This window comes from Molothrus aeneus, chromosome 6, assembly GCF_037042795.1.
Source record: "Molothrus aeneus isolate 106 chromosome 6, BPBGC_Maene_1.0, whole genome shotgun sequence".
Lineage (NCBI taxonomy): Eukaryota > Metazoa > Chordata > Aves > Passeriformes > Icteridae > Molothrus > Molothrus aeneus.
In genome coordinates, this window is record NC_089651.1 from 46,693,562 (window position 1) to 46,817,794 (window position 124,233).

At 39.4% G+C, this 124,233-nt stretch overlaps 2 protein-coding genes across 3 annotated transcripts; both read right to left on the reverse strand.

The window, feature by feature from the left end:
- Positions 1-607: 607 nt before the first annotated feature.
- PPP4R3A (protein phosphatase 4 regulatory subunit 3A) lies at positions 608-42,761 on the reverse strand. Its single transcript, XM_066552233.1, has 15 exons — positions 41,660-42,761; positions 34,382-34,437; positions 24,137-24,235; positions 21,436-22,053; positions 12,680-12,757; positions 12,461-12,577; positions 11,859-11,975; positions 11,456-11,587; positions 11,265-11,367; positions 10,180-10,338; positions 8,835-9,004; positions 7,144-7,286; positions 4,459-4,649; positions 3,745-3,971; positions 608-1,486 (listed from the first exon to the last, which is right to left on the reverse strand). The coding sequence occupies exons 1-15, from the start codon at positions 41,799-41,801 to the stop codon at positions 1,373-1,375; spliced, it is 2,466 nt and encodes an 821-aa protein (XP_066408330.1). The 5' UTR covers positions 41,802-42,761; the 3' UTR covers positions 608-1,372.
- A 40,833-nt stretch (positions 42,762-83,594) lies between these two features.
- Positions 83,595-100,376, reverse strand: TC2N (tandem C2 domains, nuclear). Of its 2 annotated transcripts, XM_066552219.1 has the most exons (11): positions 100,310-100,376; positions 99,423-99,653; positions 95,982-96,146; positions 94,113-94,204; positions 93,448-93,523; positions 92,202-92,302; positions 91,395-91,511; positions 90,341-90,532; positions 88,386-88,500; positions 87,713-87,912; positions 83,595-85,654 (listed from the first exon to the last, which is right to left on the reverse strand). In XM_066552219.1, the coding sequence occupies exons 1-11, from the start codon at positions 100,374-100,376 to the stop codon at positions 85,544-85,546; spliced, it is 1,467 nt and encodes a 488-aa protein (XP_066408316.1). In that variant the 3' UTR covers positions 83,595-85,543. The 2 variants fall into 2 exon arrangements, with proteins under 2 accessions (XP_066408316.1, XP_066408317.1); XM_066552220.1 differs by lacking the exon at positions 90,341-90,532.
- Between the last annotated feature and the right edge of the window lie 23,857 nt (positions 100,377-124,233).

The window sequence follows — 124,233 nt, forward strand, 5'->3', positions numbered from 1 at the left end:
TCAAATTTGTATTACTTGAACTTTTGGCACAAGGGGAAAGAAGGTAGTCCTTGATTTAGACCAAGTTAATTGCTGTTTTTCAACTGAGTATTAGAATCAATGTCAAAAGATGGTGTTGCTGTAAAGAGTTTATTTTACAACCATCTTCTATTAATGAAAACTGGTATTCCAAAGGGAATCAGAGATTTTTTAAAAATACTACTAATGCTGTTTTCCTTCAGCTTTAATTATTTCTTTTTTATTTTTTTAAGTCAAATGAGTCAGTATATTGGTATTCCTAATTCATCCATCTTGCATTTTGGTGAGTTAGTTACCATCACTGTTCTGCATTACAAAATTTCAGTCTCTTTGGAATACTGATTTCCTATCTATAGGTTTAATTTTTTTTATTTCATCCTGTTTCCCTGATTTTTCTCTCAACAGGTGCTACTGTAAATTTTAATATAAAATATTTAGTCACAAAATAGTATTGCTTTTATGCACATTGTTGCAAGATTTTTTCTCCAATAAAAACATTACCATCTTCCATAAAATCCTCAACATATTAAGAACTGTGATGCAGAACAAAATTACACGGTGTGAAACAGGTACCAGCACAACAGTGAGATTATATTACATCAAAAAATTTTAATGGTCCCAAATATATACTCAACAACTAAGCATACACTCAGGGGGGCAAAAAAAATTATGACACAAAAGTGACCACATCTAGAATTCCACTCAATCTTTAATCAAGAAGGGACAAACAAATCCCCCACCTCAAAAAAAATTTCTGCAGTTTAAAGGGCAAAGGGAACAGATTTAAAAAAAAAGAGGAAACTTTATATTCGGCCCTCCCCCGCAGAGGTTTTTAAAACCTGTTGTAGCTTGAGTAAAATGTTCAGAATGTATGATTTCAAAGGCAGGTCTCTTTTATACAAAGAAACTGCTGGCATTCTTAACTAGTGAAGAATTATGGCAAAACCCGCCTTTTCTTCAGAAGTCTCATACATGGTCCAAGAAAGCATATTCTGATTGTAGCAACTGACCAGCCAATCCAGAGTTCCACTAACAAAACTCCTGCCCTGTTGGCTTTTTTTTTCTTTTTTTTTTTTCTTTTTTTTGTTTTGTTTTGTTTTCCATTTCCTTCCCTGAGAAAAGGGCAACATGTGGTCCAAGCTGGAGAGCTCAAAGGCATAAGTCTTTCCCCTAAATGAAGTATTTCTCCTTCTTCTGCTCCTTTGAATTGGCACTTGATTGGCAGAAATCCATTTGTATAGGTTGATCTGTGTCATACACAGTAATTCACAAAAGATTGCTGCTTTGCTGTGGGTTTGCTTTGTTTTTGGAAAAAAATCCTTCCCCAACTGGTAATATTCTTCAGCAGTTGCCATTATGATGACTCAAGCTTTGCTTTCTTTGACAAAGGTAAAGTTTCCTCTTTATCTTCATCTTCATCATCCTCTTCATCATCATCAGGATAATCTACAAGCCCAACGAGGCCTCCCTACAAACACAGACCAAATTATTATAATTAAGAGGATGTTTGTACACTGATAATTCAGGACTGCATTGTAACATGATGTTTGCACAGACTATTGCCATAAGTACACTGGTTCAGAAGGTTTTGAATAAAATAATGCAGAACAAAAAGAAATCCTTCAGTATGAATGAAAATGACATTATCTGAGAAATGTTTAAATGAATAAATCCAAAATGGAGCTTTACCTATCCAATTGGAAATATTGCCAGCTGAAATTTAAGTAAAGCCAAAAATTGACATAATTTTGCTAAGTGTCACTGCAGCTCCAGGTGTAAAGACAGTTTATTTTTACTGAGCACAGCTGACTGTATTGAGCAATCTGGAAGCACTTCAAAAACAAATGCAGAATATCTTCAATTTAAATTTTTGAATTATGATACTTTTAGAACACAGTCTGTCTTGGCAAAAATTGAAGTGTGTAGTGACGAAGAATTTTTTTGAATAACATAATTGAATGATGTGTACAGATTACATAGTTTAAATAACTTGTCAGCTGAAAATGAAAATGTATCTAATCACTAAAAACTCTCTTGTATTGCAAATACCCACAAATTTAGGATTAGGCAGCTCTGGACCCTTGAAGAAGCAGCACGAACTCGTGAAAATTGCCCTAAGTATACTATGTTGCAATTTCTAAAGCATCATATACTTTACTCAAAGGTCCTATTACTAATTCAGGTGCCTAATAATGGACACCCAAACCAGAACATTTCAGTCAACTGTATACCAAAAAACAACTTGAAAAACAATTACACATATTCTGTACAGTCACATACACTAACACTGAGTACACTACACCTGAAGCAACAACATCAGGTAAGTAATGAAAAACCCAATTTCAACACTGTTTCTAGTTTGTGACTGGCATGTTTTACTCTGAAAGAAGGTAGGATACCTTCTGCCTGAATCTAGGAATGTTTTTCAGTCCACTGCATGTTCCTTTTTGTAACCTGAACATTTTTCTTTTGTCACCACTACTTGAACTTGTGGAGTCAATACTGTATCCAATATATTCCATATGTTAAGACTCCATTTCAGACTCAAGGAATTACACTGTCTGGGAGAAAAAAAGCCTCTAATAGACTGAATGGATTTGCAAGCCAATTTCATCCCTTTTAAAAAGCACTTTAACTCTTGGGTTATGCAAGGAGTTTCCTCCACAGAAGGAGTTAGAGGAAGTGTCCTTAGGTTCTTCCATCAGCCAAACACTTCTGATCCAGGTGTTTTCAAGAGAATGCAATCCAAATGCAAACTCTTAAGTCGTGTGGAGTAGGAAAAAATTCCTCAAACCCTAAACCCCCATTTACCTTCACTAGAAGTTAGGTGAACAAGCAGTATGGTAGCATAACAAAACAAGCTGTTATTCCAAGACTGTTATAATCAGTGTTATTCCAAGACTATCTGACAACTGAAATACATACCTCACCTTTTAGAAATGGATACACCACTTGTTATGAAAATAAATTCTCATTATCTGAACTGCACTGTATCAACATTACCTTATCTGTCCCCTTGTGCTGAGAAAATAGCAGTCACTCTACTTTCCTGACTCAGTTAGAACATTTTTATTCAAAAATCTGATAAAATCCAACAGTGTCCTAAAATGTATTTTAAAATGCTAGTTTTGAATATTCACTGCAAGTTACAATGCTCTTTTAAAGTGGCCTTCTTCTTCTACTTCAGAATGTTCCAAATCAAAACTATAAGTTAGTTCAAAGGTAAAAATGTCACACTCAGGTATTAAAAATTGTTCTGGCTTACAGCAATCACCATCCAATGCAATTTATTTCTTCCACATAGGTCAGTTATAGAATTCTGAACAATATTAAAATGGTGATAGTAGAAATCCTCACTGGATGTGCAGGGCATTGTGGTATCTACCACAATTTGGCTATGTTTCCAAAATATGTATTTTTACCTGTCAAATACCCCTGTGCAATTTAACATGAGTACAGAGTTGTCTGTATTTGACTGTAAATATCACTGCTAAGAGCACCTAATGGCATGCTTCCTACTTGACCAGTCTGGATATTAAAAGAGCTTTTATTTCTTTCATATACAGCAGATCTTGTTAAAAATACTGAAGGTCAGACAAGAAGAACACACAAACCAGACAGTCCATTACTGCTTAACTTGTTGGGACTCACAGGAACTTTGGAGAGATGCAGAAGCAAACTCCTGTGCTGTAACAATAAAGTCAACCAACAACCATTCAAAATTACCTTAGTTGTAATAGCTGCCATCTGAGATGTGCTTTTAGAAACTGATCCAGGTGAGCCAGGGGACCCTGGAGACCCAGGGGACCCAGGAGATCCAGGCAGATTACTTGCAGATGACTGGCTGGTAAGGTTAGATTTTGTACCACTGGAAAAAGAAAGCTTGAAACTCGGGCTCTGGCGACCTGAAAGGTTAGTTTTCAGAAGAACTTCCTTTTCTTCACTCTCTTTCACTGGAAAGAAAAAAAAAGGCAAAAAATAAAGCAGTATTATTGAGTGAAACATTTAATTACAGATCACTTCACTGTTTGGGAAAAGGCTTAATACTTTATGTGTAACTCAGTTAAGTGAGTCATCAAAGACTTTTTCCTTACTACTGTATCACCTACCAGTGGTTGTCACTGGCCAGCAATGAACATTTTTGTTGTACCAATGGTATCACCTGATCATTTATATAGAAAATGTTGAATTAACACATAACATTTAATTATAACCCAAATAAAACACTGAAAAGCTTGACTATCAGATAAGATTTTAATTCAAATGCTTTAAGAAATCTAAAACACATTTTCTATCATTCTGCCTCTAACGACAACAAAATTTTTTTTAATATGTGGTCTACCAAACTGATGTTGCAATTTCAAAATAAATACATGCAAATCCTTCATTGCAGCAAGACTGAATAATGCAAGTTATGGCATTCATCTTCTCACTACTTACATTTTTTTCTTTCCATGAATTTGCTGATAGGGTCCATAATATCCTCATCATTTTTAGGCTTGTCAGAAGGGGGCACCACTGCCTCTCCATCTTCCATATCATCCTCATCAGTATTAAACCACATTTCCTCCTCATCCTCCAGGGTTCTCGCATCCCTTCTGTACCTGTGGTTTCTCAAAATCGAGCGCATGCTGCAGAACAGGAGGTTTGAAAAGCTTAGATTCAAAAACCAACTTATATTAATAATAAAACTTCTACTTGACACTCAGTGACAGCTTACAGATCCATACGTTGCAGAGCAATAAAAACACCAGCAAATCATTCCCTATTGCGAATCTCTGTATTTTCAACAAAATATCATTAAAAACTTCTCTGTATAAAGAATCAAATAAAGTTCAACTCTGCTAACAGCACATGCAGACTACTCATCAGTACAAAATTCTGTAGCATATAAACAGCACTATTAGAAGTAATTTTAATAAATCTCACTGAAGTGTTGCATTCAAGCTTGGTTTACCAGTTTGCACTGGTAAATAAAAAGTTGTAAAACAAAGAGCTTAGAAACATACACATATTCTCTGAAAATACTTTGTAACCGGTTAGTATTCAGGGTCCAACAAGTTAAATATTACTCCAATTTTAAGTAGATACATTGAAGAGAAAGTTCTCTCTCTGCCACATCCACCTGTTACAACTTTTGGTCACTTATCAGTATCCTCCATTTTTCAGAGCCTTGGATATGAACTGCTATCTCTCTCTCCCTGTTTGATCTATTATCAATGTTGGTTTATCTGAGCTCCACCTTTCTTTTCTCTTTTCTCACAGAAGCAGTATTATGGTCTTGGAGCAGAGGGACAGGGATGTGGCCCTTGAAAAATGGGGAGGAGAAGTGGAAGAGACATTGAAAACATTTTCATTGCTAGATGTTGATTTTAACAGTCAGTTTCCAACAGCAGCATGAAACTCTTGATGAAGCACTTCACAGTTTACTGGATGAAATTTCACGTTTTTCAGTAAGTGTCTGTAGTGACTTTGGTTACTGGGATCAAAATGTTAATAATACAACCTAGACATTTGCATTACTGAGTGCAGGAAAAAGCCAGAAGGGAAAAATCAAAACATTACAAGCTATTGAGTAAAAATGCTAAATGCACTTTTAATAATAAATCTAGTTGTAAGTAAGTTGCTTGCCAGCATTATCATACACCTATACATACTGCATCATTTTACATTTTATTTAAACTCAAGTTCTGCTAAGAGCACAAAACTATGGCTTAAGTGGAGCTCTAATGAATAATTTTATGGCCTGTGTCAACAACATGTTGGGTTCCTTCCTCAATGAAATATTCTTTGCTTAAATACATAAATAGATTCTTGTTATTTGCGCATTTTATTATTTCTGGGTTTTCACTTTAAAAATTACATGCACTGTGACAGGACTTGTGCAGCCACAACATCAGATGTAGGAAGAAGGCTGAGCTACAGACCTCCTGAAGCTCTATTTTCTGTTGGACAAACTCATGCAGCACAACCACTTAGCTCAACTTGAGCCAAGAACAAAACTACAACTTCACTTGCTATAGTGGATGGAAATTACTGAAGAAAGCAGCTGGGTGTTCTTTCCCACACATGAATTAATGTAAGCAAGGATCACAGCCTTGGATTTCACAGCTGTGATGCTTAGCTGACATAAGCCAAAATAACAACATCTCACTTTTAACACCTTAGTACTCAAAACTGCAGATCCTGCACATGCTCTTGAAAGTGCTTCAATGTTTTAAAATAAATCTACACTTTTAGTCTCATTTTAATTGTACAACTCTCAAATTTAAATATTAAGAAATCTTGTGGCAAGAAATAAAAGCCTGAAATGTCAAGATATCCTACTAGGACTAATCAGAATTAAATTTTCATGTGTTTTCAAACTAATTCAAAACAGGAAAACAAGAACAGGTCTTGCTAACAATTATTAACTCACCTGTTCACACAAGCAGTCAATTTGTTTTAATGACATAAAGCAAAAATAAATGGAGCAAAAAGGCCTAAACTTCCTATTTTTATACACTTCAGCTTTAATGCTTTTCAACTTGAGCAACTGTGTACTAAGGAAGGGAACTTTTGCTCTGGCAAACAGAAAGAGTGATTCAAGCTCTGCATCAGATTGCTTTTTACTCCATCAGCAGATCTAACAGGGACAAAAAAGCATTCTCTGAAAATTTCTTTCTATGTTCTATTCCTCAGGCATTTTGATAAAGCTTATCTAAATATCTACTCCCACAACTAAAATGAAAGGAAATCTGATGTGTAAATTTTTGAAGGAAAAATCCACAGAATGGTAATTCACAACTGACAGTCTTCCAAATTAGCAGTGAAAATCTGTTATTTAGACAAATCAACTTGGTGGAGATACTTGGTAGGCTTCCAGCCTCATTAAAGTACTGCAGATAAGTTTAAGATATGCTAAATTAGCATTATGACTGGGGGTCCAGCAACTAGTGTTTGCTGAAAAGTCTATAGAAACGCATTTGAAAATCACACTTTTAATCAAGTAAATTCAGCAAGGCTTGAGATGCAAGCAGGAGTCTAAATTATCTGTATTTCCCAGAACAAGAGAACAACCCACCAGTAGTCTGATAAGAGAATTAAAGCATCAATATCCTATTAAGAGCATTTAGTGTATTTTACCTGTCAAGTTTTGGATTATCTTGTCTTTCCCTTTGTTGCTCAAATCGTAGTTTCAGTCCTTTGAATGTCTGCACATAATCTACATCTTCCAGTGCCTTCCAGTAATTTTCAATTACATGAGCTGTTAACGATTTTATATCTTCCTACAGGAAGAAACAAACATAAAGTGACTTATTTTCATTCAAATTAATTTATTTAATACAATATATAAATATATCTCAAATGAGAATGCCATAGCAAGCACTGTAGTAATTAACTTATGCAAAAATGAGTATGTAAGTATATAAGTGTAATTAAAAATCTAGAGCCTCAAGTATTTGATTAGCAAAACAACATACATTTTCTAGCAGTATCTCCTTCAAAACATGACAGAACCTAAAGCCTGATAAAAACTGTACCAAACCCAATCCTAAAATGTCTTTCCTCTGTAACTGAGAGATATTTTTACACTGATAGAGAGCATGGCATACAGTCCTCCAGGAGCAGGCTGCTCCAGCCAGGGTTCCCTGTGGGTCACAAGTCCTGCCAGTGAACCTGCTCCAGTGTGGGCTCCTCTCTGCACAGGGCCACAGCTCCTGCCAGGAGCCTGCTCCAGCACAGGCTTCCCACGGGGTCAGAGCCTCCTTCTGCAGGCCTCCACCTGCTCTGGCCTGGGGTCCTCCACAGGCTGCAGGGGGATTTCTGCTCCACCACAGACCTCGAGTGGGCTACAGGGAGACAGCTGTCCCACCATGGACATCACCATCATCATCATGGACATCACCATGGGCTGCAGGGGAATCTCTGCTCTGACCTCAGCCAGTGGCACATTCATCTGGAGCCAGGTGGCATTGGCTCTGTTGAACACAGGGGAAGCTTCCAGCAGCTTCTACAAAACCACCCCTTTAGCCACTGCCCAGCACTGCCCCTGCAAATCCAATACACCACTGTACAAGTCACGACCACCTGTACAGGTGAACTTTTCCATAGCTTCAAAACCAGTTTTCAAGTCAACTCTTCCATGATGATCAGGTCATCTTATTCTTGAATTACCTTGAGTCCCAACTCAAAGAAGAGGTGATCAACTCTACAGATTTCAAGAGGTGACAGTGCGTGGTGACTTACTCCTCCACAACTGTCTGCACCCTAGCTTGGCCCCATTTACCACATTTACAGTCTGTACAGCATCTTGTCAGAATCTGGATGCAAACAACAGCAAGGAAATAGTACTGTGCAGACAGCCAAACTGGCATGAATATTTAAGAGACTCCCCATGGAAGGAACTTGGTAGCACTCCATTAAAACAACCAAAAGAGATTGGTATCTCTTCTGTATAATTCCATATTCCATTGAATTGACATTACAGAGCACAGCTAAATTTGATGGGTTTGCAGCAGTAGTTTCTAATTACATTCCTGTCATAAAAGCCCATCCAATCTGCATGATGAAATTTGATTAGTACTGCCTTTGCAAATCTGGGTACTGTGAGTACAGTATCAAGTGAATTTGATCTTCAAGTAATGGTATTGTTTGAATGTAAGAAAGAACATGGACAAATATGTAACAGTGATATAAAACAAGGTTCATATAAATACAGTATCATATGGTCCCATTATGATAGCATAATTTAGGGCAAAGGCAAAAAGAAAAGTAATCTTGAATTACAAGACTAAACAATGCAGTAATTATCTTCAGCATATACTAGCACTCACCACTCTGATAAATTCAAACATCTCTATTATGGCAGAGTTCATCAGATTATAACGGGAACCATTATTTAGAAATGCTTTGACCACAGGTTCAAACAAAAAGCTTTTCATTATGTAACGGTTGTAGAATTCATCCTTCAGCCCAATTATCTTTCTCTTGAAACGAAGGGCACCTGAAACACACGTGTTGTCAAAAGAGTTTTTACATTTAAAAGCAAAATTGCAGAAATTACTCAACATTATTACAGCAATTTACAGCCTCAGCTCATATACAGCAATACATTCAGTCCTTCTCTGCTTCGCAATAGTCTTGACTACACTGCTGAATATTACTAAGCAGTTCTATCATAAAGAAATCCTCCATCATAACTGTACAAATGAAAACACCTCTGTTCACTGAAGAATACATAAAGTATTGTTCAACTATAACACGACTAACATAAAAATCTATTTTCAAGTTTTTAAATTACTTATGGTAAAGGTAAAACATTTTCTCAGTAAAAGAGCTCAGAAATTTGATTATCATCCCTATTATTCAAATGTTTGGTTAGATTTAATTAGTTCTATCAGATTAGAATATAAATGATCTCATTTTAAAATTGGTAAATGACTTTATTCACACACAGTAAGGCAAAGGCTTGATTTACAACCAGTTTAAAGCTCTTTCTGAAACTCCAAAGTGTACACAAGTGAGAGAATGTCCATGCATAAAGAGAAAGTACAGTATCACATGGCAGCACATTTTGCATAGCAACCATGTGTACAGGTTATTTGTCTACAAAATGTTAAAGGTACTTATTGTATGGTACTGCTCAGGCAGCTGAAGGCTTTGTTTTTTTAACTCTATGTGCACAACAGAATCACAGAGAAAATCTCCTACTTGCCTCTAGAATTAAGTCTGCTTTGACACTACTGAGCTGAGTATGGTCAAGAAACTACCAGCCTGAAGAGAAGCACACTGAACTTCTGTGCAGCTTAATGCATTCAGGTAGCCATAGCTCTAATTAAGTACCTCTGGTAATTCCTACTAAAAAGCCATCAAAACTTACAATGTTCTCTTAGTATACTCAAAACTGACATACCATCTCTTAAATTCCCCTCTCCACTGACATGAAGTAAAGTCCTTCTTTTTTAAGGATAAAAACGTATGTATAAATGCAAAATTATTTACTAATAGTAGCTGATATAACTATAATCTAGTATGAGAAACACAGACTGTAATGGTAGAATTTCTGTGTTCAGCAAAAAATTGTCATGATCCATGAACAGTTTTTTTTCCAGCAGAGTGAAGATATGTATCAGTTCACATCCACAAAATTCTAGTTTATTCCTTAGCTTTCAAACTTACACAATGCCAAGAAAGCGTGCTTTGAGGCCATGAGAACGAGTACCCTTCGCAGGATATCTTTGTTAATAATGTAGTTTTTTATGTGATAGGTATGATGTTCTACACAGAAAGTTAGCAATTCCAGTATTAATGCCAAGAGTTGGGCTGTCTGAAAATCATCTGTAATAAAACAAAACCAAAATAATTAAATGTATCTGGAATACTTCCTTCAGAAGCTAACTTCAAATATCCAACTGCACTCCAGTAAACATTTTTACAAGTTTACAAGTTTTTTTTATTTTCCCACAGACATTTTATGGAACATGCTGCAGAATATGTTTAGTCTTTAAGACAGAAATTTGTTATGGATTGAGTATTTTCTATGAATACAGATATGGCAGGAAACTCTTAAAATATGGAACCAATTACATTTTTCTTAAATTGGTGTTTGAAGGTTCAGAGTACAGAACTTAACCCTAACAGGTGTAGTCAGGCTTATTTAACCAAATCACACTATAATGTCCACAAATCTAGATCATGAACAACTGCCCCATATGCAATGCCTTGACTAAGTTTACAGCAAAAATGTGATCTATAATGCCTTTTAACTAAAGTACTATGCAAGAAATACCTCAGGGTCTTTTAACACTTGTAAGAACTGCTCCTAGTAACCAGCATGAACAATTACTTCATCACTGATCTCTGCTTTCTTGGTCTGCTGAAGAAACAACTCTGAAATTCAGCACACCTTCCCAGGGGAAATGTTGCAACATTTCTAGTAATCCCTGACTTCAAGAAATCATTTGGACATGTTTAGAAGTCTATGTCAATGAACTACCCCATGAGTTCCTAAAAATTGTGAAAGTATTTTATTTTTTGCTAAAGCCAAATTTGTAGCAAATGTTGTTCACTTCTTAAATCAGGTCTCTCTGCAGAGTTTTGTACTTATGCATTATTCAAATGACTAAATATTGAATCAGCATTTTACTTTGAACTATGTTTCATAATCTCAGACTCAATTTATTTAGATGGAAAATGTCCTTTGACAATTATTCTAAACATTGAAATTCAACAGCCTTGATGTGCCCAAAATCCAGTGTCATTACCTTTGCTAGGCTTGTCCTCTGTAGTATTGGCCAATAAAGGGGCTGTCAGAACATGCATACAATGTTTGTAGAAGAAACCCAAGAACTCTGTCTTTTCTGTTTTCTAAGGAATGAGAAAAAATATATGCAACATATATCATCAAATACCCTAAAAAAATCAAACATAATTTCATTTGAAGGTATTCACTTACATTGGCAGTGGCAAGCATATTTTCTGGATCAACTAAAGTACGAAGCAAACCCATGAGTAGCACTGCTCCTCCAAGTTCTGGATCTGTGTCACAAATCATGTGTTCTATAATGAGGTTAATGAGTAATATATCCTAAGAGGGGGGGAAAAAAAATCAATTCAAATGCTACTCCCTTGCACCAAATCTGAAATTATACAATGCAACAAGTATCTGTGAACAGGTGAACTTATCTCATCTAACAGAACTCTTTAAAACACAGCAGTTCAGTGTCCTGTTACCAAATTCCAAATTACTTCTTTGAAACTAGGGCTCATGGCATTCATAGTCATAAATAGACACCAGTAACTTCAAACCCCAGTAATTTCCAAACCAATACACCCATTTCTGAGGACTCTTTACTTACATCATCATTCTGCTGTGCTTCCTGCATGACAAATTCTCGTACCATGGATGGGTTGTATTCAACCAAATATGAGAATATATCAGTGGCTGCACTTCGTACTTGTGCATCATCCATACCCTGGAAAAGTCAAATAAAATCATTCTGTTTTCTTGAAAGGGTTAAATGAATCAGAAAACATACAGCTTTAATTCCTTCTCACAAATCACACCTAACTATTGCTAAAACCAGATTCTAAAACTAAGTCGACTTGTACTTTGTAAATTTGACAACAGCTGGACAAAATAAATTTTATGGTTTTCCTGCCCTTTGATCTATTTCCCTATTTTCTAACTTATCTGGATACCAAAAAGCAAGCAAATCTAGGAAAGCAAATAGGAAAACAAAAACTGAAGAATGCCAGGGTACTTACCAATGTCATATTATAAAAGCTTTTAAAGTTTTACAAAAATATTTTGAACATTCTGAATCTTAAGCTAGGACAAGCCAAATGAAGCAAACAAAAAGAAAACCACTTGCTGAAGTTTGTGCTGAAGTTACTTTTTAAAAAAGCCTCTCTGACAATAAACAAAATTGTTATGACAAACAGAATTAAAATGACTTACCAATATGACTTCTAGTGCAGGCAGTATGCCCATATTTGACAAAGTTTTGAAAAATGCATCTCTGTTTTGAGGTTGCAGTGTTTGTGAGAATGCACAAAACTCTTTCAGAAAATTTACCTGAAAATCAGGAATATACTAGTTTAGTAATTAAAAAAAAAATAAAAAAAGGATTCACATGTCACTTTGTGGTAACTGTCACATATTTTACAGATTTCTTACCAATTCCTGTCTTTTCTCCTCATCTGTGGCTTCATCTGTTAGTTGTGCAAACAAGTCTGTCAGAAATTTTTCATCTTCCTACAAAAGCAAAACAATACCATTTGTTTATTTGACAATATCAAAAGGCATCCAAGTATAACATAAAATTCTTCTAGACCATGCTTCCTGGAACAAAGAGAACATATGTTTGTACACTGTAATTAATCACACCAGTATCAACTTTCTAATTCAATTTTCAAGTGAATTAATATGCATCTTGTTTTTGAGCTTTAATCATGTTCAGCATCCCTCTACCCCCAGAACAATTCACTCTCAATTACGATGCTTGTTGCACTGCCTTCTAGTTGTCCTTTTTCTACTTTCTACTGCAACTCTCATTGTTTTGTCTTTGACTTCAACTTCCTTCCCTCTTGTCACATGTCAGTCCCCCTAAATCACGCTACCCTTGGTCAGCTGTTTACATACATTTATAAACAACATCCCCCACACAGACACACACATACATGCATATCTTTGGAATGTTATTAGATCTCCGAAGCAGAACAAAACAAGGACACAATGAAGGGAAAGCTGCCTAACAGCAGGAATGAGGTGAGCTTCCTTCCCCCTCACTGTTGTGAAAAAGGGTGAATTCTAGAGACCCAATCAAAACAACTGTTCCTATCGCATACAGAATTTATTGGACATTCTGGCTGACAGCAATCAAAACCCATTCCATTATTTTCACACAGCTGTATCTTAGCAAAACTACAAACAGCTCCAAACACATTACAAATGTGTATTTAGATTGAAAGAAGGAGCAATATTTAGCTTCCCATAACCTTTACAGTTCCAACAACTAGGAGATTATTAAGACAGAAATAAACCTTCTCCCATCCTTTTCCCAATGTTATGCAGTGGTAAGGCAGCAGTTGCTTCAGAATGGTTCCAGTACATCAGGTACTAATGCATTTTTTCAGAAAGCTGCCGGTGTTGTTTCTTGTGAAGTCAGTAACACACAGATGTGCAACATCCCTCCATTCCAACACCACAGTGCCAGAAATCCAAGCTGCTTCGCTCATGTTTGCACAAAGCAAACCCATCAAAGTACTTCAGATACACACACAAGAACTCTCTTGTGTTGTGAATTACCTCAGTACCTCATTCAGGCTCACCATGGAGCCCTGCTGAGGAAGTGAGTACCTCAGTTCTGACAGCACACCGTGCTAAGGCTGCTACAACACTGCCACAACACAATCAGCATCTCTCCATGGCACTGCACAACACACATAAACCCACAACAGGCTGGCATGAGCCACTGTATCTCACTGCACTATTAGGTAAACCATATATTTAGAATATGCCACCTTTTCTCTTGTCTGCTGCTGAGCTGTGCTCCTAACCTGACCCAACAGACAATGAAAAAGAGTGATTTCTGTACACAAGTTCAGGTGCTGTTTCAGTGACTGCTTCAAGTCTCACTTGAAGTATACCAAAATACACTCTGGAGGATCAAGCACAGATGTAAATTTTGACTTCCAGATATCAACAGTGAAATATGTTCAAAACAACTATTAAGGTATTTGATTTCAAGAAACATAGCTTAAGCTTTGATGGGCAAATGCAAGGCTGTTTGACTATCTGCTATCCAGGTGTTATATGGCTTTGTAAGTTTTCTGTTCTAATATTTAACTCATGAGGCATCACAGGTAACCTAAGTAACCCCAGTAGACATACTGACATATTTAGTCACTGAAAAAAAAAATCAAACAAAACAAATCCCCATAAACCCCAGTTTTTTTGAAGAATATGCAGGTTCTTTTCCATGATTAGCAGGGCATTTAAGAGAAGGCCACAGTTTGATTTCATTTCTCTTTTCACTATTTTGATCAAGATGTACAACTAATCTATGAAAACTACTGAGAAGATGCATGCTTATCCCCAGCTGGAAAGCATAACCCCTATTTCCATTCTCACTGTGAAAGCAACTTTTCACCTCTTCCATGATATCTGAGAGTAAGTGCAGGTCAACTATCTTAGAGTGATCACTGTGAAAAAATAATGGAAACTTCAGCAGCAGACAACCATGGCTCTTACATATGTAAGAGTAGTGTACCTCTGGGGAAAAAAAAAAAAGGTACACAATATTACCCAAAGTATCAAACTGGGGGTTTTATATTATGGAAGGAGGAGAGCCCCTGTACTGTGAGTGACATGTGGGTCTCATTCATGGTCCCTTCAGTGTCCCAGAGACAGAGTCAGCTGGAGAGGCTGCACATCTGGCATTATGTGCCAGAGCAGCACAGGCAGGAGCTGCTGGGCAGGACCCCAGCTCAGCTCTCTGACCACATCCTGCCACATCCCTGACCTGCCCAACACGTGGCTGTCTGCAGCAGAGGGCAACCCACTCACCCTGGTACTGAGCTTGCAAACATATGGGACTTGTAGAGGGAACCTAAAACTGGCAAGTGATAAAGACTTCAATGTTAATGATAATGATAAATCATGACTTCAACACTTAATGTTTCAGGATGGATTTGCAGAAGTTCAGTATATAACTATCTTCCAGCATTCCAAATATAGACTACAATACAGTATTTTACAATTCTGCATTAAATATAATACTGAAACATATCTCCATGCCATGTCCTCTCCCAAACTCCATTAAATACCTTGCACTTTTAAATTAACAAATGAAATCTCTGGGCTCCAGAACAACCATGACCTATTTAAAATCAGACAAATTAAGATGGATCTGAGTGATTGAAACATCCCACCCTTGCACAGATAATATGCAGTAAATTGCACTTATTTCAAGAAAATAAAAACAACTTATTACTAGCTTCACACTTTGGGCTTAGCCCTGAAAAGTGTTCAGCATTTATCTCATTCCAGATGCTTAATGAAAGGCAGACAGGTTGCTGTTCATGAGAGAATCCTCTCACATATATAGAGAAAGTGCCATTGCAAAGAACATTCTAAGTATAAAATTCTCTCTCTCAAGCTGTAAAATTACTGACAAGGGCAATATATCTAAAGAAACATTCCTGAACAATACTGTGGAAATGCACAGTCTGAGAGCAGAGTTCACATTGGAACTCAGAAAGCACCAACACACAGAATAATAGAATTACACGAATTTGAATGTTTTCTTTTTTTTTTTTAACTTGCCAAAATTCCTCAATGTATGTCTGTGAACACAGTGCAAATGCATAATTCTCTGGAGTATGTGGTCTTTTCACACAGAGATGTATCAAAACATACTTAGCTCTATCTTAGAAGCTGTGAAGGTCACAACTGTTTTCCAAGAAAACCAAACTGCAAACAGTAGTTTATGATGTAATTGGGCATTCTAGGTACTTTCCCCAGGCACAGAAATTATCAGAAGTGCAATACTTAAACTATGTGTATACCAGACACTGAGTATATTCATTTCTGCTTTGCAAGATCTAAGGAGATGCTTCTAGATTTAATACATTTCGAAGCTCATGAAGATAAAAACAAGCCAGGCCAACTACTCACTCAATTATTTATGACTTAAAAAACCAGAAAACTCACAGATAAGCTAGGGTCACAAAAAAGGACACTATTTACATTTGTGATTCAACTTCCAAAGAAGCTCTCCTCCTCCTGAAAGGCACTTAAATAAAGGATTCTTCAAAACTAGGTCTCTCTTAAATGTAATTAACATTCAGTTATCAGGTATTTTTGTGTCTGTGATTACAGATAAATGACATAAAACATACTTTTTTCAAAAAAAAAAAAAAACCAAGGAAACTCAACACCACCCAAACTAGAAAGAGAGCACACATTCCATACTATATTCCACCTTCATATTCATTTTGGGTAGAAACAGTATTTTAGCCCATAAAGTGAAATTTTTATAAAATATTACTAGCAAACAGGTAATTACCACTTCAAACACATTCCTTCCTGCTACCACACAAAAGATTTCTTAGCTTAAAATCCCCTTTGTATCAGACTGCCTTTCATGCCTTCATCCTGCACTACCTTCACTTGAATCAACATGTTGGAAAAGGAACGAGATCCACCAATGACTTTTGTAGTTTCTGAACATGTGAAAAATAATTTTCTGCAATGAAGAAGTTAATCCCAAAAATCACAAGCATGCACCACTTGCAAATGTCTTCCACCAAGTCATTTCCCCCAAAAAGTGGTATCCTTTTACACTTTATTGCAAGGTGAATTTTTGCTAAAAGTAAATCTCCAGTTATACCTGAGTGAACTACTACAAGAAGCAGACTGGATTTGAACAAAACTACCAGTATGCACTTACACAACTCTTCCTCCAAAACAACTACAGATAATAGTGTTTGCATACACAGGACTCTGTTAAGAATAAGCAAATATCTGTAAAACCACTTTCAAAATTAAAACCTGCCTATCATTACACATTAATACAGTAAAATATACAGATATACCTAAATACTTGCAATTTTTTAGCTCTTGAAAAGGGATACAGGGACTATCAATAATATGACTTCTGTATTTAAAAAATCTGATTTACCAGTACAATAATACCATCTGATCACTGTTCTACCAGGCACAAAAACTATTTTAACATACGTCAAATTTTCCCCTTCTGCTCTCCACTTCCCTGAAAATTAAAGACCTTGAAGTCCAAATGCACATCCCAAAAGTAATTCTAATAATATTCTTTATTCTGGAAGATAAAGATATTGCATGATCTTGCTGGCAAAAAGAATGCACCAATGAGAAAAGGGGGAGAGAACACAAGGAAATAGTGTTTGCTCACTCTATGGCGCAGTTTTGCAAGATTTTTTTTTTAATGAACTAGTTAATAACACAAAGGGAAAGAACTGGTGGCCTCCAGTGTGCTCATTAGTATGTATTTTTTTAAATTGCAAAAGAGCGTCATACAAAGCAAGAAACACCACTTACCTGTCCCACCCCCACTCAAAACTTGGCCAACTCCATGTTTCAGCAAGTTTCTTGGTGGCTATGACATCTCAAGACTAGAACAGGCTGGACCCCAAGCAGTAAGAGTATATTAGGAGGGGCTGAAATTGCAAAAAAATGCAATTCATATCTTACATGTATCTTACACATTGTGAATGAGAAAATCTGTAACTGAGTAATTTTCACAGCAGTTAATTCTGCAGTCTGGGAATACTGTTTTCATGGCTTTACTATTCATCATGAAACAACAGTATCTAGTTTAGTGAGATTATGACATGCTCACTTAAAATTACCTATCTTATAAAATTAAACCACAAACAAACCTACCTCCAGTTCTCAGAAAAGCCCATCAATAGAAGCATACTTTTATAAAGCTTATGAGAAAGCTAACCTTCATGAAGAAGGAAGGAAGAAAATGGTTCATAACCCTAATGCCAAAGGTTACCTATTTTCTGTTTTTTGTTTTAGCACAAAAGGGCAACAGTTATTTTACCTACCAAAGAAAGCAAAATGATCAAAGCAAGTATCTTCCATGACTACAGAATTTATTTTTTTAAATACATGCAAAGTCTCTCTAATAAAGCAAGAACTCTAAAGAATCAGCATATTCTCATCTTCAAGATTAAGTATAACTGAAAAACTGACTTTAAATGCCAGAGACCTATGGCCTATCTTGACAGTAAATGCCTTAAATAAAACACAGTGGTAGTTTTGAGTAAAGTCATTCAGCTTGTCAAGAAGCATAAGGCAAGATCTGTACAGTCCTGTACAAACTTCTATTCACCTCTCTGACACTACAGTCTGGCTGAGCTAACTGAGATGAGAGTCCTGTAAGGTGCCATTTTGGTTAATACACAGTCTGACATGGAAAGGTCTCATTACAGCTCACTTCTTTTCCATGATGTAGGTAAGAGTTTTTCTTTTCTGCTCCTTCACAGCCAGAGAAAGAGAGAGAAAAGAACAGAATACCCAACAACTCAGCTGCACACACAAGAGTTGCAGGATGCCATGGGATATCAGCTACTCAGGGAGCTTACTTTTATCCTGCCAAGTGAAACTTCCCAAAAAGACATCTCTTTTGTCACATCCTCAATGATCCAAGAGAGACAACCTAAAGTCAACAGCAGAGGCATTAAAAGCCTTTTATATTAATCTACTAGAACTTGAGACTCATCCATGGCTTCCAATAAACTACCATGAGGCAACCCAGAGTCTTTTCAATTAATAATGACTTCTAAGAAACCACTTCTTAAGTACACATGTAAGGTTAGTGAGCACCAAGATCTCAGAAGATCCAAACTAACAAATGCCAGGAACTACAGAGAACTAGACATCCTTCATGCAGTAACAGCCCCTCACACACACAAGTACTGTAATACCAGCTACAGGAATGCATGATGTTAAACCACACACAAATGGAAGAAAGCCCTTAGGAATTAGTTACAGAAGTGAAATCAACAAAATCAGTCTTTTAATTCAGTTCTTAGAGCATTATTTATTCTGTGTAAAGAAACAGGAACAAATAGTATCATATACTTTATACACAGCCTGTAGGAATGGGGGATGAAATGAAACTAGAGTGCAGAGATTACAGAAAAGTGCAACCTGGCCTATTGCTTTATGAATAAATAAATGCCAGGTAAGTAGGCTGAAACCTTGGGTTACAGCTACATTCCAAGAACTTGAAAAATCAATCAATCAATCAATCAATCAGTCAATCAATCAATCCTTTTAAACTCTTAGAAATGCAATGGACACATAATTTGTGAGTCTTTTTTAATTCTCTCAAACCCAAAAATTGATCAACAATGTCAAATTATTTCTAACAGATTCTTACGTAAAAACTTAGGGAGTTCTCCCTCCTTGCTAGAGAACTGTACTGTGAAAGTACTAGGAAATGCAGTACAGCACAGGGTGTATTATCTTCCTGGTGTGCTCTCATTCTGGGCTCCTCAAAGCTGTGGAAAGCACTTCAACATCTCCAAACATTTATCTAACTTTGAACTGCAATGTTAATTCCTCTGACTCCAACATACATGAAGTAGACTTTATTCTCAACCATAGAGAACAGCAGTGAAGATAGCATTCAAAAATCAGCTGTCACAAAAGAAATCAAAATCAGATCTGAGCCCTGATTTCAACTGTAAACTGCAACTAACAAGTCTGGCAACAACACAAAACCTTGATATTGTAACTTAAACCTACCCTACAGCTATTAACCTAAAGCAAGTTGTAAGAGACAGAAAAAAGGAAACTTATCAGTCTTTAGTCCTCAATAAAGTTATCTCAGGATATCTGGCAAACACACCCATCATGATTTTGCAGGATCAGACCCTCTTTTTCCTTGCCCAGTTTTCTTTTTTGAAGCTCAAGATCTCAGAATCAGCCACTGTCACCAAGACTCCTGAAAAATTCTTCCCCTCCTCCTCCTCAAGTCAAAATATATAATCTTCAGAAATTTGCTTCTAGCAACACTTGCAAAGAGGGCAAGACATTTTTGAGACAACAGTCATCCTGGATGCTCCAGATGAGACCCCTTAACTGAGTCTTTTTCAACATTCTCTCAAAGTCAGACTTGTAAACTTCTTCAAAGGGGCAACTCCAAAATGCTTAAGGCCTTCTGATTGTTTTAGATAAGCAACTGTGACTTTGTTTATCAAGGACACACATCCAGACATGAACAGTTTGGTTCACCTGGGCATAAGCTGGGGCCTGGTACTACTGAAGATGCCTGAGGTGTTTCACCTGACAGATTAAAGCTCCAAGAGAGCAGATTAAATACAGATTAAATAACATCAGTATTCTGATAACTGAGTGCGATGGAGGAAAAGTTGTGAGGCCTAGTTTTGACAATTATTTGCCTATGAGCTTGCAAAAGGAATTTTCACTCTCCTTTGCTATATATTTTCCATGAAATTATTCAGGGTACATCCTGAGAGTCAAACTGAAAATAAACATGATTAAAGTAATCGGTATCATCTAGCACTTGGTCCATTTCTCCAGATCAGACAGCCCCTCCTAAGACCGTGACTATTCATTTATTAAATTCTGGGAGACATAAGATAATTATCATTAACTTCAACAAACCAAAATACATGTGCTGTAACACTTTGCTGAGTTAGCTGAAAGCTCCCCTTACAGAGATGTGCCACCAACTTCTAACACCATTCAGAAAGTTCATGGGTTGGTGCAGACCACCCTAGACATTGGTAAGCTATGTAAAGCACCAAATAATCTCTTTACATTTGCAGTAAGACATATTTAATGAAAAACTGGTAATTCCAAGCACCATTATTTAGGGATTTATTAAGACAAACTAAAAAAACATTCAAGCATCTGAAGTGGTCTTATGCTCTGAATCTGTACTTTCCAAACAGCTAATTTTATTTACTTCAAAATTAGCAACAGCTACATCGTGGTAGGAGATTATATTGTGAAATTTAGGCAAAGTGATTTTTTCATGGCAATATGACAAGAGATATCCCTACGTCTAGTGACTAAAAAGTCCCAAAATACAAACCCAGCAACCCTCAAAACTCCTATTAAAATCAAAGATTCAAAGTGCAAACAGTACTGTTCATTCCAAAGAACCTCATTCAATATTCTATAGGTTTGCTCCATTTAAATCAGTTGCACAGCATCTAGTCCAAATCCAGAAATTAAAGGATGGGTATTTGACAACTCAGTACTCAAATCCATGCCTTTTCTGTCACACTCCACAATCACTTACAGAATCACAGAAGTGAAGGATCCACCAAAGCACCTCAATCTTTTCAGAAATAATCACCTGACTTTCTTTGCCCAAGCATAAGTGACTGTGAATTTTTGAAACTTACCTGTAACATGCCAACTATTTCCACTTTATTAAAAAAGATGAAAGAATGAAGTGTTGATAGCATATTTTCCTCAAAAACTGAGGGAGTGGGTAGGACCATATCTTGAATATACTGTACTCTGTATGTCTGATGTATTTTTTGCTTCAGCTCTGGATCAGATATAGGTATCACCTCTTTAAATTTTGCTGTTTTAGTCAGAAATTCCCTGTGTTTCCGTGACTGCGATAAAGACGGATCATATTCTAGGCATCCAATTACATCCATTATACATTCCTCGGAAAACATGACTTCAAAAAGTGCAGTTCTGTTCAAAAGGAAAATTCCCTTAATAATTTCATATAAGTGGTGTAGTCCTTCAATGTTCTCCAAGTCTTCGCACACGTGAAAAATTTCTAAGAGCTTCTTAATATAGCCCTCATTTTCCAGTGCTAGGGCGAGTTTTTCACGGCGTAAGGGTGAAGGCAGGGAAGATGCCACGAGTTCTGCGATCTCTTCCAGCCGGCTGAGCTCACAGGATGGCAACTCCAGACCTGGTGATGACATGTCATCAAAGCGCTCCTCCTCAGATTCATCAACAAGATCCTGAGTAATATCCACAGAAGGGTCTTTGCCTTGAACCTGCAAAATGAGATTTGTCAAAAAGTGGAGTTTAATTTTACTGTTATTTGAATGCTTTTTAAAAAATACCATTGAAGTATCACACATTTTTAATTTGTATGGGCAAAATAGAAATGCAATCTAGTCTGACATTGAGTACAGCTGGTTTGGAAAATAAAAAAGATAACGAGAAGATTTCTTCAAATAGAAAGCTTTATAGAACTGTTTCTACATGAAACATTTAACTTTATTTATTTATTAAAAATGGGAGAAAGAATAAGGAAAATACCTACATTTTCCGAGTACTTCAAATAAAAACAGAAATTTGCATTTATTAATATGGATGGCAACTTCTTAACAGACTACTGAACTTCTTAATAGACTACTGAACTGTTTGTTTCCAGCCTTTATTCTCTGCAGACAGATTTTCAAATGCAAATCAGTATTACATTATTCTAGTGATAGCTTTAAACATTTATCTATAGGCTATTAACTGCTCTGTATGCTTTTCAAAGCTTCCACTACTTCCACTACCTCAAACAGAGGAGAGAGGCCAGTCTTACTAATTTATCTGTTGTCTTCTGTTCTGGAGAGCTGCAAGTCAAAATCTGTTATTATGCACTTTCTAAATACTCAACAGAGACATAGAGTCTTCTTTTAAGAACAAAAAAGCTCAGACCAACATTGACAAAATAATAGAGGAAAACTGACTGTCAGAAAAATAATGCACAGGACTTGCAAAAATCTCTCCAGAGATATGAGGAAACTGAGGAAAGTATGAATTAGTAAAAAAATGCACAGATGCCTGGGCACCAGAGTGAATCAGCTTTAATGACATCTTAATTTTAGCATCTGCTTGGAATCTGAAGTCAAATTCAGAGAAACACTGCTGAGCAGAGCAGTAGAAGGTGCTTGTTGTTTTTATTCTTGAAATTCAGCAAAAAAAAACCCTGGGAGAAATAATGCCTCATTTATAACAGCAAGCCTATACTCAGAATGGTGCTAAACCCCACATATTGTTCTGCTTATAGAGCAGCAACCACTTTCTCTATAAATGGTATCAAAGCTTTCCTTTTAGAAGTTTTAATGACTGAGGAAGCTTAAGATCTATAAAGTACACTAGACACAATTACAAACCATGGCCTCAAAACAGGATATAAAGACACTGGCTTCCTACAAAAATATGAGATCTTTACATGAGGGTGAGGAAACTGGGCTTCTTATCTGGGTGTTTCCTAAGAACAAAACTTCCCCCTTTCCCTACTTTGTTTCTGACCCCAGCTTTTGGGCCATTGACTGCTAGGGTTCTTGGAAATGTTTCTGTACTTATTTTCATAAGTGGTAAACTGCTGAAAAGACTCATTCTTAAAAAAAAAGGAATAATCTATACACATGTAATTGTGAAACAAGATTTCTTTTGCTTAGCTTCTGAAATTACTAAGAACAAACTTCAAAAGACAGAGTGGGGAGAGCTAGATCTTTGTTAAGAACAGAAAGAGACTGCAGAGAGAAATTTAGAGTAATTTAGAGAAATCCCACATACTGCAGCACAGAATTAAGTTGTAATGCTTGGAAGGGAAGAAAAAGCCCAAACAAGAACCGAGAAAGTGAACCAACACCAGTGAATATACTGATTAAACTCTTTTGTGTCAAAGCTAATACCTGAACAAATATTATTCACAAACAACACTGATTCAATGACTGTACAGTCACCTGGCTGCAGTGGTAAAACACATGTTAAAATATATGCATGCTATGTATACATTGTTTGATTTTTAAAACATTATCTTTATAGGGATGGAGCTATCTCCTACTAGCAGATTAATCAAAAAAGTTATGTTGAGTAGAAAGACCTGAAAATGCTCTAAAGAAGTACCCAAAACTTAGATTAGGTCTGTATTAAATTTCTGGAGGAAGGAGAAAGTTTTTAAATTGAAAAATGCAAAATTTGGGAGAGCTGGCTATAACAATAGTTTTTACTTTCTATCTACTATTGTTCAAACTCTCAGAACAGCCTGTAAGTTTTGAACACAAATATTTAGATGAATATTTAGATGAATTTAGATGAATTAGGTTGTCTCAATCTTACATTTATCAAACTTACCTGACATATTTTTTCCCATATTTCATCACAACCTGCTTTTTCTTGAAAGCTAAGTGCCAAATCATAATTTTCAGCTTCAGACCACACAATCAAGGTATCCTTTAAAGAGAGGGAGAGTATTTTAAGGCAATATATTTCAGATTTTATTAACCTAAACAGTGTTTAAAGAGTAAAATTTTAAATTAAAAACAGCCTGACACCTAATTATGACAGGACACTATTACAACACAAATGTAACCATCACACCTCATAAAATTTTTATAAGTTTATACAATTAAAAACATTCCTGCATAAATCAGAAGAAGTTCCAGAAATATATAAAAAGTCTTTGTTCTTATTTTATGTGACCATAACATTGTAAATCTCAAAAAGTTTGACCTAGAAAATGCACTTCTACCTCAGTGTATTCTCTAATAAAAGACAGTAACAAAAGCAACAGGTTTTGCTGGGTTTATGTTAGGGGTTTCTTTAATGTTTCATTTGGACCACATAAAACTAGTTCTTCTGTAGGATGAAAGTTACAATATTTTTTTTTTCATTTTTGTAGGCCCCAGAAGACACTCTGCTAATGCACAGAACAGCTGCTTGAAATCTAGTCCCAAGATGGCTACAAACTTTAAAGAGGAGAAACACCACAGTTCCCTGCCTGGGACCACAGGCACCCACTACACTGAACCACGCGTGAGAGTTTCTTATTCCAAACTACAATTCTGGAAGAAAAATACTTGAAACTACTTCTAGAAAAACTTCTAGAAACTAATTGAAACCATGCTTAGCTATGTTCACTTCCTAGACACTGAAGCCCTCATCAACTTACTAGGATAGTTCAAGAGTTTATCTGAGCCCTCCTATTGCATGCAAAACCAATATATGAAAGGGGAAGCTGTGCAGTAAGCAGCAATGTCACACACACCGACAAGGTATTTGATGGAGTAGGTTACAGAGAGTCTACTAAATAACTAAGAATAACTAAATAGAAAATAAAAATTAATAAAAGAAGAAAATAAAATCAGCATTGTGTTTATGTATTCAATCAAGTTTTATTGTTAGTCTTTTTTCTTCCTGTAACAGCTGAAATATAGCCACAGTAAATACACACAGCTCCATGAAACTGCATTATTTCAGCCAAGTGCTAAACCATGCATTCACTCACTAGGACAAGAGACATGGGAATTTTTCTTATACATAAAATACAGAATTTCTGCTTCATTAAGTACAGATTTTGCTTAGAGTGATATTAAAATGAATACTGACAATAAAAAGAAACCTTACCTTTAGATTTTGATATGTACTTACTAGAAAACACCTTAAACTAAACTGTTATCTAAACAGCACAATCAGCCAGCTTCAATGGGATTGTCAAGCAATACAATATAATCAATTTGCCATTACCAGAGCAGCTATACTGCTTCAGAGGCACTAATGGCTTTACCTTGTAAATGGCAAATAGTTTACCTTTTCCTTTTCCAAAGGGTTGAGGAAGAGGTGGTACACAGAAGAAGGGGATTTAGGAAGACCACCTCCAAAATACAAAAGGAAGAAAAAAAATCATAATTAATAGTTTATTCTCTACAAAACAGGTCATGGAGCAAACTCTCTGGTAATAACAGATTGACAGCACCTGGTACTGCTGACTCCAACAGAGCAAAAAAAATTTGTTTGCAAAAATCTGAAAAGTGAAGATCTCAAAAAGTTTTTCCCTTTACCATCTTAAAAAAACAGTATGTACCTTACTGCATGTTAAGTGTAGGTATCAGGTTCAAATTCTAATACATTTATCTCTCCAACTGTACTTCTACTGCAGTAATTTTCAAAGCCACTCTCTCCTTAGCTTCACACTGAGTAGTGCTTATTTAATGAAAAAAAACAAAGCAACTCTAAGATCAAATTTTAAGTAGACACTAGCAGAACTTGCAACATTCCCATCTAATTACATTTCCATCCAGGTGAAAGGAGTTAGATTTCTAAGTAAGTCATTTTCAAAAGACCAAAATGTATTTTCTTCTTGATAAAGAGCACAACTAACAAATGGGGAAATGACTAAAAGAACACTATTAAGGGCAGTGCTATTTACATTAACTGCTTAAGTTTAATAAACAAAAGTTCTAAGGCTCTGAATAAAATCCAGCAACAGATCAAGACAGAGAAAGGAAGGCAAGCAGAGAAAAATAAAAGAGAAGACAGAAATTTAAACCTGCTTTTGAAAATTACAGTCACATATGTAGAAAAGTGTATTTGGCCATAGCATAGCAATTTTTCTCTTTAACAACATCATCTACTACTAAACATGGAAGCTCACACCTCCATATAGTTCCATTTTTTTAGTTATTTCTTCTTTGAAAAACAAAACAAAAAATTGCTTAAAGAAATCATTTGAGCAGCCATCTTCCAGTTTGTTCTATCAGTATTAGAAAAGTGGTTTCCAATTGCCAACATTAAACTTTGAAATTACTAGCATCTGTTGTCTTAGCACAGACGGGTTTCATACATTACGGTTCCTCAACAGAAACCTACCAACTGCTGCGCTCTGGATCTTTAGTAAACTGTATTTGTTTGTACAACCTTTCTTAAATGAAAGGGCTTTTTAAAAGAGAACATGAAACAAAAAGCACTTCACTCTGTTGTGCAATATACAGTTTTGTCTAACTTTAAATTCACTGTTAAATGCAGACAGTTGTGACTATAATTTCACTTCAATCCTACAAAGCTTATAATCATCAAAAAGGACAGTACAAGACTTATACATGTATGAAGAAATGACTGAAGGAAATTCCAGATGAAGTTAAAGACAGAAGAATCACATCACTAACAGTCTACTTTCTGATTATTTTATTGAAAGAAATCTTTGTACATGCTTGATCTGACATTTCTTCAGTGTAAGTTGAGTCCACTAACTACTCTGGATCTCTCAGCTATGGAAATGGAGTTTCTGTGGCTTCCCAATGTCAAATATTACTTCTTGATACTTCAGAAAGCAACTGAAATTTCTTAAGACTGCCTCCTCCATTCAAAGAGAAAACAGGAGTTAAGGATAAATATGCTTAGTAATAGTGGCTACTGGTTAAGAGGTAAGAAGATAAGTCTTGCACATTACATCTTGGTGAGCATAAAATCTTCATTTCATTTGATTCACAATAGCCATTCTGGCTCAGATGGAGCAAAGACATCTTTGTTGTTGCATTTCATATAAAATATTATCATCTACACGCAAGGAACTGGATGGGATAATTAAAACATCTAAAAATTGTTCTTATCTTGTTCCTTGTAAACAATTAAAATGTGAAACAGCAGTATTAAATCATAGCTACACTGTGTTAACTGTCACAAACCTGGACAAAGGTTTTATTATTGAAGGATCTTATACTGAGTTCTCTGTGACAACCTCAGCATTCTAGCTCCTCATATTTTCAAGATGCATCACAGTTCTTGGCAAGATCTTTTTTAAATAGGGTGATAATCAGGAGCTATTTATGTAGAGTTCATGATCTTATTCAAAGATTGAAAAATCATTTTCTGCTTTGCAAAAAAAATATCTTGGCAGTAGTGCCAGTTAGAGGCATCATCACTATCTTAGTCCATACAAAATTTGCTGTCTCCTTACAACCATTTACATGAATCTGTTTTGTTACAATAGTGCTCATTCTGTTACAACTGTGGACATAAAATGAGAAATTAAAAAATTTAACCAAAATTTCTGAGTATGGCCTCCTTTTAGGAGACCTATGTACTTAAAATTTCCATAAGGAGGTATCAATCATTTCTATGGGTGTAGGATAGCTTTGTACACTCTAGTTCTTATAAGGACACAGCCTTAGGCCAAAATTCAGAATACAATCGGTGATTCCTGCGCTGCTTCTCTCTCTGCTGGCTGCATCAAGCCCCCATGAAGCAAGTTCTGGTTAGTTAGAGGTTCTCCAGAGGCACTGCTGTGTGCTGTAGATTGCTCTGAGACATCATGCCTCAGAAGCTAACCTGCAATAATTTAATCCAGGAAACAGTGGCAGCTGCACTGAAGAAGGAGAGGGTTTAGTATCTACCCTATGACTTCTCATTTTTTTGGAACTATTGCCAAAAGGTTTCTGATTTACCTCAAGAGTAAAAAGTTCTTGATACATACTATCAGTCTAAAGTTCTTGCCACAGCACTCACTAAAGGTCAACTTTTACTAGATATTAAATCAGTTTTATTTAACTATTAGAAAGCTGATTAGTAGGTATCTTGTACAGCACTCACACAAATCTCCAAAGCAAGCTCTGGGATTTCATAATGAAGAATTTCAGAGCAACCAGTATTCATGATTTGACTCTGCTATGATTAAATTAACAAAACTATTACTGTTTGACAATGGACTCTCACTACTGTTCATCTCCAGGGACAAGTCTTCTCCATAGCTCCAAAATATTATCTTGGCAGTTCTATGAGATCTAATCTACACTCAAGAAGTAGGGATACCCTAAATTTGTTAAGTATTTAATAAATTCTTACTTTTAGCCTTAAAAAGCAAATTAATTTCTTCCTATTAACCCTCACATGGTTCAGGCTTATGACACTTTCCTGGCCCACACAAGGTTCAACACAGCCAGGCTGTTTCTTCCCTTCTTGGACTGCCTGATTGCTAGTTCCTCATCTAATTCCTTCGATTGTTTACAGTCACAGATACTTCCCTGGACATGCCAACCCATCTTTCAGCATCCTGCTATCTAAGTACTTCCAATCAAAAGTACAGCTTCATAATTTCAGGTTTCTCTTTATGAAATAAACTTATTTGCACTACCCAGGCATTTTAAGTCAAATAGAGCTAGTGTGGTAGGTCATGGCAGAATCTTCAAGCTAAAAAAAAACCCACCCAAGTAATGTAATATAAAGGTTCAATTCTGCATTTGGATCATGCACTTTTTCACCTAGAAGCTGGTTATCTGGACATGCTAACAATTTACTCAAAAAAACCTGATTAACATGTCAAAGGCATAGACAGATTGAGTTCCACTAGCTTCTGTGAAAGCTCAACAGTCATACACAACTTTTCAGTTAGTGATTTCATAGCTGTATTCCCATGAATCACAAGGAATAAAATCAATTTATTGGTTTTGCAGGAGAAACTTTCTGGCCATACTCAGTGTCCTGGGGTGACTTTATGATGCTCAATTGTATCCCCATTTGTCTGTTTAACCCAGAAGTAAGTTTTGCACCCTTAAAACTAGATCTGAGAGTGAAGCGGGGAGGGAGGAGAAGCAGTGGAATGTCTGAGGTAATTGTATTCAAAACACAGAGATAAGAGCTTCAGCTTTTCTCTCTCACAGACTGTGTTGTTTGCAGCACAGAGAAGTAGGAGAGAGTTCTCCTTTGCTTTTTAGTTAGTTTTTAGCTAGCTGAGGCAGACATGGTCCCCAGACTGTGGCTTTTCTTTTTCCTGGAACTCATCAGCCCTGCTCTGGACTGAAAACCCAGAACACCGGGAGCTCGTGCCTGGGCCGTGACATTATCCCACACAGGAGGGACAGGTAAGGGACTGAGTGAGCTGAGCTACACCCCATGACAAGGACTTGCTGAATTGGCCATCTCTTCAGAACAGTGAGAGGGTTTATTGTTTAATATTATTCATTTTTATGCTTGCAAATACTTTGCTTGTTAAATAAATAGTTTTTTCCCCACTTTTCACCAAGGAAATATTTTCCCAAATCAGTTGGGGGAGGGGCCACTTGAATCTGCTTTCTAGAGGGACTCCTTTGGAAGCTTCTTCCCAAATTTGTCCCTATACCAGGATACTCAGCAAAAGTAGAAAAATCAGAATACACAGGAAAACAGAAATAAAGGAAAATAAACCTATGTTAATTTAAAATAGATGAACCCCGCCCCAAACCCAAGAGAAGCCCACCCTGCCCCTTGTTTACTCCCTTGCCCCACAAAGCCACACACTCTTCCTTACTATCTTAGCTCAATATGCACAAATTTTATTGAAATAATTTCACTGTTGGCTTGCTTCTCATGACATCAAGGGTACGAAGTTCATCTTCTCTGACTGAGCATTCAGTCAGTGCCCTTTTGGATAGTTGCAAAACTTGGCTTTTTTATCAATAAGTCTGCTCTCCATTATTCAAGGATGGCCATCTTCAAGTTACATAGCTAGTAGATAGTACTCTGGATGAATTTTAGCCTTTTGTGTTTGTGAGGAACTGGAAAAGAGACTGCAAAAGCAAAGGACACAAGAGACACCTCTAGGGCAGAGGCAAGACTCCGTAGGTGGAAGCTGTAAATAACTCAAGTCTTCTTTGTATCAGGCACAGAAAGGGATGCAATATACACTTCATCACTGTGGTACAGGATGCACATGGATGCATCTAAAAAAGCTGAGGATACAAGTCTTTACTGTTCTATTTTTAAAGCATTGCTAAAGTACACTGAAAGGCTCTACCCCACCCACACCCATACCAGGTTTCTCCCTAGGTAAATGCTATGTATATAGAGGAGTTTTTAATCATTTAGGGCTGCTATAGGAAAAGGCATTGTCCTAATATACTAGTGCAATTATTCATTTTCTGAATAAGGATCTTGTTTAAGAACAGCATCTTTGTCATTAACATTCTGAAATTTCAATGCCTTGACCCTCCCAACCCACAATTAAATATCTTGCACCTTTACTAGAATATTAAGAAAACAACCAACAACAGAAGAAAAAACTAAGTATTCCATGTGTGACCCAGCAATGCTTTGTATAATTAAATTCCACTTACTAAACAAAATTTGCTTTTAAGATGAATGCTACTACTTACCCAGTAATTAAATTCAGTAATATGCCATGGCAAAGTTATAGGACCATTACTGTAACATTTTAAAATAAAAATGCCAGAAACTTAACACAGAGCTGTAAGCAAGAAAAATCAGGTGCTCATGTGGCTGTACTGTGCAAATTTTGCTTTTTCTGAAGAAGTTTCTGCCTACAAATAGTACTTTAACGTAAGAAATATTAAGTCCATTTTTTGAGCCACAGGACATTAGTTTCCCAAGTTGTTTTCTTTCTAGCTTTTTTTCCCCTCACATGGCTTACTTTCTTCTAGTCCTAGTATAAACAGTGATGAGTTTGCCAGGAAGTGCATGGTTCAGAGCTTCAATGAACTTCCACTGGTAGCAATTCTATGTTGCAGAATCAGGTACACAGACCTATCTCTCTTTTTGAACATAGCAGAAAACAACTCTTCATTGTGACAGACTAATTAAATTGACTACTGAAAAGGTAGTCAAAAGACTGTCTATGAATTTCATGCTTTAATGATTTATTTCAAACCTCCAGATGGCAGGTAAGTCTGGGAAGACTGAGAAGTAGACTGTGCAAACTGAAGTATCGCAGGCTGACATATGAAAAATGAGTCCCTGAGCAGAACTCAAGATCTCCCAAAGTAATCTTTCTCTCCAAAGGCAGAAAGCTGTATTTACCACCACAAAGGGCAGTCACTGCTTTTAACACTCAACACCAAGAAATATAAAGCAGACAATTGGGACAAAATCATACTAACAAGTTCAGCTTCACAGGTATAGTTTTCGTTGGGGCTTTTTTGGTGTTTGGTCGGTTTTCTTAGCTTTAGTTTCCAAGGGAATAGAGGCAGCAAGGCAAGCTTGTCCTCAGGTCTTCACACTAGTATTTTGATAAATAATTATCTAAGCTATGCAGTTATTAAAACACACATATGTAAACCAAGAGATTGCATAATTTGTGATATCAACAATTAACAAGACCATCTACTTCACACTAGCATTAACAGATCACATAGGCAGAAGGTTCTTTCACCAGTGGAAGGACTTCACTGTTTATCACAAAGGTATCTACAGGCTTCTTTTGTTGAAGGATCCAAAGCAGCTGGCATAGCAAGGTTCCCCAAGAGCTTAGTACACATTATCTCTCCTTGCTTCCAACCACAGATTGTTTCAGTCAGTCCAATAAGACTGTTTCTTCTTACAAACCTCATGTCAGCCCAGACAAAAGTCAGAACCCATCCATTTATTCCATTAGATATTCAAAGTGTCCACAAGCTGCATGCTGCGTCACAGTAGAAAAGGATGCTGCTATGTGCCCCTTAAAATAGGTTCATCCTCACAACAAAATTCTGAGATAAAAGCCTTCTAAGATCATAACACTACACAGCTACTTTGAAGTTTAAAGCCTTAGATTTCTGGGAGATTTTTCTTGAAATTTTCTATGTGCAACCAACAACAGCAGGCAAGCTCAAAAGCAAGTCTTTTATTTCAGGCTGCAACTTCACTAGTAGTGAGGTGACCAAAGTGACCTTCTGCAGTCAAAAAGAAATATCTCACTCACTCTTCCATCTCAGTTCCACAAATGGATCTTGTGTAAGGTGGTTTGAAAGTTCTGTCAGCATAGAGAGTTACCAGTTTTTGAAAAAGGATTTAAAGTACCAAGCTGATTTTCTTGTGTCTTTAATAAGTTTAAGCCATTCAGCGTTCTAGATGCAGAGTTGGAAAAAACCCTATTCTTTCTCTCAGCTGCTAAGCTCCAAGCTTAGCTCATCTGGAATCAGATTTACACTCTGAACTTGCTTTTTACTAAGGGAAACGATAAGTAGGCCTCACATGAAAGAAAACAGGCTACAGAGCAGATTTAATACACCAAGAAACATTTGATACTTCTAAGGCTCGGAGTGGAGCCCCATATTCAATTTATATTAGAAACTGGTTTGGTTAAATATGAACAATCCACCTACAAATATAAATCTCAGTCTACACAGCATTTGAAAGCTTTAAAACCAGCACTTTTCCTTCTCCAGCACAGAGAATGTACAGTGCTGCTCTAATGGGACAGACTCATGTTAATTATTTTTATTTCTCTAACCATGTTTTCACAGGTATGATTTATGCAGCACTAGATTACAATGTGTGTCAGATGCAGAGCAGGAAATGCTGTTCCACTGACCAGCACATGGAGTGGTTTGCACCAATCTTGCAATTTTATGCCTCCTTGAAGTAGGTTTCCTGTCTGATGTGGCACAACACCTATTGATACAAAACTCACCCCTCAGTTCTTTCAACCAATTTAAGCCAGCAAAGTAAGCTTACACCAGATCAGCACTTTATGCCATAGAGCTGTGAAATATTCAGTGTCACTTCAGGAGCTTTAAAGCTCAAGTTTATCATAGAACCATGACCTCAAGCTAGTCAGGATTACAGCTAAAATTTAGTGTGCTTAGCACTTTCACTGGTCTTGTCCTTACTCCCTGGAACTGACCCTCCAGGCCCACACTGTCCTTATCAGTTGCTCAGTATCAGCTGCTTATACAGTGCACTATGAATACATCAAGAGACAGATACACGTTAAATTTTTCAAGGAAGGGTATTTTTAGCCCATACTGGTTCTCCCCATTCAGTTCAAAATACAATTCTACAAAAAGCTGCAGTGACACAACTACTGGGACCTGCCTGTGAACAAAACAGTATGTCCATCCCTGTCCATGCCTTTAATAAACTATTAAAGGTGAAAGACTGAAGGGTGCTTTAATACATTAACTGTACCTGACAAGATTTTAACAAGTCTGAGCTGACCAAACAGGCAAAAAAAATACAATTTAGTTCAGCATTTTTAAACCTGTAAAGGCAATTCCCAGCATCCATGAAACAAGCACAGCAAATAAAGTACAAGCCTACACAGTTCACTTCTCACCCATCTAAGGAGCATTCTTTAGGGGCTCACAATGTATGGTTTAAATAACTGAAGCAATGTGCAAACTAAAGGTGAGAAGCTGCTTTTATTAACACAGAATGCTTTGGAGCAATAGTAACCCATACCCACTTTCTAAGTAAAAGACAAACAAAGATTTACATGTAAATAGCTTTAAAGCCTTCAAAACTTTCCCTGAATAAAAATACATTTAAAGTTAAAGCATCTGAAATATAAAGAAGAAAAAAGCAATCATGATACTAAGTTTCAGATACTATAACCCTCAGGAACCTCAGCTACTTTGTGATTTTCCCAACTATGTTTTGACTGTCTCTCCCAAAGCAATTTCTGGTGCAAAACAGAGAGCAGTTTATCTGTATAACTTCACTAAAAATGCAGAGAAGTAACACATGATCATGTAATGCACAAACATGGTGCAAACTACTTTACCTATTTCTGGCACAAGAACATAAAATATAATTTGCAATAGAGGCAAAAAAAATTACTATATTGCTACACTGTTGGTTGTATACTGTTAAAGACCCTGCCTTTAAACATGAGGAAAAGAAAAGTATGTTTACCTGTTGCTTCTGGTACGCAGTGTTCGGATTAATTTTGGACTCCAAAAGAAGAGAGCCTAGGAAAAAAAAGTTCCACTTATTTATACGTGTGCTAAAATTTTACCCACCACATAAATTTTCTGATCACTCTTTCCTTGAACAACAATAAATCTATTAACCCCTAAGAGATACTGTTCACACAGTACAGAATAATGCTCTGAGGACTGAATTTTAAACCTTTCTTATTTTGAGTAACAACTTTTCTACAGAAAAATGTTTAGACATGATGAAGTCTGCAAGCACACCAAAAACATCATAACTGCATTCCAGAGATTACTTATGACTGTTTTGTGTGAAAATTCTAATTGTGTGGTATTTTTTCTTAAAGGTTAGCTAAAACACTTATTTTCCTGGGAAGCTTATCTAGAAATTAATGCTTAGAGCAGTAACCACTGTGACTGCTAATACCAGAAAACTTCACACAAACTCAGAACAATGGTTTCACAGCAGGTTTTACTAAGACACAGAACAGCAATTCCATTCTCAGGTCTGTGTCTTCTTTCCCTTCCTTTTGCACATTAGCATTCTTGTGTCACATTTAAACAATCTGAAGTGTTGATCTATACAAAAACAACTTTTGAAACTGATTTTATTCTTGGACCAATCACTTCCCTCATCCACCTTGCTACTCAGCTGCACTAGTGCCAGTGCGTGACTTAAATTCACGTATCTGCAGAGCTTCACTCAGCTTACATGAAGAAATACTGATAAATTAACTTGCACTGTCAATCATACAATTAAAATGTAAGGCTGCAAGCACCCCTTTAAAGTGGCATTTCTCCATTTACTTACCTGGTTAAATTTAGGCTTTAAGAAATGTCCAAACTTTAAGAAAAGTGTTAACTTCTCAGTTTCATCACTATAGTTCTAAGGCAAATGTATTACTAAAATATGGGCTGCTCTCCATCTGTTCATTCCCTAGCCTGGACTGACACCAGGAGCTGCTCTGACCCAGGGGCAGCACCTTGCACCTCCTGAGGTTCACAAGGTCCCACTTCTCAGGCTACTGCATGTCCATGTGGATGGGATCCTGTCCCTCAGGCATCTCAACCACACCACTGCAGCTTGGTGCCCCTGCAAAACTGCTGAGGGGGACTCCATCCCTGTGTCTGACACTGATGAACGTGTTAGGCTGGGGGATGTGAGGGAGGAGACTGAGGAACCTCATCACAGAACTTCACTTGCTCTAAGAGTGGTGTATCATTAAAGAATTACAGAAATATCAGAACATTCTGTTGTCTGATAAGGAAGGTTACTACTTGATGAATTTAGAAGCTTTACCAATGATTTTTATATCCCCCAGCTTACTATGTAAGTGATCATCAGATACAATTATTTTTTTCAAATGAATGTACCTGTGAAGGCTGCTTGTATCCAGTTTCTAATCAGTTGTTCTACAAGAGGCAGCCTTCACTAATGAAGTTGGCTTGAGAAGCTCTCATCCTGTCTCAACTGCTCTTGGAGTAAAAGCAACAGACAGTGGGAGTTTACAAACTCTACAGAATTCAACAACAAAATTGAAATAAATACCCCTCAAGGGAAAACAACACACACAGGAAAAGCTCTCCTGCCTCAAGCCCAAATATACTATTCAGGATTTGAGTTTTTCCAGTTTTCTGACACACATCAGCTCTGCTACCAAAGCAGCTTATTTGCTTAAGTGCAAGTGCATAACTAAAGAAAAAAATCTTCACAAACCATAGAGCACAGAGAAGGAAAACATCTAAGACAAGGCTTACAGATGAATCCAATAAATTGCTGCTCATACTTTGGCCATAGTCTCAAGCTTTGAATTTGGGGTTTGCCTAAAGGACATCTAAACCCAGCATTTCCTTTCATCAGATACACAGAATAAGTTGTGCTTTCAAAGTCTCAGCTTCTACTCCATGAAGACTTAGAATATTATTTGTGCTCTTAAAATGGAAGACAATTAGAAAGTCTTTACTGTCTAGAAATAGTTCATATCAGCAAGTATGAACTAGAATTTTCTAGGAATCAAAAGTAATTGATAATTTCAACATCATTTTAATGGCTGAACACAGACCTACAGACATGTAAATTCCATCATTAGAAGAATGTCTTACATAATGTAAATGTCATGTTTGGCAAAATACTATTTAAAAAAATTGAAAACAATTGAATGCAGACACTTCATTTTCTAAGCTAGAAGAGAATGACTTCTTTACTAGACTTATCAAAAAAGAGCATTTCTTCTTCTCTGCTAAACCTGATGCTTGTAGGAAAGACAAATCGAGTTTTTCAAGGATTGAATGCTTCTCACTACCACATGATTCAACTTATTCCTCACCATTTTGGACAATAACTAGAAAAATATTAATCTGGCGACAGAAACATACTGAAAGTTTATTGTGCTCTATAACTAATAACTGCCCCAAATCTATCCTTCTGGAGAATATGATGCTCCATTTGTGCAATAAGTTCCCCCAAAAGGGTTCAACTAGTCAAAGATCAGTGACTAATCTACTAGTTAGTACCCCTTCCTGGTATGAGGCAATGTCAAGTCTTTGTTACTTGCATGTGGAAAGCAGGCAGGAGTAACAGATGTCTGAAACACAAATATATTCTTCTGTAACCTTTAGAAAAAGGTTACAGAAATATAACACCACAAATAAACTTCCATTCAAAGTCATTATCACTTGTTTGAGAAGCTTTTGTCATAAGCATTACTTTCTATGTAGGTGTTTTTCCATTTGTACTATCCTAGAAAATGTTAAGACTATCCAGTCTAAATACACCAACATAAAAATAAAAATACACCCACATTTCATTTTCATTGACCCAAAGACTCTATTCAAAGTTAGGTAAGAGCTGAAAAGTCAACTTAATGCATGCTATGTTTTGAGTAAATGCTCCAAAATTATACAGATCTACGGTTTGTTTTTTTTTTTAATTACAGCCGTGAATGAATTTATAAAAATAACTGCAAAATACTGAAGCCAAAAAAAAAAAAATCTGAAACCACCTATAAAGAATAAAACTGACTTGCAGAATTCTATTACCTGGCACTGTAATGCAATACAGCACAGCTGGGGGTTTTGTTAGTAGAAAACACCATTCTGTGCTGCAGAAGGAATGTGTGTAGAGGAGAAGACTTGCTCAGAAGAGATTATTACACACAGATATTCGATGCTATTTTCAATTATATTTAGAGACATCAAATATCCCAATTCAACAGTCTCAAACAGCAAATTTGCAGCTTTGTTTACAAGTACACATATGGAAGAGACCAGTTAATCTGGCACACTGCTGCTCTCCCACCAAACTGTTACATGGAGTCTTCCTCAAAAATAGAGGAAAAAGTGCTGCCTACTACCCCTCACCAGCATAAACATGTTTACATTTAAATGAAAGTCTCAAGTCAAGAGCTGTTTCTTGCAAGATGCACACAGAGGTTTAAGTTCTGCAATCAGTTCTGCTGCAACCCAATCACAGAAAGTAATCCTCAGAAACTCAAGAAACAGCTCCAACTGAGGCCCAAGAAAGTGTTCTACAATTCCAAGAGAATATTCCTGAGTCCAAGACACTTCTGGAACGCCAAACTCAAATATTAAGGGAAGGGGAGAGCCAGGAGAAAAGAAACAAAAAAACCCTAAGTCATCTTGCCCCATGCTTTTTTTCATTTTGATCTAATATAAATACTGTGTTGCTTACCTAAAAACAAGCCAATAAAATCAGTCCCCTGAGTTTGAACAAGGTAAAAAAACCTGAAGCCAAGTTTTGTCTAAGCCTGCCAGTTGTACAGGTTTACTGATAGCTGCACTACAGAAGCAGCAAGGAAAGGCACTTGCCCTGTGGCAGAAATCATTAACACACAGACTTCAGAAGCAGCAAACTACAACTGCTGGATGATAATGATGAGTTCCTAAAAGAGAGCTCACAAATGGCCTGCAATGGAGGGGTTAACTTTCACTTGTCAAAAAGTTTAGATACAGAACCAGTAAGTTTTAATTAAAGGTTTAAGCTTTCAAATTAACACAAATTACTTGAACAGAAATGTTCACTTTAGAGGTCACTTCAGTCATCTGGGCTCAGAACGAAAACAAGGTGATCTGAAACCATGCAGTAAACCTCAAGAAGTACAAAGACAATTTAAGAATAAGGTAGGCCACAACAGCCTAAAATACCATGTCAGAAACAGGTAAGAAATCAAAGAGTATCTGATTACACACAGACTCACATGGTGGGTGGTAATTTGTAACAAAGTATTTCACTCTTGCTCTGCTGCAATTCAAGTAGAATACATTACAACTAGGAATCACACAGAGAAACTTTTCAGGGTTTTAAATAAAAAGTGAATAGCTATTATAGCGTAAAAAAAATTACAATCTCATGCTTCAAAGCATAATATACCTGATATGAAAGCAGTTTGTGGTATTTCTGTTCTAAAATTGATTATTCCAGATTGTCTGCAATGACTCTTAACGGTTTAGTGCCTGGCAACATCAGACATGCAGCTTGCAACACAACTCACTCATCTACTCTAAATTATTTTCTTTTATGATGGTGTTAAACCAGCACAAGTTAAAAAACCACTCCTACAGATAAAAACCCCTCTTACTCAGTTCTTATTCCTCCAATTCCAAATGATAGCTTACATTGGATGTGGCATACTGATTGTACTTCCCTTATCTGCACACCCTGACTGTGCAATAAAATCCCAACCACTTGTAAAGCAGCCTACTACACCAAGTCACAGCTGCAAAATCCAGACTGAACCATGTGCCAGCCCACACGGTCAGCCAAAGAAACCACGGTAATTCTGCTGTTGATCAGTGCACAGCCAAAGTGGCCCTTGAGCAGGAGTGGGAATTTCCCACACACAGAAGGAGCTGCTGCTCATATCCCCAGGACCTCCCCTAGTCAGGAAATGGAGCCTTCACGTTCAGGCAGATGCCGAGGTTTTCTGTCAGCTTCCTGGAGTAAGGCAGTAAGAATATGCCAGTGTGCACAGGATGAATCTCAGCTCAAAGGCTAGGAAAAGCTGGTTTAGAAATGCAGGAAGGAAGAAGTTTCATTGTGGAAAGAGGAGGAGCTGACAAAGAAAGACAATACAAGAATGCAAAGGAAACATGGAGACAAATGGTGTATAGGTCAGTTCTACTACTCAGTTCATACCACTTGTATGTCTTTGTTAACTGGGAAAAAGTTAAAAATCACAGTCAACTATTTCATTTAGTTAAAAAAGCATGCAAGGAAACACAAATTGCACAGTATATAAAACACAGGTATGGCATTACCTTTTTCCAATCATTTGCTCACAAGTAAAAATTACTATTTGCCTTCAAAATTAGCCCACAAACAACAGACAGTGGGAGTAAACAAAATATAAATCAAATTTTATGAGGTGTCTACACAAGCAAGTTAGAAAAACTAGCCTATTAATAGAGTGCACATTTACCCAGGACTGATACTACCTACTATATTAAGAATTTTAACTGGGTATTATTCAATACTTTCAAGTAGAAAGCATGCAGCTTGAGAGAGGGCTGAAGTGTGTATCCTACCAAATAAACATCTGCGTGTTGAGTGCAATTAGTAAGTTTGAGACAGTCCCTGCTTTGATTACAGTATCTTAGCTATGCAAGATAAAGCAATGACTTAATTTTAGTTTTTAATACCATTTTGTATCCTCCTTCTTACACACCTTCAGTTATTTACAAGTGAGCTGGCAACAACAGTCCAGCTCAGGCACTAATCAGTCTGAAGCACACATAGCCCTCTGAAAGTTAATACATGGATTTTAGTTTGAATGAGCTATTTCTTCACAAGGAGGTTGGGAACTGCAGTTCTTTTGATTTCTTTTTAGAAAATAATTTAAAAAAAAAAAAAAAACAGAAAAATTTTAATATAGGAGACATAACAGTTTTTAAACATGCCCCCAACAGCCATGGACAGTATCTACGACAAAACATACTGTAAAAAAATGAGCCAAAAAATTTAGTGATAATTTTTTTTAATTCCCTCCTCACGTTGAAATTAAACTAATTCTATTTCCATTTTGAATGTTTTCTCTTGCAATATGAAGCTGCTCAAGGTTTAAATACATCTTCCTCACTGTAAAATAAATAAAAATCAGGTGTCAGTTTAACCTTTCAAAGTATAATCAAAAAACTACAAGATCTCTCTGGGGGCTTATCAGAAGCTCAATTACCAAAATCCTCCTCAGATGATTGATTCTTCCATATCAGTTTATGATCTTTGCTGTAGGGATTACATATTGTACAGTTTATAATAACTTTCCCAAAAAGTAAGGATTAATGATTCTCAAATTGCTTCTCATCCTACTTCCTATGATAAGAAAGCTTAATAAATAAAATGACAAAGTCTGTCGACAGCCAAAAGCTACAACTAGAGCTACAAGTCACTAAATACAGTAGCTATACATCTAATGAAGTAGTAAGTCATGCACTGACAGATTTGAAAAGCAGAATGGTACAAGGCTAATACTGTGAAGTACACATTTTAAAATTTCTGATCACAGCAGTCATGAACTCACTTAACCAACAGTCAAGACTAGCCCAAACATGTAGCTACAGGGCTAGATATTACTGCTTAACATATACTACTGACATATGCTGCCAGAAACCGTGAAAGAAGTTGATAATCCATAATCTTAAATTTATCTTCAGAGACCTAGAACTGCTGAAGGGCTGAGTACTCCCATTCCATTAAAAAAAAAAGCATCTCTGAAAATGCTGTTCTGTCCATTGTATTGTCTTTACTACCATAACTGTACTTCGAAAACCGTTGATAGCTGTTAGAACGTCTTACATAATTCTAGAAGCTACTAAAGAAAAGGGCAGGTGGAAACAGAAGGGTGTTAGCCATCCAACGATCTCCTAAAAACAAATACTAAAGACCAACACCTAAGTTTTGAACAACTTTCATGAGGGGATCGCTTCCAGAAAGATCCAGTGATCGATTCTGAAACCAGACCAGTAGATATCCAAACCCATGCACGATCTACAACAAGACTCGAACGCATTTTGAATGCAACACTGTGTATTCAGTAAGTGCCTACTATGCTTGCACTTGATGGCAATCTTCTGTTTCTTTCACTTGGCCTAGCACGAATGAACTCTGGTTAGTGCCCACTTGCTTTCAGGAATACCATTTGAATTATGCAGCAAAACATCAACGCAACAGACACAAAGCAACACCCAGTTCCTTTACTGGGTAGGACGAGGAAAGCCCGTGCCTTCAGCCGTACACACTTACCATCACTCTCTGCCCTGACTAGCAGGGACATGCCCTTGAGCCTCTCCACGTAGCAAGAGGACACATGCCCTGTGCCTCGATCATCCCACTGGCGGTCCTCATTTAGCGTGTAAACCTTCACCCTCCGCCGGGTGTCCGTCATCCTGCCGCCTGCCGCACCGCAGCCACCCCTCTGGCCGGCAATCGCTGCAGGAGCACCAGGCTGCTCGGGGGCCAGGCCCCCCTCACGGGAGGGGAGCGGGAAAGACGGCAGCAGCCCCACGCGGGCACGCCAAGCAAGCTCTTCTTAATCCTCTTCAGTGCCCCAACGGGATCCTCATAATCGAGGGTAACAGGATTGGGGAAGAGGGAGAAACAAGAGGCGAAGATGTGAAAAGGGGAGCTGCTCCTTCAGGTACAGTCAGGCGCTGCACAAAAGGCGAGTAAGCCTAGGCAGGGAAAGCCGCAGAGAGGAGAGAGGCTCTTTGCAGGGCGAAGGGCAGGCGGGAGAGGCGGTGAAGAAGGGATCCCGGAGGAGAAGGGGATCCACGGTAGTTGGAAGCGGCGGCGGACCGCAGCCGGCCCAGCGTGACAGGAGCAAGCGTTCCTGGAAGCCGGAGCCCTGCCGAGGAAAACAGGGGGGAAGCTGGTGAGGCCGGAGGGAATCAGAGGAAGGGAGGCACGCGGGAGAGGGGCCGCTCGCCCCGGCCTGTAGCCCGGCTCTATTGTGCAGCAGCTGCCCAGGCCCGAAGCCCCTCGCTCGCCGTCCGTCAGCGCGGGGCTCCAAGGAGCCGCCCTCCTTCCCGCCTGGGCTGCCTGGGGCCTGAGGACACTGCCCGTCCAGCGACAGGGTGAACGACCAGCCGAGCTCAGCGCCCCGTCTTCCCCATGGGCTCCGGTCGCAGGCGGCGGCTTCACTCCCAGCCTGACTCCGCCGCCATGTTCTTCTTCCTCCTCCTCCTCCTCCTCCTCCTCCTGCCGGTGCTGCGGCGGCTCAGTCCCGACTCCCCAGCGCGCCTTACGATGTGGCTACGCTTCCAGGCGTTCGGCGACCCGGCCGGCAGAGAAACGCTGTGCCCTGCGGAGGGAGGGGGCGATCGGCAGCGGCTGGTGCGGCCCGGCTCCCTCCGGCCCCGGCTCCGCCTCAGTCACTGCGCGGCCGCCATCTTGGTTTCACCTCTCACTGGAGGCGCGGGGTCTCCCAGCCAGCGGCGGCACGGGCCGCCCGCCGGCATTTAAAGGGCCAGCGGCCCCGCGCGGGGAATGCGCGTGCGGCCGTGGCCGCGCCGTTACCGCGGGCCGGCGCAGGCGCTGGCGGACGCCGGCTTTGAGGGTTTTTTTGTCCTCTTTTTTTTTTTTTTCTTCCTCCTCACCTTGCCGAGTGATCTCAGAGTTAAACAGCTTTTGGTTGAATTGGATCTCTGCAGTCATAGATGGAATCAAAGAATTCCAATATCAGAAGCTGTCGAGGCTCTGCTTCTGCCGCTACTGCTAATATCTAAGCATATATCTGACAGAGTTCCCTAAAATATGGGAAAACACTGGGGCGTTTGGGACCCCAGCAGCACCACTGCAGAAGAGAGTCCATTTCACAGTACTCTCACAGTACTATCTATTCTAGATACCCAGTGTACATGGGAGCTCACTGCAATATGCAGTCTGTTATTTTATGCTTTTGAACAAGTCTTGATACTCATTTATCAAAGTGAATTGTATTGAGGGTGGTTTGAGCCAGCAGTTTTCACCAGGATTAATCAGTATCACAAGGAAGCCTCTAGTCAAGCCCTGTTTTCCTTTGTCCATCTTCTATTTTGTTTGCCCTGTGGAAAGCCAGTGGTTACAGGTTTGATATGCAGCCTCCTGAACGAGCTCCCAGGGCCACAGCAGAAGCTGGCAGAGCTCAAGAGGTGTTTGGACAATGTCCTCAGGGACGTGCTGTGACTCCTGGGGAGTCCTGTACAGGGCCAGGAGTTGGATTCTGTGATCCTGATGGGTCTCTTCCAAATCAGAATATTCTGTGATTCCTGATGTGCCCAAACAAAGCCATTTGGCCTTTGCTCTGATGCCCAAGGGCCTTTGGTAGTGTTGTTTGGGTTCCTATGCCATAGCTGAAGGCATGTTGTGCTTGTTGTTCTCAGCACAGTGTTCTTGGCTAAAGCAGGGACAGGTTTGAAGAGATTCAGATGTCTGGAGCTGTGGATTGTGGGCCTGGCTGAAGGGGAGCCACCACACAGCACTGCACACAAAGGGGCTCGGTGCCTTCACTTGGCGGCCTGGGCAGCTCTCTCGGGGCTGTTCCTGGGCAGCTCTCGAGGGGCTGCTCCTGGGCAGGTGCTCTTGCCAAAATTTCCCTCAGGCCAGCCTGGAGATGGATTTTTGTGACTTCAGAAAAGATTGATGTCACTTAGAGAAAACTCTATAGAACTGTTATATTCATGTACCATTTACAAATTGTACCCTCTTGTGGCCATCAGATTAAGTAGAGACCACACTGCTCACTGCAGTTTTTAATTTTATTTTTTTTAATTTTTGTGAATTGAAAACAATCAGATTTCAGTTTGCATAGTTTGCTTTATGAAAATTTTGGGCTCAGCTTCTTTTAATGGGCCTTGTGTTATTTTGATACCAGTCTGAACAATGCTCAGTCCAACAATAGTTGCCTACTTGTCAGGTTTTAACCCAATTTTCATTATGTTTGGCAAAAGGGTTTTATTTTTTCAAACATTTCTACCCCAGTCATTCCAGAAAAAAAAAGTCAGGCATTGAGAGTAACTTCCCATGCTGGAAAGTAGTTGGGAAAGAAAGAAACATTCTGTTTATTTTTCTTGGAGTAATGAGTCAGAAAGCAAGTCTGTCAGGTCACACCTCAATTCCTTCTCTCCATTTCTACTGGTTTGAAATTTTGTGTCCAGAAGGAAGTGTCTTCAGGCATCAGGAGAGGCTGTTATTAATTGAGTTAAAAGGTTTAGGCCCCTTTAGTTCCTGTAAATAATAAAGGACCTAGCCCTGACAGAAACTTTTGCCCACCAGTAATTGAGTAATAAATGATGAGATGGAGTGTTGAAACCAGTTTTTAACTTTTATATTCCTAGGAAAGTAACTACACATCGTTCAATGCAATAGGAATAAGCCTAAAGTGGGTTTACCATAGAGAGCTACTTTCTTGCACAGCAGTCAAGACTAAAGAACAAGATAACTTTTTCTTTCAGTGTCTAATAATAATTTTGGGAAAGAAAATTGCATTGTTATTGTGAAGAAACTTCAGGTCACACATATAAATTTGGTCCTATGTACTAAGGCATTATTAGAGCTCCTAAAATACCTAGCTAAATATTTTCTGAACAAAATAAAATGTTAGGGAAACTAACAACTTCTGACTTTATTGTGGTGAAGATTATTGCCAGAATGAAAGTCTGTGCTTGCCTGAGTATATAGATATGGCTATACTCAGTATGTGCAAAAAAGGTTTCAATCCATACTACATACACATGGACACTCTCTATGTCTTCCTGTTCCCAAGGCATGTATTCTGACTTGTGCCCCAAAATCCTGTGGAAAATGAATGACTGAGTGCAAATAAAAAATTAAATGGAAAAATTATCATAATAGGGAGAGGCTATAAAAAAGATGTCTGTAATGGAGTCAGAATATTGTGATCAAGAAGAGGGGAGATTCAGAAAAGAAGCAAACACAGCAGTTTGAAATAAATACATAGACAAAAATAGACAAAAAGCAAACCTAGCAATCATTACAAGTTATGAAGCACAGAAAAAATGGATAAGGATGTCAAGAAATTTGCATGGTTGGTACTTTTAGGAACAGCTCATGTTTCCTAAATCTTAACACTATTATAGGCCTGTTATATTAAGATTTTTTAAAATGTTGATATTGATACAAAAAAAGTAATTGTTTAATAAATAAGTTTGTTTTATATTTGAAAGAATGTGTGATGTATTTGTATCATATTATGATGACTAAGTGCTTTCCTGGTCATTATTTACAAGGATATTAAACAACTTTGCTTAGAGAGAAACATATTCAAGTTTGCAGGTCCTAAAAAACTTGAGAGTCCTAAAGAGGCTTGCATGTGTGATCTCAGGAAGCATGAAACCTTATTAAGTTTTAGTAAAGCTTAAATTATTGCAGAAATTCTGGAGGACATGAAGACTGACTATAAGTATTCAAATTGGACAAGTGAGAACCCAGATAATAGTAGATTGATTTATCTGATATCAGTCACAGACAATAAATGCTCACACAGAATGCAATAAAGAATTACAAGATGGGCTTATAGCAGTAGCAGGTGATGTGGCTTTAGGAAGAAAAATGTTTAATTTATTGTTAAATTACAAAGTTGCTCATAAGGGTAATGGGGCAGATATAATACACATGGACAGTTCTCAGGTATTTCTGGAAAGTTAAAATTGTATTCTGTGAAGAAAGCTCACATTGCGTGGGTCAGATTTGAGGTGACTGGTAGAGCTCAAAAGGAATTAATTGATCTGTGGAGATGATCCTAGATGATTGTGAGAAATCAAGAGTAGGACTGATGCTATTTAGGATTTCTTGTAATATTTAGAAAGTCAATGTAAAATCTCTGTGCATAAAAGCTGTGTATGACTCAGAGAGTCTGGAAGAAATGGCAAGAAATGGATAAGGCCATAAGGGTCAGAAACAGGTTCACTTCCTGAAGGCGCTGATGTAGAAAGAATGGCTTAGCCTGGGGCAGCTGGGAAGGTTACTGGCAGCTGCTTCTGGCTTATTCCAGCTTTACAAATGTCTGTGAGCTCATTAGTGCTTACCAGTAATTTAAGGCAAGCAATGACACTTTCACTTAAAATTTTGAGCTGTAAACAGTGTTTGTTCAAGACCTGATGGATAAGCAGCTCTGGCAGGTTGTGGCCTGGTTATGCTCTGACCTACACCTCCTAACAGGATCCTCCAGATACAGCCAAATACAGGGTCACATCTGTGGCAATAAATAGTAAGGCAGCTCTGAAAGAAGCAAGGCAGCATAGTAAACAAGCAACTCAACACAAACTTCTGACACTGCTCTGTGTCTGTAAGATCCTATAATAATATGACTTTTGGACAGATTGTAAGCTAGCACACTGTGGAAGAATGTAACATCAGGAATAAAAGTTGCTTTAATGCCACATTCTATAATTCTGGTGTCCTCATGGTTAACAAATTCTAAGAAATTTAAATAGATCTGAGAGGACTGCTCTGAAGAGCTTTATTTTTTTGCAGATCCATTTGTCACACTCCAAAATCTCAGATTCCTGCAGCATGCACTTTTTTGCAGCCACACCCTCTGAAACATGTCACAGAGGCTGCCACTCAACTTTCACATCCTGCCACAGATCCCTGAGAAGCAGTAGCTCTGTTCTTGTACCTGAACAACAAACATGAACCTGTGAAGGTCAGCAGTTAAGATTCTGTAACTCTTCCTCCTACATAATGTGCATATGAATCGCTTCAACAGAAATGTCATCTCTTTTCTTTCAGCCCCTATTGTCATCTTAATTTTCACAGTACTGAACAGACTCTTGTCTTCCAAGCAGAGCTTCCTTTTAGGAGTTCTCTGCAACTGCACAGTCATGCAAAGTCTGTATTTGTTTTGAATTCCTGTATGCCTCTCTGGAAATGCTACACTTTATCTAAATATGTAGGCCTCATTATCTGCAGACTGAACAATTTCAAAGTACTGCTGATGCAGAGGATGTGCCTGCATCATTTATTCATCCAGCAGTGAAAATTCCCCTCCTTCTGCAAGGGGAACTCCAAGACATCTGAATTGTGCTGCCTGTCCCTATGCAGTACATATTTATGTTTTCATATGCATTATTTTGTTATTTTGCCTTTTGACTGTGTTTGTGAAGTTTTAGTAAGAGTTATTGAGTCCTTTTTTCCTTTTTCTATGGTAGACTTCCTTTTCCTAACTTTTGCTCCCATGTATTTTTTTAAAATAAGGTTTCCAGTACTTCATCCATAGCTCAGACTACAACAAGTTTCTCTTAGACCCATATATTTGATGGTCTTTTGAGAAAGAGATGGACAGAGAGGCAGGAAGTGAGATCCACATGATAACTTTGTTTCCAGGAAGTTTTGAAAGTCCATTACCCATAAGGGTAAAAACTACCTCAAATTTTCTATTAGATCTCTACCTAATCTCCTAAAATATTACTATCTGCTGCAATACTCTCATTCAAATAAATTCCTCATTACCTTAGGCACATGCTGAGGTGAATGTGGGAACTGTTGAAGGTGTTTCCAATTTGTGTAAATAAGAACTACATAAGTGGATTTAGAGTCAAAAGGGAGAAAGGCCAAAAGAGATGGAGAAAGGACATTATCAGAGCCAGAACAAGCCAGCAGCACATGGACACAGGTAGGTGGACACTCATCCTTACACACACACAGAGTCTCAGCAGCTTGGTACTTCAATTGGAGCTGTCATCTGGGACTACTGGACTAGACCTGTGCAAATTTAGGATCAGGTTCCTGGACAAAAGTGAAAGTGACAATATGTCTCTATGTAATAAAGTGTAATAAATATAAAAATATGTCAGAAACCTGAAAAAAAAAGGAGGCAGGTAAGTTTTTTTTAGAAAGTAATTTAGAATCAGCCATTGTACTGTCAGCAATTCAAATATGTTTGGTTTTTCCAATTTTAAAATATATGAGTCACTTCAGTGTTTGTGACAATGATGGTCTTAGAGATGCAAATAATTCAAGACTTGCACAGAACAGGAATGATTGTGGTGCAAGTTGCAACTAAGTAATATAAATAGATTGGGAGCACATCCAATTACTTGAGAGATTACTTTACTAATTATCTTAGCTGGTTCTAGTGTCTTCCATTTTGCATATGAAGCCAACCAAGCAGAGGTGAGAACCTGACACCAGGCTCTGTGGATAAGCTCTGCAGTAACAGAGGCCAAGCATTTAGGGAGGGAAATGTGCAGTGTCCTCACTTTGCACCCCTGCTCTAACTAAAAGCAAAGCTAAGTAGACCAAATGCAAAACTAGAGGATTTGCTATTATTGTTACCTAGAAAAACAACCTAAATTGTTATGGAATGGGTTTGCCTCAGCAGCAACACAGAAACTCCTCTGATTCTACATTCTCAGCCTAGCCTCCCCTTTTCCCATATGTGTTACCTCTCTTCTGGCTGGCACCAGAGACAGGATTTGGGCTCACACCTGAGACAGGATTTGGCAAACATCTGTAAGATCTTGAAAAGCATGAAGAAAGTTAGCAAGGCTCAGTTGTTTAATGTCCCCTCCAATACAAAAACTGAGGATCAAGAAGTCCAGCAAGTAGGTGGGATGGTCAAAACAAGAATAATTGTTCTTTTTTCACAGCTCATTGAAGAAAGTGACGGAAGGCTCTGCTGCAAGGAAACATTGATGCTGAAGTCAAACTTAGTAGTTCAATGTACTAATCTCCTAGGAGTGTCCCTTGCAGAGCATGGGTGGCCTCCAAGCAGAGCTCTCAAGTCACTTGTGTGACTAATGGGCAAAGGCATTGGAGGCATGTGGGGATTATCAGCGGATGTGCAGGAGGAAGAAGGCTGGGAATGGTGTGTGTGCCAGGAGGGGCTGGAGCACTGAGCTGCAAAGGGGGTCTGGCAGCTTTCACACCCCAGGGTGTAGAAGTGTGGGGTGATGGCAGTGACGTGCCTCTGCTGTGCACTGGCTGGTGCAGGACTGTGGGGCTCAATCCACAGGGAGAATGAATAGTCCTAAATAAATACAACTAGAAATACACTTGGACATTACTACCAAAGACAGTGTAAGTGCATACCATTTCATTAATCATCACTGCAGCTTGTCACTATATAGAAATTAGTTATTATATAGTTAGAATTGTAGATATTAAATATTCACTAACAGTTGTCTAAACTAATTAACATGCAGGATTTATTTGTGATGTTTATGGCTGTCATTAGTGACAGCTGAGAAAATAATAATGAGAGAACATATAATCTGTAAGAATATATCACAGTTCTGTGTTTATTTGTGTTTAATACTGACTAAAAGAGTATGGTGAGAATTTTTTAAATTTTCTGAAATCTTCTGCATAAAAAATCTTGTACACATCTATGCTCTGGTAGATAGGTGTTTGAGGTTCCCTGATGTCAAGACATTCCCTACAATTTCAGATATGTGGTATAATACAGCCACTCAATTTAATGTACTTGTATGGGGAAAACAGAATTGCCAGCTAGCATTTGTTGAGGTCCCCTGAAACAGCCACCCTAGAGCCTTGATCAGCTAAAGATCTTACAGTGCTTTGCAGCCATGAGAGTATTCTGGGGCAACTAGAGATAAAGGAAAACAAGACTCATTCCAGTCAGTAAAGCTGAAACCTTGATCCCTTCCTGCTTTCCTCTGTGCTTCTCACTTCTTATAATCCCAAATCATTGGGATTATGATTTATACTTTCCTGTTACCTTTTATATATGACATGGACCAGCCCTAAATCCCTTCCCCGACCTTCTCACCGAGGAAACCATGGATCCAGTCAAGTTCATCTCCCTCTTTTACTCATATAGCTGCCCTCTTCATATCTCTACTATGTTTCTCCCAATTCTTTCAGCACACCCAAATGAGTTGTGCTTAGGTTATGTTCTCACCTGCCATCCTGCTCATAGCTATCACTTGGATGAAATCTTTGCTGTACCATGTTCCCTACTATAGGACTGATCTCTGTGGCATGCAAGGTCCTGCACAACTTGGTCCCCCCTCAAGCCAAATACATTTTCAGAGGTTTTTTCCTATCCTTCTCTTTGCTGTTTTATACTTGCCTTGAAAGCCTTCCCCTATTAACTGGCATGTATCAGCCTCTGTTTTATCCCATGTGTGGGGCTTTTCTTCTTCACATTGCAAATATTGTTCTCAGTTTTCCCAGGAAGTGATCTTTTGGTGATTCCAGCACACAAGCTTGTAATTTAGTTCAGTATAGCTTCTTTGTAGGCATGAGGAGTGGCAAGGGGGAAAGAAGATCCCTGACAATATTGCAATATAACTATATAGAGAATTCACTGTAGCCACAAACTATGATGAAGGCACGGACATGGGAAAAGTAACAGCATGGGGGAAAATCAGAAATATGAGTTTAATAGGAGATACGAGTTTTGTTAATCAATTGCATTTTAAGCACAGGACAAATGATGCAGTTTTATAGAAGTTTAAACTCAAATCCATGCATTTCACAAAATGAAAAAAAACTTGTTAGCAAAACAAGACTTCAGCCATTTAAAGAGGAGATGGTTTTGGAATGGCAATTAAATGGCACTTTTCTAGTAGTAGTACACTGAATGGTATCAGAATTGGAAACTGTGCTGTTTCTTGCCTCCAGCTATCTCACTTCAGATCTTTCATAGCAGAAGAACTTAGAGATCTTGAGGGATTTTTTTCCCCTCCAAAACACTGTACTGAAAATAACCCCCTAGGAGGTCATAGGGTTACATGGAAAATTGTAATTTAATTTATTCATCCTAAATAGCAAAAGGCATATTTTAGCATATATTAAAAATAGACTCATTTTATGCACTTTTTTTCAGACTAGTGTCTGATTTTGCTGTTAATTTATTTCTGCACAGTGCATTCTCCTTAAAGAAATTTGTAGGCTGTTGTTGACAATATCTTCAGAAAAATGTGCACATAAGAATAGACAGGCTCATGGTTCTTTTGCGAAAATGAATGTGCAAGGAAGTTCTTCTCTTTCTACATCAATCCCTAGGCACCACCTGATGGTGTCTTAGCTTTCTTAGCAGCATTTCTCTGAGGAGAGGAAAACCATTTTCATCTTTTGTATCTTTCTGTAGCACCAGTTCAGCAGTCAGTGGAACTGGAGGAATGCAATTAATTGATTTCCTACATAAGCTGCCACTCTTCTGTGTTATAATATACCCTACCATATCCCAAATACACACGGTTTTTGGGATAATCACAATTGTAATAGATTTACCCTATAGATAGCTGTGTTGTTAAAATAAATTAGTAACTTCCAAAGCAAAGATAGCCATTTAAAAGAATGCAGTGAATACACGTTTGCATTGATAGATATATCTGCATTGCAAAATTTGCTCCTCCTGCCTATTAATATAGTGCAAAGGTATAAAGGGACTTGCTTAAATTTATCTTGGAACCACTCGCTTCAAAACTGGCTTTCTCCTTCTGTAATGCTCCTACATTAATGATCACAAGACCATTTCTTTTATTGCTCTGTCTTTGAAGAGTTCATAGTTCTACAATTAATGTAACAAAGAACATAGTTCTACAATTAATGTAACAAAAGCCTGATTTTGTTAGTTTTCAGTGTATGTGGCAAGGCCATACTTTTACCAGAGTACTTGGGAGGAGCAGTTGCCAATTATGAATTGGTAAAAGTGGTAACAGAAATGACGTGGGCAAGTATGGTACAAGCAGATCACAGCCACATGATAGGCGCTGATGTTATTTATGTGCTTGCATATTTTTAGCTATTGGCAATGCCTGTCACAGTAGAGAGGGGTGGTAGATACAAATGGAAAGAATACTTTGAAAAGGATGTTATTTTTATACTGAGCTTCTCATATTGCTCAACTGATGTTGCCTCAACACGACAGTAAACACAGTCAGAGAAAAAGTGTCAGTCACAAGACTCTAAGACCTGCCACACTGGTCAGATCAAAGGTCCATCTGTTTCAGCATTCTGTACAACTAGGTGATGTTTAAAAGTGTTTCCTTTTGTTTGTTTCCAATTACTACACAACTTTTTTGCTTCTGAGAAACAATGAATCACCATAGTTAAGTGACTGATTTTATGTTCCCTCCACCTTTAATCATCTTTTTTCAATGAAGAAAGGTACTATTTGGTTTCCCTTGAATAGAACCGATTCATTATTTCTGATCCATACTGCTTAACTTACCCGTATCTTATCTAGTGCTGCTACATTGGTCTTGGAGATCAATAACCAGAAGTGCATGTATTTGAGATTCAAGGTTGGTACAACAGCATTATAATGTTTTCCTGCTTTGTTCTCTATTCTTTTCAAAAGGAAATAATTGTAATGTTCAGTTTGTCTTTCCTTGCCACAGGGCATGGTGTTGCCAATTCAAATAACTGCCAAATCCCTTTCACAAGTAGTTACAGCTAAGAGCTTTCTGTTTTGTATTTTTCTTTTAAGTGTCTGTGTTTGAATTTGATAAGCATACATTGTATGAGAGGTTTTACTGTCTGGCTGCTCAGCATTGGTTAAAATTTTCTTCAACTCCTTGCTGTCTGCTTTAGTTGTGACTTTGCTGCACAACTTGTTATCTTTGCAAACTTCCCTGCTTCAGTATTCAGCTTTATGTTGTCATTTGAGAATAGCTTGTACAGAAGGATCTGAACAGCTGTAGATCCAGTGGAACCCTATTTTCTTTGTTATTTGAGGAAAACCATAATTTTTTTTGGATCTCCCATCCAGTTGTTTGCCCATGGATTATCTTTGCTCCCATTCCATGAGAAGTTAATTTCTTTAAAAGTTCTTAGTGAGATACCTTTCTCAAAGAAGCATTTTACAAATCCAAATACATAAAAATCACCAGCTTAACCTCATAATTACATTTGCTATGCAAATTTCATTCTCAAACACCATATTGATTATTCCTTCATATTTTAATTTACTCAAATTTCTACTTGTTCTATTTTACAATAATTTCAATTAGTTTGCCACCCATGAAAGTCAGACTTGGGTATTGTTGTTCCTCAGATAACTAGTAGTCTTTAAAAACTGGTGACATGTCTGTCATCTTCTGTTCTCCTGGTTGATTGAAATGTTGCGTTAAACACCACAGTTTTCAAGTGAGGAATTTAATGTTTAAAATTCTTGAATGACCTTTCCATACCCTGGCAGTAATTTACTATTTCTTTAACTGATGAATTTGATAACCTTTCCTTATGACAAATCAGCATAACAGAGTTCTCAGATTATTTTTCAGTTCTTGAAATATCTCACTACCCATCTAAGACTTCCCTTCTGTATCAAAGTTGTTCCATTCCATCAAAAGGCATTCTTACAAAGATTGATCTCACTCAATGCCTATAGTTTGATTTCCTTCAATCCTTCTGAACTATCTCATGAGATATTTGTAATTAAATGCACATTTCCATGGAATCAAATAGAAAGACCAGAAAGAAACTGGCTATTTGGAGGATGATATGAAGGAATATAAGAAATAATAATAAAGGAACAAGATTGAACCAAAACCAGAAGAAGGACATTTCCTTTACCTGAAGTTTCATAAAGGATAACATTTTTGCAACAGTTTTTATTATGTAGAGGAATGCTTTGTTGACATATATTAACATACTATCCAAGGACTGAGAAAATATGACCAGGGAATTTCAGTAAAATTTTATATAACTATCTTTTACACTATCTAAAATAAATACTTTTTTTGACTCAGTCGAAACATAACTCTCCCATTTCCCAAAACTATTCAGGATAAAATTTGGTTTTGAACAACCATTCAGAATTTAAAAATGTGAAAGCAAAGGTATTGATCAGAATTAATTTTTTCTCCCTTAATGGCTTGTAATGGATGCATTTAATAAATGTAATGATTTTGCTGCAAACAGAAAATTCCAGTGTGTAGCTATCCATTTAATCCCAGTCCTCTTTTGCATTCACTTCCAGTACTGATTGATTGCCAACAACAAGGTTTATTAAACACACTTGAAGCATTAGATAAGCTGTGAAATTGAACAAGAAAGCAAAGATATATATTTAGTACTCTGGAGTTTAAGCAAATCCCAAGGAAAGAAAAAAAAATTATTCCAACTTTAGAACTCACTTCTATTCAAAGCTATGTGAATGGAATATGGAAAATTTTTTCATCATAACTGTGCTGCCTTCTCCCTCCACAACACCAACAATTCCTTCTTTGCCAGTTTGGCTGACTGGCTAACTAGTCCTTTATTGTACTGCAGCCAAGGAAATGAAAGTAACTCTGGAAGGATATTTAACATTTTTTTTGTCTGTAGCCCTTCCATCTCCACTTATTTCACGCTTTAAAATCTGTCCAAAGTGTAGATTTGAAAGTTTCCTTTCTGACTTGAACTGCTCTGAGCTTTCCAGCCCTTGGGTTTAATTCTTTCTTACAAGGCAGCTCCCTCCCTCCCTCTTTTCGTTGTTTCTTTTTTAACACACACACACACACACACACACACACACACACACACACACACCCCCCCCATCCACCCACACAGCCATCCACCCCCACACCACACACATTTCTTTTTAAGTTTAACCATGTTAATGCATGAAAGAAAATACATGCAAGTGCAAAGGAAATTCTCACAGCTGGTTTTCTTTGCTTTGATTGAGTGACGATTTGGGTACTAAAAATAGGATTTATCTGAGTTTCAAGAACAAAAATCTGAGTCTGGGGTCTGTTTGCCTTTCTGTTTGGCCTTCAAATTCTCAGTGTTCACAGAAACAAAGAATAATTGAAGTTGGAAGGGACTTCTGGAGACTGCCTGGTCTAAATCCCCTGCACAAATTAGAATCCACTAGAAAGGACTGCTCTGGATCTTGTCCTGTTAGGTTTTGAGTATCTCCAAGGATGGAGAGTCCCCAAGTGGTATTTAAGCATCCTCCCAGTGAAGTATTTTTTTCTTATGTTTAAATGGAATTTCCTGTGCTTCCTTTTGTGATCATTGCCTTTGCCATTGTATTTTTTCAACCCTTGTCTGAGCATTACCAGGCCTGCTGTGGCCTATGCAAGGAACCTGCCAGCTCCCACATAAGTTAATAAGGATCCAAATGTAAGTGGAGTGGCACATCCATTTCCTAAAGAGATCTGCTTTGTTTGCACATGGAGTTAGGTAAAATGAATCCTAGGTGCCCCTCTTCAGTTTTAAAATGTGTGTGCAGCTATTTTAGTTTTCCAAAACCAGCTGTTGCTGGGTGTGCTGGTTGTTGGCAGTACAACTCTACTAGTCAGAGCACTCACCCAGAAAATTCAAGTCCTGTGTTCAACTTCCTTCACAGCCTGAGTCCAAACCCTTTTCTCAAGAGACAATCCTGACTGATAGCTTATGAAGCTGAGTGAGGATGTTACTGTCTCCATTTTTCCTAGTGCAAAAATACTTCCTCATAGGCATTTACACAGGGAAAAGAAGCCAGAAATACAGCATGTGTGAGGAAGCTTGGTGGTTCAACCTGTAACACTGCAGCAGGAAGAGTGTCCTGAGTTTGTGGTTGATGGCTGGGACTGGTTTTGATTTCCTGCTCCAGTGACTAATAACAATAGTCTCAAGACTAGAATTCAATGATTTGGCTGCAAAGTCATTGTGCAGTGAGTGAGAATCCAGAATGAAGGGCTCATACACAGAGGATGGACTCATCCTCTATGGATGGGAGGGAACAATTTCAGCCAGAATTCCAGCCACAGCAAACAATGCAAGACAATCAGTACATTTGAGGAGTAGACAGGCATCAGTGGCAGCAGCACAGTTGCTTGTTTTTCCTTTAAGAGGCAGAGAGGTCAGACAGGTATTACTGAAACTAATAACTGAGCCTGAAACTAGTAAATTGACTATCAAGATTTTAGCATTCTTGAAGGGTATGCATGCTATATAAACATCTTGATAGGTCACCTACTCCCATCATGATCAGCTATAAATCCTGGTGTTACTGTGATCATCAGCAGGGTGCTTGCTCAGCATAGGATAAAGGACTGCTGTGTCAAGGATACCTTGAATTCCTTCCTGCCTCCCCCAATGGGTTAAGTTAGCTCACATCACATCAGATGCATGGGACAGGATTTTGTCTCCTCTGAGAGCTGGGATTTTTAAATATGTTCTTTGGGATCTAAGTGCATAAATTTTGCAAATTTCCTAAAGGGACCTGCATTCATAAATGCTGTAATCTTTAGGAAATATGTCTTTGAAGTATTTTTTCCTCCTGGTTTAGAATGTTAAGTTCTAGTATCTAGACACTGGTTTCCTTAGTGATGTGAACACTGCTAATACCATATGCTTGTCTTTTCGACAAATGGTCAGTCAGGGTAAACTCCAACTTTAACTAGCTAAAACCAATTACGGCAAAATTACCCTTCTCTAGTCTGGGTGAGAGATGTTTATCTTAGTAACTAAGACAATCTCCTCCTAGGCCATTTATCATGCAATTTTTTTACCAATAGAAATAAGTTTCTTTACAAGACATACCCCACCAAAATCCACATTTTTTTTCACACAATAAATATCAAACCATATACATTTTTTTCTTAGAGTAAGATTCTATTTATATACCTATCTCTGTTACTTACATTCACTTTGCTTTCATTCTATTAATTTAACCTATTCAGTGGTCTGCTAAGCACCAGCTATTTAAGAAGTTGTGTAGGAGAGTGAGGGACAGTAACTGTGTCCACATGGAATAGGAACTGTTGCCTTGCTGGAAACCGTTGTTTACAACAAGGTTCTTTTAAACATCATCAGGACTATGAGCTGACAGAAGATAAGAATGTTACAAATTTACTAGACTTGTAGTATTGGTAGGTATGGAAATCACTTGTCAGTAAGAGCAATCTAAAAAGAGTCAGCTTCTTTCTCAAAAAGACAAAATCTGATGGGCCTCTGCTTCAAAGTTGTGGGGAAAAGTAGAATACAAGCTATGACCGAAGAGTGGAAATTGGCTGAAAGCGAGTGTTGCCTCAGGGAAAGTGAAGTAAAAGGAATAAGCAGAAACTCAGAGAAAAAGGAGCAATTAGCCAAGAATTAGCAGAATAACACTAAGGAAAATGAGATATTGAAATGACTTGTGAGCTCATAAAATATTTTGAAGTGCTAATAATCCCCTTGTAGTTGACAACATGATACTATAGAATCATAGAATCATAGAATTGTCAAGGTTGGAAGAAACCTTTAAGATCATGAAGTTCAATTGTAAACCCAGCACTATCACTGTACTCCCTAAACCACTAAACCATATCACCCAGATGCCTCTATAGTGACCACTAATTACTACAGCGATTTCTCAAATGATTATATGACCATGTTAAAAGCATATCACAAATAAGAGAAAAAAAAAACAATTTAGGGCCTATTTGTTTATAGACAGCTATAACCACATTTATATGCGTGCTTGAAATAAATGGGAAATGTTTATGCATTTAAATTGAAATTGTTAAAAAGCTTAGGTTACAAGCTCAGCAGAAATGTGAGGCAGGAGCTGGCTGCTCACAGAACACTAGCTTCTGATATCCCTTGCTATTCACAACAGGATCAGGCTGCTTGTAGCATCCTGAGCTGTGTGGTGACATGAATCAGCAAGGACTTCTGTAAGTCTGTTACTGCTGCTCAATGAAGCAAAGCCATGCATGATACCAACATGCGCCGACTGCTGAACTCAGTAGGGGTTTTGGCAGTTCAGCTGTGCAACCAACCCACACATGCCTGCAGTGGAGGAGAGGTCAAAGAAGGGCAAACCCCAGTGAGGTCAGGAAATAATGTAATATAAAGGAAGCTGAACTTACTTCGATATCAGGTAAACTGGATGGTAACCTTGCTTTTAGTTACAGACAGTTGCATCAGTGAATCATCAGGTTCCAAAGCTATAAATAAAGAGCAATGCCTTTGTGAGGCAGCCAGACCCACACTGGGGGATGGGGGTGGTGGGGCAGTGCATAGGTAGCTTGGCACAACATAAAGCATAAAAAATGGACAAATGATACATTTTGAAGAGAGCAACAGGCTTGAGCTGGCTTTCATCCATTTATTCTTTTCAGGTCACTGGGAATGCCCAATGTCACGACAGTGAACACAGAGGGACCGGTAATGACAATCACACTACAACAGAAAATTATACACAATTTCCTTTTTCCTAAAGCATCAATACACACCTCCCTCAGTGAAATTTATGCGTGTACATTGAATTTGATAGGTTTCTTTGTATAGCAGAGGAGCAGTGAGCCAAATGGATTTTGATTCTTAGAGAACTTCCATCACACAAAAATAATGACACATTTTATTCTCCTTCATGGCAAAATACAGTACAAAAACAGTCAATTAAAATCAGCTCTTGGATTGATGAATCACTGTGCTGTCACAGAAAGTGACTTCTAAAGAGTTCTCTCCTTACACAGGCTATTTTCCATCAAGTGAAGAGATTAATTAAAATACAGCTAAATTAAATCTATACTTCCTGATATCATCTATATAAGCCAATGTTATGCTAATATGTTATACTTAGCACACTACAACAAATAGAAGGGGAAAAGGACAGTCCCTCTGTCAAGATTCAATTCATACAGTGACAATACATGAGTTATTTAACTACAGCCATCTGCATTCTGTAGCAGATGAACAATATGGTATATGACTGATGAGCTTGCTATGTCTTTGATGACCTCTCAGCAAGTACTGAAGCATGACTGCTCATGCCTAGCACAGTCACAGACCACACTTTCCCTGTTTGTGTGTTGGTATCACTGTAACGCTTTGTCTGGAGCCTGCTGCTCTTCAGCTAGGTGAAGGATTCTGCCAACTACACAACTAATTAAGAACATTACTACTGCTTTCTACAAATCTTGTCTCTTTATCAAGTGTTCTAACCTGGAACTTCATTCAGAACTTACCAACAGGAAGAATTAATGTTTCTGCAGAGAACATGTTTATGGTAAAACAGTATTAACAAAATATGTGTAAAGACTGGCTAATGCAGGAGCTTTTTTGTGTAGCTGTGAGGCCACACTTCATGACAAAAGCAGGTTTAAATTCTGCACCTGCCTTAGGGAAGAAAAGGCTTCCCTTATTGCTCATGAAAGTGACCGTACACACATATTTGCTTTTACAATTTTTTCATCTTCAAGATTTAATAATTGAAAACAATTGCCTCTATCAGTAGATAGCCACACCTGTTAAATAAATAGCACTCTGAATTATTACATATACTTAGAGGCAGAGCCACTGCAGAGACTGCTTTTTAGTTAAATATTTTCTGAAAAGAGTACCTGTCTACTTCATCAAGTGTAAAAGTGCCATTTATTTTCATAATTGTCTTTAAACTAATGTGCATAAACTAAACTGACTGAACACAGAACCTTATTTATAAAGAAATCTCTCCCTGTTGAGATTTATTTGTAACAAAAACTGATTTACAGACAGCTTCTTCATTAGTCTCTACAAAAGCCTAAAATGAAGGATTTCCACACTAAAGATCAATTTCCACTGATGGTACTGATGATGAATAACTATTATTTTAGAAAATTCCACAATTTAAATGAGACCACTGATAGGAATAGTACAAACCCTGCAAAACAGTGAAAATGCATGAAATTAATAATTTTGAGCTTGGTTCCTCTGTAAGTTCCTCTGAAACTTTGCCAAAACAGTTATAACAGAAGATTTGGACCACTTACATCTTTACTACTTAAGGGGGAAAAAAAAGAAAAGATTACATTACACTTAAAGTTACTTTCTTTGTATACCTACCTCATTTCCACAAACAGAAAAAAATTACTATGTGAAAAAGCATTCCATGTGGCAAAAATCTGGTATTTGGAAATACAGACCTTGGAAATGTGGGGTTCCAGTTTGTGGCCTCCTATATTGCAAACAGCAACAAGGACTCGTGCTGGAAAAAAAAAAAAAAACCACATTAAGCATCAATAAGATCAATAAGTAGTATAATGGCCCCATAGTTATTATACAAACTACCAAGAAAGTAAGAGTAGACTAAACTTAAGCTAGGAATGAATTTGGAGTCAGAAAAAGGCAAATATGTGTTGGAGAAGGAAAGCTGGAAATACAAAAGCTTCTTTTCCTCAAGATCTGCGTTGTTTGAGCTATCCAGGAAAGGCTTCTCATCCCTCCCGGCCGTGCCAAGTGTCGCAGCTGTCCCTGGGTGCAGCAGCAGCTCTGTGCACTAGGCGGCGCTGCACAGCCAAACGAGCATTCTCTGAACAATAAAAAGGCATCAGTAGTGATTGAATCTCTTTGCTATAAAAATAAATCTATAAATCATGCAAGTTAACTTTCACAAAAATACAATAGCAGGAAAAACGAATGGTTAATTGTATTTGGGTATAGCTACATCACTTAAAAGCTTCTCAAGGCAAAAAAGATGGAATCTGGTCAGCATTCTGAAAGACCTCCAAGGGAATAGCACATGAATTATTCTCCTAGTCAGGAAACTGAAATGTCTGAACATAAACAAACAGCAGCAGCACCACCACCCCTCACTGGAGATCTAATTATTCTGATTATACAGAAGATCAAAGCTTTGTTCATTCTGTTTAAAAACATCCCTTTGCATCCTTAGAATATTCACTGGTAACATCCCAGTCAAATTCAAGCAGCTGAAACTAAACTCCAGGGTTACAATTCAAAGTTGTTTGGCCTACCCTAAAACGTGCACTCATTCCTTTCTGGGCCATGCATGTTCAGTACATCCATTTGTCTGGAAATTTCAGCTTCTAGCTTCCCACTCTGTTCTTTTTCTATTCTGCAACTCACCTCTTTGAAATAAACAGCTGCCACCTGCCACTATTCACCTCACCTTCAATTAGCTATCATCAAGTTTCTTAGCACTGAACTTCAAAATACTGTATCAAGAATGAAGGAATGAGAGTGAATGAAGCCTTATTTAAATACGTAATTTCTCTTGTAATGGTCTCTACTTTTGAGAGATTTGCAAAGAGGCCTAGCAGGCAAGACAAAGAATAAATGATAGACAGGGTATCTAAATAGTCCCACAAGACCTGTGGTAACACAGAGAGTTAGTGAAACAAGTGTGTCAGCACTGTCATAAAAACTAATTTCTACCTCATGCAAATCACACATGCACTGGGAAAAACTGGGTGTCACCTGTCCTGTTTAATTTTAAAATGGAAGATGCAAGAATGTCTGTTGCTCATGATCTCTTTGTTGGGAACAAGCCCTCCAGAGTTAAACATCAGTAAAAGCTTCTTTCTCATTTCTATATTATTCTCCTCATTTATGCTATATAAATAATAGCTGGTTTTCTTAGAAAAATACATGTTATACCTTGAGAAGTCTTCTGCTATTCTTTCTTTGCAATTAAACTGGTCAAATACTTCACAGACTTCATAGATGAATAACTGATTTAATTGGTTAAATTCTTGGTACACACCTTTTTTTTTCCTTGAAAGCAGACGTGCTGTAGCAATTCTGGGATCAGAGAGGCCATGATCTTACTGAAAACAACCTCATATACATCATTACTTTCAGTCTAAAGTTAACATATGCAAAAAGACATTTATGAGTGGAGAATATTGAGGACCAAATTGAAAGTCATAGATAGGTTGCAATTAATCAAAGGTGACAAATATGTATTTTCAAGGTGGAAATTTAAGTTTCATAACCAAACTCAGAGTGCAAGACTGATAATTGCTGAGCTTGCTGCTGGTAGAGAAAAGAAAGAGTGTAGTCAGTGCCATGGCAGGCTGAATTCACACTCAAAATACACACAAAGACTTCTGACTATAGAATCACAGAATGGCTGGAGTTGGAAGAGACTGCTGAAGGGCATCTGGCCCAACAGATGTTCTGTTCAAGCAGGACCACCTTGAGTTTATTGCCCAGGACCATGCTGGGGTGCCAAGTCCAACAACAATGTTTCCACTTATATTTTTCATAGAAAAACTGTGACAAGTATATGAGTGAACATAAATTTTCAGATCACTCACTACCAGTCACATTTAATTAAGTAATTCCATTCAGTTCACTGAATTGCATGCTTCAGTTCAAAAATTTTGTAAATCACATACTACAAACTGGTTTGTGTGTTAACTTCTCTCAACAGACTAAACAGATATTTAATAATACTATTACTTCAATAAAGAACAGGCATATAAAAGAAAATCCATTATTCTATGCCTAAGAAAATCTACTTTTTAAATGACATGTGGTCATCACTAAAATCAAAACAGTAGTCTGCCTCTCAAATGTGCATTAATGTACATTAAAGTAAGTAGCACAGAAAAAAATACATTACATTTAAATTTGCTACTGGTAATGCCTTCCTGATAGCCAGATCCCCCTGAGAGTAAAGGCTATGGACTCTGTCTCCTTCCAGCCCTTGGCCTACCAGTCTTGCCTCAATGGCTTCAATCACTACAGAGCTGAAATTCACCTGCATTTTGCTTCTGACCCTGTGAATACCAGCAGCAGCAGTTTAAAAATGTTGACAACCAGAGCTGCCTGCTGCCAGTCTCTCCTCCTGGAGAGTTAACACATCTCATTTCACCTTGGAAACAATAATATGTGTGCTCACAGCCAGCTGAACGAGAGGTCAGCAGCATCTGAAGCAGCCCTCCCACATCTGCTTGCAATCATCTGCTCACACTGTTAATTGGTATGAGGTATGCTATTCCCTCTGAAGGCCTTATGGCAGGTTTTGTATACTCCAGGCCAGATGCAGAAAAGAATAAAATCTAAAGAAAATAACTAACATCCCTATTTTTAAAGATGCAATTTTTTTAGAAGTATCCATATTTATCCTTCTGCAGACAGTGAGTAAAGATGACAGCATCAGTCAGCTCTGAATGCATTTTCTCCTTCTTACAGAACAGGGAGCCAAGTGTGGACAAGCAGGTGCCTGTACCATAAACAGCTGTGCAGCAATACACTGCTGACATGACTGCAGTTCTACAGCTGGCCAAACACAAAGCCATAGGAAAGCCTTATTCACAGGTTTGCAAAGGAAAGAGCTTCAAATACAGGGTAATAAAACCAGGAAATAATTGGTCATCTGTGGCAAATATCCTGGAACAAAGGGCAAAATGAGGAATTTCAACAGGTGGAAGCAGAAACTGAAGGAGTAAAACCAGTAGTGACATTACTGCCCTGCATAGACAATATATGCTCTGTACATATTAATGTATACATATACATACATACAAAAATAGATGTTTATAAAACATCAGAACAGCCCCTTAAGTCAATAGAACTGCAAAAGTCACAACAGCAGTAAGTCTTCTACAGTTCTCACAACTGCACATTAGAACACCTTAACATCTCTGTATTACAATGCTCAGCTCATAGAGTTAATAGTAATTGAAAGTGACACTTGCAAATATGTTAAAGTATTTAAAAAATGTCAACAAGCTGAGTTCCAATGTGCCTGAGAACCAGACAGGCTCAGGGTGATGGTGAAAACTATTGTCTCTAATTCATCAAGAATGTCTCTGGCATAGCCAGGAAAAGACTTTTGATCTCAGAATTTCAATTTCTGATGTCACACTGATGCAAAGCATAATGGTAGTCTGTACAAAGGTTTTTATATATTACAGAGCCTGTTGGCTCACTCTCTCAAAAACAAGATCATGTTGTCATTATGATACCAGTATATTATCAGAGTAGGAGAACAATGCTTGCCAAACATAGTGTTGCAAAAGCAATTATGAGCCAGTAAAACATGACAGTTAAAATAAGCAGTGAAAAGTTGTACTTAGTAGGAAAATTGCCACTTAAAACAGCAGAAAAGAATATTTGAAGAGGAAAAATAGAAATAAAGGAAACTTTTATATTAAAGAGAATTCTAACTCTAATGAAAGAAATCACTAATTATTATAAGACTAATCTTCTAAGTTTAGTGCTCACCAGAAAGTTAATAATGACAAAACTCAGCAGTCACTGGGAAGTATAAAGAAGGTCATAGTGCAGTCCATATTGCCAAACCAATCAATTTCTCAGCCTCAAGGAAGCTGAGAGATCTTTCCAAATACTTACTGTAAATAGCACACTCCTTCCCTCCCACAGAAATCTAAAGGTCAGTGGTGTCCCCAGGTCTAATCTCCATACGTTTCCATAAAATAGTTCTGGCTGACTTCTGATTTTCTAAATTTCTTGCCATTACTGGGTGCTCTTTTTGCATTCCTGAGGCCTGAACTGCTTAGCAGCAGCAGAAGTGCAGCTTCAGAACAATACATGCTTCTCTCCCAAACCTAAAGGATCTGATGCTGGAAGAGAAAAGGGTTTGTGTAAGTTGGTATTTGTGATAATGAGTTCTTATATTACTGCAGGTTTTTAAGAAGTGCAGATTTGTTCATTGTGAAATGGGTCATGGCCAGCAAGCATATTTCATAGAATCAAATACAAACCTGTAATTGGTAATTCTCACAGTTCTGTGCTTCTCTAGGACCACTGGTCTTACAGTGAGAGGTTGACCACTCATGGTCAATCCATCAGCATCCATATTCACTAAACATGGATGACACCTGGAAAATTTAAGACATCTGTGTTTTAGGAAGGATTTGGCTTTCTCTCTACGTACTTTTGCATCATACTTGACCCTGCAGTAAAACTTTAGCAGCAAAGCTCATTTTGGAAACATGGAACACAGGATCACTGTAGGCTCAGCCAAATGAGAAAACAAAGGTTAAGGAGATACATTTCTCTTCAAATACACTGAGCTCCAGAATTAGCAAAGGCAACATGGGAAGTGCTTGGCTTAGTGCATCCATTTCAAAAGGAATGTTTTTAAAGGTCATTCTAGTGCTACTAAGTGTTTCTCAGCTAATGCTGGAATCATCACTAAATGGGGAAAAGAATGTCCTAGGTGAACTTCATCAGCCCAGTAATGTTCCAACCATTCTATAATTCTATGCTAAAATGGAAGTAAATTTTTTTGCAGTGAAGTCTTTGAAATTTATGGACCCTCAAACTGTTTGTTGGGAACATTAGGAAATGGCAGATTACTGCTCCCTCGTATCCTAGATTCTAAGCTCTCTGGGAGAGGTGTTACCTCTTTATTGTGTGTCTTTAGCTGAAATTGGCAGAACAGAGGCCTGCTCCCTGCCTGGCCCTCATCTGTGACCACTGAGTCAGTCAAGGGAAAATCTGCCATTGACCTCAATGGGCAATAAATGAGACTCCTCAGTAATATAGAATATGATCCTTAAGGAGTAATACCTGAAAAGAGGGTCTCAACAGGTTTTAAGAGTTCTAAGAGTTTATTTCAAGGATAAAAATGATTGAAAGTGTTTCTCTTGTCAATCTGGATGCTAGAAAGATGGAGAAGTCAGAAACCATCTGTTTTGCACATGTGTATTTGAATTGTCGGAAGCACAGGGCCATCACTCCTCCTTTTCAAATAGCATGGAAACTCTTTTTTTTCAGCAAATGAAATGGCATTACTAAGTCATATTTTTAAACTGTACTTTTCTCAGACATATAAATTAAAATTAATACCATCCTGACTGTACATTTTGTGACCTTAAATGGAGAGAATTCCTTTTCAAGGAAGAGCAGGAATTCATTTTGCAAGTAGTATTAGAAATGGGATGGAAGGCAAGACACTGGCTTAAAAGCCTTCCTGAACAATGGGGTAAATTTGAACTAGCCTAATGTAGTCTCTCTGTTTATCTTCTTTAGGTAAGAGAAGGTGGGCTGGTAAAGAGAAATATTTCCCAATCGATGTCTGTTCTGAGGTAGGTCAAAATACTGATTAAGTCTGGGTGTTTTTCCAGCTCATCAGAAAAATGCATCAGATGGCTCCTTACCAAAGGCTCTGTGGACACCATAAATCCAGCTCTGTGAATTACAAATGAAAAGAGACTCCTTATTCATACCCTCTGCAACGAGGGAAGCAGCAGGTTCTCTCACCTGACTGACAGCAACATAAGCTGAAATTGCCAAACCAATCTGAGAAGGCCTAATTGCCTTAGAACCATCTATAAGAGGATATAGGGCTATTTACTTACCTATAGGAATCGCTTTTCTTGGTCGACAACTCCCTGAGAGCTGCTGTTTCTGCTTTTAACTGCGGCAGTCCCTGGAGTGGTGTCGGTGTCATGCAATGCCATTCCCCATTGAAGACTGGAGCCCACAAGCACCTGCTGGGGCCACAGAGCCCAGTGCTGCTCAGCACCGCTGAAGGAGCCTGAAGGAGTGGACATGGCCCTGGCAGCCCTGATGCAGGGTTCACGGGCCCTGAAGGAGCGGACATGGCCCTGGCAGCCCTGATGCGGGGCTCACGGGCCCTGAAGAAGCGGACATGGCCCTGGCAGCCCTGATGCGGGGTTCATGGGCCCTGAAGGAGCGGACATGGCCCTGGCAGCCCTGATGCGGGGCTCACGGGCCCTGAAGGAGTGGACATGGCCCTGGCAGCCCTGATGCGGGGTTCACGGGCCCTGAAGGAGTGGACATGGCCCTGGCAGCCCTGATGCGGGGTTCACGGGCCCTGAGGGAGCGGACATGGCCCTGGCAGCCCTGATGCGGGGTTCACGGGCCCTGAGGGAGCGGACATGGCCCTGGCAGCCCTGATGCGGGGTTCACGGGCCCTGAGGGAGCGGACATGGCCCTGGCAGCCCTGATGCGGGGCTCACGGGCCCTGAAGGAGCGGACATGGCCCTGGCAGCCCTGATGCGGGGCTCACGGGCCCTGAAGGAGCGGACATGGCCCTGGCAGCCCTGACGCCTGCAGCGCTCTGTGAGCCAGCCCGGTCCTCCCGCCTCAGAGCAGCACCAGCCGCTCCTGGCTTCCAACGCGGCTCTGGCCCCATGCTCAGTTCAACAGATCATAACGGTGTTGGAATAAATCAAACACATCAGTTTAACAGATAATAACGGTGTTCGAATAAATCAACCCATCACTCTTACTGTTTATTTTCCCCCTAAAATAAAAGAACAGCCGAGGAGCTTGGGAACAACCTGTGAGCTGGCTGCGCACTGTGTTGATGTGCGAACCTAGACGGAGACGGAGCTGAGAAACTGGGTGGGGGGGCGGGTGAGGGGTGGGTTTGTACTTCGAACTAACCAGGGCAGGGGAACTAAATCTGCCCTCAAACCTCCCGATTTATCCCAGGCCTGACACACGGTTTTCCGACAGTTCTCCACAGCAGCCACTGCGTGGCAGGAGAGATCAAGAGGATGGTTTAAATTCTCAGAGCGCGGCCGCCGGCGTGGGACGGGCGCCATCTTGTCTCCCTGCGGGCGGCGTGTGGGACCCGCGGGCCGGGCTCCAGCACCAGCACTGACGGGGAGAGAGGCACGGCCCGGGGCCCCGGTGTGCCGCTGGCTGCTGCTAGTTAACGTTAGCGGGCAAAAGGACCCGGGAGCAGGCAGCTCGTAGGGGAAGGGCAGGGGCAGAGGCTGGCACTGCCCAGGGCGGTGGCCCCGGCATCGCTGCCCGCCCCTCACAGAGCCCGGGGCAGCTCCGCAGTGGCGGCTGCGGGACGTGGCTGCTGGCCCGGGCGAAGCTGGTGCTGAGCAGGAGCTGCCGGGATGCGCCCGACGGCTGAATATAAAATTAATCCCCTCATTAGAAGATTATAAATAAAACTCCAGGGAGTTCCACTCCCCTTCTTACAATCTAGCAGGCTGGGGAGCTGTATTCGTAGCAAGTAATAGTTTTCCTTAAAACTATGCTTACAGAACGTAGTAATTATTAACAAGGTCATATGCCACTTAATAAGAAATGCTTTCTGAATACCTGAAAACGATATGGAAAAGGACTGTGCATGTTGTTGCTGCAATACTAGGACAAAACTACAGTTGTGAAGCAACATTTCCATTTAAAAGTTGATTTTTCAGGTGATGCATAAAAAGAAATAAACTTTTTTGTTTTGGGTTGACTAAAATGTTTTCCATTCTACTCAAACCAGAACTATTTTCCATTTGTTTAGTTTGGCCACTGAAATGAGAAGCTAGTTTGTCATTATCCCCACACAACAGCAGGAAAGACATCTGAAGGACAGACAGGGTTTTAATTAGCTGCACTTCAGTATTTAAGATTGATATTGAAAGGTATTACAGTCACAATATATATGTTCTGGCCAGGCATTAAGTAAAAAATGCTTTCTTTTTTCATGTTAATTTTGAATTAGTTACTAAAAGCTTCAGGAGTGAGTCAGTGCCTCTTTGAATTAATGACACACATATAGAGGAAAGATTGCACCAGCTCAGTGGGCTCGTAGACAACAGATGTAAACATAGAGTTGGGTAATACAAAATAAAAGAGAAATATGATTGTTTATGATGGTGTGTATGTAATAAGCTACAGTCTCAGCCATTTGCTTAAGTATTGACATACTAAAAGACAAAACCATACCAAAACAACTCAAACCTACATCACTTCATTGTGCCAAAACACACTTGAGGCGATACCAGACTGTGTTTACACAACGGTGTTGAACATTACCATGGGAACAATTGATGTTGAAATCCAAGACTACAAAAAAGCGAAAGCACAAAAACACCCATATGGATTTGCAAAAGTTTCAAGAAACATGATCCAAATTTTAAGCAACTTTTTTTTTATATAAACCCATGGAAATTAAAAAAATTAAGGAATTCAAATACAATTATTCACTCCTGATTTGCTTGTGTGGGAAATGTTTAGAAATTTTGTAATGTATCTGTGCCTTGTACCTTGTTTGAGAGGCACTGTGTGTTGCAAACCAGTGCAACATTTCAATGGCCAAAATGTTTGTCTCCCCTTTCTCCTGGCAGAGAATTACCAGAACTATGACATTAGTTCTGAAAATATGCAGATAGCCTGGCTTTTATAAAACATGTAGAATGTACGTCCATGAACATGGACATTAATCTCAGTGGGGCTGTTTCCTAAAAACTTTGATTGAGCTGGCCTGCATAAGACTCTCAAATCCCTCACTTCTACAAGCAACACCTTTGCACTTTGCACAGGCTAAACAGGTTTGCAACTAAACAGGAAAGAACTGTGAGAAAGTTTAATGTTGATCAGCTGAAGACACTGTTGCATTACTCTTTTCTTGAGAATAACACAGGAATAGGTAGGAGATAGTATTGTAGAAAGAGTAAAGAAGGTTTTATTCAAGAGAACTGCACGGTTTTTATAGAGTGATATGATAGATTTTACTTGATTGGCTAACTAATAAAAAACATCTTCTTTACACACTGTCTTTGAGAAGAAGAGAAAGACAAAGTAGAAAAACACTACCTGTAGATTGTTTATACTTTATGAGTTATTACATCTTTACAACTCCCTAAAAATTCTCACAAGCTGCTGTGAGAAATGCTTGCCATTTCTCTCTCTCTGTCCCATGGCATCCACACTGTTGCTGCAAGAAATTACTATGACAAGACTGATCCTACTTCTTGGACACCCTGGCTAAACTTGAAGTGTACATGGAATGAGGAAGCAAAATCCATGCCAGAAATGGCCAAATGGAACAAACAGAAGATCCTAGAATAAGGAAAAAACCCTAAAGTGATTCAAATTTACTGAATTCACAATGAGCTATTAATTCATGTGATATTTATACATAGGCCTCTTAAATTGGTAGTCTTTTGAGACTGGTTTTCATTGTGCACTGCAAAGTGAAAAGCAGAGAAGCACTTAATAAACTGGCATCAGTCTGTATCCAATTTCCACTTCTCTACTCAGTTACAGGCTGATTTTGAAACTGTAGAATTTGAAGTGAATCTAGATTTTTCCAGGTACCCTGCCTTCCCAAGCTTATGTAGCAGTTTGTCACCCTAAAGCATGATACCAGCTTGGTGTACTTTTGTCAGGAAGTTGAAGGAAAAACTGGATGTCCAAATGTCTCCAGTATTAGCTGGTAAAGCTTTGATTTGGGGCCATAGAAGAAAAAGCCTTTCAGTGCTCTTATGGTCCTGTGCCAAAAATGTGCAAGAATGACAATTACATGGGGAATTGTTTCTTTCCCAAGAGGCTGGAACCCCCCCAAATGTAATTTCTTTGGCATATCCCTTCAGAATCAGCATTGGCATTGTGACCTCATTCACCTGAGGGTGTTACAAAATGTATCTTAGTGTTATCATAATCATTATGTATTATATAGTGTATCATATTATGCTATATTATCTTATAATTATTATATTTACTATATTTATTATAGTATTAGTATATATTTATTTTATTATATTATCTTAGTGTTATTACATTTAGTAAAGTGATAAGATTGATGAAAAGCTTGGTTAGGGTTTGGCTCTTTAATTGGCCAAATGATCCAGGACTTGCTATCTTGAGACATAGGTTTGCATCCAACACCAGAGGTGGGCTGATGGTTTCTGCTAGACTTAGAATCCTGTACTACTTGGGGAAGGGATGCCTGCTTTTCTAGTCCCATCATCTCCTGCCTTGCCTCTGTTTCATCTTCAGAATCTGTCTTTGCCAGCTGCTCTGTGCGAGCAGAACCTGGAAATTTCTGGCTCCAGGCACTACTGGTGGCCTCCTTGTATGTTTTTCTGATGAGTGCAAGTTTGCATTTTAAACAGGATGATTGACTTAGTCATAAACCTCCCACGTCAGCATGTTGATAGAACCTTAATCCTTTTCCATGTTTACAGGTCATGGCAGTACATCACCAGGCAGACTCCAAGCCCTGTGATGTGCTCAGTCTTCATACCACTCTATGTATGACTTACCTGAGCACTTTTCTGGGAGCATTCCTTTGCAGACTCATGTCTATAAGAAAAAGAGCTGAGCATAGACTTTGTTAATAATTACTACATTCTGTAGTATTATAAATAATAAAATATAAATAATAAAATCTTATTATTTTAAAGATACACGTGGTTTGTCTCTTTTGGGAGCTGTGTAGATATATCCATAATTACCACAGAGAAATAGTCTCACTGCAGTGACCTATTTCACTGCCTAGGCAAAAAGCACTGATGGTTGAAGTGGAAACTGCATATATTCTGGTGATGTCACAAAAAGAAGAAGAAACACAAGGAATCTCAGAAACCTCAAGGATCTCTGTCACCTCTGCACCTCATCTGACCTCCAAGCAAAATGTTTCATACAGGCAGGCCCAAGTCTTCACCTGGGCCGGTAGCTTTTCAGGAACCTTGCAGCACCCAGTGATTCCACTACATTTGCACTGTGAAATGTAAATTCCACTATTCAGAACTTTGGATGTGCCACATTACAAGAGCAGCAAACCCAGGGCCATTAAGGTAGAGCTAAGATTCTATTTGTCTCTTAAATGCAAAGGATCTTGAGGTTAGCATCTCTGTTAAGTATCCAAACACCAGCATTATACATGTTAAATAAATGAAAAAATTAAATTGTTGGAGAGATGGGCAAGAACCATAATTTCTTTTCCTTTATGCAGTACTCAGTGCCTAAATATATAGCAAAAGTTAATATTTTAAAAAGCAATTAAGCATTGACTAGGCATGGGAGATCTTCCTCCAACAGATGTCGTGTTATGAATTCCAGCATTTATCAGCCTGCTGATGATACCATTTATTGTAAGTCTGTTCTTTCAAAGTGAAACCATATGTTGAATGGCAAAGAGTGGAAGCCTAAGGTAAGATAAGACTGTGTATTAAGCTGTGTTGATGGATGAACTTTCTTTACAATATAGTTTAGGGTTATATAAATTCTAATTGTCATATGCAAACAAAAGTGCAGACACCAGTCAGCTGTCAGATGACACTTCTGGAAGATAGTGGGACCAGTATGACTGGTGCCATATTCCCACAATATCAAACCTTGTGTGGTTCCCATGTTCCAGTGTGTGAATAATGCCAGTTTCAAAGGAGCAAGGCGAAAGACAAATTGATAATAATTTTTAGTCCGTTGCTCTTGGAAATTTTATGCTGCAGGAGAAGGTGTAGAATCTTGGAATACAAGAGGAAGCCACATTTCCAGCTATTCCCTACGAGTTCCAAAAGCTAGAGTCTAGAAAACGTCACCCTGCTGGTTCCTTGGAGCTGTACCCAAGGTTTCAGCTTTGGCTTGTGACTGTGTGTGTCAGTCTCCTGTCATGTCAATTGCCTGCAGTGCTTCCTTGGAGCTGCAGTCTCCTTACAGAGAGCAACTCCTAACAGAGCACAATGAATCATTTGAGCGACAGCTCCCATAGGAAGATATGGGAGTATTTCCAAAGTGAGGCTTTTCAGTTTTTGGCTAAGAGACTATTTCTGAGTATTTAATTAGTTAATTTAAAAGAAAACAAGATTTTCCCCAGAAATCAGTCTTTTTGTTTAAAAATGTGTATCTAATTTTCCGCAAAAGCTGTTTCAACCAATGCTTGGAATTAGTCACTGACAAAACTACTTGAAAATGGATTTCATAATGTAGAGTAAAATCCAGACAATTTTTTCCAGATGACTATAGAGTGATGTTGTTATTACTCCTAAACTAAAAATGATAAACCAAGAAAACTTGTAATTAAGGTTAATGAAAAAGTAGCACATTGAAGATACAAAAAATACATCATTTGAGCATGAAAATTACTTCAATCTCTGCTTTCTCATGCTTTAACTTGATGGCTATGAAAAAAAGGTTCATTTGGTCTGATTTACTCCAGAGCATTTTTAAGCAGCCAGAGCACACTGAATAATTAAATAGTCTTCAGGAATAGTTGGTATTGCCAGAGTAGCACAAGGTCTAGCAAAGCTCAGCTCTATTGTTCATGTGTCAGCTGCCTGCTACCTTTTGGGCTTCTCTGTTCTTCTGGGGGCCTTCATCTGGGGGCCTTCATCTTCACCACAACTCTCTTGTGGTCCCTATGCCAGTTTCTCCTACAGTTCCTTCTGCAGGTTCCTCTGTAGATACTCACAAACCAGATGCACAAACTCACACTGAGAAGCCCACATAATTTTTCTGCTACCGCATAGTCATTTGGGCATGGCTTGTTCTTAAGTCTTCTGTTTCTTTCTTATTCCATCTTTGTGGAATATACCTGAGGCAATGAATCCAGAAAATTATCCAGAAAATAAGTAAAATTAATGATGATTCTGTCATTTCTTATTAACAGACATATTCTCCTTAGGAAAAGAACAGCATTAGAAATTACTTTTCAAAAGTAACTCCATTGGTTTCTAAGGGCCTAAGACCTTACCTACAGACCTAATCTTTTTTCAAAAAATTAGCAGTGGAACTAAATAATAATAATAATAATAACCATAATAACCATAATAACAATAACAATAACAATAACAATAACAATAATAATAATAATAATAATAATAATAATAATAATAATTTGTTTTGTCTGTTCCACAAGAAAACATCTTATGAAGAGAACATGACAATAAGTGCTCAATTAAGTCACTTCATTCTGTTCCATTTTTCATGCAGAGCTTTACATACAAATCTTGGAACCATTTATGGCCACTGTTTTTCTAATTTAAATTAATACTCATTCCAAGGAAGGTCTAAGTAATTTGAAAGTAAGCTAGATCATCTGCATATTCATTTTCATCTGTAAAAATATCTATTAATGATTTCTGTTGTGATGTTTTTATTGCTGTAATAGAACCTATGCATTTTAAAAGCTTTCTGTGCCCAGAGGAAAACTCACAAAATCAGCTGAGCAGAGGTTGTATCAGAGTTGTTATAAAAGCACCTAGCAACACTGCATAACAAATGGAAATGGGAAATTGATAACCACATTAAACAGCTTTGGAAATTAATTTGACACTTACCAAGGCCAAGTATGGTTATCATAGTTGGCCTTTGTCCAGAGCATACATTTATAGTAGTTAGGTATTTGTTATGAGCTAAAATTTGATTATGAACAAGAACAAAATTTTTACTTAAGCTAGACACTAAAGACAGAAAGGATTTTATGGCAGAATTCTTGCTGAAATCTGTTCTAGTTTGTATCTCTGAGAGTATCTGGGGTTGTGCATGAAGCAGGTACTCAAATGATGTCACAGCTAATGCTTAGCATCATTTTCTCATAGACCAAATCCTTTCACACCCTTTTTAAACAAAAAGTTGGCATTAGACCACATGATACTACAAAAGGAGTCAAGACTATATGCCATTCACAGAGTGGCACGTTGCCAACAGGAAGCTCTTTAAAAAAAAAAGAAATCGTTTCAATGTATAAATGAAGTGTAATAAAATATCATAATCAGAAAAATCAACATGAGACATGGTAGGCCCGGTCCTGTTATACCTGAACCTGTTCGGGAATCAGCAAAGCTGCTTGTGCGTCAAACTCTTAACAAATATGACTGGATACAGAAGGGCTTTGAAATTCAGGATGTGCTTATTCAATTTCATCTGGATTATGATACAGACTATACTATAATGTAGATAGGTTGGGACTGAAATGCAAATAAATTAATTGTAAAAGTCTCTGGTGGTGCTGCTCAGGTTTCCAACTGTGCATTGCAGATACATAAGCAAAAGTTCCTTTCTTAAACTTTTCCCTATGCACGTGTCCCATTCATACAGAATGTGGGAGTTTTTAAATTACCTTTTACTTGTTAACAAGTCAAAACATAGTCAAGTTCAAAGCAGCCAACAGTTCACCAAGTTAAGGCAAATTCAGCTTAGTACCAAGAACAGACTATATTTTTTTGCTGCCTGTGTTCTGTTCCAAATTGTTAGCATAGCTGCTCTCTCTGACGAAATCCTTGCCATCCCCACAGACAGAAACATTAGATTCCAGATTCTAAGTGAAAAAGAAACTGATGGTACCATGGGATGACACTTAAAAAGAAAAAAAACCCCTCAAATTTAAAGCATTTTTACTGATTTCAGTATGGTTCCATTTGTTTCAGGAGAGGTAACTGGAACAAATCCCATGCTGGTCGTATACCACCATGATTTTATTGCAGGCATCTTCATCTTGTTTCATTTAAAGTCACTGTTAATAGCTACAATGCTGAAAGTGGACTTGGGCCGTGAAAATCACTAGAAGAGCTTTCAAAATGAGATCAGGAAACAACAATTACTACACTTTTTCAATAGTACTTTATAAACTCATATTTCTGGCTGATGGCCCAACAAGGAACCCCGTGTGTACTTGACCCACCCCTTGTAAAGAAAGGTGCTCAAGGAAAGTGTGATGAGGCCCCTGACCGAGGAAGTCAATGAACCTTTGTTTTAGCTTTTTGTTCAAACCTGATGTAATGGAAAGCTTTTACAGAGCAATGTTTGTGAGACAGAACAGACAGCAGAGAATTAGTGGATTAAACAAAAGTGGAGAAGCTGTGTTTGCTGAAAGTTGTGCTTTATGGTAATACTACCATTATATTTACCATGTGGACCATTACTGTATCAGAAATAAATATCTACCCAATGGCTGAATTACACAAGATTATTTCCTCAAAAGTGGTGACATGAGTGCATCACACTCCCTTTGCAAAAGTCTTATTTCTGAATACTGCCAAACTACTATGAAAGGATTAAAAAGCCAGTCAAAAAGAGATATAATTTTGATTTCACTAAAATTTCCCATATATAATTTTTGAATTGCTGGAAAGAACTGTTTTATAAAGACTCTTCTGCAGGACAGCAGACCAAAGAAGTAAAGAAAACCACCTTCTCATTCATGTTCAGTAATAATCAAACTTTTAAGATACTCAGATTGTATCTGAGAACATTCTTTTTGCTTCAGTACTTTATAGAGATAGTAAAATATTGCTGGGCCATTTGAAAAATAAAAGCAGATATTTTCTAGCTGAAACCTCCTTGTAATCTGTGATGACACTATAATCTCATATCTGATATGAGTATTCAGTTCACCCCTGGTGACATGGAGAACAGTCAATCTTTGTCTTCCTTTTCCACAAAAATGTGCATATTAGAATATTAGAATTTTTATCTCAATGCTTTATCTTTTCCATCTTCAACCACCCAGTACCTTACTCCTTAGTAACAGGTCAGATTTTCTTGTTCTTGATATCATAATTTCCTTTAAACTCACTCTATTTTGTTCTGTATCTGTCTTGAAAGATGATGACTACAGCTCAACGCTATTCTGCAGCTGGGGCTTTCCCAGTAGAAAGTGAAGCAATGCATAACTGTGTCATCTGTGCAAAACTGTTAACTATGGTCTCAGGATGGTACTTCCTTTTTTTTTTTAACATTATTATATTGCCAGTTCAAGAATCTTCATTCTGAAGCACAAAGTACCAGTTTCACCCTCTGAAAATGTGTGCTGTGCTGATTTGTGCTTTCAGTATCAACCTCCAGAAATTACTGTGCTATAGTTTGTCCTCGCCATCTCCTTCCTGTAAATTACAACAGCAGGCTAGTTTATTACAGCTCTCAGGAGATATTTCAATATTTTAAGGTTGTATGTAATTTGGGAGGTCTGCAATCACCTTGAATAAACACAAATTAAGCAATTAGCCTCAGCACACTGGAATATTATCCCTGACATGATTGCTCACTCAAAATTGAATAGACTACAACGAATCAGTGTGATCATATCATACCCCAATGGCTGTGTGGTACCAAAATGTGCCTTTCTTTCTGTCTGATAGTTGGCTGAATGTGTGGTGTCTCCATACAAATGTAATACTGTGCTCCCTTTGCACTTCAGATTGTTTTGCATCTTCTGCCTACACTTTCCAAAAAGGCCTGCTGTCAAAGTGCTAAACAGCCTTTTCCTGTGGAAATACTCAGCATAGGCTTGTGAGGACTGTATGTCTGGGAGTAAATGACTGCCTGGTTGATAGCTGTAGAGAAAGATGCAAACTTCCCTGGGACGGGGGGGATCATAGAAATTCTCTCTCCCTAAGCAAAATGTGCTCTTTGGTGGTGTGGCATTTGAAGAAAGTTGCATTTTTTTTTTTTTTTTGGGCTGGTTTACTTCTATTTGCAGTAACAAACTCATTCAACAGCAGGACCACCTCCTGTGAGGCTGCTGCCTAAACCATTTGTCCCCCAATCTATGGGTGTGTGCATATGTGTGTGTGTGTGTGTTGACAGGTCCCAGAACTCCAGAATATCAGGATTTTTTTCTTTGTCATCTCTGGCTCTAGCTGACACAAAGGCAGTTGGATGCCAGTTTCCAACATGAACACAGTCCCATTAGTTTCTTAGCTTTCACTCTGTGACCCTGTCTAATAGCAGTCAGTAGCTTGTGTGCTTTCATGAGAACCATGTGCTTTACCTGTCACAACCTGGTCCCCTGACCCTTCCACCACAAAGAACCCCTTTGGTGTAGCAGTGTCACTGCTTCACCTCTGCCCAGGTTACTGGCATGAGCAATCTCCTGAGTGGCTGTCCAGTCTACTGCAGCTGTTGCATCTTTACCAAAATGCTGAACATTGTCTTAGGTTGTGCCATTTGCTGCAGCAGGAGAGTCAGTGTGGATTTCTCTCCTATAACCTCTTCATTACTGTTACCTGCCTTTGTTCTGCCTTTGTTCTTTAGCCTTCTTCTAATATTTTGGTTTGTCTATGTAATCATAGCCACAGTAAACCTATAGGAGCAGGATGTCACTGCTTTGCACAGTCCAGTGGTATTATCACAAATTTATTTTATGGTTTCCAGTGTCACAGTCTTTTATTTCAGTTTCCAGGTGTGTTCCAGGTATGTCCAGGGCCTCAATGAACTTCTCCAAATTCACAGATTATAACATACTTCACTCTTTCTAAAAATGTGATTTTAAGTAATTTTCCTGTTTTCATGTAATGCAGTCTGTGTATTTCTGTAAGACAGTTTCATACATGGTCTAAGTTAATCTCACTAACTAGAAAATAGATCTCTGTTCAGAAGTGGTAAAAGCCTCACCACCACATCGTCAGGTGTGCTCTCAGGAGACCAGACTCAAATGCCAAGCTTCCCCCTTTCCTATTTCTCTAGGCATGCTTTGAAATGACTGAGATCTTTATGTGTTGCAGATTCAGAACATTTCAGATTTTTGTTAGTGAAATATTTTTTAATGTTCCCAATTCTCTAATTTTATTCTTAGAACTAAGATTTGTTGCATAGCTCTGTTTGGCTATGGCCTGTAAGACATTAGTTATCTGTAAGACTGAGCACCATGGAACTCAGGCCCTAGGGTGAGGATTGCTGGGCTAATGGTTTAGCAGATGCATTCTCAAATATGTGTGCTGGCTCCCCTGTAAAAGACTGAGTCACAGAAATGAGAAATCTGTGCACAGGCACTTCACTGGAACATTTCTGGTCTTCCCTGTTGTTTTGTAGCAGCTGCAGATGCCTTCTGAGAGGAGATATCCTTGGAATTAAAGCATTGCATTATTTTGCAGACTGTTGAACAGCCTCAAACACTACTTCCAGGGATAATCAGCTAGAGTCTTATTTGCACTTGTTGGAATTATAAGTTAGTAGTCAGTTCTGCATCCCTCATGACCTACCCTTCCTGTAGATGCTTTGCCATCCTTGCTTCCAACAGCCTACATAATTTTTATTTCACATACTGCATACTGATAAACAGGTAATGTAATGTAAAAATTAACCCAAAATTCAGATTTTAGATCAAATTCATTAAAACAAGTTATCAAATATTCTCTACAGATAGACAGTTATTGAATGAGTACTGCATGAGAGAATTTCAGTCTCACTCAGAGGTAATACAGCCAATTTATTTGCATTGCTCAAAGTCAGAAATACAAGAGTTCAAATGAAGAAAAAGCAAACTGAAAAAATTATTGCTGGTTTAACTCTGAGTTATTTAGTAACATAGATATTAATATATAATACTATATTTTAATGAATAAGCAAAATATTTGATGTTACTATATTCTAATTAATAAGCACTGCATTTTGTGTAATTATTGATGTAGGTCTCTTCTGTAAGGCAAGAAAGAATTATCTTTGTTGCATCACATGAAGAAACAGATTTGGTGCCAAAGTATTAGTTTGTTGTTTTTGTGGGGGGTTTTTTGTTCAGTATCTTAATATTTTCTGTTAAAGTAGCTTCCCACTTGCAGCTCAGAAAACAAGAGCAAAGAAATTTTCAAGCAGCTTATACAAGCTCTCCACCTTTTTCTTCCCTGCCATATTAAGAAATTCTGTTGAGTAAGACAGATACAAATGGACAAGGCTTGTTGATCATGAAGCTGTATTTCAGTCAGGAAGCACTAAAACTGAGAATGTAAATCATGGATCTCTAGAGTAACTCTGCATCAGTCCAGACAATAGGTGAGGGTTCTTTTTCCCATTTTCATGTGAGATGCTGAAAATGTATTTCCAGCCCTGAACACTTTTGAGACCTTGATACACCCCACTGAAGCTTTCCAAGAGATGAACAGAACAGTCACAATCTTCTTTTTCAGCGGGAGATTGTCATTTCTGTGGCTTGCATGTCCAGACCTCCAAATAAGATGAGCTGGCTCAGATCTACCAATGCACAGTCCAGTTTACATTGCACCACCTGAGGATTACACCTGAATACTGGATTTGTGGCTGTACTGCCAAAATTCCTGCTGCAGTGTTGATGCAGTTGGCATGGCTCATGTGCTCGTAATAGTGCTTTGATCTGTTCATACAGAGGGACATGTTTCAAGAAAATGTCCATGCTTTAAGAAATGTATCTTTAGAGAGACTGCTTGAGCTGCCTTGAGAACTAGTATTGCTGGAATCATGATCAGCACTGATCTGAAAAGCTTCTCTGGCCTGTGGCAGAACTGAGGAAAACACAGCTAAGCCCCAGGGTCCTGAAGCAGCAGAGCTTGCTTTCACTCATTTCTCTTCCAAGGTCCACAATAATTTTTGAGCCTATTATTTATTACAGCCAAATTTGACTGATAGCAGGGATGTCACAGATAATTCTGTCTTCAAAGGATTTAAGAAAACCTAAGAACATTCAGGTAGAAAAGGGAGAGCCAGTTCCCAGTTTCCCAGGTGAAAGAATAACTGCCATAGGCTCGCCTCTTATTAGAAATGAGAGAATCCATCAGAGACAGAAACTCTGTAGTCATGTGATGTGCTGCAAAAAGAAGTCTACCCCTTTTTGCACACCAAAGTCAACCAGCCACGAGGGACAGATTCATAGAAAATCAGGCATAATTAGGTGTAGAGCTCAAAGGTCAATGAACACAGCAGAATGAAGCCTTATATAAATAGAGAGGATGAATCCAGTCTCATGCAAGGAAGTGTTGGTAGAACCTGAGCAAATACCTAAATGCGTAAGCATCTACCTTTAGCTATGTCAAATAAAAGCTTTGTCAATAGTTACAGGCATGTTACATTGCTTTGAAAAGCAATGTTTTTCAAAACAAAAGCACTGCTTTTATTTTACCTCCTTCACTACCTCTCTTTCAACAATTCCCAACCAACTTGCTCTTACTGCAGGAAAAGACAGCTAAGCATATATAGTTCCACCTCTGTGTTGAAAGGATTAATGATACCAATGCAGAGGAAAGCCAGCCCTGTTTTGGGGTGTACATGCCCTTTTCTTTTGCTGTGTTTCACAAAGTAAGAATCCACTCCTCCTATGACAAGTGACAAAGCTTGGCTATATTCAAACTAAGTACGTTCCTATGACAGTTTTTTTCAAAGACCTTCAAGACCTTTTAGTCAGTTCTCTGCTTCACAGAAATATGTGAACTGTATCATTCCTCCTATGGAAAATGTCTCTATTTAGCTACTCCACAGCTGCAGAAAGTTTTGCAAGACGAGGATAAAAAATACAATATGCATCTGACAAGGGGTTCCAGTCCCCAGGCTAATGAGGGTTTCCCAGAGCATGCATGAAGGGGGTACAGGCTTCCCTCCACCTGGAAGTGCAGCTTTTTATGACTCTTCCTTGAGTCTTCCTGTCTCAAAGCACTGCAGAGGCAGTCAGACAACACTACTGTCCTCAAAGGTCAGAAGCACAAACAGTTTGCTCCTTCTCATCACACAAAATGATTTCCTAAGGTAATTTTTGGAGGAGGAAAAAGGCAAATGAAGATACCCAGGTACACATGAAAAATTACAACTCATTTGTCCTGTTGCTGTATTCAATGGAGGTAGACAACACAGACATTTGGGGAGCACCAAAAGAACCATAACATTGAAGCTGTGGACAAAGGTAGCTCAGACATGAAGGGCATCAGACAGAAGCCAAGCCCTGGAATGAAAGCCTTCTGCTTATAGGTAGTTCTTTAAACAGCAAATTACACATGTATTATGTTGGTCCCAGTACTAGTTAAAGAAGGGGAAACATTACCAGAAATGCAGAAAGTTAATTGCAAAAAGCAGACTTGTGTACAGACTTGTTTATGCTGAGGGAAAAGACCAGCCTACAGTCAAATATGGGGGAAAAATAAGCACAGAGGATTTATTTTAAATACTCTGAAATCTATGGGAAGAATTGCATTACATTAGGATATGCAGATCTACTTTAATGAAATTAATTTTCTACAGAAACATCAGTGTGAAGAGATTTTCATTGATTTTAAAAACAGATTTAAAAAAAAAAAAGCTGTGTATAACCTTTTAGATAAATCATACCATCACTAAACCAGCTTTGAGGACTGGTTGCTTCTGCTGAGCACAGCAGGAGTTATGCCATGGACTGAGAGCCAACAGCCTGTTCCTCAGTGCAGGCTGGAGAAAAGAATGTACATGTGCTGGAGCAGTGTTTGTGAAACATGGTGCTGATTTTAGCGATGGCTTTTTCCATGCACCAAGCATGAGATCATGTACAGGGCTCTATTTACATGGTGATGTAATTTTGCAGCAGAAGCTGGAAAAACACAGAGGGTATATTCCACAACTATGCAGCCATGTCATATATATGTTGGCAAGATGAAAATAAGATGTGGGACAACCCTGCCCCAAACTTCTAGACAAGCTTATGTTTTGGCTGCAAAATCAGCTCATAACTCTAAAGGGAACTTTCATCAGGCAAACAATTTTGGAGTCAAACAGCATATGTACTTAATTGAATGCTTACAAAATCACCTTTTGTTTTATACAGATGTTCTGCCAACAAAAGGAAAAACCAGAGATGTCTAATGGATTTAACAACATGGCTCTATTTATGTTGTGATCACATAAAATCAGATGCTCAAATACAATTATTTTCCATGTAATGTTGTATGATAATGTGGTTTACAAACTGTTACACCCACTCATCTTCTGTGGTAGAATCTCACATTTTTTTCCTTAAAAAGGATACCATGGTGTGTCACTGAGATATAAAAACTTGAAAAATAAATTGGTCAACCTTGTTTACATACAGAATGCTATTAGTTATAAATAAATAAAACAGGATTGTTTGATTTACCAGTGCAATTATACACACACTTTTTGGAAAATTGATCAAGTTTAGTCTGTGGTTGGTATCTAACTATGCAGGCACAGATCTCAGTGAAATATTAAGTATTATAAATTCTCAGTGAAATATTATGAATAATATTTAATATAAGATCATAATTGTTCTTACAGTTCATCCACATCCATTTGGGAGCTGACCACAATAAAACTGGTGCATCTCTGAACCTCTGCTGCTTTAATAAGAATTGCTTTAGATTAGGAAACTGGGTGAGTCACTGACTAGAAGCAAGAGCAAATCCAACTATAAACCACGTGTGCCTTCTATCTACAAATAAAGTGAACTGGCAAAATAGCTTTAATGAGTATTTTCAATGACAGTAAACTTGGACGTAACCATCAAAATACTGGCTGAGGATGCTTTAGAGGGACAACAGACAGCTGTGACCAATAGAAGAGTGTCCCAGGACACCTCTTTTTTCATTCTTCTTGCTTGTCAGCTGTTAACTCATTGAATCCTTAGATGAATGCACACAAATGCAGAACATGCCAAAGCCTGGGAATGAGCACAGGATGGGGCAGTGCCTCAGAGCAGCTCTTCAGAGTGCTGCAGTACCTGGGTGCACCTTCATGGAGAAGCTTTATGGATCTCCTCTGTGTCAGCAGTTAACTCTCCTACAGACAGCTCTACACAGAACTGTGGTTGTTAGCTGGCATTTTCTCAGAGAAAATAGTAGGAATTGAACTTCACTTTGAGATGCTGCTGAACAATTGGGGGAAAAGGAATATTTGCTGTTATATATTTGCTGTTATATATTTGCTGTTATAATTGATTTTATTATAAACCTACAGATTAAATATTAGCATAGCAAAAAAAAAAAAAAAAAAAAAAAAAGAGACTAGTAAAGCCTTTAGAAGGGTAAATGTCCTAAAACGGTCCCAGAAATCCATTTTATACAGCATCCACTGAGTTGGCAAACTCTGTAGAACCACCGCTGTGGTAACTGAAGTCTACAAAACACTGGGATATTCCCTGTCCTCCCTTTTAAACAGAACAGCATTCTGCATCAGGAAACAGTTAGTTTGCACTTTTGTTTATTGCCACAATGAATAAAATGTTCAGCCACAATGAATAAAAAAGATCCCTGTATTCAAATAAAGACACTCCAAAATATCAGTTCAGCCCACTTCCTTTTTTCATTTTTCCCAGCAGGCCAGGCTCCTCCTGACTGTTTTAACTGGCTGGAAATTATCAGTGTCAGTCAAGATCCTCTGGGCCTACTGGGAGCTTTGCAAAGAGTAAGAGCTAGAACCAATGTTTGTTCTCCAAGTAACATGCAAAACCTTTTTCCAGTTCTTTTATAATGACTGGTTGAAAAGCAGAGTATGTACGAGTCTGTAAAAATCCTTCTGTTTTGAAAATATTACATTTCAACAACAACAAAGTGGATGGTTGAAGTTTCCAACATTGCAATTATCAACTGATGAAAAAAATACTTGTAAGCAATTCCATTTTTTCCTGATACTCAAAGACAAAAAACTTGAAGTAAAGATGCTCTGAGCTGTATGCCTGAAGAGGATGTGCTTTCCTGTTACAGCATTTTCTCTGCTCCCCATGTACCTCCCAGCAGTGAGTGCTCTCACTGCCATTCTAGTTCCTATGAGATGGTGGAATTAAATCCAAGTTATGAAGAAAGGTAGATTTATTCAGCATCTATACCAACATACATATTTGTACAGTCCAGACAGCCAACAGTACACATGTAAGCAGTGGAGTCAATTAAATATGTGTTTTTTAATCTGGTAGTTGAAGTAGTGCTAAGAGATCCGCACTTTTAGATTTATACATTATCAATTATATACTTAGTATTTTCCCCCCTTAAAAATAACTGTGAATAAACACCTGAAAATATAGAAACTAATAGAAAATATAATCTTAGCATTTTGTTGGAAAAATACAATTTGCAATACAAATGTTTATGTCTTCTTACTAGAAACAATAAAAATATACTCCCACACATAATTTTTTAGCATCCTAGACATGTAACAAATATTTCTGCAGTAGCAGCCCATCCTTTAAAAAAGTCTGAATCCCTTGCAGCACTGCATTTTAATTAATATCAAAAAGCACCCAAGTCAGTAAATTTTTGCTTATGCCTTTGTACATGATAGCCTGTGTTTTGGCAATGTAAGCAAATGCTAGAGCATGTTGACTAGATAGGAAGTGGTTTACATATAAGTATTTTATATAAAAAGCTATCTACAAATACTGGCTCTGATCCTGGGCAGGGTCATTGCCTCTTTGTACTACGCCATTGATTCCAGCCAGAATTTACCCAAACAGAGCAAGTCTGGAGGGCCCCTCTTGTAAAGATCACTAAGGCAGAGAAAGTTTTATCTTTCCATCTCTCTGTTTTGAGAAAAGGATGGGGGCAAGCTCAAGCTACAGCCTTCTGAGCAACCCTTCATCCAAAATGGAGATCAGAAAAGCCTATGGGTGCTGCCTTATTGTGTACTTCCCTTTATGCCTTCTCCTGCTGCCACAGCTTCCCCAATTGCTCAGGCACATCTTATCCTGATCCAATGGTGTCAACAAGCCCAGATGCTCACAGGTACCCAGAATCAAGGCACTGACATGATCCATTCCCTGGTTTGGAGTCTGCCAAAGACAACACTGCAGATGAGCATGATGTCAGTGGCTAGTGAAACAGAGTTGATTTAAGCTGCTTCTCTCCAAAATTGAATTTCTGTGCTTTTAGAAAATCCAAAAGGGGCAAACATCTTTTTTTCAAGATGGATTTTGTGAAATCAAATGAGCACTTTTTCCCATTCCCAAGTCTTCTTTTTAGTAGTATTTAGCCAGTACTTCTCTTGGTGAAACTGAATTTTCTGTTTCCACAGAGGCATGATGCAGTGCAGAACTTCTGAAGAACTTGCACAGACAATATCTTTATTTTTAATTTATACTATTTTAGATAGCATATGAATTTCTGTAGAAAAATCAGTTCTGAATTTCATCTCCAGTCTTCAAGATGGGCCAATGCTGTACCATTTAACAACAACTTTTTCAGGATTTGCAATGGTATCTTTCCACTGCTCTACTGCTTCACTGTTGCTGCTATCAGAACTTAACCAGATCTGCATTAAGGAAAAAAAAAAAATTAGTTTACCTGATATAACAAAACCTAGCATTTACTAGTTCCAAATAAATACCATGGAAGTGTAGGACAAGATACAATGTATAGATTGGGACCAAAGGATAACAGCAACAAATACAGCTTTGCTAGTACTAACATTTTGGCTTTCAGCTGGAGTCTGTGTTTAAATTTAGCCTCTAAAATAGTTTAGAGAACCCAGTACATAATAATGTTTCAGTACTTAATAAGATGTTTTAAGTGGAGCATTCCTTGCTGTACTCAAATGCTCATGCTGGGGTCAGGGGCTCCCCGGGCCGGTGGCGGCTCTGTGTGTCAGACACAGCTGGCTCCAGGCCAGGCAGCATCCGGCACGAGCTGTCCAGCACTTTCATGAGCATTTCCAACGGCACACTCCCACAGCCAGGGCCAAACCTGCATTCCACAGAGGTTACTAACATGCCCATACCACACATAGTCACGTAGTTAGAGTCCGTTTCTTCTCGGTACTCAAGTTAGTGGATAGTGGCCATTAAATGAGGAAATGAAGTACAAGTGGAAAATTTCCCCCTTAACATTATCACCAGCCTCCATTGCCAAAAGAATGCTGCTTATGTAAGTAGGTAACGTTATTTACAGGACTCTATTTCCTCAAGTCTTCCAAGAATGAGTCCTTTTAAGACTTCTGAGAAACCTTGACCATGAAGTACATTCAGCCTATAGTGCTGTGGCATGAGTCCTCAAGAAGTGAGAATAATGTCTTCCAGAATACCGTAGACAGCTGATGTTTCATCCACAGAGATTCAATGTACATCTTGCTCATGATTAAAGACATGCCTGTAAAAGCAGCCTAATCTATGTATTGTCTGCTTAGAACAGCATCCAATTAAACACCATTCTCTGAAGAACTAAGTTAATAGATCCAGCTATATTCATTTTTTTCCAGCTACCCAGCCAATTGCTCAAAGTACATTTTCCCCTGAGCCATATTTTATGTCTTCATGTGTTATGTGGCAATGTCTGCCTTCATGAGCTGAAACAACCTTTTCCAAAAAACCTCTGAGGAGCACAAGTTTTCCTCCTCCTAAAAATAAGATCCACAATGAAATGTAACTCATCAGATTGACATTACCTCACATATTGCTAGATGACTGAAAAATCATACTCAGTTATTTCCCCCCCCAAGACAGTACAGCTAAGAAGAACAATTTTTTTTTTCCTATTTCAAATCTAATTCCACCAACAGGAAGATGGAACATGTGCAACATGAGGCTACAAAAAATGGAGGAAATTCATGTAACTCTTGCTGATTTCTATATCTTATAGCACATGAGCATCTCCTGTAGATGCATGTCTTCAGCAGGCACAAAAAACATCACCAGAATAGGACAGTACCATTTTTTTTTACCTAAGGACAGCACTGTCCTCCATCTGACATAGGATGTTACACTTGGGGTCTCAAAATCAAGTCTATATTATTAATTTATGCATTTATTAAAATTGTGTTACTGCATTTAACTGGGTAAAGAAAAGCATAGAGCATTATGAACAGCTATGGCTCACTATATCAAGAAGAAGAGAGACAGAAAGTGCAGGATGATGGTGAATTAGAACAAGCAGAAGAGGATTGAGAGAATAATGAGATCAGACTACTAAGTTTTATGGTGGTTGAATAAATTTGATCACACAAATGCTTTCAAAGAGATGCTACAGTACAGGACTTGTAGCTTATGGAGCTCCTGTGGTGCTATGTTTTTCTTTAGAAAGCTAAAGGCAACCAGGAGATCCTGTATCTCTTGGAAGGAACCTGTCACATAGTAATACTCCACATAAAACTGACTTCAGGATTTCTTTTTGAAAGAAAAATCAGTGTCCCATTCTCATGCTAGTGCATGTTTAAGAGCCCAGCACCATTTTTGCTTGGATAACATACAGAAGAGTTTAGAAATATTTAATATTTTGTTATATGCCACCTCATTTAAAGTATTTTAAAATTCATATCAAGAAACCTGTGGAACTGGATTTTAAGTAAAGGGTATTGGGCTGTTTAGCAGAAACCAACCTGTCCTAGGAAGTGTTTTCTTCTCACTGAACTTTTGCTGTAGAGCTTGATGAGAAAGCTAATTCCTTGTTCTGCTTGGCTAACTGGAAAAACCATCATTTCTCCCCACTTCACTTGGCCATTAGTGGACTTCAGAAGGCGAGTCTTCTTTTTATAGATGATCCCTTCTGTACTAAACATTCCAACTTTCACAAAGAAATCTAGCACAAAAGGGAAGGAAAAAGGCATAACACACAAAGGGTTACTCACAACACACCCAAAAAGGAGCCAATAAGGTCCATATGTATGCTTCAAATTGCATCAATTTCTCAAAAGTCTGGCCAAAAGAACTCTTCAATAGCTTTCCTGACCAGTCACATAAACAGAATACATTCAGTAATATTGGACTGATTAACACAGTATCCAAACAGCAAGTGCAAGCTAATGCTCTTGTATGTCAGGATTAATACTGGGATAAAAATCTTCCAAAATACATAAACACACATCTTCAAACTAAACAAAATGTAATCGAGTAAGACATCTGGGGAAACAAGCCTTGGCAATGGAAATCTACCACACAATGTGTTAGTCTGAGGTTCGTAAAGAATGTTAAGAATTGCCAACCCATTTGAGCAGCAATTTACCTGTTACAAATGCTTTCAGAGAGGAGGCATGAAACAGCTGATTAACTTACTTGAAGACAGTGGTGTAGATGAAACAGGAAGGTTTTGTGCTTCAAGAATCTGTAATTGTATCCTTCTGTTTATTGCTTGAAAACAAGTTCCTATTTGAAGTTCTGCACGGCACACCTACAAGCAGAAGAATGTTGCCATAACATCTGGATTAAGTTGCTTATAAACTCAGGAAACACAGGAATTTTGTCATATGTTGGGCTCCCACATTTCTATCTGGGATTTCCTGGACAGAAATATAAGCATGTGTTGCATACAGAACCTGCAGATGCACAGTAAGTGCATCTTGCACTTGTCATAGCTGCAGTACATGTGCTCCACTGATGAGCTGCTTATGTGTGGTGCCTTGTGCCACATGTGGCCCTTGTGGGCTGCAGCCAGGGATACTGGCCAAATCACCTGGTCCTCAGTTTTTACCTGGTACAGATTCTGCAGTGGTAAGAGCAGACACATACAGGGGAAACCAGACGTGCCCTTGCAACTTTACTAAATCTGGGCGTGGAAGTGAGAGAGCGTAAGCTCCACTGACACAAAAACCTTCAGAGTTACACTCCCAAACTTTTGAATTTTGCAATATGGACATGTAAGCAATGGTTTCCATTGATAGAAGGCCCTGTCACTTAATGTCATGAGTGCTTAGGGTGACTGTGTACTGTGTAGTTTCCTGTGCTGTGAAAGTACTCATGTTTTACATGCCCACACACCACTGCAACACACACAGTGTATGCATCAAGATCTCCAGTCTGATTCTTGGGGGGCTTTTTGGAATTTGTGCCAGTATCAAAGTTGCACTGAGTCATCCTCTTTGCTCTCCTGTCACACTGTAATGTCCTCAGAACACTGTAAGAGCAGCAGGAAAGGGCCAATGGAGACCCACCTTTCCTGACAGCCTTCATTTAAGTGGACTCTATGAGTCTTTGTTGCCTTCAAGTTTTAATGCACTTTAATGAACCAAAATGCACGAAGCAAGAGAGCAACAGGTTAGATCAAGTTAGGCCCCAGTTCATCAAAGGGACCCAAATTCTGTTTGTAGCTCAGCCACAAAATTTCTGTGTAACCCTGTGAGGAAGCCACTTTGTCAACTCTGAGCTTTGGCTTTCTATTGGCAGAGAGGTTAGGGTTTGCTGCCTCACAGGGTACTGCAGGGATGAATCCCAGAGTGTCTGGAGGGCTCTTGGATACCAGCTCCCTCTGTCACTTTATCTTACTGCTTTTGAAGCAATGTGGTTATTCACATTAAAACTAAAAAATGTCAAGTGTAACTTACGTTAGAAATCAAGAGTACCATCCATATTACTCAGACACACTTAAATAAAATTTGCTTTTGAATTGCTAATTCAAGTTTAATTTGTTAAAAATACAAATGTCTAGACACAATCTATAAAAGAAACAAACAAAGTGAGGGTAGGGGGAAAGGAAATCCCACTGTGAAAACCACCTGCTTCTTATTACACTAATGGAAATGAACTGTCTGAATTATTACTTCACAGCATGCAATCTGAACATTAAATATATGGCTGTCTCTGCAGTTTCAGGCCACTGAAGATCTTAGCACTTTTCTTCCATAACAAAAGCAGTTCCATTTGCTCTGAGCTCTTGCTGTGAGTTCTAAGGATCTTCGGATGCTTTTTTGGTCAGAAAAGACAATTACTCGGTGTTCTTTGCTGAACATTTCCCCAGAATATCCCTCCCTCAAGCTGTGAGCCATGGTGTGGAAGAGCTTGCTCTAGCTCTTTTCCTAGAAACATCCTAGAAAAATCAGTTTATGACCAGAACAGCTATGTGCAGAGTTCAAAAGTCTGCATTTTTTCCCCATCAAAATGCCTTTCTCCAAGGAAGTAAAGGGGGGAAAAAAAAGAGAACTCCTCTAGTTTTTACTACAGAATTATTTTACTTTCATATCCAGCAACCCCTTCCAGGAGAGATAAGAAGATACTTTCACAGTATTGGCACTTACAGGTGCTTTGGAAGGAGGAGATATATCCAGCCAATGATTGGACTCCTGTGAGCTCAGCTCCCGCAGTGCCAAGGAACATTCTCCAATCGTTTTTTTCCTGGGAGTCTGTGTCTGGATTTTAAATACCAATCTGACAGCCTGCAGGCTTTGCAGTTTAATGGCAAAAACAAAAGTTTCCATAAATTCAATGTCCTAGAAAGAAAAACAGATGAGTAACATTATCATTTTAAGAGAATTCCACTGAGCCCAAAATTTAGAAACCAAGGCATCCTGGCTCTATAGCCACTGCTCCTGACTGCCACTTTAGGTTGCCATGGAAAAGTGTGCTTTTAGAGTGCAAAATCCACACACACTCACCCCTGTGTTGTCACACCCTGGCAGGGCTGAAGTTTTTTTTTTTTGATTATTTTTCACTACCATAACAAGTTGTGGCCATCTCTTCTGGAGCTTTACAACAGCACACACACATTGTGATAACAGATTCTCTAACTTTTTGATAGTCTCTCCAGCTAATTTTGTTTTCTTTCACCTTTGGCTCACATTATGGGAGATTTATGTTACTTTACTTTCCATCCCCTTAATATTCCTTTACTGCCACTATCAGGAATCTTGTCCCATATGACCAATTTTTACTATTTTCTGTAGAGACAAAGTGTGAAATTGTCTCCTGCCAAATGAGAGGCAGTACCTCAGCTCCCTTCCCTGGGATGAGTGTGCACCTACAAGTATGCCCAGCCTTCCTCTGGTCCCCCACCACTGAGGTGCCACGGCCAGCAGCTCATGGTTCAGTGCCCTATGAGCAAATCTGTCCTGCCAGCTTGTGAGAGAAGAGGGGCAAGAGTACAATGCAAGGCAGGATATAGGGGGAGGAAGTGGAATAAGGCTTTTAATACGATTTTGAGAAGTTGGGAGAAGTAAAACACACCTGGGCAGTTACCACACCAAATATGGCACAGGAGTGGATGTTTGGTCTATTTTAAAAATCCATTTATCTGTCACATTTATTTTTTGTGGGAAAAAAATATTTCTCAGTATTTTGCATGCCTCTACTTACATTGCAGGCCTCCTTGGCAGAAGATTTGAAATGCACTGGCTTGGGCAGTGTGAGAATTCCCTTGACACAGATACGAGGATTTTCCCCACAGCTAGAAGGCCAGCTCAGGTCCTTGCACTGCAACATTGAAAAAAGTCAGTTTAGACAATGCAAGACTTAGCATTTGATGTACTTACAAGGTTTCTGTCTACTCAAAGTTCCCTTGCCTGAAAATTATTCACAGTTCTGGAAGAATATACAACCACCATAACAGTATCACATTTACTGACAAAAAAGCCTCAAGAAGCTACGTGTCCTCAAAGTTCTGTTAGGGTTCTGCCCTGAAGGAACTGCTAGATTTAAAGTCATAGAATCACAGAAGTCACTTAAATGGTGCCTCCACAGTTGCTCCCATTTACTGCCTTCAGATTTTCATAGGAAAATGACCATAGCAGGACCAGCCTATGAGCAGCTTGGCTTTCTAATATGTGCTGAGTAGTTCCTCACTTCACAACTTGAACATATGTTCACATATGTGTAGTAACATAAGGAGATATATACTATTTCTTCTTATTGACTGCAGCAGAACAGAGACTGCAACAGAAAAAAAAATAAAGGGGAGGAAGATGCTTTGAAGCCTAGTATTACATTTAACTGAACTTTGATTATATTAACATTTATAAATAATTTATTTTTTTCCTAAAAGTATTTATTAAAGTAATACAGAGACAAATTTTATGACAATTACCACTAAGTATAGTAGAATAGTCATTGGTTATTGAATAGTCATTATTTGAACAAATAACTGACTTATTTATATTTGCTTACGTGTAAAACTGTGATCCAAATCTGCTCTACAGAAGAAACATAACACAACTTCACATTCAGTCTTCCAAAGTCTCGTTCATCACCTGATAATGTAATAGTATCTATGGAAGAAAGCCAATGAATATTTTTAAAAGTAATGCAGTATCTTAAAATTCACTCCAGAAATAAGGGAACTCATTAGTAAGTGAACTGCTTATCTTTGCAAACTTCTCTCAAAATAAGTTTGAAATATTTTAACACCTACATTTCAAGGACAAAATATCCACCAAGTCCAGGAACCTGACCTTCTGCATGGCTAAAGGCCTTCACATTTCATGGAATAGAATAATGTAATCATAGAATATCCTGAGTTGGAAGGGATCTTTAAGGATCACAGAAGTCCAACTTCTTGGCCCTGCAGAGGAGACCACACCAAGAATCATACCATGTGCCTGGGTTATCTCTACTGAACTTAATAACTTGTGTTATACTCAAACAACTTTAAGAAAGGAAAAAAAGCACATTCCTGAGACACCCAGAACACATTTATATCCTATCACTTCCCTTAATCTCTTTCACTGTTAAGTTTATAAATTGGTCTCGTTTCTCAAATTTCAATTCCAGTCTAGTAAACATTTTACTATAATGCTGTCTCCAAGTCAGAAGAGCCATTTAATATCCAGCATTTCTCTGTCGTGACTGGAACCAGGTCATTGCCTCAGTCTTCTTTTAGAAGGAGACTGGGTCAAACTTTGACTTATAGCAGGGTGACTTCTGTGGGGACTTGATTAGTTTTTAGAGTTTATTTTGCTGTATCTCCACTTCTTAAGCATTCTTTCAGAAATAAGGATACTGGGCTTGCATGCAATATTCTTGTCTAATTACCAGTGCAATATGGATATTGGACTTCAGGCACCTCACACAGAAAAATACTGATACATGAAAAAGGACTAGACCTGGGACCTGGTGCTGCATTCCATCCTAACAAGGTGTCTGTGATTTCATAGCTCACTTGGGAAGTAAATCCAGGAATGAATTTCTCAATAGCATGAGAACTTTGAAAAGTCTCATCTGCTCAATCTCCAAACAACAGGACAGTGCAAGTCCAAAATTCCTAATTTCAAATTGCCAGGTCATCTCCAGCTGATCTCCTAGTCAGATTCATCTCAGAAAAACCCCAAACCAAACAAAAACATCAACAGCAGAGTAGAAATAGTCATATGCAAAGGGAAGTATTTCATTAAAAGGTAAACAAACAAAACATTACCCAGACTCCTGTTACTGCCTTGTGAATCCTTCCTGGAAGAAGAACTGCTAGGTACACTGGAGACTGAATCATATCTCTGGGGACAGGAAAAAAGGAATCAATTCAGAGCAACAGATGCAAAACCCAGAGATTATGCCATCAGACAAGGTATGATGAAAACTAAATACTCCATTTCAAATAATTGCCTCACTCCCTACTAGTTTCTTGATCCAGTAGAATGCAATTACTATTTTGATGCAACAAGCTAAGAGGACCCATTTGATCAGCAGACTTTTTTGCTCATGAATATATACACAACTCCATTGCTATGTAAGACATGATTATTATAGAAGAAATAAACAAACACAGTGTTTTGTGTCAGTGGAAATTTCCACTGTTCCACTGTTCAACTGATGGGAGAAACCACAAGATGATGAACCATGACATGCTGTCTGTCCTGTCCTGCCTAACTGCCTACTTGGGTTTCTCAACAGCCCTTCTGGGCCAGAACAGCAAATGTCAGAGGAGGCACCAGGAAAAAGCCTCTTGAAGTTGGTCAAGATGTTGAAATTTTCCCTCCAGTCCTCCCAGTGTACAGTGCAATGCCCTCCAGTGTTTACTCTGGAAACAATGCAGTGGGGACAGACAGACTTCTCAGTGTAACCCTGGCTCCAAGGGGAGCTCACCTTGATGAACCGGTGAGGGGGGCTCCTCAGATCAAACATCGAACGGCTCACATCCAGGGGTCCAGCCAGAGCACTGGCTCTTAAATCACTAACTAATAAGACAAAAAGAACAATAAAAATCACATCAGCACCATTGCTAGGGGAAAAAAACCTAACTAAGAATAACTTTCACAAACTGCTGGAAATTATCTGTTCATTCTTACAGATTACAAATGACCAAAATGGTTTAAAGGCAGTATGACTTGCTGTTATCTAATAATTTTTTCAGGAAGATGGAGATGGGGCAGGGGTGAAGAGATAGCGTCTTTTTCAAAAAATTAATTTTTTAATGAAAAAAAATGTCAATTTTTATACAGAAAGCTGTCCGTAGAATAATAAAAAGCAGAAAGATTTTAATCATAAAAATATGTTTACCAGTAATAGGTAGAATTTTGGAAAATCATTAATGAGTTTACTTTCCAGTTTGTTTGTGTGGAGTTTGTTTTTTTTTTAAGATGACGAGAAGGGGCTTCACATTAAAATTCAAGAATTTCATTTTGTACTTTCCAAATAAATACATTCTGTAGTTCTGAACCCACACACATGAAAAATATGCAGCACAGCACTCAAACAAACTAGGTTTAGAGTTGTGACAAACTAGGTTTAGAGTTTTGTTTTAATCATTTATAGATGCATGAAGATCTAAGTTCTGAAACAGCTGTCAAAAAACTCTGGAGGAAAAATTTTAGAACTGTACTCTAGACACACTAGAAAAACCTTTCTTTTGTTTCAACTTACTAAGACAAAACTAGTAAAGTGTTCTCTTTGCTTGAGGAAAAATGGAAAAAGAGATGATGGACTGAAGGGAAGATGTTCAAGACAGTTTAATAAAACCCATTTGGCTCCCACCATAGATGCTTACAAAGCCTGGTAAAACCATATGTGTTAAAGGCTGCTAAAATTCTACATGTGTTCTGTTCTCTTAAAAAAAATATATGGAATAGTCTTTTCATGTAGTCTCTATGGTGATTCAGAATTCTTTTAAAACAGAACACAGACCGAGATATTTTCCCCCACCTGAAAATAAGAATGCTATGCCATTCTAAATAAAACATCTTTAAAAATGCGAGCTTCCAGTTTCATGGAGAGTGTGTACCTTTCCTGGAGAGTTGGAGTTTTCTGAATGCATTTGCCTTAGCAATCACAAGCAACAGCTAGTTGTTTACTTGTCTGAACAGCATTCACTACAGGACACATACACCAATGAACAGCACAGAAGACAATTTTTACCTAGGTAGCCAAACACTTTCTATCTAAACTTTTACTATCTCGCAGCCCTCCCTCATTCTTGCACACTGAGAAATGGGGATGTTGCTGTAGCTTCAAAAGCTAACGACAAAAAAAGTCAGCCTATAGCATCATGCTCCATTTTGCACCTGTTCTTATCATCTACTTCTGAAGGTTTTTTGGTGCTTTCTCCTCTCCCCATATACATACTCCTCAGGCACTCCTCCTACCCAACATACTGCCTGGCTTCCTTTTTCCATCTCCCTCACTCCTCTTACTGGTAGCTGAAATCTCCAGTACTGCATCCTGGTCTGGATCAGAGGCAGCTACAGTATCTCACTTTGCCAATTTCTCTACCTTTGTGTGATGCATACAAGCCTTGTTAAGCCCCTAAAAGACAAAAAGTAACAATGCAGCTGAAAATTAAGCAGAGCTGGCTCTGCAGATTGATTCACCAACCAAGGAGTGTCTGTAGCACACCAACCAGCTTGAGATCTGCGATAACCAAACAAGTCTTCTGTAGACTATTGGCTTTTATTCCTCTTACCTATAAACCCTGAAAAGGGGAGGAAGGCAGAGAAGCAAGGGTGTGGTCCTTCTCACCTGAGCCATACAATTTCCTGCTATCTGCTTTTGCCTGGCAGCGCCTGATGAGATCAGGTGAGACACGATGCTCCAGATAGAAGGGGTTGTAGATGTCACAGCTGGGCCACTGGTACGCGCCGTGCAGCTCTGCCTTCCGCTCGCCAAACGAGGCTCTGGCTGACTCTGTGAGGCACAACAAACAGCAAATGCAAGAGTTCCAGACATAACACATGCTGCCTGGCTTCCTAAGGCAGGCAGAGTGCCTAAAGGGCAAAGGACAAAATATTTCAGAATTATCTACTCTGGGTAAAGGGGATAAAAAAAAAGAAAAAGAAAACACACATTCACATTATGTCAGGTTTCCATAGTGTGTGAGCAAACACTGGAATTAAATTGGCCGTAATAAACTATGCATACCCTCTCTTGGGGTTTTGCAGTAAATGCCCAAGTAGTTAAATAGAGAAGGTTCCAAAGACAGAAAGCAAAACAGAAGTTAATAGGAAAAGTAGCACTCTGTGTATAGAAAACCTCCAAATTATTTAGTTACCTACCCCCAGCATGTTCTGACTGAACTAATGGACCCCCAGACCTTCAGGAAGATCTTGTACAGAAAGATAATGCATCTTGTGACTGCAGTCTCCTCATCTACTTTCCATGGCAAGTCTGTCCGTGGTAAAATCACTGGTCCAAAATTACTTGAATTGTGGGCTGAGGCATAAGTAGACATATCTGAGACTGCTTGAATCCCACCCCTTTACTCAGCTCATAATAATTTCAGAAAAAACATGCATGCCTCAGTCAGCAAAACAGTGAAGAACACTGCTGTAGTGTTCTTTACTGTCTGGACTGAAAGAAGCCATATGTAACAGCACATTAGAGAATGGGATGACCTGGATTCTGCCGAACTCTGATATTTGCTCCCTTCTCTTCACCTCCCTGGACTTCAACCTATCTCTTAAAAGTTCTTTATCCCACAATAAAGTACCTTCAGTTCTGCAGGTATCTTGCACCATAAGAGGCAAACTACCACTGCTCAAGAGTCCTCTCCTGCATGTGTTAGTAAAGTAGGAACTTAAACACTGAGATGGAACATGGGCAGTGATAAAAATGGGCTTGAGCATGATGTAAATCAGGATGAACACTAAAAGTGAGGCCACAAAGAATTGCTACACAGCAAATGATGGAAAATCCAATGTTCCAGACCAGGAGCACTTCTTCCTGCTAGCTTACTTCTGTAAGAGCATGAGACACACTGCAGTGAGCACTGAAGAGAAAGGCTGCCAGAACTTAATTGGTTTCAGAAGGGTTGCCAAGAGCTAACACTGAGCAAGTCCTGTTTCACTAAAGGAAAATGGCCAGACATGCACAGAAAACGGTGAGGAACTGAGAGCAGCACTTGGACTTCTACAGATATTTAACAACAGTCTAAGAAAAAAGTACTCTGAATACATTTTTTGAGTATGCTGGTGCTTTGGCTAATGTGAAAAAAGAACAACAGCACACTTCACTCTATTTAGTAAATCTCCCTAAAAAGTAAACACTGCATTTTTAAGCACAACTTTATGGAGCTTAAAGCTGTACTTAAAAAAATTAGTATTTATATTTGGAAAGAGAAATGAAAGTTGCCTACTTGACATAAGAGTCACTTTTCAATTATTTGTTCAAAAATTTAAAATATATGCTCAAAAGTCAGGTCATCTTGACAGAAGATCTAACAGCTTGCAGCCTAAAGGACCACTCTGTACATCAGGTCCCTCAGAAATTATCAGGAAGCAGAATTCTCAATGTAGACAAGTCACTGACTGTTAACATTGTGTAAGAACAGCATGAACAAGGAAAACATTCATCTAAAGGCTGTTAGACACATCTTCCTTCTCTCTGGAGAACATCCATGCCTCAGAGTCCTTGATGAACTTCTCTGTACTGTATCTTGAGGATGAGATTAGACTAAGCAAGGCAGAGCCAGTAGCAAAGGGGATAATCAGGAGCATGTCCTGCTTTTCCATAGCATATCCAACCACAAACTTACAAGAGCTAGCTACTGAAACAGCAGGCACCTGGGGAGATCAGGCTCCAAGATGAGGGGGCCTCACGTGTTCTACCTCCAACCCTTCAGCTGCCTGTTAATGGCTGCTGACCTGCCAAATGAAGCCCACTAGAAGATGGGGCACAGAATGGCCAGTCTGTACTGACTTAGCTTGGCTATGGTGCCAGTGGTACATGCAGCAGTGGGTGGGGAAGAAGTCTGGTAATAGCCCTGCAGGAGCGGGAAAGAAGCAACAGCAGGGACCGAGGGAGAAGAAGAGGGAAGGGTGGGAATAAAACCCCACAAATACAAAAAGTTAGGTAGTACTGCATAAGTTGTTATGCAACATATGATTGCCTTCTCTCAGTTATTAGGCTTTTCACCTTCAGAAAGGAAATGAAGTCACATGGGGCTAAGAACATATCACCAGCTTATCATGTCCTTGAGGCAAAGCAGTCCTAGAGAAAAGAACTGTTCAGGTATATCTCTGTGCCAAAATTTTCCCTTACCTAATTCTCTCCATCTCCTGGCAGGACTAAAAGCCTAACAGTAGCATATGCTCTGTAACTCACATTAGTAGGACAGAATCCTATTCTTTTTAAATGCCACTGTGTCTAAATTGCATGTACCTCATTTTGGCAGTTTGAGTATGGGAGTAACAGAGGATGAAGTACAAGATTGTTGTGATGCAGAAAAGATATAACATCATATGAAACCTTGTAACACGGGATCTGTGCCCCCTGGCCTCCCAAAAAACAGCAAAAGGGCCAGGAAATAATAGGGACAAAGAATTCTGCCAGATAGTAGCATCTGCCATCTATTGGCAAAATTTGAAAAGGAAGATGTGTTAGTATGTTAAAACATACCAGAACATTAACCATGAAAGCCAGAACACCCTCCTTCTTTTACTTGAGAGATATGGATACTGAGGATATGTTAGGTCTTTCCTTGTCTCCACTAAATTCAATAAATTCTTTCTAAAGATTCCATTTCTTTTAAGCATCTTCCAGTACTTTTGAATATGAGCACTGATGTGCAATCATCCCATTCAGTTTTATTCATACAACATCACAGAGATTAATAGTTGGATGACCTACTTCCCAAAACCTCTCTGGGTGTCCAGAGAGAAAAGAAACAAGCTCCCCATTCTCCCCAGGGATGCAGTCACAGCAGCAGCAGCCTGACAGAGCTCAAGTGTTTGGACAATGCTCTCAGGCACCTGGCGTGACTCATGGGGTGTCCTGTGCAGGGCCAGGAGCTGGATTTGATGATCCTTGTGTGTCCCTTCCAACTCAGCATAATCTCTGATTCTTTGAAACAAGACCAGGCTTCTAGCAAAGTTCTGCAAACATGTTTTCTGTAGGAATACTTAACAACATTCAAGGTGCAGCAGAAGCTAAACAACAATTTCAGTAATACTGTCTGTATTTTACCTTTAATCCCTCCAGCATGTGAGATACTGGGAAGCTTCTTTGGCTGTACATAAGCCATTCTGAATGGAGGGACCACAAATGGTACCTCCTGACCATCCAGGGGCAGTTTAGAAAGCAAATAATCCTCAGAACACCCAACTTGACGCTTCACTGACACAGAAGACAATGGAGGCTGCTCTACAATAGTTGGCTTGCTTACAGCTACTGCTTCAGATTCCTGCACCATGGAAACTGCTAAAAATAAAGAGCAAGACAGACAGTGCACATGTGCATTAATTTTTTAACAATACTACAAACAGATCTCTTTTATTTAATAGTATCTCTGCTTGATACTTTACTTAACAGCTGCTAGTATTCAGTTTTACAGCATTCAGGACTAGCACCACGAAAAGATATTCATCCTCCTGACACCTGTACTGATCCAAACTCTTTTTTGCCCAAGCTTCTATATTTATAGCTACCTTCTTCTTAAGTGAATTTGCACAAGAGCTACACTTGTAGCATAGATGAGTTCTTCAAACAAATAAGACACCAAACAAAAACCTAACAGAGTTAAAAATACCCAGAGTTAAAAAAAACCAAAAAGCATTCAAATTCTCAGAGTTTGAAATATAGAAGACCTTTACACAACCTTGGGTAACAAAGCTGGCTTTTTTGGACAGTATTCTAGACTGCAAAGAGCAGACTTGAGACAACTGTTATTTCTCAGTTCCAATTCATAATATTAACAAGCCTGGGTTCAATCTCCAAGTGGAGGTATGGAAAGAATTTTGGATGTTGTAAGAGAAATCAATTTTATCAGGGGTAACACAGTAATTCTATTAATGGGACATCTCATTACTAATGCAGCAAAACATTTATTAAACCCTCATTATGTCAGAACTCACAATCATTTTTTTCCTTGTCCATGCAGAAACACAATTTACAGCAGGTTTTTATACATTCTGTTGCCATTGTTTTCAGTGTTACAATTTAGAGGGGACCTCAATTAGTAGATCCAGTGCAGCTATCAGACCTGAAAAACACAATAAAACAAAGAAAGCATAGTAGATAGGAGTAAGTACAATCAGAATGCAGTATTATCAGCTATTTAATAAGCAATTGCTTTTTGTACACAGTCCCAGGATCAATCAGAAAGTTACTTCAGTCATAAAAGGATCAGAACCATCAGATTTCTCTCACTGAGAAAAATCATTTATATAAAAGCACAAGGAAAGAGGTAGTTTTAACATATGGCATTCAAATACTTTCAGTGATCCACCCAGACAGGTCCCTGTCTTCTGGGAACACTAAAATTCTCCTCATATTTGTGTGTGCCACTGGGCTTTGGAGTTTACTCAGCTTTACAACTGTTTTGACATGGTATTGCCAAGCCATTTGCAAGATGTGTTTTTAATTCTGTTTCCCTTGTTCATGTTTCTCCTATCCTCTTTCACTTCCCTACTATTTTCACATACATTATACATGTTTACATTTTTCACTCGACATACTCCATACTTTTAACTTGAAAACAGGCTTTATGAAGGATGCCAAAACTGCCTTCTTTGAGAAGCTACTGCTTTCTCATAATTGTATACACATGAAACTGAAGACCTGGTTTATTATATAATTGTTTGGTGTGCACACAGAAATAAAGCACGCTGACTTTCAGCAAAATAAGAGGCATGTAATCTACAAAAGAATGAGAACAAGTCTCTAGCAGCTGGTTAACATTATAAGAAGTTTATGACAATGCTAACTGGCCTCATTTAAATGTCTTTATTCATATCCTTATGTTCTCTTTTCAGAGAGACAGACAGCTGTGCTACCTCCAGTCCAAAACTTTAGCTGTCTAAGTCTACTCCTTTCACATCCACCTAAAGTACACAAGGTTCTTAGGAGAGCATACCCAAGACACAATTCTAACTCAATGAAGATTAGAAGACACCAAACAGAACATGAACATAGGTTGAAGGGATGAGGAAGACAACAAGTAAGATAGAGGGGGAAAGCATGGAGAAAATATGCAGTTTTAGCAAAAAATGAAAAATGGACATGTTTGCTCAGTTCTTTCAATTGCAAGAAATTTCAAAAGCATCTGTGCACAAACACAGAAACCATTCCACTGCAGGGTGAACAGTGCCATAATAGTCTTTGTATAGTCAAAGACAGCTAGAGAATCACACAAAGTCTATGGAAATAAATGTAATATCCCCCAAATTTTTCTTGCATTAAAAGCCCCTCTAATTCTGTAGATGTCAAGTGGAGATAGTAAGCTATGGACACTTCCTCTAACTCAAAGACCATTACTTTGTACAGAATCCTTCTCTCAGTACTTGCCTTCATCTTAAAATTGCCCATGAGTGTGACTACAGGAAGAGATCTGCATCAAAAACCTTCAGAGGCAATGCCACCAGCTCCAGAACCTGCTCTGTATCTTTACAGAAGCATGAAAAGAGGCATGAGAGTTTCTCATTAAATTATCCATGGTTCTAATGATCAGACTTTCACTGCTGCTCCTCCCTTGGAGTCATGCTCATGATAGCCAAGGCTGCTAATTTACTTTGGGTTCCCTTGCAGTGATTTTCCTTCCCAGCTGTTATCAGTATACAGCTGGAGTTAATATGCTTCACTCTTGTTCACCATGTTTAAACTGGACTGAAACAGCTGCTGTTTGCTCTAAGCTTTGCAACAATGGTATCTAAGCCTCAGTGGCAGTTTGCACAGGCAAAACAGACTTTTATCTCAAAACGTCCAGATAGAATTTATTCGCTACTGCTGGTGAAGAAACCAAAATGTTAGTACTGCCCTACTTCCTAGCTACATAAAGTAGAAAAATTCATTTTTCTGCATCAGAGAAAATTCAGTTCATGGTAGTGAATTGTTTAGCTGGAACAATTAATGTGAGCAAAGAAACAAATAGAAATCATCTGTCAGAAGCAATCATCTGTCAGAAGCAGCTGCCTTTTCTTCACAGGGGTGAGTGCCATACCTAGAAAGAAAGGGCTTCCTATGAGTATTGAGGATTTAACAGTCACAATGCACTTCTACACCTCCTGTTCTTCTATCATTAAAAAAGACCATGTTTTTCACAGTAATGCCAAGTCAGCTGTGATAGTCTTTAACCACTGCATTTTTCCCCATTTATCAATATGCAAATGTTCATACATTTTTCTTCTATCTAAAGACAAACATAAAGCAATTCATTACTGCCTACTGTAAAGAAGAGTTAGGATTACAGATTGCTCTTCAGCAATAGGCAAGGCAGTATCAACAGTGAATGGCAAAGTATATAGACACACATTCTTAGAGCCTCCATTTCAGTTTTAGCTTAATTATAGGAGCTTGAGAAGAAAGTTCCATGACTAAGAGACTAGAACACTGTTTACACTTCCTTAAACTTACAAATGTAAAGTTTTAGTGACAAACCTTGCACTTGGGTCCCTAGCCTTGCACCACATCCACATTACAAAAAAAAAAAAGACTGCATTTGCTGAGGGACAGGCCATTTAGACATAGTGCTCCCTCATTCTGCTTAGAGCACTTTATGGAATCAATAACATGGATGGTCTCAATTACTTTTAGAAGTTTTAATTCACTTAATTAAAATACCATGATAAATATTGTTGGTTTTTTTTGTTTGAGCAATCCTGGCAGTAAATTAGATGGCTTGGCTCCCACTTAAAATATTTTCTTGTATCTGTATTTTCCAAGCTGCCTACAGTTATCTATACAACTTTCACTGCATGCAAAAGTTTTCTCTTAACCATGTGGGAGAGAAAGAAATTTAGCAGGTTCTGTTGTATATTTTATTAACTGAAAATAAACAAAAACATTGTAGAAGACTAAGCAAGTATTTAATGATCTTGACAGAAGTTGACATTTCTATCAAAGGTTAAACTTATCCCACATGCCAGATCCTTTTTGCTGGTGTTTGCTACCCAAAAATCCTCAGTATATAATTTAACAGTTGTTAAAAGGATGAATTTACCTGGGAATATATTTATGAAATAAACCAGAACTGTAGAGACCTCCGTTAGGTGCACCACCAAATCCCAAAGAATTACTGACTTCCCAGCAATGTCGTCCATTTTAACAAGAAGACTCCTTGACACTATCTCTATTTTTTGGGGTCAGTTTTTGTTGGGCAATATGCACATAACAAGGACATCCTCAATTTTTGAGATTCTAGACGGACAAAAGGATGGGGGGAAAGAGAATTCACCCTCATTTTCAGATAAATTGAGGGAAATCACTTTGCAGAAGAGGGAACTGAACCCACATATTGTCACTCGTGTGTCAAATTTTCTCTTTCTTGGTGTTTTTCACCAAATTCAATAAGCCATTTCATTTCTCTCTTCCCAGTATCAAGCCAAAGTCAGATAAGCAAATGGAACTCAGCAAGAGTACTTCCACACTAAGGCAAAAAGAGAGCCAACATTATTAGAAGATCCTGGAAACAGCAGTTTAAAACCTAACCACACACATACACTGAGCCTAGAGAATTATAGTAACTATTATTTTAATGGGTTTAGATGGAAAACATAAATTATCTTAATGATTTCCAGATTCCTCTGATAGAAATTTTGACTGAGCTAAAATCAGATAAACAGAGTATCAAAGACTTTAGTTCCAAATGCCTCCAGAACAATTACAAGACAGAGATGTTTGGAGAAGAAAGTAAATATTTTCAACAACTCATTAAATAAAAAGAACATGATAGAAAACGGATGATAGCAATATTAAATATTAAAAGCTGAAAGCAGTCTGAAAAGAAATGTCAGGTCTTTACTGCCTTATGAGGAAAGGGTGTTTTGCAACAAGACTGCAGGTTGCCAATGAATTTTACTGCATTTAGTCCCAGCTCTGCTCCCTAGGAGTTGAACAGGTAACACATTTATAACTACACAATAGAAACAAAGGTGAAATAGCTGTTCTCAAACAGGGAAAGCTGGCTAAGCCAGTGGTTTCAAACATTTTGAGATTTATTGCCAGTCATAAATGATAATAATGCATTCTCAGATCTGCATTTTAGAAACATACCACAGCAAAATTCTAGTAGCAGTAAGTTCTCACACAGCAGGATGTGTAAAACAAAATACCCAGGAAAAAAGGGATTATCAGTTGTTATAAAGCATTTGGGACAGATCTTGGAATGACATAAGCATCTACAGCTCCAGGAACCCCAGAGGAGCCAGGACCCTTTGCAACATATGAGGATCTGCCCTCTGGAGAAAGTGAGCTCAAGCTTGCTCGTTCACACTTCAGCCAAACACCTCGTTTCTCATACCTCCTCTGCTACCTGTTTATGCTGCTCTATGACTTTCTGCCTTTTGGATCCACAAGATGCAGTCAGTCCCAGGCATATAAATCCTTCAGAGAGCACAACAGCACCAGCTCAGCTCTCCAGATGTTTTACAGAAGCATAGCAAAAGCTGCTTCTGATGTAGGTCAGATGGATTATCTTTTGATGGTGCAGATGCTGCTCCAGGCTTAACTTCCACAGCCAGCTGTTTTGTGTTTTTGCTTCTGGGGAAGAGTGTCTGGGAGCTGTGCACCCCTCTCAGCACAGCTCTTCAGCTGAAGAGGGGTGGCTGATGGCCACCACGTCTCAAAACCAGCCAGCCCTAGTAAAACAGCCTAAATGGTTTTGAGACATTTGCCTCCAGGTACTTTGCTAGTACAGCAGCAAGGACAGCATATGTACCCACACACACTTACCAAAAATATAAAGCCCACAGTTAAAAAAAAAAAATTAAAAATACTAGTTTTATGGGGACTGTATGCAGGTCTGACTTGTACTGCCCACATAGGAGAGACATGTACTTCAAGTGGGCCTGAGCATGAGCAAGAGAGGACACAGCTTTCATTCCTATTCATTATAAACTTGAACAGTAGCAGGATGTCTGCAGGAATTACAAAAAGAGGAAACAAAAAATGTCATGGCAACACACACCTACCAGGTGCATGATAAGAAGCTCCTTTCTGTACCTGTTTCTGGAAGAAGCCCACAGCAGTGATATTTGCAGTAACCAGTGGGTGGGTGTGTGCATACCTACACCCCCCTTCTCTGCTTGTAGCCACAACTCTTGCAAGAGCATGAAAGCTCTGGAAATCTGCATGCAGAGATTATTCCACTTCTTCTGCCTTCCAAGGAAATTAAGATAATGTGAGGCTTTCTCTTTTTTTGTGACTGGGAATAAAAAAAATGATTTCATCCTGAAAGCAGTGGATCACAAAGAAGATGCTGAAATAACACAACAGAAAAAGAGAAGTTATGAGGCTTTTGAAGGACACAACCAGAAAGACATTCTTGTGAGAGACATCTTAGAAACAGTTCAACAGATGCAAAACTCTCCCAGTCCAGCAAATTAAAAAAAAAGAGTGTAATTGCATATATAAAACTGAAGAGAAGACCATGCATCATTAACCTAGTTTAGCTGATGGAGATTTTATGACAGACCATTGCACAGCCTGCCTTGGGCAAAGAGGCTCCCAGTGCTGTTTGAGCAGTTATGCAGTGGAATCAGGTAACAGAAATAGATGGTAAAGTCACACTCCATGATGCAAACAAACCACCAACTGCCCAGGCTCAGGAAGCATCTTCCCACACTGGGTAAATGATGACACAGCAGCACATCAGGGGAAATTTTACATGTTCCTCTCAATGATCACAAAAACAGGAAACTGAACGGAACAGATCATGGGGTATGAGCTGCCAGTCCTGTGCTGCCAGTCCTGTGCTGCAACCTCCTCTCATTCACTTACAGTTTGCTAAAGCAGAATTTTGCTTTTGAAGACCAGAAGGCCCATTATGAACCCATGTCCCACTCTCCTCAGCTTCTGACACCAGTGGATTTCAATAAGTTATGCCTGCACTACACTCAGCAATTTTAGCAGAAAGACATGTTTTTATTTCAGAAAATGTTACAATAACTAATTTCCTTCACTACTAATATTTTAACTATCTCCAGGAACAATCTACCTCAGCCTCAACAACATCACAAGATAATCTAAGGTGAGAAAATATTTCATTTAATAACACTTGTAAAGGCAGGCTTGCTCTTGCTCTCACAGCACTGTATTGACATTCCAAACTACTAGCCCACTATTGGCTCTGCATCCTTCTGACTGTATTTTGAGCAAGTGAAAAAGATGAGGAAGGTGGGAGCCTGCAGACAGCATCTCCACACTCCCTTTGGTGTCTGCCATAGCATTCAGGTAATATATTGTTTGCTGGACTCCAATATTACCTGGGCTACAGGTAACAGTTGCAAGCAAAGTTTAAAACTCTTGTAATCAGCAGGAATGCTTAATATTTTACTGCTATCACCCAGGATGTGACAACTGTACAAAAATACTATTTAACTTCAGCAAGCTTCTTTCAAGGGAAAGAAAACCACCTCAGATATCAGTTCTTAGCTTAGGTGTTGTCATAGCAGTAAAAGCAGAGCTCACTGTGAGCCCATGAGCTGCTTTGCACCTTCTCCTGCCAATGAGGTCCAGCTCTAATTGTGCCAGGGCAGAAACTTCTCCTGGAGCAGCCACATCTTCCCACACACACTTTTGAGGGAACATACCGTGTCCCACTCCAGCTTTGCCTTCTCTTTCCAGCTTCTCTGCCCAGACAAAGATGATCTAATGTATGTCTCTCTTCATGCAGGCCCTGAGCTGAACCCTAAAGATCACTTGTGCAATCTAGCTGTGGTCTCATTCAGCTCAGCAGCTGCTTCTTCCCAGGGCTCCAGCCTGGAGGAGGCCAAAAGGCTTTCAGCACATCTGCACACGCAGCCCAGGCACAGCACCAGAGCACATCACAAAGAAGAACTAACTGCTCCTGCCTACTTCCCCTAAGAAAAATAAAGCTGAGCAGGTGTGTGTACTTGAGCTATTGTGCTACAGGAACAACTGCTTCTGCTTTTCAGGCAACCCTTGGAGAAGGGGAACAAACCCTGGCACGAGTACAGGATCCAAAGTTGTCCTTCTGACAGGGGCCCAAGGGACACCCTGCCTCTGGTTTAGCACTACAGCCTTGCACCTGCAGCCCTAAAATGTAGACCTAATCCAATCCTACCCCAGTATGCAAAACATTAATAATATAATTTACAAGTGCCAAAAGAAAAATTTCCGTAAATCTGAACCAGTTTTTCTTGTGTAAGATTTATATTTTAATTAACAAGGACCCATTATAAATCTATCCCATGACAAAGCTTAAAACTTGGGATTTTAATATGCCAAGAATCCCCTCTGCTCTAGGCTGTAAAAGTTGATATAATGTTTCTTCCTAATGTTGCATTAGGCAAGCAACCAATTCCTCCAATTACTGATCTGACAACACTGTTCCTGTGAACAAAAGATAAATTCACTGACTTGGACAAGAATGTACAATATTGTATGTATTGGGGCAGTAAACAAAAGAATAAATCCATTATGTTGGACTGCAGGCCTTTCTGGATTCAGATGGAAAACGGCAAAGCAAGAGTTGAAGTCAGGACACCAGAAAAGAAAGCTGAAGAGACTAAAATATCTGTAAAAAAAGAACTTGGCTTTTGATGAGAACGTGGAAAGAATTCAACATAAGATAAGTCCTTTGCTCTAAGCAGATTAGGAACAAATCACAACTATCACCAATTGTTACTTTAAAATCTAACTTAAAACTTAAGACTTTCTTTATGTATTCTGTGTCAGGTTTTAATCCAATTTTTTCTCTTTCTGCTGTTAATGCCAAGAAGCCATGAAAATAGAACTGTCAGCAGTCCTTCTATAGCTCTGATACCAAACAAAACTGGAAACATCTGGATTCATTTTTCAACAAGACAGCCAAGAAGAAGGTATTTTAGGCAAGAGCATCTGCCTGTGGAGTTCCCTAACATGGCTAAATGTGTCTAGTTTTGAAAAGATGGCCCTTGGAATCCAACTCAATGCAACACTGAAAAAGAGCATTAAATGGCATTCAGGATTCCTCAGCTGCTGCCATGACCACAGAGCCATACAGAAAACACATGGATACACATATACCATCCAGACAGCTAATGCAAACAGCTCTTCTGTATATTTGGGGGGAAAAAAGAAGAAAAGAAAAGGAAGGAAACCCAAGCAGTTTTGCATGGAAAATTAGTTTCATTACCATTAAAACAAGAATGAAGATGGACAATTACTTTACATATACATGGGGCACACACATCACTGCTTTGTTTTAGATGGAGCAGTTTTTTAATAGTTATTTTGCACATAATTGTTATCCTGTTTCATGATGAAGACAAAAAACCTGCCAGTTATGAAGTTTCCAATAGGTGAGGATTCCCTGTTCAGCAGTTCTGCCCCAAACTGTCACTGCAGAACCAGTTACACAGTGGTGAGAGGAAGCAAACATGTCGGCTGTAGAGATAAAAGCTGGAAGACCGTGTCTGAGATTAAGAAAGGAAAGGTGACTCAAGTACATTTCATATATGAAAACAGGTTAAATGAATGACTCAAGAACAGGAAATGGGAACTGATCTTAAATAATTCAAATCCAAACCAGACTGGGAGTATGGCTCTGCAGGGCATGTGTACCGAGCTCAGGAAGCTGCCTAAACACACACTGAAATAAAAGTCCAGAAGGATACTGTCCTTATAAAGTACAACTATTTATTACTTTTTGCATGAAATCCACCCAGACCAGGAACCCAGAACCACTATAACAGCCCCAGCAGTGCCTCTCAGAGAGCTGTATTGGCTGGAGCTGCTGGCAGCTGCCCAGCCAGATGAGTGGTAACCAGGCATTGTGTAACAGAGGCATTTTTCAAGGACTTTGCACAGACATGGGGAGAAACAGCAGAAATCAAAACTGTCTCAATTTAATGGCAGTATCTAAGATCCCAATCATTATTGGCCAAATGCTGCTACAAGTCTGGGACATGGTGGTGGGGCTCTGCTCCCTTCTGAGGAGACAGAGGTCCTGAGAGCAGAAGCTGGCAGCATGAAGCTGCCATTCCCTGTTTTCCCTTAGGACAGAACTGTTTAACAACACAGAGAACAATTGCTACACCATAAATGTATGGGTTTTAAAAAAATTCTATTGAGTTTAAATCAACACTCTTCCTAAGAGATTTTGGACCCATGATTTCACACCCTGGTCAAACTACATCTGGAAGTACATATACCACTGAACAGAATGAAAGCCAGAGTAATTTAGGCAGAAGATCTGTGTTTTATTAAGGCTTCATGGAAGAAATTTTTTTGCAACTCTGGTCACTGCTGAGAAGATGGAGAACTGAATGGGAAAGTCAGAGAAAGCTCCCAATCTAGAGGCCAACAACTCCCTTCTGCAAAAGTAAATCATGGAGAAAGAAAACCCAACAAAACCAACACAGAATTAAAATTTTTAGAATTTCTCCCTACCACAAAATTAAACTGGTCCTGAGAATGTTTTGTTGTCACTTAAGAGTGCTAAACAACAAAATTTATCTCAGAAACAGGATGCAACTTGCTTTTGTATCAATTCACCACTAACCACAAAGGCACTGCTCAAGTGATTTTTAAACCTCATCCTGACTAACCCTCCTCTCTGCATGGCAGGTGCTTTCCTTATGGGAAGATGTACAAACACAGTGCACTCACTGCAGGCCTGACCTTTATAAAGAGAATTCTGCCACAGCCTCACATTGCTCTGCTCTCTCCAGCCCCTGTCAAGTCCTGGTCAAGGGCTGGGCCATCTCTGGCCCCATGAACCACCTGACCCAGCTTCAACAAGCAGGGTGGGCAAAGCCACCTCCAGCCCCCTCTGCCCACAGAGAACTCTGGGGGAGAGAGGGGCTGCAATCCTTCAGGGAGAAGCGACCCCCCAGCTCTGATGATGAGGCTGTGCACCAAAGGCAGGCAGCCTGAGGCTCTCCATGCTTCAGCCAGAGCTGAGGCACTGCACTGCATCCATGCAGGGGCTCTGGGGCCCAGAGCCAGGCACCCCTGCCCAGGCTGCAGCACCCTGCGCCCTGCTCACAGCCAGGCTCCTGCCTCCAAAGCAGAGGTGCCAAATTAGTGGAGTGCCATGGAGGTTTCAAAGTCATTGGGAAATGGCCCTTCTAGACCGCTTTTTTTCAAAGCTGGTTTAATTGCCAAAGGAGTATCTCCAGAACTCACTCTTCAGGCCATTACAGTGACCACAAGGACCCCCCAAACATCAACACCCTTCATTTGGGACCTAATTATCTGTTCTCTCCAGTTTAAGTCTGGCTATTAGATCACTGAAAAACAAAGATTCAAAACAAAATCACCAGGGTACAATTTACAGGAAAGATAAGCACCAGATTGACGACATAATTTATTTTTGGCACTGAATTAGTGCAAACTTCAGCTGCAATGACAGACAAACAAATACTCATACTACGCTTAAGAAAAGTATCCTCACCAATTCTGCATGGTTTGATGTATTAAGATAATTAAAAAATATAATGGAACACAAAGAAGCTCAAGCAAACCCAGGTTCTGATCCTCTTCCCACATGAGGCTTCTCAGTTTAGATGTGAAGATCCATGCTGGCTGCAAAAGGCTTCCAGGCTAACTTCTCTCTGCAGAAGGAATCCTCCTGATGGAGCCTGAGCAGCATTACTAACTAGAACAACAACATGGCTTAAACACAGACTGTTCTACTTCCAGTCAGAGCTTGCTCTGCCTTTCACTTTAAACAGATGAGATCTTAAGTTCTCTGCTGACAGAGATTGGGTGTTGTCCTACTTAGATTAGAGAGAATATTTACCAGATTTAAGGTATCTGGGGAGATAGCAACTCAGGGTAAACAAAGCCATTCTTCTATAAAATTAAACAAGAGTCCAAAGAGAGGAGAAATACATCAGGATATGCATCACATAAAATTCACTAAATGAAGTAAATAGCACCTTAATCAAGCAAAAAAGTTCAATAAGTGTTTCACCAAAGTCAAAGTGTACTGCTGGTATAAGCCACAGCAGATAGGAGAGACATGACAGGCCTAAGCCAGCCCAAGTCTGGTTTCCTAGCTGAGGCTGTCCTGGCAAGGCAGGTCCTCTGGCTCTGCCACCACACATGGGGGCTGCATCTGCCTGTCCCAAACTTGCTGAAAGGGCTGGCTGCTACTGGGGGAGCTGTGCAGCTCTGCCTTGCCAACAGCCACTCCTGCAGGACCCAGTAAACACGCAGCTGCACAGTGAGCTGGCCCAGCTCACTGATTAGATGCAAAATCAAATGACCAAAATAAACAACCTTTTCATTTTCTTTTAAAAAAATAAGTAGTTTTTTAACTCTCCCTGTGGCTGACTGCACAAGGTGGGGTCAGAATGCAGTGGGGAAAATGGGAGGCCAGAGCAGGACTGCCCATTTCACAGCCAAGCCACAGCCCTGGGGAGAGTGAGTGCATTTAGAGTAACTTACAACTGAAACTGAACCACCCACCAGCAGGATGAGTGAAAAGCCAACCAGCAGATACTAAACAAGTGACAGAACAAACAAGGAAAACAACTAAGCCTGAGGTTTAGGACAAAGAAAAAGAGACCAGTGCCTAAACTTTTTTTCCAACATTATAAATTAATAGCCTACACACATGACTGAACAATCCTGCCCACATTCATTCTTTCCACAGCATAAGAAGAAAGAGGAATTAATCACCTGGGGATCCATCATCTAAATTAAATGCAGGGGAGGGCAGTGGAATTCATGTGACATCTGTGAAGTCCAACATACCCTCTGGGTGCAACGTTTTTAGTAGGTGCCATTTTTATAAGTATTGGCAAGAATCAAGGGACACTTCAGTATGTATTCTCTTGAAATTAAGTATTGCTTAACCACATATATTCTGCAAATATATATTTTAATATTTAGCATACAGTTGGAAAAAGGATGAAAAATTAAACTTCCCCACTCCTGGATTTATGCCCTAGCCACCGAGTTGTAAGATCACAGCTCACCTAATGAGTATTTGTGTACTGAAAGCAAGGTGGAACAGTTTAATAAGAAGCCAGAGACCACCAGCCCAGAACAGCACAAAGGTTTATGGGTCTAGCACTCTCTTGAGAAATGAAGGATGCAAAATTTGAACTTGTTTCTTCACATGTGTCTAACAGCTATAGAAACAACCTAGAAAGAACAGGAAGGGGGGGAAAAAGGCATGGCAATATATTCCCTTACACGGTTTTTAAGTAGTCCTGATTCCCTGATTCCTGACTCTCCAAGAAGAACTTATCAAGGTGCACCTCATTTCTGAATGCCTGGACAGCTTGGACACCCAGCTAATCACCACTGTAAAAACTAAAGGCACATAAAGCAGCAAACCTCGATGCATTCAGCAAATATCACTGGGAAAAACCTGAGCCTGCACAGGTCAGAGACTGAGGGCTGGGACTGCAAGGGTCCAGCCCCAAGGTGTAGGTGCTCACAGGATCTTTTAGATGGGAAGGCACTGGACAGCTGTGGCCCCGTGGACATCCTGAGTTACTTTCCTGCACAATTACAGCAGGCAGACTGGAAGTGTGCATTGTAGGAACAGTCACAATAACAACCTTCTCATTCTTATCTAGAGAAATCAAATCCACATCAAAGGAGAGTTACAAGACCAGCTTAATTAATGATGGTATTTATTTCTCATTGCTGTTTAACAACCAGGGTGATCCAAAACACCCAGGATCCAGCTTCATGGTATGGATTAAACAACTGTGAACAGGACAACTTGAAACAGCTTACAATTATACCTGCTGCTTTAGCAGCGCTAGTGGATACAGCAGGACATAACTTCAGTAAATATGTGTTTTCTGATGCTAATTTCATCCCACGCAGAGGGGAAACCGTCTAGCTATATTCACAACTTCCTTTGGAGTTTTGGCTAAACCACATCTCTAATTACTTGAAGCCTAGATGAAGATGATCTAATCAGCTATTGCTGGCCTGTGACATCACTTAGCTGCTAATTCACACAGAACATTTGAATTTTAGAAGGCCATTTTCATACAGCAATAGCGCGTCGAAACTGCTCTAAGTACAACTGAAGTACAACTGTTCTAAGTACAACTGAACCTCGCACCTAATTTGAATGAAGAGTCAATTCCCCGGTACTTCAAAATAGTTACTACTTCATTACCCACTTAGTACTGAATGAATACTTAGCACTTCATTCCCCAGTACTTCAAAATAGTCACTACCTGCCTGCATCTCCCAAAGTCGACCGGAATCACAGACACTCGGCATGGCTCCTGCTCCCGGCTGCCCTGCCCGCGGCCCCCGGGGGGATCCTGCCCTGGCCCCGCTGCCTGGCCCGGTACCTGCTGGGATGGCGCTGCCGGCCCCTCTGCCCGCCGGAGCTGCCGCGAGACAGGAACGAAGCCGAAGCCGGTGCCGAAGCCGCCGCTCTCCCCGCGCTGGAGCCGCCGCTCGGTGCGCGCCGCCCGGCCCCCGCCTGCCCTCCCGGGCCGGGCCCTGCCGCTCTCCCGCCTGCCCTCCTCAGCCGGGCACGGCCGCTCTCCCGCCCTGCCCTCCTCAGCCGGGCACGGCCGCTCTCCCGTCCTGCCCTACTCAGCCGGGCACGGCCGCTCTCCCCCGCCTGCCCTCCTCAGCCGGGCACGGCCGCTCTCCCGCCCTGCCCTCCTCAGCCGGGCACGGCCGCTCTCCCGTCCTGCCCTCCTCAGCCGGGCACGGCCGCTCTCCCGTCCTGCCCTCCTCAGCCGGGCACGGCCGCTCTCCCGTCCTGCCCTCCTCAGCCGGGCACGGCCGCTCTCCCGTCCTGCCCTCCTCAGCCGGCCCTGCCGCGGCCCGCCCGGCCAGGTGCGCTCGGCAGCGCTTACTCACCGATCGCTATCGCCCAGGGGGAGTTTCCCCGGCGGCTCGGGACTCTCCCGCCTCACCTGAGCTACTCGCCGGGGCAAACCTGCCTCCAAATGGCTGCCAGGGACTCTTCTTTGGCTCTTGCAGGACCGTGACACCTGCAAAGTCGGTCCAGAGCTGCCCCTCGCTTTGCTAGAAGTACAGCCAGGCTTCTGTTTTAGAGAGAAAAAGCGATTTTTTCATGTTTTAGAATGTTAGAAAACGGCATGTCCAGTCGGAAAATGGATCCGTGCTAGGCTTCACATGGACACGTGAGAAAGCCCCTGCCACTAGAGTGCACAGTTCGTAGGGTAATTTAGGGATCACACACAGCTGATTGGTTTAGAATTTTCAGCAGGAAGTGCTGGTTTGAAAATTTCTTTGCAGGAAGGAAAAGTTCTGTAAGTGTCAAGGTGGTTTCTCCTTGATTCTAATTTTGATAACTGGAACAATACCCCAAGAGGTCAATATGAAGAAAAGGTGGGGCTGGATTAGTAGGGGAAAGTGTGTATTTCCCCAAAGAAATGTTTACATTCTGAGAGCATTTAAATTTCCAGTCATTGAAGTTTTGCACAGTTGTCCTAATAGGTCTTGATTTGCAGTCTTTAGTGGCTTCCCCATTCACCAAGACTATTTTTTCCTGTTACAATATTTTTCATTTTAAATGTAATGACACCACAGAACTGCTGCTAACTAAGAATTTCATGCCTGTCATCATGCAATGTAACACAGCTACTTAAACTCCAGAGCCACTGTAAGGGGAGAGAGACCCTCTGCCAAAAGCACAGACTTATAAATTTTGAGCTGACAAAGCATCTCTGTTCATCTCTGCTCAGAGCCAGTTGCAGGTACTGGGATCACATAGCAGAGAGGCTCTGTCTCCTGTTAATGGAACTCATGAGGTTATGCATGGTCATTGTTTTAAAGAAATACCAGTAACCTGGTGTGCTTCCAGAATTATCTGAGTCCTCCTGAGGTGCACATCAATCACTCATTTCAAGGCATCTCACTGGATTAATTTACACGACCAAACAGCTTTATTTTCACTGTTCACAGAAGTGTGTTGTTAAACTGCTGATAAGGCCCCTGTACGCAGCTTGCTGCTATCAGGTTACCTCGGCATTGTCATGCTCTGAACGGCTCTCCAGCTGCTGGGGTTGCAGGGCAGCAGCAGCTGTCCATTGGGACTGCAGGTTGCCTCTCTGATGAAGGAAAAGACATTAAACCCAGTACTTTTGTCAAGGCAGTTAGAGGAAAAAAAACAGTTTGCAATATGACCTTCCTTCTTCATCCAGACAAGACTGTGCCCTGTAATTTGAGAGGGCCTATTGACACATCTCCGTGGATCTTCTGAAGGTTTGGGACACCTTTCAGTCTTTCCAGCTGCTTGAAAATTGGGAAGTTTGTTTCAATAAGCACAGCATTCAGCTGTGCATGGTAAGGGATGTGGACAACCTGATCTTGTGTGCATGGGGAGAGCATTACTGTCCTGTGACGTTTTTAGCCGTGATGGGAGAGAAACCTCTCTCCTTCCTTGAAAGATTTTTGTTGCAAACAAACCTAGTCTGAAGATCAGCAGTGAAACCAATTTACCTCTTTTCTTGTCAGCTGCAAACATGATCCTGCTTCCCTGCCAGTGCCCAGAGTGCTCCATGCTCTGCTGTATCTTTCTGTAACTAAACCTTGCCTCACAAAGCTGGTGATGTTCCCCTGCCTCACTGGCTGCTGTTGTTGGCTCCCCTCTCCTCTGGTGGCCATTCCAGGCTGGCATTGCAGCCACTCATCTTCACTCATTCCTGGTTCTCTGCAGCTGCTCCTGCTCCTTATCTGCCTCTGCTCCAGGCACCCCCGGTACTCAGAGCAAGCTAATAAACTGGGCGGCTTTTGGCTGGCTCTGCCAAACCACAGCCACTCTCAGCTCCAGAAATGCAGGGCTCAAATACTTGAGCAGACCCATGCAGGGCCAATATGAAGAGAATTTATTAGTCTGGGCTATGCTTCACCTCTCATATTCCCCAGTGAGGCCTTGTCTCATCTGTTTTGAACCTCTGCAGCGCAGACTTTCTCACTTGCTGCTGAGTCTGTTTATGCTATTGGATTACAATTTCCCAGTGTTTTTCTTGTTGAAAGAGAAGTAGCCAGAAGACTATAGAAAGTAGCTACAAGCAGGAGTCTATATTATCATCTCTGGGCCTCAAACCCTTAGGAACTGGACATGAAATAATAAAAACCCTATGTACAAATACCGACACAAATCTTGAGTAATTATTTACATCTGCAAACACTTTCACACAGATTAAGACCCTTTTTCTTCACTCTGCAAATGCTCCAGTGAACAAAGTTTTCAGCAGGAATGCTGATGGAGACTGCAACTTTGAATAAATTCAGACTGAATTCTCCCACATGATCCTTTGCATCAGAAACCCGATCCCACCCCCTGTGCACACTTACTGACATGCCAACTTCCATGTTAGAAATCAAGGAGTTCAGAGGTTGAATCAATGTTCGCACAGAGCACACTGAAATCCTTTAAACACAAAAGTGGAAGACATAATTGTTTAGAAGTTCTTGCCTAGTTTATGAAGAATTACATGAAATTAAGCAGCTGATGATTCCAAATAGCTTTCCCAGCTCTCTCCCAGCTGAGAATCCTTCAGTGCAAGCAAGCATTTAACACCACTACTTATGAAATATTTTAGTTGCAGAAACTAACATCAAGTGATGTACTTATGATCAGAGTTAAATTCCAGGGTATATTGCAGCAGCCAAGTGATGAGCTCAGCCATCAGGACCTAAAAGCAGGGTGTTATCAGGACAAGTCCAGCACACAGCCTACACCATCTCATAGCCAAATTCCCTGTATAACCACTAAATTGGGTTTTCTGAGGCAGAGATCTTTTGAGAGGAAAAAGGGATTTCGCAACTTAGATTTCAGTGGAATAGCAGAGTGGTTTTCAGCTGAAGTCTCAAAGAAGTTAATACACCTTTCTTACAAACAACTTCTGCAGCCAGAAGATTTTACTACCATTAAAGTTTTTGCAGCAGTAATCTTTGTCCCCTGAGGGTTTTTTGGGAGCAACATGAAACTGTTTCCTCATCCTCCTTGTCCTGCTCTCAGCTGGAGCCTGGTTTCTTTCCATTCCTATCATAACCTTTGGGTTTAGCTGACACCTTCCCTCCTCTGCCACAGATGCTGGGTGTGGTCCACACACTTCATTAGAGAAAGCTGCTATAATTCAGTCCGTGACTATTATTTTTTATTTTCTCCTTTTATCAAATGCATGTTTAACATCACACTTCCTTACCTGTTGTAATTCTGTCAACCATCTGAGACTGCAGCCCGTTGCCTTCTCCCACAGAGCTGCAGAAGGACAGCTTTATTGCACAATGTCCAGTACCATTTGAAAATGTTGCTACAATGCCTAGACAAGCAATTACATGGAGATACTCTGCTGTTCAAATTAGACACTCTCCTTATCTCGTTGAGATTTTATGTACTGTGAATTTGAAAATAGATTTTCTGGCTTGTTATGTTTTGCCTTATGCTGTAAGGCAGATTTTCTTTGCACACACACATCATTAACACATTCTGATAATAAATCCAAGGAGGGCTCATCCTTTGTGCACCAGAACACTTTGGTCCTGTCTCTCCACAGCCAGTCCCACATCTGTGTGAGCTGCAGCAGTTGTTCTGTGCTCCACAGTGGCCTTCAACATTGTCAGTGCTGCCAGCCCCAAACTGTCCAAAGGTGAGGAAAGGTTCCAGGGTGGATAATCACTGAGGCACAAGGGTGCTGCTCTGGCCAGGCCATCAGCTTCAGCCCAGAGTGATGAACAGGAACTGTGGGTGCAGGAGCAAATGGCTCTGTTTCCTCCTCAGGAGACATTTGTTGCTGCTGCCAGTGTCCAGGGATCCAAGATGATGAATCCAATAAACTCAGGAGGCATTATAAACCTTTGTGTGTAGTTGAGAAAAGGATGTAACAGAGCCAAGGCATGCTCCTTGCAGTGTTTTCTAATATTATCCTTTTCTTGCCTGACTTCATTAAGAGCCAGATGCTCTTAATCTGGCACAGGTTTGGGAGGACATTGTCACATCTACTGAAAAAAAGATAAGACTCAATGTTATCAACATATTGACACCTTCAGATATTTTTTATAGGTCTTATACCTGGAAGATTGTGGGTAGGTGGTTGTAGCCCAGCTTTAAAATGAGCTTGCTACATCAAAAATCAGTGGGCATATTAAATGTATCATTTAGATCCAAACAATTCCAGTGGTTTCCTCTTTGATTTGATGCTGTAGGACAATATATAGTCTGCAGTTTAAAAATTAAATTTTTCAAGGTTCAGGATAAAAAAAAGTTAGAACTTATATCTGCTACTGATTTCAGGAAAGATATGAAAAATGAATTATCTTAAAAGTTACTGTCTACCTTTCAGTGCACTAGTTGGACTTGGTTCAATAACGGGGTTTCAGGCTGTTCCTAAACCTTCATTGTTAGGGGAAAAAAACCCCTACAACAAAACAGGAAAGACCTGTTTCAGGAAGGGCTGTTGTATCACTGAAAAACGGCCCATGGAACACCTGACTCTGAAATATGCTTATTTATTATAAATAATTTCCATGGCGTCACATTAACAAACATAAAAGGTCACGAACTCCTGTATTTGAAGAAAATGTGTTTGACATCTGGGATCTGGCAGAAGTTCCTCCTGTGGGATGGATTGTTTGCACAGATCTTTATTGAAGAATAATATTAAGAATGAATTACGAAATATTAGTGTAACCTAGTAAGAAATGATTGTATTTTACAAGCCAGAGACATAAGAGCTCTTACAGAACTATTTCAGTTACATCTGATATGAAAGCACATCAAGGAACGCTAGATGTGACCAGTTAGCAGTGAAAATCTTTCCCTGCCTGGGGAGTGCTCCCTGGGCTGTTTGTGAATCCCAGGAATATGCTCTCTCACTAGGCTGGGGTCATGCTACCTCATGGGGTACTTCTGGGATGTCTTCCCAATCACTGTTATAGTCCCCTTTGCTTGTGACACTGCCCAAAAATGCCTCTTTCAGTGTGGAAGAGGGGATAGGAGGCAGCTTGGCCTGTCCCAGCCTGCTCAGGGCCTGGGTCTCTGCCTGTCCGAGCAAAGGGCAAACACCTGCTGGGCCCTTTCCTCCCATCTCTCTTTTTGGGACCTCGGGGCCAGGTGCTGCTGCCCTGCCCTGTATTTTCACACCACCATCTCTCTGGAGCCTGCTGAGAGCCTCAGGACTGGCCTGTCTCCCAAAAGCAGACACAGGGCTGCCCAAGGATGAGCAGATGTTCCTGTCCCCAGGAAGAAGAGGCCAGCCAGGTGTCACCCATGCACAGAGCAAGGACAGCACACAAAAGATCCTTTCTGAAAGGGACTGAGTCAAGAAACAGGCCAAAAAAGCACAAAAATAATTTACTGTTTCCAGTTGTAAAAAACTTTTTTGGTCTCCTATTTTCAGGTGAAAGCAAACCTCATTTCATGTGATGACAAAAAGCCATTACAGAAATCACTGCAGTTTAAAGCCTCCTGGCCCCATTGAAGTGCGGGAGCTCAGAAGAAGACCCATGGAGGCCAGTGACTGGTTGCTCACAGAAGCTGGAATGCTGTTCTTCTATCAAAAATTGCTTGGTTCAAAAGGAGAACACGCGTTGACCTCCAAACTGGAGCTTTGGCACATCCCCCTGGGAAAGATAAGGTACTTAAAGCCATTCAAGAAATGACACAACTAGAAACAGAAGTTACCAGCCCACTCTACCCTAATTTTAACACTTTAACCCAGCTGCAGGTTGTTCTGCTCCTTTCCCAGGCAAACACACCAGAATGCAGCACTCTTAAGGTGCAGGAAATAAGGGAAAGCCAACCTGCTGCCCACATTCCCAGCCTTCCCTGTGCTGCAGCACTGGCTCTTCAACCTTGCAGCCAGAATCACTGGGAGGTAAATGTGCCACAGCCCTTGCTGATATCACTAGGGGCTGTAGGGCAGGAGGAAGGATGAGCTCTCATTGCAAAGGTGAGGATTTGCATGTTTAATCTCTGTTTGGTTACATACAAAAATATTCAGAGAGGAGAGAACACACAGCCCTTGGGACACTGCTCTGCCAAACAGGCTGAAATGGGTTACACCTTGGTACCACTCAATGATACATCTGAATGGATGGGTGCAGGTGTCACTAACCAGTGCTTTACCAGGAAGTTAGGAAGTTTAACAGCTGAAAACTGCAGGTTATTTATTCTTGGTGGTATTTTCTTCAGAGACTATTTTCAAGAATCCTGAGTCAGCACCAATAACTGTAGGTACAAATATTTGTTTGTGGGACACAGTATCTTTGCTGTGCTATTTACCTGTACTTCCCAAGCCCAAAAGTTTGTATATGTATGACTAAGGCTGGCCTTCCATAGTGACCAAATACCCATTTGCCTCAAGTATTTTGTTGTCACTATTGCTTTAACTCTTAGCTCTATAAAAACTAGATTGTACAGTAGCAAGGAATTTAAGGGTGAAGGGTTAATTCACTGCAGCTCAAGGATTTAACTTCACATTAAAACCACGTGCATTTGTATGCAAGTGACATACAAGCATGGTAGGAGATGGAAGGTACAGTCATACAAGCAAGCAAGGATTTATTAAACTAGTTCTTCTAGATCTTAGAACATCTGACCAAACATTTATCAGCCAAAGGAACTGGCTGTTCCTTTATTTAAACTGACATGGTGATCCCATGAGTGACAAGGATTTTCATTAGCAGGCAGATGGAGGATGTGTTTCAGTACTGGATTTTAGGAGGCCTTGATGATGATTTTGGGATGATATGGTGACTGAACTGTGCCAGAGCCCAAGAAAGGAGGAATAAAACAGGCTAGAAAGAGTAAAAATGGGAGTGCAGAAGTGCTGTTAAAGATCAGCAGCCAGCTGCCATTCAGAACAGTCCTTACAAACTGGCACAGACTATAAACATCATTGTGAAAGAGCTGAGATCACACTTGCTGTCCTAATGAGTACATGGCGTGAGAAAGTGTTCACCTGTGTGAGACAGGGAGCTGCTCTCTGACTTCCTGGAAAAAACCACGTAGGCTCATTTTTTCCATTTGATTTGATTATGTGCAGGCTGACACCAAGGACAGGTTAACAACATTCAGCAGCACTTGCAGGCCTGAGGAGGAACTGGTGCCACCAAAAACAGAGAGGGAGGAGATAGCAGGAGTTCTGGTACACAGAATACAGCCCATGGGATTTCTCAAGGAAATACAATTCAGAGTTTACCCTTAAGGAAGTGCAGCAGGAGGTTAAAGCCCTGCAGGGTGTCAGTTTTACAGCCCAACAAAACCCCATCTCTCCAGCAGTGCAGTGTCCTTTACCAGCTGGCTGGATAGCACTGACAGAAGATTAAGTACAACCTATTTCAGGTTTGTCCACATTCATGAGTCAGCTTTGGAGAGACAATTTCCTTATCCACAGAGCTCTATCCCCTTAGCTGGGAGGACACTGTCAGAACAAATTGGTCTCGCATAGTGAAAAGAGCCACAAAGGGGAGGGGATCACACTATTCAGTCCCCTGTGCAACCCCGTGTCAGACAGACATAGGGGCACGTGTAATGACAACCTAAAAAGCAAATCCTAAACAACTAGAGAAAGAAGGATAAAGTTACTCAGGTGTGGAAAACCTGTATTGGGCTGCTTCAGCTGTATGTCAACAGCAAAGTCAGAGCAGCTGTGTTTTGTGAAGTGTCCATTCTCTACCAAATTCAGTGGCAAACCAGCCCCTTGTTACCTTCACTCATCAGGCCACTTCAACCAGAGTGGACTGTAGAACCCTAAGCCTTTGATCAAGGGTCACACCTACTTTCTCATTTTCTTTGAGTAGTTCTAGAGAGTTGTTTTCTTCTCTTGAAGAGAAATTTTGTAGTTCAGCATTCCTGCACTGGGCCTCTCCTCTTTCAGTTTGCATGTGTGCTCACTTCAGTGCAATTTCTCTTGAGCATGTGATTCAGAATTGATGTGTTTGCAGTGTAGTGAAGGGAAATGACGCGTTCTCGTGATGCTGGAAATGAGCGGCGGTGCTTCCTTTGAGGGCAGATCAGCTTTCAGAGAGCCTTGTAAATCATCACAAGCCCAGTCAATGACCTACCTCACTTTGCAATGAGTTATTTGAGTGATGAGACTGTGAGAGAGCAACTGTGTGACCTAAGTTCCTTGACTTTCCACAAAGCAAACCAGAGGCAGTTTTGGCTGTCCTTGCAAATTGCTGAAATAAGAACATTCCACCTGCAAAACATAAACCCAAGCAACAAACTCAAGCCTCATTAGGCATGGGTCATTGAGTATCATGTGGGTGGAAAAGCCTTTGTTGTACTAAAGTCATAAGAGACATAGTGCAGGCAGGAGTGAGAACTAGCCACTGGTTAATAATTTATATACGAGGAAACCAGTTCAGTCTAAATTATCTTATATTAATGTTGTCATCTTTTTGCAAAGTTCTCATACCTTCTCATTGATTTCTCATGGGCAGCTCCTTACAGCACCAACTCCTTCTTCTGCACAGCCAACAAACTCCAACCCTCTCCTCGACCTACTCTTTTGTAGCACTCGTCTTCTTATTGGACACAGCTGTGGCCTATTAAGGGCAGGCCTGTTCCTAATCTTTGGGGAGTAGTACAGCTGCAACTCCTCAGGTGTGAGACTACCCTCTGCACTACCTTTATTTTCTTACATACTATCCCCCCAACATATTAACACTACTTGTTATGGAGACAAGTTTATTCTGCCAGTTGGAAGCCAAATTTTGGCCACAGCTTCACGGTCACTGTATAAACCCTTCAATGGCTCCAAAGAGCCAGGACAACTGGGAGAGGGGTATGGCACCATGTCAGGCTGGAAGGAGAGCTCATCTCCTGGGATTCTTTGGGAATACTTCCAAGGCATGCAGCCTGCACACCCTCCTGTATACCCTCCAAACGTGGTGGATAAAGCATGGCTGGTGCTTGAGGGGGAACTGGGCAAGGGAACCATCCCCACCCTCAGAACCAGTGACCTTCTCCATCCTTCAGTGAAATTGCAGGGGGAAGAAATGCCTCAGATACGTCAAACTCCTGGTACAGATAAAGTAGTATTACACAAAATGTTAATTTGAGCCTTATCAGACATAAACACACCAGGAAATGAAGGTAAAATACAGAATACACACAGGTACCTCCAGTTATGGACAACTGTACAACACAAAAACTGTGAAAGAAAATTAGCCTCTGGAAAATTAATTGTATCTTGCTTTGAAGTTTTCTCTACTATTGCCCATTTGTTACTAGTGTTTATGACCAGTAGGTTCACCAGTATCACTGAACTTCATTCACCTTGCTTTCCAAATAGGCAATGTAATTCTGTCATGCATACCTGCAGAGATCTTGTATGAACACTACTAAACCAGTTAATGATCAAAATAAACTAGAATTCAATTATAATTTTTGTTAACAACTTTTTTTTTTCAAAAAAAACCCCTTTAAAATAGTCCCTATTGGTGTATTCAATGCAAATTGTTCATGAGCTGTCGAACAATACAAGCTTTAAAAGCTCTTTTTCTGCTAAAAATGAAGTAACAGTTATAGGCTAAAGGGACAGGATGAGGGGCATTGAAACTATCCTTTTAAAATTACAGTACAAAATTATTAAAAAAAAAAAAGAAAGAAAAGAAGACTTCAAAATTCAACATGCTTATTAATCCAGACAGGCTGCAAGTAGAATTAGGGAAAAGACTGTTTCAGCAGCAACACTAAGGAGCATCCTTTGAGCTGGGCAGTGAGTCCTCCTCCTTCCATCTCTACTGGCTGCAGGATAAACCCTTGGAATAAGGTGATAGTAAATGTGCTACACCTAAAATTGTACTTAGAGGTTTCTGGTATACATTGCATCTCATGAGGTGACAGATTGGCCAGGGCATCATTTTTTTTGCCAACCAATTCTGCATTCAAGCACATGAATGCTGCCATCCTCCACCA

What these genes read in the sequence shown, in the direction of transcription:
- PPP4R3A (XM_066552233.1), bottom strand. Translation starts at nt 41,801, where the DNA reads ATGACGGACACCCGGCGGAGGGTGAAGGTTTACACGCTAAATGAGGAC. An exon ending in TATGGGAAAAAATATGTCAG is followed by an intron (nt 22,054 to 24,136) that starts GTAAGTTTGATA and finishes CTCATTTTGCAG; the next exon opens with GTTCAAGGCAAAGACCCTTC. An exon ending in TGTTTGAATTTATCAGAGTG is followed by an intron (nt 7,287 to 8,834) that starts GTGAGTGCTAGT and finishes TTCTTCCTGTAG; the next exon opens with GAAGATATAAAATCGTTAAC.
- TC2N (XM_066552219.1), bottom strand. Translation starts at nt 100,376, where the DNA reads ATGGCAACAGAATGTATAAAAACCTGCTGTAAATTGTGTTTCTGCATG. An exon ending in CTCCTCCTTCCAAAGCACCT is followed by an intron (nt 88,501 to 90,340) that starts GTAAGTGCCAAT and finishes TTCTGCTTGTAG; the next exon opens with GTGTGCCGTGCAGAACTTCA. An exon ending in ATCTACACCACTGTCTTCAA is followed by an intron (nt 87,913 to 88,385) that starts GTAAGTTAATCA and finishes CTTTTGTGCTAG; the next exon opens with ATTTCTTTGTGAAAGTTGGA.